Raw genomic sequence first — 144179 nt, forward strand, 5'->3', positions numbered from 1 at the left:
CCAGTCACGTAATCATATATCAGCACACCATCTCCCACCGGGAGATGGGCAAAAGTCACTTTCCCAATGGAATGGCTTGCTACCAAATATTACAGTCATCCCCAGTATCTCTCCTGATGTCACCGTCTGATTACCAGTCATGACGCTTATTTTCAGCGCCTGGGGGAAACGCTTGACGTGGGAACTCATATCCCAAAATATACGCTGGCTGCTCTGGGAACAAAAATGTCAGGCAGCCTGCAGCGTGGGGCTATCTCAGAGTCTGAGGAGAAGTGAATTACAATATTAACAGATGTGGTTCTCTTAAAAAAAAAGCTCGTCTGAAAGCTAGTCCGCAAAATACCTGCAGATTCAGAAGAAGTTTTTTCTCCCAACAGGATAATATTTCCAGGGTGCCAGTCCGTCGTGCGATAAGGCCTGAAAACTGTAAAATTCATTACAGCTAGCATTCGGAACAATGCACCGCAGTGCTTTAACAGTAGGACACTGCATGTGCCTGCACGACTCCCTTACAGCACTGGCCTTCTCCTCATCTTCCCTCTGACGTGAACGTGGACACCGACACCCACATGTCTCATAACACTGCACCTACAGCCTAGCCTGACGCTTCCGCCTTCCCAGAACGGCCATTATTAAGGTGTCCCTGCAGTAACTGTCCGAGCGGCATGTCGCTTCCCACACAACGGCAACACTAACAATTCACAAGATTTTAGTCGACATAAAGAAAGACCCGTCATCTCCAATTACCCAGTGCAAATAGATACTGAGGCAGTGAGTACACAACCACTGTCAACCCACTTTATTAAACATCATAACTGCCCCAGTGCCTTCCCGTTTAGATAATAGTGCATTAAATGTGCACATAATCATGAATTGTATTAATTGTACTGGGAGGTACTATCCAATCTAAAACATATGGCTCCAAACAGTTATAATTGTCAGTCTGCAAATGAAGTAAATACTGATGTAATATTGTTCAGTACTCTGCCTCAGTCACCAATAAAAATTTCTGCACTTATGCACCTAACCCCTGTATAATGCGAAAAGTGGTAGTTGACTCTATACTATAAAAAGTGTGAGGTCCTCCACACGAACTAAAACACAAACTCCGTTGAGTTTATGTTACATGATAAATAACACAAATTTGAAGGTTGTCGATGCCACTAAATGCCTAGGGATTACAATTACGAACAACTTAAGTTGGAACCATAAACCAGGAGATTTTGTGGGGTAGGTGAAACAGAGACTGCATTTTATTAGCAGAACACTTAGTAGATGAAAAAAAAGCCTACAGAAGAGACTTCCTGCTCTACGTTTGTCTGTCCTCTTCTAGAGTTTTGTTGCATGGTATGCCATCCTTGCGTGATAGGACTTAAGAAAGATTTCGAACAAGTTTAAAGAAAGGCAGCTCGTTTTATATTATGGCGAAGCATGGGAGAAACTGTCAAGGATATGATAAGTGAGTTGAGGTGGCAACCATTAAACAAAAAGTTTTTTCGTTGTGACGAGATTTTTCAGGAATATCAATCACCATCTTTCTCCTCCGAATGAAAAATGTTTTGAAATTGCCCATCTACATGGGGAGAACTTAACACAAAAGAAATGAGCATAACAGAAATCAGACCTCACACAGAAACATTTAGGTCTCCATTTTTCGAACGTGCTATTTGCATATGGAATGGTGAGCAGTACTTTGATAGTGGTTCTATGAGCTCTCTACCTACTCGTTAATATCACAGTAGTAGTATAGATTTTAGAGGGTCACATTACCTCGGGGTGCAAATTACATCGTCAAGAGCCGTGCCTACTTGGATACAGCGGTTCTCGTCAGATTACCGAAGTCGAGCACCGACGGGGGTGGTTTGTACTTGGATGGGTGAATGTCAGGTCCAGTATGCGCTGTTGATCTACAGGGACGCACTCAGCCTCGTAATGCCGGCTGAGGAGCTGCTTGAGCGCGTAGTAGTGGCTAAAGTTTACGAAAACTGACAAAGGTCGGGAGATGGAATACAACGGGCCTTCATATCTGCAGCCACGGCGGTCGGTCTGTATTGTTGGGCCTTCCGAGACCCGCTCGCATGAAGTTACTAGCTAAACCATATACAGGCTGATCCATTGATCGTGACCGGGCCAAATATCTCACGAAATAAGCGTCAAACGAAAAAACTACAAAGAACGAAACTTGTCTAGCTTGAAGGAGGAAACCAGATGGCGCTATGGTTGGCCCGCTAGATGGCGCCGCAATAGGTCAAACGGTTATCTACTGCGTTTTTTTTAAAATAGGAAGCCCCATTTTTATTACATATTTGTGTAGTACGAAAAGAAATATGAATGTTTTAGTTGGACCACTTTTTTAGTTTTGTGACAGACGGCGCTGTAATAGTCACCAATGTGATATATGTACCTTTGTGAACTTATCATTTCTGAGAACGCATGCTGTTACAGCGTGATTACCAGTAAATACCACATTAATGCAATAAATAAGTGATGTCCGTCAACCTCAATGCATTTGGCAATACGTGTAACGACATTCCTCTCAACAGCGAGTAGTTCGCCTTCCGTAATGTTCGCACATGCATTGACAATGCGCTAACGCATGTTGTCAGGCGTTGTCGGTGGATCATGATAGCAAATATCCTTCAACTTTCCCAACAGAAAGATATCCGGGGACGTCAGATCCGGTGAACGTCCGGGCCATGGTATGGTGTTTCGACGGCCAATCCACCTATCATGAAATATGCTATTCAATAGCGCTTCAACCGCACGCGAGCTATGTGCCGGACATCCATCATGTTGGAAGTACATCGCCATTCTGCCATGCAGTGAAACATCTTGTAGTAACATCGGTAGAATATTACGTAGGAAATCAGCATACACTGCACCATTTAGATTGCCATCGATAAAATGGGGGCCAATTATCCTTCCTCCCATAATGCTGCACCATACATTAACCCGCCAAGGTCGCTAATGTTCCACTTGTCGCAGCCATCGTGGATTTTCCGTTGCCCAATAGTGCATATTATGCCGGTTTACGTTACCGCTGTTGGGGAATGACACTTCGTCGCTAAATAGAACGGGTGCAAAAAATCTGTCATCGTCGCGTAATTTCTCTTGTGCCCAGTGGCAGAACTGTACACGACGCTCAAAGTCGTCGCCATGCAATTCCTGGTGAATAGAAATATGGTACGGGTGCAATAGATGTTGATGTAGCATTCTCAACACCGACGTTTTTGAGATTCCCGATTCTCGCCCAATTTGTCTGCTACTGACGTGCAGCGACAGCAGCTAAAACACTTACTTGGGCATCATCATTTGTTGCAGGTGGTGGTTGACGTTTCACATGTGGCTGAACACTTCTTGCTTCCTTAAATAATGTAACTATCCGGCGAACGGCCCGGACACTTGGATGATGTCGTCCAGGATACCGAGCAGCATACATAGCACACGCCCGTTGGGCATTTTGATCACAATAGCCATACATCAACACGATATCGACCTTTTCCGCAATTGGTAAACGGTCCATTTTAACACGGGTAATGTATCAAGAAGCAAATGCCGTCCGCACTGGCGGAATGTTACGTGTTGCCATGTACTTATATGTTTGTGACTATTACAGCGCCATCTATCACAAAGCGAAAAAAGTGGTCCAACTAAAACATTCATATTTCTTTACGTACTACACGAATATGTAATAAAAAATGAGGGTTCCTACTTTAAAAAAACGCAGTTCATATCCGTTTGACCTATGGCAGTGCCATCTAGCGGGCCGCCCATAGCGCCGTCTGGTTTCCCCTTCAAGCTAGACGAGTTTCGTTCTTTGTAGTTTTTTAGTTTGATGCTTATTTCGTGAGATATTTGGCCCGGTTACTGTCAATGAACCACCCTGTATAGCACTCCAAAGAGACTAATGTACTCTCTAAGCTGGTGACTAATATTGAGTGCGATCAGCTTCTTTACCACTTTTCATTTTTAAAACTTTAATAGAAAATTACAGTTTTCGGGAATTGACTATCAAATTCGCAGATAGCCCATAGTAGTGAATTATACTATGGAGGAACTCAGAATGGTATGCAGACAATGAAAATTTTAAGACAATCTCTGTGAAACCTAAACCATCTTTGAAGCTACATCCCAGAACGCTTGCAGCCACAGCGAGTTTGGAGTAAGTAAACCGGCAACCCCAGCAGCTGTCCATGACAGACAAAGGGAACGAGCGAGCCACAGACGTCGCCTTCGTTCGTCTGCTGGGAGGCATCATGGCTTCAAAACATAGGTAGAAAGTGCGACAAACACATTGTACTGTGTTGCGCTGTGTTTGAGGTTCTTTTGGCTTTAATAAGAATATACAAATGAATCATTTCCAGGGTAACTATGACCTCCAACTGTGTCTAAGTACAAAGCCAATCAAAATGTACAGAATAAAAGATTAAAGCATCCATCAAAACGTAAGCGGTCGTCGTTGGTCATTCTAGGCTCATTAGATCAAAATATAGGGAATCAATACCATAATTACTGCTAAACGGGACAAACATAAATTTATCTCCATCAGGAAAGAATATACAAACATGACTGACGGCTTATCACGTAGCTACAATATGCTAAAAGATATCAGCTGTTCACCATGACCTACAAAAATATAAAACGCTTTTCCCTTTTTACCTGAAAAAGTGCTTGTACCAACTCCCTTACCTCCAGTTGTTAATTATAGCAATTTTATCTTTCTCTCCTTCCTTCTCGGAAAATATCGTGGGGATTGGAAATTGTGATGAACGCCTGCATGCAAGATATCTGTGACGTTCGACTTTTTGATCATACACTATGTGATCAAAAGTATCCGGACACACTCCAAAAACAAACGTTTGTCATACACTACTGGCCATTAAAATTGCTACACCAAGAAGAAATGCAGATGATAAACGGGTATTCATTGGACAAATATATTATACTAGAACTGACATGTGATTACATTTTCACGCAGTTTGGGTGCATAGATCCTGCGAAAAAAGTACCTCTCGCCGTAATAACGGCCTTGATACGCCTGGGCATTGAGTCAAACGTAGCTTGGATGACGTGTACAGGTACAGCTGCCCATGCAGCTTCAACACGATACCACAGTTCATCACGAGTAGTGACTGGCGTATTGTGACGAGCCAGTTGCTCGGCCACCATTGACGAGACGTTTTGAATTGGTCAGAGATCTGTAGAATGCGCTGGCCAGGGCAGCACTCGAACATTTTCTGTATCCAGAAAGGCCCGTACAGGACCTGCAACATGCGGTCGTGCATTATCCTGCTGAAATGTAGGGTTTCGCAGGGACCGAATGAAGGGTAGAGCCACGGGTCGTAACACATCTGAAATGTAACGTCCACTGTTCAAAGTGCCGTCAATGTGTACGAGAGGTGACCGAGACGTGTAACCAATGGCACCCCATACCATCACGCCGAGTGATATTCCAGTATGGCGATGACGAATACACGCTTCCAATGTGCGTTCACCGCCATGTCGCCAAACACGGATGCGACCATCATGATGCTGTAAACAGAACCTGGATTCATACGAAAAAATGACGTTTTGCCATTCGAGCACCCAGGTTCGTCGTTGAGTACACCATCGCAGGCGCTCCTGTCTGTGATGCAGCGTCAAGGGTAACCGCAGCCATGATCTGCGAGCTGATAGTCCATGCTGCTGCAAACGTTGTCGAACTGTTCGTGCAGATGGTTGTTGTCTTGCAAACGTCCCCATCTGTTGACTCATTGATCGAGAGGTGACTGCACGATCCGTTACAGCCATGCGGATAAGATGCCTGTCATCTCGACTGCTAGTGATACGAGGCCGTTGGGATCCAGCACGGCGTTCCGTATTACCCTCCTGAACCCACCGATTCCCTATTCTGCTAACAGTCATTGGATCTCGACCAACGCGAGCAGCAATGTCGCTGTACGATAAACCGCAATCGCGATAGGCTACAATCCGACCTTTATCAAAGTCGGAAACGTGATGGTACGCATTTCTCCTCCTTACACGAGGCATCACAACAACGTTTCACCAGGCAACGCCGGTCAATTGCTGTTTGTGTATGAGAAATCGGTTGGAAACTTTCCTCATGTCAGCACGTTGTAGGTGTCGCCACCGGCGTCAACCTTGCGTGAATGCTCTGAAAAGCTAATCATTTGCATATCACAGCATCTCCTTCCTGTCGGTTAAATTTCGCGTCTGTAGCACGTCATCTTCGTGGTGTAGCAATTTTAATGGCCAGTAGTGTATTAAGTGCATTGTGCTGCCACCTACTGGCAGGTACTCCAGACCAGCAACCTCAGTAGTCATTAGACGTCATGAAAGAGCAGAATAGGGCACTCCACGGAACTCACGGACTTCGAGCGTGGTCAGGTGTTTAGGTGTCACTTGTGTCCTGCGTCTGTACGCGAGATTTCAGCACTCCTAAACATCCCGAGGTCCACTGTTTCCGATGTGATAGTGAAGTGGAAATGTGAAGCGACACGAACAGCACAAAACTGTACAGGCCGAGCTCGTCTGTTGACTGACAGAGACTGCCGACAGTTGAAGAGGGTGGTAATGTATAATAGGCAGACATCTATCTAGACCATCACACAGGAATTTGAAACTTCATCAGGATCCACTGCAAGTACTATGACAGTTAGGCGGGAGGTAAAAAAACTTGGATTTCATGATCGAGCGGCTGCTCATAAGCCATACATCACGCCGGTAAATGCCAAACGACGCCTCGCTTGCTGTAATGAGCGTAAACATTGGACGACTGAACAGTGGAAAAACGTTGCGTGGAGTGACGGATCACGATACACAATATGGTGATCCAATGGCAGGGTGTGAGTGTGGCGAATGGCCGGTGAACGTCATCTTCAGCATGTGTAGTGCCAACAGTAAAAATCGGAGGTGGTGGCGTTATGGTGTGGTCGTGTTTTTCATGGAGGGGGCTTGCACCCCTTGTTTTTTTTTTGCTTGGCACTATCACAGCAGAGACCTACATTGATGTTCTAAGCACCTTTCTGCTTCCCACTGTTGAAGAGCAATTCGGGGATAGCGATTGCATCTTTCAATACGATTGAGCACCTGTTCATATTCCACGGGCTGTGGCGGAGTAGCTACACGACAATAATATTCATGTAATGGACTGGCCTGCACAGAGTTTTGACCTGAATTCGATAGAACACCTTTGGGATGTTTTGGAACGCCGATTTCGTGCCAGGCCTCACCGACCGACATCGATACCTCTCCTCAGTGCAGCACTCCGTGAAGAATGGGCTGCCATTCCCCAACAAACCTTCCAGCACCTGATTGAACGTATGCCTGAGTGGAAACTGTTATCAAGGCTAAAGGGGGCCAACACCATATTGAATTCCAGCATTACCGATGGAGGGGGCCTCGAACTTGTAAGTCATTTTCAGCCAGGTGTCGGGACACTTTTGATCACCTAATGTATTTCACAATTTTATACACAGCTTCCTAGTAAAGTTCACATGCACATTGATTTACACACATTCTGTCTCCTCTACTTTCTTCTCAACGTGTAGAGTCCCTCATGTTGACAGTCTTGTCTGAAGAATACAGCAGAAACACACGTTCCCAAGACAGGAAAATCGTTCATGTTGCATTCCGTCATTCAGACGCCTTCTCTAAATCTTTTTCAGTTGCAAGAATTCAGGTAACATGTCCAAGAGATTAACGTTGAAAGATCACAGGTTCATGTAAGCGTGAGATAAGCCATTGCAAATGTGAACTGGTGATACATTAATAACGGGTGTAATCACCAGAATGTTAAATACAAGCATCAAAAGTGCAATACATTGTGGCGTACAGGTGCCGGTTGTCAGTTTGTGGGATGGACTTCCGTGCCTTTTGCACTTGGGCGGTCAATAAATAGACAGTTAGTAATGATTGTGGTAGACGCTGGAGATGCCCCGATGATGTCCCACACGTGTTCTATTCGAGACAACTATGGTCACCTAGAAGGCCAAGGCAACACGTCGACACTTTGAAGAGTATGCTGGCTTACAACAGCGATATGTGGGCGAGCGCTATCCTGTGGGAAAACACTCCCTGGAATACTGTTCATGAATCGCAACACAACAAGTAGAATCAACAGATTGAAATAAAAATTTCCAGTCAGGGTGCGTGGGATAACAACGTGAGGACTCCTGCTGTCATACGAAATCACACCCTAGACCATAACTACAGGTTTAGGTCCAATGTGTCTAGGCCACAGAATGAGTGGTTGCAGGCACTAACGTAGACTCCTTCGAACCAACACACGGTCATCACTAGCACCGAGGCAGAACCATTTTTCATCAGAAAACACAACAGATCTCCACTCTTCCCACCAATGAGCTCTCGCTTGATACCACTGACGTTGCAAACGGCGGTGGTTTGATGTCAGTGGGATAAACGCTACAAGACGTCCGACTCGTACCTATCCTTGAAGTAATCGGTTTATAGCAGTTCGCTGTGTCCCTGTGATGACAACTTCTGTTCAGATGGCTGTTGCAGATGCAGTATGATGGGACACAACCATATGCCGAACCTGACGGTCTTCCCTGTCGGTAGTGCCATGTGGCCGTCCGGAGCCCAGTCTTTTTGCGACCATACATTCTCGTGACTACTGCTGCCAGCAATCATGTACAGTGGCCGCATTCCTGCCAAGCCTTAGTGCAGTATTGCGGAAGAAACATCCAGCTTGTCGTAGAATTATTACACGACCTCGTTCAAACTCAGTGATGTGTTAAAAATGACGTCTGCGGCTTCTCAAAGGCATTCTTAACAAACATCCACTCACTCCGTCCGGTCTAAAAGATAACTAACACTACCTGATTCGCATCCTTATACTGCTGCTAGTGGCGCCACTATGATTCGACTGGTGCCAAATCTGAAAAGACATCATTTTTTAGATGCAGAAAAACACCTACTGACTTTCGTTTATGTTGCACACGCCCTTCTTGGTGACGGGATTTCTTTTTCCGTCAGTCTATTTTCGCAAATAACAATACTGTCCATATTTCTCCTGTACACATCACTTATCCCTTTACAGTTGCGTATCCATTTTTTTCTACCATACCTTCCTCATTTGCAAAAGCCCGTGTCTAGTGGGATCTATCTAAAATTCCCTTCCTCAGAACTCACTATCCCAGGAAATATCACTTTCGTACATCCATAAATTCATTTACTTCCACTATTGTCACTGTTATTATTAATGATACACTATGTGATCAAAAGTATCAGGACATCTGGCTGAAAATGACTTAAAAGTTCGTGGCGCCCTCCATCGGTAATGCTGGAATTCCGTATGGTGTTGGCCCACGCTTAGCCTTGATGACAGCGTCCACTCTCGCAGGCATACGTTCAGACACTGGAGGGATCTGAAACCATGAATCCTGCAAGGCTGTCCATATATCCGTAAGAGTACGAGGGCGTGGAGATCCCTTCTCAACAGCACGTTGCAAGGCATCCCTGACATGCCCAGTAATGTTAATGTCTGGGGAGTTTGGTGGCCAGTGGAAGTGTTTAAACTCAGAAGGGTGTTCCTGGGGCTACTCTGTAGCAATTCGGGACGTGTGGGGTGTCGCATTGTCCTCCTGGAATTGTCGAAGTCCGTCGGACTGCACAATCGACATAAATAGATGCAGGTGATCAGACAACATGCTTACGTACGTGTCACCTGTCTGAGTCGTATCTAGACGCGTCAGTGGTCCCATGTCACTACAACTGCACACGCCCCACACCATTATAGAGCCTCCATCAGACTGAATTGTACCCTGCTGACATGCAGGGTCCGTAGATACATGACGTTGTCTCCTCACCTGTACACGTCCATCTGCTCGATAAATTTTGAAATTAGACTCGTTCGACCAGGCAACATATTTCCAGTCACCAGCAGTCCAATGTCAGTGTTGACAGGACCAGGCGAGGCATAAAGCTTTGTGTAATGCAGTCATCAAGAGTATACGAGTGGGCCTTCGGCTCCTAAAGCCCATATTGATGATGTCTCGTTGAACGGTTCGCACGCTGACTCTCGTTATTGGCCCAACATTGAAATCTGCAGCAATTTGCGGAAGGGTTGCACTTCTGTCACGTTGAACCATTCTCTTCAGTCGTTGTCGGTTCCGTTCTTGCAGGATGTTTTTCCGGCCGCAGTGATGCCGGAGATTTAATGTTTTACCAGATTCTTGATATTCACGGCACGCTCGTGATATGGTCGCACGAGCAAATCCCCACTTCGTCGCTATCTCATAGATGCTGTGTCCCATCGCTCGTGCGCCGACTATAAAACCACGTTCAAATCTTGATAACCTGTTATTGTAGCAGCAGTACGCGATCTAACTTGTCTTATATAGGCGTTGCCGGATCCTCCTACAGTGCCGACTTGATCTCATCGGATTTTCATCTATCTCTAAAACTTGAAGAATACCTTCGACGACTTCACATTGATAGTGATGAAGAGATACAAGTTCCGTCAACAAAGTCAAACCTTCCATGGTGAGTACATCAACAAACCGGTCACTCAGGAGAAATGTGTTCATTGCCAGGATGACCATATTGAGAAAGAAATATGTAGACATGAAGAATAAAGATGTAGAATCTGTTAATAACATCTCTTTAATTTAAAAAGCAGTAAGAGTTTTCACATAAATGATTTGGAAAGCGTCACTTTTCACCATGACAATATACAAATATCTAAAAATAATTTTATTAAAAGGATTCACGAATTTAAGAAGAAGAGCAATAGATGATTTCTGTATTAGCAAATGCGACGAGACTTAGGGGACCTGCAATATGAACTCGCCATTCTGTCCATCATCTGAAACACTGGTGGCACAGTGACCAATGCTTTGATGGAATCCATCAGATATTTACTCCATACTCTTTTGCCAAATGGCTGCATGGGAGTAGTGGGAGAAGGGCGGTGTTGCCCCCCTCTGCAATGTTGCCGAATTTATTCCAGATGGCGGATACAAGATGGCGGCGATAGATATGGCAAAATCGCCTTAATGTCATGGTGGGAAGTTCAAATTCTGGCGGGAAAATAGGTCTCTTGGGCTAACTCCACTAACCTAATCCCCTTCCCTCTCTCCTCCCCCTCCCTCTTCCTCTCTCCAATTCCCTCCCCTCCCCAAGAAAATGGCGATAAAATTTTGGTGGCAAAAATGGCTTGAGAAAAGGTCACATGGGTTACATCCAATAACCTAAGTAATACAGCCATCACCTTCTCCTTGGAATTGGCTGGAAAAGAACTCAGTTGGTACTGGGCTGCTGGATAGAGTGGACATCATTACTTTGTATGCCTTGTTTATTTAAACAATTTGAACTGTCAGTGGCAGTAACTCCGTCCAGTGTGTTCACCATGAGGCCTGGAATCCAACTGACCTTGTAACCAGTAAAGCCACAGAGGGTGGTGTTATCCCTCTCATGATGTAATCCAAGAGCGCAGTCTAGAGGAAAAATAGCGGAAAAAGGACTCAGTCTGTGTCCAGCTGCTGGAGAGGAAGGAGTGTACTTTATTTATTCTCAGTGGGAAGTTAAAACAATTTATTTGGGGATGATTTTCACATAGTTTATTTATTATGCTGATACAAAACACTCGCACTGATGTTCAAATGGCTCTGAGCACTACGGGGCTTAACATCTGAGGTCATCAGTCCCCTAGAACTTAGAACTACTTAAATCTAACTAACCTAAGGACATCACACACGTCCATGCCCGAGGCAGGATTCGAACCTGCGATTGTAGCGGTCGCCCGGCTCCAGACTGAAGCGCCTAGAACCACTCGGCCACACCGGCCGGCCGCACTGATGTCCTTGGAGTAACAATAAATAGCATACAGACAAGCAAACAACACGTACAGTCGTGCTCAACAGTATCCGAAAGATCTGAATTGCATTTCGCCTGATTCGCATGCAACCGACATTATGCAGCTGTCTAGCACATCCTCTAATCGCTCCTTGGTACAGTCGTTTGACTATTGAAAATGGTTCCAAGAAGTCACCACTAGAAAACACTGCTCTGTATCGCAATAACTCAAGATGTAAAGTAATACCACGATACTACAATTATCAGGGAACACCTTATCACAGATAAGACTGTCCTTAAGGCTTGTAAGCTCACATTTATTACAATAAATGACATACCTGAAATGTTACCACTCCCATTATTACGTCAGATAGGTAATGCACGTTGTAAGTTCGTCGTATTCATGATTCACTCTTGGAAGTAACATACCGTGCTTATTATTTAACACAAAATGATATTAAAAATTTAAGGTATTCACTAGCAGCTAGTTGAGAATATGTATGAACTTCAAATGACACGACGAACCGTCTCGTTCTGCATGTGGATTCAAACCCAAGTCATGCAGACTAAGCGAAGATTTCGTGACTGACGGAAACTGTCATTCCTGATAAGGCTTACAGAGAGTGATATACCTCGATTTTAGACAGTATCAGTTAACAAATATCAACTATAAATTACATAACACAGACATTTTTAACGGACGCGAATTCCTACCCAGCATCTACTGTCTCTGTTAACGAACTACGAGAGATGTTAAATATTGCTTCTTCACATGTAACTTACTTGAAATGCCGTGAGGTAAAGCTTTGTGTTGGACAGGGATTCGAACCCAGAACCTAATCGGATTGATATCGAAGCACAATCAACTGTGACATTCGGATTTTCTCGGCAGTAGCTAGATGTTTTAACTGAAATGACGAGACGAAACATTAATTTTTTCCTTCTCAGGACTCCAACCCAGCACCTATCGCTGTTATATTCTAGAGGAAACGAACGTTAAATATGGGTTTGTTGCAACAGCAGCGACATGTGAGCATGTTTGAACTAGAAATAATATGACGAAGAGTTCAGTGCTGACTGGGAATAGAGCCCCACACATAGCGTTGTTGACTACACACAAAGAGACGTCAGCTACCGAATTTTTCTCCACCAGCAGCTCGGAACAACATCTTGAACTTACAGTGATCTCGCAAATAGTTCTGTGTCTCACTGGGAGTCAAAAACGTCAAATATCGTTAGTGATGACAACGAATGAAAATACATTAAACATCAAAATTATTATCTACGAGAGCAGATAGGTGTTCTCATACTAGAGCTTCATAATACATAATGAAATCTTTAGTGCCGGACCAGGATGCGAACCCATTCATGCGCAACATGTGGAGATGTTGAGGAATCTGCAGTTTTGAACAAACAACAAATTGTAGCCGAGTTGTATTGTCACGAAGGGATCAAATTCCGCGTTAAGGGCGGTCTGAGTTGCATTCCCAGTTCAGAACCAGTTTTATCGACATACAGAAGCTCAAATAAAAGATGGAATAAGTGTCCTGTGACCCTACATAACGTTCGTTTCGTCACTAGAAATAAATAACTAGTATAAGAAAGTTTACTGGTGATAGAGTTTCTACATGTCGCCGCTCCAGACTTTATTGTGGTTCAGACTAATGTCTACTTGGTTTAGAAGGAATATCATTTTTAATGTGCATTTCAGACCCAGTGTCATTATATCTTCTTCACTTGGCGTAGCCAGAAGAGAATGGAATCTGTCTCTCCCTATATAAAATCATTGACAGAAGTTGGAATCGAACCCAGACCGTACGTATATGAACCTATCATCAGCCCAACAGACCACCAACTCCTCTCCTCTGTGCCTCATTTTCCTAACTTAACGCCGTTGCGCCATACGTAATGAGAATTCTGACACACATGCTCCCTGTAGTAATTTGCAGCATGTTCAGTAAATTCATTTACTTGGTTGACCGAATCACCATGAACTAGCTGCCTCGGCTACCCTGTGCATACATTCGACTCTATTTTGTAATCACCGAAATAAAATCACGTAACTGCCACCTACACAGAACAGCCAACAGTTTAGGATGCAGAAATTTAAATAGGAAGTGTTCCTTTCCACTTGAGCTACTCTACTGCGCGTTCTGTTTGTTGAAAACGTCGTGCAGTGCAAAAGAAAAGCTGTAACGGTTTGTCTCTCAGAAGTCTAGACCCGGCCATATGCATTATCTCACAGCGCAGTGGAATTCAGAAGTCCTGGAGGAATTGTTGAGTTCATGGTAAGTGTCGCGCACTGTAGATAAGATGTCGCGAGTCCGAATACATTCACTGCTACGTTTTTTGAAACGCAATTCTGCTGTCTGCTAAAGTTATCAATCTAATGGAACTTTGAACATAATTCCCTTCACTTCTCAACCCAAAATAGTCGCATCCCAAAAAAGGGCTAACTTCTGCGACATTTTGTTCTTTTCAGGTTTAATAGACGGCCAGGCAGCAGATGCATCTCGAAAATTTTGTATCATGTATGGGGAGAGCGCATCGTGCCAAAATACGTCAGAAAAGTATTTTCTACATTAGCTGTCGTGTGGTAGTGGCATTTTATTCTTCTTCAAACCTTGTTTGACAGCTTTAACTCAGAACAAGTTTTCTACATGCATGTAATCAATAAACGGCATGTGCATTGTCAGACTGTTATAGATAACATCAGAGAATTCGCATATATCCTTGATGATTAATATCTCTCTCATGTTTACTAATGTTTTAACAACAACAAAGGACAACTTACGAAAATTGTGCACTGTATTATAAGAAATGAAATAAAACTACCCACGATAACCTTACGACGAAAGTCTGTTTTAATAAAACTGAGTGTCTGTACACAAGCGTGCCTCTATGGACACGAATTAGTAAAATACTACTCATTTAGATTTATGTTGTGACATACTCAAAGGATATACAAATGTGGCATTTCATAAATAAAGTTACATATTCCTAGAACCCAAAATTTGCTTGCCAGCAGCGGAAAGCGGTGTTACCTGTTGTGCAGCATTGTAAGTTTTTCACCATTGCACTGTGAGCCGAAAGTATTTTATTGAGATTTCCTTATCGATGTTTGATCTGACTGCTTGTAGCTCTTCCACAGGAGGGATAAAAATGTTACAGTTAGTGAGACTAGAACCATAACAGACACTTTTTCACAGGTCAGCACGTTACCAAAGAGCTGGCGAAGAGGTATGTGTGTTAGCTTCATCTTACGAGGCCAGTCGTTGCTAGAACTCGTAAACCGCTATTTAAAGGACGAGATTAGTTGCTATTTCCACGTGCAACGACTTTCCTGGGCTGAAAACCGTAAACAGGTAAAATCAAGTGAACTTTGAGTCTTATTTCCGTGCACACCAGGAAGTAACTCGTCGATCACAGAGTTACCAAACATACCCTGCCTTGCTGCCAAATCTCAGATGCAGTACAAGCAGGAAGAAGACGAACCGATGTGATCCTACAGCGGGCTGGGAAGTGAACTAAGCGTCATAAATCAGTAACTCACATAGTTGTTTTTAGATTTCTTTCGTAAGTGTACTCAAAACTAAGAAGTCATTCATAGATATTTTCGTGCCTCGCTGATAGTCGAGCATAACAAACAAAAAAAAAGAATAATAAATAAATAAAAAAGAATGTCTGTGTGTGTGTGTGTGTGCGTGTGTGTGTGTGTGTCTGTGTGTGTGACAGAGAGAGAGAGGGAGAGAGATAAATATCAAAAAGAATGAGTGAGAGAGTAAAAAATTGTTGCAAAGAAATTGAATCATGGTATGTAAAGAAATCTTTCATTAAAATAACACGTTCCACATCATTACGAAATGTCGTATTCATGATCTATGGAACAAGAATTAATCTAATGTAATTTAATCTAATCATATCGTATTGAGAAATAGCAATGAAGAGTTATGAATTACCTAAACTTTTGCCAATTCCAGTAACCAAACCTAAACTTGACAATAAAAGACGACAATTTTTGTAATAAACCGTTTTTTAATAAACCGGGACTCCTATCAAGTCCCTTTCGTCCCTGTTAACTAACCACGAAAGATGTCTGATATACCTCCATTCTGAAGTAACAAAGTGTGCATGCATTTAAAGATGAAGTGCATGATGTGGAGTTCTGTGACGGAGATACGAACCCAACACATAATCGGATTGTTAACTAAGAAAAATCAAATGTTACGTAACGGTGTTTCTTACCAGCTGCTAGGTGTTTGAATCTAAAATAAGGATAGAAACTTTTGTGCCTGAGCGACAATCGAACTGCACACCTACCTTGCTTCCACGAATATAGCTGAAGTATCAGCTGCTTACTCACCAACAGTAAGATGTGTGCTTGTTTGACCAGAAATAACGGTACCTAATGCGATTGTTGTTAACACATGAACAGACATTAAATATGCACGTTAACGCCGGCCGCGGTGGTCTCGCGGTTCTGGGCTCGCAGTCCGGAACCGCGCGACTGCCACGGGCTCAGGTTCGAATCCTGCTTCGGGCATGGATGTGTGTGATGTCCTTAGGTTAGTTAGGTTTAAGTAGTTCTAAGTTCTAGGGGACTGATGACCACAGCTGTTAAGACCCATAGTGCTCAGAGCCATTTTTTTTTTCTTGCACGTTAATTTTCACTAGCAGGCCGGTAAGCACGTGACAGGGCTTGAAATGATATTATGAATATTTTTGTACTGGATGAGAATTCGACCCACATACTTACCTTTGGAGGAGACCTAGAGAAGATTGCACTCTTGGGAAAAGGAACGAAATGATTGAACTATACTGTTCTGATAGATTCAGATCGTCGAAAGAGGAGATACTAATTCGAATCACAGTCCACCACCAAATTTTCAACGTCTCTAGTTCAATCAAGTATTAGTAAGTAAGAGCCCTGTTCCTTTAAATGACTATCGGTTCATCAAATAAAAGAAAATTTTCTGATGTAAGTAAGTTTACTGGCGACTGTATTTCTGTTTACCATGACTTCCACTATGCCATTTCCCAACGTAAACCGGCTATGCCCAGTTGGTAATGAAGGAACGTGATGTTTAATGTGGATTCTGGATTATAACGCAGTGCTATCAGACGAAAACATCAACCTGACACTAACTGTGGGAAGTTTGTCTTACAACCTTCGTACCTGGATAATGAGCTTTTTACTATTTGAGATATTTGTGAACGTTGCTGCGTAAGACGATTTAAGAAGAAACTAAATTCCTTCAGCTTCGACAATGTTTAAGGAAATCGTCTTAACGGCACTAAATCGTGGTTTATGAATCGTTTACCGGCCGTACTCTGCCGCATTTCGCTGGTTGTAAAGCAAAACGCTTACTGACAAATTTCACAGAGGGAAAAGGGGGACGAAATGTCGCCCACTGGAAGGTCATGTTGTTTTATTTAAATGATTACAAAATCAGGTAAAACGAACAGTCAGGTTGTCAGTATAATCATATTACTATAGTCAGTATGATGTTGCAGTGCCCAGGGCCTGTAATGATAAAGGGCCCGTTTAGGTCAGGCATATTGTATACAGATGTGGAAGAGAGAGCACCACTAAATTCTACAACCTGTATGGATTGTATACACACAGAAATTACTGTTACAGTGTACTTATGGAGCCCAATGAGTGAATTGCGTATTTTCCAATGAGAGAGAGTACTGGCAAACAGTGAGCTAGAATTTATGGTGTAAGGTCAATGAGTTGGATGCGAGTTTTGCAATTGTGAAATACTTTCCTACATTATAGAAGCGAATATTAAATTTGAACTAATATTGCGAAAATTTTGTACTTGGATAGCTTAGAATGAAAATGTTTCTGTTTTTTGCAAAGGAAAACAATTGATTTTCTAAAACATATTCTGTCATACACAACTTTAAACAGGCCATGTCGACCCAATCATGTAGAAGAACTGACAGCGACGCATATCTGAAGGCAGTAAGATCTCTTGCCTTTTGGTTTGGCAGTACTTCAAATGTTCAAATGTGTGTGAAATCTTTTTGGACTTAACTGCTAAGGTCATCAGTCCATAAGCTTACACACTACTTAACCTAAATTATCCTAAGGACAAACACACACACCCATGCCCGAGAGAGGACTCGAACCTCCGCCGGGATCAGCAGCACAGTGGCAGTACTAGATAGCCATTTCTAGGCGCAAGTAAACGAAGAAAGGTTGCGCGTTTTTGTTATCAGGTAACGTCTTCATCAATTACTTTAGTTTTAATGTAATCGTCGAGTAATATTAACATGAAAAGGATTCCGCAGACAGGGAAATAACCTGTTCTTGGGAAACTACTTCTATAATGACCAAAAGGCATTAAGTGATCTTCAATCACATGTGTTCCAGCAACGGTATGAAGAAAATGATAGTAATAATGACGGTAATAATCGAATTATCCGGTAACTTCACACTTCACAGTGGATTTTCTCGAACTAAGAAATTAGCTGAATTTGTGAAAATTTCAAAATGGCTAGCCTATGATGCCTATAAGTGTCTTTACAACCTGCTGACATGAGAATAGCATAATCTCCGCGTCAGAAGCTTGCTTCTACTTAACCATTGAACAGACTCGCATTTTTTCCACCGTGACTAATTATGTAAGTTAAGCACATCATCCGTTACAGCACACTCTTGGGGCTGGGAAATGTGGCCACAATGCTCTGGTGGAACGAACTATGACAGGTGCAAAACGTGGGTTCAGGCATTTACTCTTAAGAGGCACAAACAGAGTTGCTTTACCCCTGGTAACCTCAAGAGAAAGACGTTATAATACAGAATCCGCATGAAAACATCACGTTCCTTCATTACCAACTGGGCATAGCCGGTTTACGTTGGGAAATGACATAGTGGAAGTCATGGTAAACAGAAATACAGTCGCCAGTAAACTTACTTACATCAGAAAATTTTCTTTTATTTGATGAACTGATAGTCATTTAAAGGAACAGGGCTCTTACTTACTGATACTTGATTGAACTAGAGACGTTGAAAATTTGGTGGTGGACTGTGATTCGAATTAGTATCTCCTCTTTCGAGGATCTGAATCTGTCGGAACAGTATAGTTCAATCATTTCGTCCCTTTTCCCAAGAGTGCAATCTTCTCTAGGTCTCCTCCAAAGGTAAGTATGTGGGTCGAATCCTGATCCAGTACAAAAATATTCATAATATCATTTCAAGCCCTGTCACGTGCTTACCGGCCTGCTAGTGAAAATTAACGTGCATTTTTAATGTCTGTTGATGTGTTGACAACAATCGCATTAGGTGCCGTTATTTCTGGTCAAACAAGCACACATCTTACTGTTGGTAAGTAAGCAGCTGATACTTAAGCTATATTCGTGGAAGCAAGGTAGGTGTGCAGTTCGATTGTCGCTCAGGCACAAAAGTTTCTATCCTTATTTTAGATTCAAACACCTAGCAGCTGGTAAGAAACACCGTTACGTAACATTTGATTTTTCTTAGTTAACAATCCGATTATGTGTTGGGTTCGTATCTCCGTCACAGAACTCCACATCATGCACTTCATCTTTAAATGCATGCACACTTTGTTACTTCAGAATGGAGGTATATCAGACATCTTTCGTGGTTAGTTAACAGGGACGAAAGGGACTTGATAGGAGTCCCGGTTTATTAAAAAACGGTTTATTACAAAAATTGTCGTCTTTTATTGTCAAGTTTAGGTTTGGTTACTGGAATCGGCAAAAGTTTAGGTAATTCATAACTCTTCATTGCTATTTCTCAATACGATATGATTAGATTAAATTACATTAGATTAATTCTTGTTCCATAGATCATGAATACGACATTTCGTAATGATGTGGAACGTGTTATTTTAATGAAAGATTTCTTTACATACCATGATTCAATTTCTTTGCAACAATTTTTTACTCTCTCACTCATTCTTTTTGATATTTATCTCTCTCCCTCTCTCTCTCTGTCACACACACAGACACACACACACACACGCACACACACACACACACACAGACATTCTTTTTTATTTATTTATTATTCTTTTTTTTTGTTTGTTATGCTCGACTATCAGCGAGGCACGAAAATATCTATGAATGACTTCTTAGTTTTGAGTACACTTACGAAAGAAATCTAAAAACAACTATGTGAGATACTGATTTGTGACGTTTACTTTGCAGTCAGTTCTGACTATTATTAGTAACTACGCTCCAGTCCCTAAACCTAGTTACAGAAAAGCGAATCAGACGCATTACGTATTCCAGGCCGTAGCAGCCGCGACTTGGAGACGCCAACTATGGTCACTTCCCAGCCCGCTGTAGGATCACATCGGTTCGTCTTCTTCCTGCTTGTACTGCAACTGAGATTTGGCAACAAGGCAGGGTATGTTTGGTAACTCTGTGATCGACAAGTTACTTCCTGGTGTGCACGGAAATAAGCCTCAAAGTTCACTTGATTTTACTTATCATTTCCATTGAATAATCTGAGTTATTATCGCTTGAGGTGTAATAAAAGATTGAAAATTTACGGTTTTCAGCCCAGGAAAGTCGTTGCACGTGGAAACAGCAACTAATCTCGTCCTTTAAATAGCGGTTTACGAGTTCTAGCAACGACTGGCCTCGTAAGACGAAGCTAAGACACATACCTCTTCGCCAGCTCTTCGGTAACGTGCTGACATATGAAAAAGCGTCTGTTATGGTTCCAGTCTCACTAACTGTAACATTTTTATCCCTCCTGTGGAAGAGCTACAAGCAGTCAGATCAAACATCGATAAGGAAATCTCAATAAAATACTTTCGGCTCACAGTGCAATGGTGAAAAACTTACAATGCTGCACAACAGGTAACACCGCTTTCCGCTGCTGGCAAGCAAATTTTGGGTTCTAGGAATATGTAACTTTATTTATGAAATGCCACATTTGTATATCCTTTGAGTATGTCACAACATAAATCTAAATGAGTAGTATTTTACTAATTCGTGTCCATAGAGGCACGCTTGTGTACAGACACTCAGTTTTATTAAAACAGACTTTCGTCGTAAGGTTATCGTGGGTAGTTTTATTTCATTTCTTATAATACAGTGCACAATTTTCGTAAGTTGTCCTTTGTTGTTGTTAAAACATTAGTAAACATGAGAGAGATATTAATCATCAAGGATATATGCGAATTCTCTGATGTTATCTATAACAGTCTGACAATGCACATGCCGTTTATTGATTACATGCATGTAGAAAACTTGTTCTGAGTTAAAGCTGTCAAACAAGGTTTGAAGAAGAATAAAATGCCACTACCACACGACAGCTAATGTAGAAAATACTTTTCTGACGTATTTTGGCACGATGCGCTCTCCCCATACATGATACAAAATTTTCGAGATGCATCTGCTGCCTGGCCGTCTATTAAACCTGAAAAGAACAAAATGTCGCAGAAGTTAGCCCTTTTTTGGGATGCGACTATTTTGGGTTGAGAAGTGAAGGGAATTATGTTCAAAGTTCCATTAGATTGATAACTTTAGCAGACAGCAGAATTGCGTTTCAAAAAACGTAGCAGTGAATGTATTCGGACTCGCGACATCTTATCTACAGTGCGCGACACTTACCATGAACTCAACAATTCCTCCAGGACTTCTGAATTCCACTGCGCTGTGAGATAATGCATATGGCCGTGTCTAGACTTCTGAGAGACAAACGGTTACAGCTTTTCTTTTGCACTGCACGACGTTTTCAACAAACAGAACGCGCAGTAGAGTAGCTCAAGTGGAAAGGAACACTTCCTATTTAAATTTCTGCATCCTAAACTGTTGGCTGTTCTGTGTAGGTGGCAGTTACGTGATTTTATTTCGGTGATTACAAAATAGAGTCGAATGTATGCACAGGGTAGCCGAGGCAGCTAGTTCATGGTGATTCGGTCAACCAAGTAAATGAATTTACTGAACATGCTGCAAATTACTACAGGGAGCCTGTGTGTCAGAATTCTCATTACGTATGGCGCAACGGCGTTAAGTTAGGAAAATGAGGCACAGAGGAGAGGAGTTGGTGGTCTGTTGGGCTGATGATAGGTTCATATACGTACGGTCTGGGTTCGATTCCAACTTCTGTCAATGATTTTATATAGGGAGAGACAGATTCCATTCTCTTCTGGCTACGCCAAGTGAAGAAGATATAATGACACTGGGTCTGAAATGCACATTAAAAATGATATTCCTTCTAAACCAAGTAGACATTAGTTTGAACCACAATAAAGTCTGGAGCGGCGACATGTAGAAACTCTATCACCAGTAAACTTTCTTATACTAGTTATTTATTTCTAGTGACGAAACGAACGTTATGTAGGGTCACAGGACACTTATTCCATCTTTTATTTGAGCTTCTGTATGTCGATAAAACTGGTTCTGAACTGGGAATGCAACTCAGACCGCCCTTAACGCGGAATTTGATCCCTTCGTGACAATACAGCTCGGCTACAATTTGTTGTTTGTTCAAAACTGCAGATTCCTCAACATCTCCACATGTTGCGCATGAATGGGTTCGCATCCTGGTCCGGCACTAAAGATTTCATTATGTATTATGAAGCTCTAGTATGAGAACACCTATCTGCTCTCGAAGATAATAATTTTGATGTTTAATGTATTTTCATTCGTTGTCATCACTAACGATATTTGACGTTTTTGACTCCCAGTGAGACACAGAACTATTTGCGAGATCACTGTAAGTTCAAGATGTTGTTCCGAGCTGCTGGTGGAGAAAAATTTGGTAGCTGACGTCTCTTTGTGTGTAGTCAACAACGCTATGTGTGGGGCTCTATTCCCAGTCAGCACTGAACTCTTCGTCATATTATTTCTAGTTCAAACAAGCTCACATGTCGCTGCTGTTGCAACAAACCCATATTTAACACTGGACTCGCATTCGGGAGGACGACGGTTCAATCCCGCGTCCGGCCATCCTGATTTAGGTTTTCCGTGATTTCCCTAGATCACTTCAGGCAAATGCCGGGATGGTACCTTCGAAAGGGCCCGGCCGATTTCCTTCCCCATCCTTCCCTAATCCGAGCTTGTGCTCTGTCTCTAATGACCTCGTTGTCGACGGGACGTTAAACACTAATCTCCTCCTCCTCCATATTTAACGTTCGTTTCCTCTAGAATATAACAGCGATAGGTGCTGGGTTGGAGTCCTGGGAAGGAAAAAATTAATGTTTCGTCTCGTCATTTCAGTTAAAACATCTAGCTACTGCCGAGAAAATCCGAATGTCACAGTTGATTGTGCTTCGATATCAATCCGATTAGGTTCTGGGTTCGAATCCCTGTCCAACACAAAGCTTTACCTCACGGCATTTCAAGTAAGTTACATGTGAAGAAGCAATATTTAACATCTCTCGTAGTTCGTTAACAGAGACAGTAGATGCTGGGTAGGAATTCGCGTCCGTTAAAAATGTCTGTGTTATGTAATTTATAGTTGATATTTGTTAACTGATACTGTCTAAAATCGAGGTACATCACTCTCTGTAAGCCTTATCAGGAATGACAGTTTCCGTCAGTCACGAAATCTTCGCTTAGTCTGCATGACTTGGGTTTGAATCCATATGCAGAACGAGACGGTTCGTCGTGTCATTTGAAGTTCATACATATTCTCAACTAGCTGCTAGTGAATACCTTAAATTTTTAATATCATTTTGTGTTAAATAATAAGTACGGTATGTTACTTCCAAGAGTGAATCATGAATACGACGAACTTACAACGTGCATTACCTATCTGACGTAATAATGGGAGTGGTAACATTTCAGGTATGTCATTTATTGTAATAAATGTGAGCTTACAAGCCTTAAGGACAGTCTTATCTGTGATAAGGTGTTCCCTGATAATTGTAGTATCGTGGTATTACTTTACATCTTGAGTTATTGCGATACAGAGCAGTGTTTTCTAGTGGTGACTTGTTGGAACCATTTTCAATAGTCAAACGACTGTACCAAGGAGCGATTAGAGGACCTGCTAGACAGCAGCATTATGCCGGTTGCATGCGAATCAGGCGAAATGCAATTCAGGTCGTTCGGATACTTTTGAGCACGACTGTACATTGTCATAGTAATGCTCTGCAAACACAATCACTAACTGTAAACTGTCGAAATAATGCATTGCACAGCCTACAGACATGGTCACAAAATAATGCAGTACACTAATGTACAGACACCTTCACCATGTGTAAAATTGTCACAAAATAATGCTTGTATAACACTCTGGAAACCCAAAAGGTTGTCAGTGCTATACTGACATCTCAGGTCTATGTACAAAACAGCCATATCTCCCTACGGACGTGATATAGAAATCGTTTGCAATGCTTTCAGAAACTGTTTATGAAAATATCCCTGAATAACAAACGAAGCATTCTTCCTAGCGATCCTAATAGGACGGCCCATCCATTACATATCAACCCTTCGCGCAAATCGTAAATTGCCGCAGAAATAGTTAATGACCTCTTTTGTTGTTGTAGGAGCTTTCGTGCCGCCTCAGCTTTTCTGCAAGGAAATTCTTGTCCTAACAGGACCTGTTTAAAAAAATTACCCAGAATAATGCCAAATGTATTCTTCCTGATGGTCCTAACAAGGCATCCCTTCGTAGAAATCATAACGTCCTGCTTTCAACATGCACCTCAGAAACAGTAAACATTTCGCTCATGTTCTCACCAATAAAAGCCCTCATCATGTCTGTGCATGGTTGCAAATCACCGTTAATCGTAAAAGCATTCTTGTTGTTTGGAAAGAGAGCACTGTCTAAGCACAGACGGGAAAATCAGAACAATTACGCGATCAGAATTCGAAGTACTGTCCTACAGAAGAGAAAAATGGCTGGAATTTTTGGTGTCCTATAGCTGCTGGTCAGGAGATGTCCTAATGCCACAATGGCGTATGAGGGACAGCCAGAGATGGATAGTCTGCTTCAACTCGTCTTTGGGCACTTGAGTAAAGAAGATATCATGTTACTTTCGGAACGTTCCATAGATATCTTGCCCCCATCTTGTTCGAACCAGTCCGTAGAGGCTCCTATGTCCTTGCACAAAGGATGTCTTATGAATGAATGGAGCATTCTGAGTGGTTCTTACTAAATTTATCAACCAAATTCCTGATGCTGTCAGTGTGGGAGCACTGTGTGTCATTTTTGCTGCATATGAGACTTACAATGGCAAAACTATTTAGTACAGATCACAATATTGCGCTGACAGTTAAACCCTGCAAAACTGGTCACCAGATAGTCAAATACGGGCTCGAAGGTGGACCAACCACGCCTAACGTCCAAATATGTGTTATGTGTTCGAAGTTGGGTCCACCAACAGGAAGACCGGGTCATGGGCATTATCCGTGACACACGCACAGACACAGACATACAGAAAACAGATTAAACACATTGCAGCTGTAGAATAGATTGGTGGAGGTGTCTGGATGCATTCAAGTACAGTGCTATATTATGCCGCACTACCACAAAAATAGTGCATTTGCGCCAGATGTTGGCAGCTCTACTACATTTACGAGCAATTTCAGAATACGAAACTAGAAGTGATGTCATGATCTCATGGTAAAAGTGACATAAAATCGATAAAATTACGAAAAATGACGGAAAATATGTATAAATTGTGGGTAAACACACCGAAATGCAGGGAAACTGAGGAAGTAGCTGCATGTCTTCTAGCTGGCTCAGAACTATTCTTGTACATGTGAACGAGTATGTGACAGCAAGAGGAAAACGAGAAAACGTTGAAATGGAAGCCCCGGGAACCAGGAAATTAAATTTATTTATTTATTTTTGTCGAGGCAGCATGCTACTGTATATCTATTGAGGTAATAGTGATGCACACAAGTTGACTGCTGTCTTTGATGCTTTCCTGGAAAAACAGAGAACCATCTGCCTCTGAAGTTACTTGTATCTGCGTTAAAGGACGACAGAGAGTGAATGAAGTGATCGGTTCAGATGGAGTTGTAACGAGGTACGATTTAATGGTAGACAGATGATGCATTGTAGAGAGAGCGGGAGATATTGCTGCGGATCATTTGACCATTTATTTCAGTTGTTCTGTCAGGATGCATCAGTTGTGTGGCATAGCCTGTGTTCTGTGTTTTACTCATATAAAACGGCGTATTCTGTGTGTCTACTTGCGGTCATTAACAGCAAACCTCTCGGTCATCAGAGGACTTCCATCTCATGTGTGATGAAACGTGACCATCCTGATTCGACACATTCCTCCAAACGAACGAAAGTCAGTGCAATGTACTAGATCCCCCTGTCGCATCTTGGGTATAAAGTCGAGTCTTCAGTTTCATAACTACAGTGATTGTAAGTTAGCGACAGGTGTTTGTGAGGTACTGGAATCCCTGTGTATACATCTGCAAGACAGATGTCCTGTTTACAGCGATAGTGGCTGCATGATGCGTAATTTCACATGTCAAACGCTGTTGCTATGCGTATATGTGATTTCTTCTAAGAGGTATTCTCTGTTACTAACGATCATTTTATATAGGACTGATGCAAACATAGTATAATTTATGAACTGTGATTGGATGTGAACAGTAGATGCTATACACCTCTGAAAATCTATATTGTGCATATATATCACACAGAATCGATGTTTTAAGGATGTAGTTTCTTTCATTTTACAGTTTGTCACCATAGTTTATCGTAGAGAAACCTGCAAGGAGATGTCTTTCATGCACTGGAAATATATTTCTTACATTGGAATATTAACTGCGTTGCATTCCAAATGACTAATGTGTAGGAAACTGCAACGATCTAACATTATAGTCTGTTTTAAGGGCAGAACCGTGTAGCCTTATCTTTATGTTCTCTCTTAAGAATACCTTCCTGGTACTGATTCCAGGCACTAGAACAATATTTTCGAATTGATAGCGTAGTTGTTCTATGTAAAATGCTTCGAACTTCGTCCGTCTGGAGCTCCATCATGCGTAAAAGCCTCCCTTTCTTGTTCATCTTAAGCGTCTGCTGTTACATCACAACACTTTCATATCTGCTACTATACACCAATGAGGGGTGTTAAACTCCTCGATAAGTGCGCATCTGGAGAAATCTTGTGCACTTGGATAGGTGCGAAGCAGCAGTTATGGACTTGGCACGCTCCATTCATTCACGAGACGTGTAATGTAGTGGTCTGATTCTGCTCAGCTGCAGATTAAATCGTTGACAGTGCTGCAAGAGGGGTTGGTCAACGATGGTGCGAGGGGATCTCTCAGTCTCTAACTTTATCCTAAGAACGCGAGAATGCCCTGTGACTCCCATCCGCATATAGAAAGATCATAAATTACATACTATGCTCAAAGTGCTAGAAATATGTAGATCACTGCCTAGAATACTTTGATGTATATGTTCGAGAATTAACAATGAATGGACGTACCGCACAGTCATCTATTGCAACTGTACTCGCAAAGTAGAGGAGGGGTGGCTTAGCGATGATACTGAAATTGAGAAGCATGCTGTCGCATCATTGGTTGGTGTTGGAATTACTTTTAAATTGCTAAAATTGTTTTGCACTATCCATTGTGATGCTTCTTATTACAGTACATCGGTCCCATCCATTCACCAGTACACTGCTGATTGCGACATAATGACTGACTGAGATCGCTTGTTTGAGGTGGAGAACGAGTCTTGGTGGAGGGGAAACACCATCTGGGAATGGTTAGCACTGGAAGAGTGATCGCATGCATGACCACACTACAAGGAATCAATTGAAATGGAACACTGAGCCCTCAGCTATTCCATCAGCGTGAAAGATGAGTTTAAATGTAGAGGCCGTCAATCACCTTTGGACAGTAGTTTGGAAACTCTTCCAGTTTCCATATGTTGTTACTATCTTTTATTTAAAATCATCCTGTGTGGGTGTGTGTCTTGTGATAGCAGCAGGAGCAATATGATTTACAATGTGCGACGTCTAGTTTTCTGTGAGAGGCAATGGATCAGAACGTGTTAATGTCAGTTTAGAACCTGACACAGACCTCGAAGTCGTGGCAGAAAAAAAAAAGTATGGCGGTGTACAAAGCTATGTCATATGTTACTTGGATGTGTTACAATGTTTCAAAGAATAAGACAGGGACACAGGGACCTTTTATTGCGACTTTTAATAAAGTCTGTGGGATACGATCATCCTCCTACAGTACACGCGATGAAACTTTAGACTGGTCTGTGCAAGTGACTTCGATCACTGGCCGCCTGCTCGAATGAATCAGTAGCTGTATATTTAATAGTATCGTTACATGTGCTTGATGACAGCACGCAGACAGTATTCGTTTTCATCGGAAGAGAGAGATGTGGTGCAATTCTTATCGAGTTCTCTATCGGATGAAGTTAGTGGAGCTTTTACAGTTCGTAATTTTCTCTATTGGATGGTACAGAATAACGATGATAGAATGTTGGGGTGATAGATGGGAATGGACCCTGAAGGACGCGGTTCTGCTGCAGACTGTGGTACCTGTATGATGTTGAGTCTTCCTAATTTTCCCGATAAGAAAAACCACTGTAACTGTTCGTACTGTCTTTGTACTACCTAGTGATGCAGGAGTGGGCTTCGTTTGGCCCTGACCCGACATCATACATGTTTAATGGAGCTACGACAGCATGTTCCCATTTCCACTGAATGGTCAAAACACGGTCCTGTCCCACTAACTCAGCTTATCCTGTTTCTACATCGGGTTGCTGAATGTGGTAGGTATAGCTCTCTCTGACTTCTGCTCAGTTTTGACTTAAATTGGAGCAATCACATCCGCAAAGCTGCAGGGATGGCAGGGCCGAGTCTGAGGAGCAGTTACTAGATGCAGAGGGAATATCTAAAACCATGTTGGAATTTTACTGTAACAGACAGGTCTGAAAAAGGTGACTTGTTTCGAGATATGAGAGTGAGATGAATATGATTCACTAGTTTCTGTAATCATTGAAGGATTTCTGCCTAGGATCCAATGCAGATATGTGGTTGAATGGAAAGATTTGATTCCAAATTGCAGACAGCTTTTCTACCAGAAAGCGTAGCACTACAGATCTAAAAAGCTGGTGTACATTTCTTATGACGTCTATCAGCACACCATCTACTGTATGTGATCTTCTCTGTCAACCATCGCCTATAACCCAGTGGACATATCACAAAACCTCTGACGTGGTATCGAGACAGAATGGGTTACAAATACTGGAGAAATATTTAGTGGCGGCATGAGGGATCTGCAAATACCAGCTTCATATCACATTCCTCAACCGAATCACTTTCTAAATTCGGTGATGTTATTACGAGCTTAGACCGTCGGCGACGTGCACCTGCACTTTCGATCTGTTAATACACACTCCAGCCATCACCGTCTATATTCAGTGTCGCGGTTTTTGTGTGGAAAAACCACTTCATTTGGAGGTAACGTCTGGCCACTTGTAAGACAATTACGTTTCTCTTTCTAAGAGACCAAGATACCACTCCCAAGACAAATTTTTGAGACATTCGGCATTCAGCATTCAGTTATTGGTCAATTATTCTACTTGGTAGTAGGGTATGTGTGATAGCGTCGCTTCGAGCATCAGGTTTATAAAGTATGTGTGTATCTGTGTTCCAGCATGTGCAAAGAAAATGGTCGTAAGGAAAGTATGGATTTGACATGGAAAACTTCGATAGCCATGAAAGGAAGCAGTGTTGTGAATTTGTCCCTCCCACTGTGATTTCTTAAGAAAGACAGTACTGTAAATTCATAGGACGAGGAATTCCACCTTATGCAAGACACCTTTTCAGTTTCGTTTTACCCAAACACAATTTCTCCACTTTTTGTGTTATCTTCAGTGGGTTATTTTATTTTCTTACGGTAAAATTGTTGTTGCATATTAACAATTTTACAGTAAAAAAGTTGTAGTTACATATTAACAATTTTTCAATAAGAAAATAAAATAACCCACGGAAGATAGCACAAAAAGTGCTGAAACATGCCTGAGTAAAACGGAACTGAAAAGGTGTCTTGCGTAAGGCGGAATTCCTTGTCCTATTTTCATAGCAAGCACGAACATAAGAAGAGATGCAACACCACAAGATAACTATGAATTCGTATTACATCTGGCCCAGTCTCTTAAAAATGGAAGAGGTAATCGTCTCGGCAACATCCAGGTCGTTTGGAGCGGGCCAATAAATCTACATCTATAGCCTGTTTGTGGTGAAGAGTGCATGTCGTACCAGATTCATAGATTTATGTCCCCCCTCCCCCTCGCCCCACTTCTTATTCCACTCGCGAACGGTACACGCAAAGAAAATTTCTCCAGGCATCTCTGTATAAGCGCAAATATACAGAGTACCTAGTAATTTTACATGAAAGAGTGCTGAAAAGTAATGCATCCGAATTTCATATGTGAAAACTCTGAAACCTTTTTAAATAAAACAAGCGTTATTAAGATTCTACATATTTGTACTTCATATCTATATATCCGCAGCCCTCTGCCGCAAGAGGACTCCGAATTGTAGGGTGTAACATGGCGGTATAGAAAGTAAATATGTCGGTCCGTGAGAAACAGCCTGCTGTAATCGAGTTTTGGATTCGAAGAGTTCATCCACACATGGCGCACCCTCTCCTTCAGCATGACAGTGGCAAGCCACACACGAGCGCTACGACCCCTGCAACAATCCGACGCCATGATTTCACTGTCATCGATCATCCAGCATACAGTCCCGACTTGACCTCATCAGATTTCCATCTCTTTCCAAAACTCAAAGAACGCCTTCGAGGACTTCACTTTCATAGTGAGGAATTGGTACAGGAGGAGATGAGGTTGTGGCTCCGTCAACAAAGTCAAAAGTTCGACAGTGATAGTATAAACAAACTGGTATGTCGTTGGGAGAAATGTGTTCGTCGCCAGGGTGACTGTACTGAGTAATAAATGTGTAGACATGAAGAATAAAGATGTAGAATGTTAATAAAGTTTGTTTTATTTAAAAATCTTTAACAGCTTTCACATAAAAAGTTCGGAGGCATTGCTTTTCAGCATGCTCTCGTATATTGTGAACAGCAGCAGCCCTACCACCCTACTTAGGGATTCACTGGGCAGAAATTTCGTTTTCTGTCGATCACTCCATATTAAGAATGACGTACTTCTCAGTTCCAGTCTAATCGCATTTATGATTGGATGTTCCGTATGCACGTATCTTGTTTGCTAGGCGAAGGGGCCGAAGTGTATTGAAAGCTTTCTGGATGTCAAAAAATACAGTATAAACTTGACCTTCGCTCTCTACTGCCTTTTGTGTCTCGTGAACAAACAAAGGGATTTGGGTTTCACACAGTCGGCTCTTGCGGGAACCGTGTCGATCCCCACCTAAAGATTGTTGCGTCTCCACAATACTTGTCATATGTGAGAGCAATATATATTTCGTAGTTGTACAACATATTGACGCCTTTGACAGATTTCAGTCACGTGGCACACTTTGTTGATCCAGAGACCTATCGCTATAAGGGCGCCAATTTCGCACATATTCGATACAGAAACTAACGGTCACCGCGTCATAACCGGTGGTCTGTCTTCCATCAAGCGAACGAAGATGACTTTTAATGCCGCACCCACTTATTTCTTCTGGAAGCTTCTGGTCAGATGTTGGAACTTCATCGGTGAAGCAAGTTCAAGAGACAGAATGGAATACTTCGCAATTCTTTTTGACACTTCCCTTTCATTGTCATAATGTCCAATGAGCAACTAGACGGATGGTATTCCATTCTCAATTGTGGACCCGAAACGTTTTGGGGTTTTTGAAATCTCGGTGAGTAAGATCTTGCTTTAGAATTTATTGAACGCTTGTCATGTGGATGGACGTCAATTGGGCAGGGAATTGAGAATGGGCTTGTTGGTGGTGCCATCCCAGCATTCAAAGAAACATTAATTACGCCAGCGGATAGGAAATTTCAACGCCTACTCTCTGGTACCAGTGTATCATCGAAAGGCGCCACCTCGGTCGAAGACGCGGACGAGGTGACTGAAGAGAGGTTGACAGTAGTGCACCATTCCTCATACCTCTTCACAAATGGCTTATGTCCGTCTCACAGTTAGATAGCGGCGTCGTGGCGGCCATGCTAAATTGTAGCTAGCGGCGGCAAATGAGTCCGACAATTTGCCGCTCATAACTTACGGGAAGCTAGCGGAGTAATAAAAGCCCCAGGAAGCCGGTACAGCTAGCGCGACATGCGGCTGTTCCGCTCACATTCCCGTTGGTCCGCGCGTCGTCGCCGTCACAGGGCGCACCCTTGCGGAGCTCTGCGCAGGTCACGTCCCAGCCTCCGGTCCGCACCGCCTGCTAACCGCCAGCACAGAGAGGCTACCTTAAGAAAATCTAGCTCGTGCTAACAGACAGGCAAGGTGCCACAATTCCGACTGTTAACGAAAGTACAAGTATCTGGAATTTCAGGGAAATGTGTTTCATTTGAAAACGAGTCCACATATAGGACACTATTGCGACCCATTTTTGAGCACTGTTAAAGTGTTTGAAATTTGCAGCAGGTCGGATGAAAGGGAGACATCGAAGGAATCCAGAGGCGGTCTGCCAGATTTGCTACCGGAAGGCTCGAACAACACGGAAGGTGCTTCGGGAACTCAAATTGGAATCACTAGAGGGAAGACGACGCTCTTTTCGAAAAGCTCTGTTTGAGAAAGTTCAGAGGACCGACATTGGAGGTTGACTGCCGTCAACGTATATTTCGCATGCGAATCACGAAGATATAATGAGAGAAATTACGGCTCGTACAGATGCTTAATGACAGTCAATGACAGTCTTTTCTTCCCTCGCTCTGTTTGTGAGTGGTACAGGAAAGGAAATGATTAGTAGTGGTAAAGGGTGCCCTCCGCCATGCACCATACGGTGGCTTGCGGAGTATGTATGTAGATGTGTACGTAGAGACAGTATCAATTACAACGAGTCTAATTCCTTAGCGTTTGACATAGACACATCACCAAGAAATGTATATGATCTCCGATTTGCTGAAAGTTTGTGTCAACTGCCGGACAGCTACAGAGATCTGAAGGAAAGGCTGGTGACGTACTACGAGTTGACACAATGGACGTTGTCGTACGTTGTCCATAAAGAAAAATGCTGTTTACGATACAGCAGCGCAGACGGTTCGGCGTACGCACGAGATACTAACGCATTCGAAGGTCGCCAATTCTTACGCGAAGGATCAAAGTTGACATGTTCACAGGTTGGTGGCGCGGCTTCGTTGCAACCACAAGTGTCCTTCAGAATTTCGGTCAGTGTTACTTGAATATTAAAACCTCTCTGTTGGTACCGCCGTGCTCGGGCGACAGCGCATTAAAACTCACAAAAAGGAAGGAACTAGAAAGATTTGCTCCAGGTCGTACAAGCGAAACACCAGTGTCTAGAACAGAAACAGTCATTTAAGTTACTCCTAAACTAACTGAATTACAGATTGCTGCTTTGCCGCAAACAGAGCGCTCTTGTCGCTTCTACGTGTTGCGTGAATCGGATGACGTCAGACCTTTTTACTGCCTGCCGCGTGACAGTCGCGCGCACGATTTGCAAGTCGCGTGATGTCAGGGCACCTGACTGCTGCCAAATCGTGACTGTGCGAAGCACGAGACACTCCATCTCCTAGGTGGTTCAGGCATTGAACCTTGCTTCAGTTTCGAGGGTCTGCCATCACCCGACTGTCACGAGTAGCAACACATGACGCTGTCGACTATTCGGACTATTGACAGATGGCCATGAGCAGCATATCACTCAGTTCTGGACAACAACAGCCATACCATTGTCAATCAGCGTAGCCATCGCCCCACACATAAGCCTCCGCTCACTATATAGGCTAGCATTAGTGTAGGAACACCGATGCTGGGTGCTGTAGTGGCACAATCCTCTCGTCCAGCAATTAGAATAAATTAAAGAAGCTAGGCACTTTGAGTCTGTGCGATGGATTTTCTGAACGGGACTGGGCTAGTGATGCGGCATCGAGATCAAAGGCATTGCAGTTAGTCGGAAATGACCATTCTGAACGCCAGAACAGGTGGGTTGCCTCGAGCAGCAATGAAATCTAACGGTCCTCGGAGGTGGTGGCTAGCAACGACTGAGCGCCAAATACTGTCGCTAAAATTCACAGAACAGAGATAATTAGAAAAATACAACAATAACTGAAACTAGTGTGCACAGTAGTGAAATAGTAACTTATAATAGAGAAAAGTCTGACTGGGATTATAAAACTAGAGTTTAGTATAAGTAAATATTAAAAAGTAACAGCAAAAAGACAGAGTGACGGAATGGTCACCCTGTGATTGGCTGTCACTTCTTAGGAAGTGCTGACTTTGCAGAACGTAACGCGTGCCCATCTTTTTGTCGCACATCCCTGGGAGTCGTAAAGTTCACAGCTAGCGGAGACCTGGTAACTTCTCACGCAGGCTTGGCGGACAGAGGAAGTTAGAGTGTTATGCCGCCTTGGTAAATGGAAGCCGTTTTGAAACTCTCCCCTGGACGCAAAACTTAAGAAACATATATGTTTCAGTTACTACCGTGAAATATTTAGGAACAGAATTACTATGAGTCATGTGTTAAAACTAGCTGCGTAGTTAGACGTCCTGACATTTGAAACGCTATGCAGACGATTTTCTAAAGTCGTTATTAATGTTAATGTAATAAACTTTAATGTATCAAATCACGTGTTTTATTGGAGTGTTCACAGTTCAAAATATTCAAATGTGTGTGAATTCCTAAGGGACCAAACTGCTGAAGTCATCGATCCCTAGGCTTACACACTATTCAAACTAACTTATGCTAAGAACAACACATGCACCCACGTCCGAGGGAGGACTCGAACCTCCGGTGCAAGGGGCCGCGCAATCCGTGACATGGCGCCTCAAACCACGCGGCCACTCCACGCAGCAGTGCTCACAGTCCTGGCAACCCGGTCATAATACGAATTTTAATGCAATTCTCACATTTTCAGCCAACTTCCTCTCGTTGCGTATCAGCTGCTACGCACAGGCGCTAACCTTCATATAAGCAGCTTTTCTCATCCAAGTCACGTCCTTTTATAGTGTCGAAAGCAAGGAAAAAGCTAATCCAGGCTGATGAATTAGGGTACATATTCACAGGAGGGAGCGGGTACCAAGTGATACGGTGCATGCCGCTTGCCTCGGACACCATCCAGGTTGATGGTGGAGGTATTCTCGTTTGTGGCATTTTGACATGAGATTAAATGGTTCCAACTCATCGATACGCCAAAATACTGTCTGATTAAGTGCTTCGCCTAGCGCACCCTGCTGACAGTGAACCATCCAGTTGCTGTCCGCAGCTCGTGGTCGTGCGGTAGCGTTCTCGCTTCCCGCGCCCGCGTTCCCGGGTTCGATTCCCGGCGGGGTCAGGGATTTTCTCTGCCTCGTGATGACTGGGTGTTGTGTGCTGTCCTTAGGTTAGTTAGGTTTAAATAGTTCTAAGTTCTAGGAGACTGATGACCACAGCTGTTAATTCCCACAGTGCTCAGAGCCATCCAGTTGCTCCCGAATTGTATCGTCATGGTTGAAGGACAGTCTACTAAACGTACCGGGGCACCTGATCTCACACTTATTGAGCTCACTGTGACGCCATTAAGTGAGACGTGCTATACGCGCAGTAATTCTATAATCTTCAATGTGTACACGTCTCCTGCCGCTGTGGATTTCTTGAAGGAAATAATTTTCCTGCATAGGCCCTTGTTTTATCTTAAAATAAATATTTTATTCAATAATTTAGGAATTAAATATCTTCGCCCCCTTCGGCATTATCAAACTAAATTCAGTGTTCTTCTTCCACATGATGTGTGGAATATACACTGAAGCGCCAAAGGAACTGGTATAGGCATGCGTATTCAAACACGTAGATATGCAAACAGGCAGAATACGGCCCTGCGGTCTGGTGCAGTTGTTAGATCGGTTACAGCTGCTTCAAAAGCAGACTATCAGGATTTAAGTGAGTTTGAACGTAGTCTTATAGTCGGCGGACGAGCGATGAGACACAACATCTCCGAGGTAGCGATGAAGTGGAGATTTTCCCGTACGACCGTTTCACGAGTGTAGCGTGAATATCAAGAATCTGGTAAAACTTCAAATCTCCGACATCGCTGCCGCCGGAAAAACAAAACATCCTGATAGAACGGGACCAACGACGACTGAAGAGAATGGTTCAACGTGACAGAAGTGAAACCCTTCCGCAAATTCCTGCAGATTTCAATGCTGAGTCATCAACAAGTGTCAACCATTCAATGAAACATTATCGATATGGGCTTTCGCAACAGAAGGCCCACTCGTGTATCCTTGATGATTGAGTGACAGAAAGCTTTCCGCCTCGCCTGGTCCCGTCAACACCAACATTGGACTGTTGATGACTGGAAACATGTTGCCTGGTCGGACGAGTCTCGTTTGAAATTGTATCGAGAGGATGGACGTGTACGGGTATGAAAACAACCTCATGAATCCATGGGCCCTGAATGTCAGCAAAGGACCGTTCAAGCTGGTGGAGACGCTGTAAGGGTGTGGGGCGCGCATAGTTGGAGTAATATGTGACCCATGATACGTCTAGATACGACTCTGGCAGGTGACACGTACCTAAGCATCCTGTCTTATCACCTGCATCCATTCATGTCCATTGCTAATTCCGACGGACTTGGGCAATCCCAGCAGGACAATGCGGTACACTACACGTCCAGAATTGCTACAAAGTGACTCCATGAACACTCTTCCGCTGGCCACCAAACCACCCAGACATGAACATTATTGGGCAAATCTGTGATGCCTTGCAACGTGCTATTCAGAAGAGATCTCCACCCCCTCGTACTCTTACGGATTTATGGACAGCTCTGCAGGATTCATGGTGTCAGTTCCCTCCAGCACTACTTCAGACATTAGTCGAGCCCATGTCACTTCGTGTTGCGGCACTTCCGCGCGCTCGTGGGCGCCCTACTCCATATTTGGCCAGTGCACCGTGACTTTATTGATCTGTGTCAAAAAACTGTGAATTAGTTACAAGCCACGGCGTGCACACACTCTATTCAACATGTGAACGTCGCTACACATATTCGGATTTAGATTATGACGTTTTCGATATGTCTGCCATCATTGGCGGTGATGTAGCGTAGACGAATAGTGAAATTCTGCATGACCCTCTGAAGTGTCGGAACGTTGATGCTGTCGATGACCTCCTGAATGGCTGTTGTCAGCTCAGCAATGGTTTTGGGGTTATTGTGCTGCACACATTGTCTTTAATATAGCGACACGGAAATGGGTCGCATGTCTTCACATTCGGAGATTATTGCGGCCAATCGAGGGCCATGCCAGTGCTCTCTGGGTAACCTAGAGCCAGTGTGCGGTCCCCAAAGTGCTCCTCCAGCACATCAAACACTCTCCTTCTTCAATGTGGCCGAGCTCCGCCTTGCATGAGCTACATCTTGTTGATATCAGGGTCACTTTGAATAATGGGGTTAAAATCATCTTCCAAAACCTTCACGTACCGTTCGACAGTCACCGTGCCATAAAGGAATATCGCACCGATTATACACACCACAAAGTCACCGATTGAGAGTGAAGAGACTTCCAGATCGCGAAATGCGGATTTGCAGTCCCCCAAATGTGCCAATTTTGCTTATTGACGAACCCATACAAATGAAAGTGGGCTTCGTCGCTAAACCAAACCATACAACGCATACTAATTCCCATTATGCCCTGCTGCCAACCGTGCAGTTTGAACGCCCTGACGCAAAACGCTCAGAAGTCATGACGATTTTATTTCATATAGTTCAATAATTGGGGCGAAGGCAAATTAATTACTAAATTATGACAAAAGTGGCGTTCAAAACAAAACAAAACAGAACAACGGACGACGGATGAGAATCACTTCCTTCAAGTCTCTAAATCAACTAATACGAGTGCAAATTCGCGACGGAATCCATATATGCTATGTCAGTTACACAAATCAAATTTAAGAGCAAAAACTAATTCATCTGAACAAGTTTATAGCCGGGATATTAAAACCATTCGCCTTACAGCATGCTGACCTGCCTTTGTCATGCAAGTTACCGCAGTTCATCGTGGTATGGACTATTTATAACTATCGTATGGGTCAGAGCTGTACTACACAGGACATTAATTCGTGTAATTTACGCCGAACTGGTTCATGAATTCTCAAAGTTCCAGACGTAACGTGATAGAACTGGTTTGCTGTACTCGAATTCGTTGCTATGCTCCCAAAAACGCTTAGTACAATTTTAATCTCCTTCAGCGTGGAAACTGTAATGCTTATTAGTTTTATTTATTTTAGTCCTCTTTCTTGATGACAGAAATGGACCGTTGCAAATAAAATTACATGAATGTAAATCTTTAAGATAATCTACTTCTTTTTGCCTTTTTCTATTCTGACTATAGAAATAAGTTTACAGAGCCCATCATACTACTTTTCCTTCCTACTACCATCGCTCTAACATGTAGATGGCTGCCTATACGCTACTCTACACCCAGTCTTCCTATGGCACCATTTTCCACTGTCCGTTGCGTGTTCCTTTGATGTGTCAGAAAAAGAACCATAGATTGTCGGTATTTCAGTCTGCTTTGACTAATTATACAGTTATGTATATCAGCTATATCACCTACTGCGATTAGTACAAGAGCATAGACTACTACTAAAATGACAAACAATACAACTTTAGCAGGTATAAAAATACGCTACTACTATTGTCACCACCTTGATTTTACTTCAGCAACTACTACTACTGAGTCATAATGATAGCCTTACTGAAATCCAGAAAGTAACTAAGCAGCATATTGCCTTCTGTAGCTACACTGTTTCTCTTCCTTGTAGTCTAAGATGGACACACTCACACACACACACACACACACACACACACACACACACAAACAAACAATTTACTACTATCGGAATGTATACAGGGTGGTGGAAAACAGTTTGAAAAACTTTTAAGTGTTTTCCAGGGTATGCTGTGCTGGGAAATAATTTTTCAGAAAAAAATTCGATACAGTGCGTCGTTTCCGAGTTAATTAGCATTGAAGTTAGTCAATTACACCGTTGTGCGCGCAATTTCAAGCGGCCCACCAGTTACAATTAGGTCAATTGTCTCATAGCGTAGATGATAGCTTACAAGATTATTCAGCCTTTAGCTCGGATTCGATCCTTACTGTCGTCCCACATCCCGTTTTTGTATCGCTCTCTTATTCGGTTTTAGGAAACGGAACGAAGAACACGTTCGGTGACACCATCGCTGGCAGCCGCTTGAATTTTTCCGCGCAACGTACTGCTTGTTTAACTTCAATGCTAATTAACTCGGAAATGGCAAAATGTGCCAAATTTTTTATTGAGAATTATTTCTCAGCACAACCTACAATGCAACACCCTTACCACCTTTTCAGACTGTTGTTGACCATCCTGTATAGTTTTTCTGTACTGCTGTAAATGTCTAACGGGGAAAACAGCAACGGAGATGTAAAAGAATTTAAGTAGTTAACAGACTTATGGTGTCTTGTATAACACGCCAACTCCAAAGGACCAGTTGCACAACTACGCAGTATAGTACAAGCACCACCGGCTGCGTACGTCTCAATTTGCATGTACCAAATTGGCATTCTCGTGATGTGAAGATACACGTGACAATTCAGGAACCGTGATTTACTGAATCACGCACGTCCTTCGTTACCTTTGTTGTAGGATGGTCCATTCAGACAACTGTAGTGTTTGCTTAACACGGTTAAGTTACGATGATGATGTCAACGATTATGAGCCAGCTCCGCAACATTGTACGATTACGCCGTGTGCCGTGGTACTTGGGTATTTCCTCGCAGTGTACCTCGTTGTTAAATGTGTCTCATATTTCCACCTACTTCGACTTCCAAGAACGATTGTCGTTCGAAGTCAACGTTCTTGGGTAATGCATAAATGTCCGTACAATACGCTGTCGTACTAACAGTTTAGTCGACATTCGTTCATTTATGGAAATTGTTAATGGCCACATTTTTGTGCCTGTAGCTCCGGCTTTTTCCCGTTACATTCATACCAAGTCAGCAGGGCAGTTCGTAAACTTGTCCTTCACTAAAGTCGCTTAGATTATTCGCTTCCTACACTCTCTGCGTACAAAGTCGGATCAATGGTTTGGATGGAAGCTCGGCAGTACTTACATACCACCTCCGTGCTCTCTCGTGAACGAGATGCTCTGATTCTTCTATACAGCGTTGATCACTGTTTCCTCACCGAACAGAGCATTTTCTTATAATGGTAGAATATTTTACAAAGTGTGCACAAACGAATCATCTTAGTTTTAGGATATTCTAGACTGTTGTAATTAAAGAAATTCATACGTTTTGTTGCAGTAAATTGGTGTTAAAACTTATATTAAACTGTGGTTAGACAGGCACATCTAGAACAAATATTCGGCTGAGTTTCGTGAGTCCTCCAGGTAGTGTGATCTTGTCATTCGCGGCTATGTTGGTCTATTTTAAAAGATAGTAGCCTTGTTGCCAACTCGAAAGTTGTTTTGAACATCACAGGGTTTTTAATACATATGGTCTTATTGAAGGTAGCATACCGTTGAATTCCTCCTTCCTAAGAATTAGTTCACCCATCCAGTTAGAAACGAATCCATATTTTAACTCGGAGTGTGAATTACAGACGAACACACAGAATCGTCAGAGATAGACGTATTTACGTCTTCCCAGATACATATCTGATGCAGACGACAACGGAAGCCTTATGACCTTATAAGAACACAATTATTCTTCGCCATTCCTCTAGGACTTCCCTTCCCCGCCATCCACCCCCAGAGTCACTCACACAAGAACATGAAAATGGCACAGTAGGCCCATGTGAGAACGAGTTCACATGAAAAAAGGAATGTGAAGGGCTTGCAGTTAAAAGATAAAACTCCTGCATGACACACAACGAAACATCTTCAGTAAACTGCTGGTCCGCTGATTTGCAGTTAAAAGATAAAACCGTTTTGAGCTAGGGAAGGAACAAACGCAGCCATTTCTACACCCAAACGGGCCGTACTTTGAAGGGGACCACCACTAACAGCACATATTTAGTAAGCAGATCTAACACAGATCTGCAGTATTAGTACTTCATTATGTCAGTCCTCCTACACGACACACAACGAAACATCTTCAGTAAACTGCTGGTCCGCTGATTTGCAGTTAAAAGATAAAACTATATTTAATGAAAATGGTCGCTGGTTGCACTATTTATCTCGATCACATATTCTGCAAAGTTCCCGAGCCATCATTCATACGATAATTGAAAAGAAATGACTCAGTTGGAAACCAGAAATGGTAATGGAGAATAAAATGGTTTAATTAAGTGTTTAGTTTTGAGTCTCGTAGATGTTTTACAAGTTTCTTATCTTACCGTACGAGTTCTGGAAAAAAAATCTATACTGCTGGCAGTAGTAAGGAACTATTTGTCAGTGCATACGAAGACGCGACTCTTTTTGGATTGTGTGATTACGATTTAGCAACTTTCATCAAAATCGCAAAATTTATCATCTTAGCAACAGTGGACGATCATTTTACTACAGATGTGTTCTTCCGCTCCGTTGGGAGGCAAAAAACCGGAAGAGCCCCTGCGGAGCCTCACGGAAACCGACATGAAGAACTGTTTTGAGCTAGGGAAGGAACAAGCGCAGCCATTTCTACACTCAAACGGGCCGTACTTTGAAGGGGACCACCACTAACAGCACATCTTTAGTAAGCAGATCTAACACAGATCTGCAGTATTAGTACTTCATTATGTCAGTCCTCCTACATGACACACAACGAAACATATTCAGTAAACTGCTGGTCCGTTGATTTCATCGATCTTAATGAAAGTTGCCCCAGTGAAAGGAAATAGATCAAACGCTAGAAAAAGTGGCAGTTCCAATTTAGTAAACGTATCTGAACCCTCTCCAGCTTGCTATTAGCCCTGTAACGGAACATAGTGGTGCCACGGAGAAATAATATTCGTTTGTGTTTAACCACAATACATGATTTTGAAAATCAGAAATCTACATGAAAAGTCCTTTGTTTCCGCTTTGCCGTGATACTTATTGTCAGGGTCTGTCTTTACCACTATTTAGAACCTGACGACCAGAAAAGCTTCCGCTTGTGGTATTGGAAAACTTGGGCCATTTATGCCTGCCTGGAAACTCTAGCCCATGTATTTTACGAGTAGTGTACCTTCCCCAGAAAGCCAATTCCATACAGTTATTGGGAAAAAAACACGTCTCTTCACGATAAACTGACTATGGAGGACACCCTTCTCTGTGTGTTATACACACACATCTTAACAAGGAATTTTCGCTCGTCTGTATATGATTGTGCAAGGCATTTAATACGCAACAGTACTTCCCGCTTAAGTAGTCGAGGTCGCTAACGCACCATGTTGTATTCGATTCTGAGGTAGCAGGTTCGAATTCTGCTGGTTGATTTGACCAGCAAGGGAGGAGAGTTTGTGGTGTACAGTTCCTGCTCACCATACTTTGTGCTCATGTCCTGGGTTTAATTCCAAACATTTCCGGTTGGGGATATGTGACACTGTTGACGCTGATCCTTTTGCCGGATGGGGACGTTAAGCGTGGCGACCGCCTTGATGTTATTCGAGAGGAGTACATCCACATCTACATCTACATACATATTCCTCAAGTTACCATACTGTGCATGGTGGAGGGTATCTCGTGCTACTGCTAGACATTCCTTCCCTGTTCTATTTCCTTTTACCCTGCCTTCGCGGTTTTTACTCTCGTTGATGGTAGTAGAGTCGCTCTGAAGCTAGACGCAAATGCTGGGACTCTGAACTTTCTCATTTTGTGAAAATAATGTCGTCTTCCCAACAAGGATTACCATTTGAGTTGAGGGAGCATTTCCAGTGCACTCGCGTGCTGATCGAACCTACCGGTAAAATCTAGGCTTACGCCTCTGAATTTCTTCGATGTCTTCGTTTAATTCGGCCTGGTGGTGATTGAGAGCACTCAAACAGTACTCGAGAATGGGTCACGCAAGTGTCCTGTACGCGGTCTCCTTTATAGATGAGCTACTCCTTGCTTGAAGTCTCCCTATAAACTGAAGTCGACCATTCGCCTTACTTACTACCGACCTTATGTGCTCGTTCAATTTCATATCGCTTTGTTACGTCACGTCTAGATATTTAATCGAAGTGATTGCGCCAAGCAGCACACCAATAATACTGTATTTGAACATTACAGATTTGTTTCACCTACTCATCTGCATTAGCTTACATTTTTCTACAATTAGAGAAAATTGCCATTCATCACATCAAACAGAAATTCTGTCTGAGTCATCCTGTATCCTCCTACAGTTACTCAAAGACGACACTCTCCCGTACACTACAGCGTCATTAGCAAGCAGTTGCAGTTTGCTGCTCACTCTGTCTGTTAGAGCGTTTCTGTAGGTTGTGTTCCGGCACTGGGTTTCATCCTATCTCCTATTTCTCAACACATCATCACCATCCAGGACACTAAATTCTACATACACTCATCACAGTCACCTACACTAGATGTATAAGCTTAAGACACAGCACTAAAATTTCGGGAAGGAGCGATGTCATTGAGAGCGAAGAAAAAAAACCTTTCCATCTAGGTGACTCAACTTTTCTCGGTGTCTCCCACTGAACTGTGGTATATGTGTTATAACTAATGAAATTACTAAAATTGATGGGTTAAATGTAAAAATAAACCGTCATCAAACCAAAGGTTGGTTTGAACACTACACTGCTTTACTAAGCATGACCATTTAGAGGATGTATGCCGTTGCCTTCCTCTGACCTTTGAACCGACTTAGTCAGCCAATTGTAGGAGAATCTACAGTTTACTGTGGACTCCAAATGACGGTGCAACTCGGCATTTTCACATTAACAGACACTGCTAGAGGTGAAAGAACCGATAAGGGAAGACCAAAATTCTAGGTCTGGTCATGGATCGAACCAGAGAGGACTTCTGATTCGTAGTCTGGCACTTTACCACTGAGTAAAGCATTAAGAATGTTTCTAATACACGAACTGATTCTCGAGAAACCCCTCTGACCACAGACCGGGACTCGTTCTCAGCAGTAACGTTGGATTTGTGTATAAGAATGTGCTGAAGAACACAGATACATCTTGGACGTTATAAAAGAAGTAATGATCTTGTGGTTCTAGTCAGTACTTAAGATTCTACGTTACTTCCAATCAGATACAAACAACCAGTCATCTATAACGTAGCACAGTTTATTTTGTTTCGGATTTCAATCTGTCAAATATAAACGCTTGTCTTTGGAGAGGGAAGAGGCTACTACAATTATTCTGACTTCATAGTTAAAACATACGAGACTTCCATTAGAACATATACTGTATTATCTGTGCTAGATCCATTACGTATTTTCTTCGGAAACTGATGTGATCCACCAACGAAGAATTTATAAAAAAAAAATATATATTCTTTTTGAAAATGTAACGACGAGTTTGTCAGCTCAGTGACCCTGTACGAATTAAGCTTCTCACCATTACATTGAGTTCATTGTACAGATACTGAAATGAGGGTTTCTTCACCTCATAACTAGAAGATAGTATACAGAATACAAAATACTTGTGTAATTCATTTTTTCTCTATCAAACGTTTATCTCACTACGCGTGCAAACTGCAGTCCTATTACATGTATCGCAAGCAGATCAAAGGAAAATCGTTCCGTTATTTGAATTCTTGTAGTAGCATGGAGATAATAGTCAGCTGAGGGGCTTGAGCTCTACAGCCGTTCTTAGGCCGGCGAACCGCTGTGGTGCGCAATAAAGTAGAAGGCGCTTGCGGCCGTTCATCTCTCACCGTAGGCCTATTCGTTTCCCCGACTCACGCGCGCTAGACCACAACGTCGCCACTTGGCTTCCTCGTATGTTCTTAACTCACTCTGGCAGACATTTACCGACACTATAGCATCGCCGGGGTCCGCCTCCGTTGCTGAGCGGTCAGCGTAGATGGCTGCTGTAAGCTTAGGGACCGATGACCTCAGTAGTTTGGTCCCATAAGATCTTACCACAAATTTCCAAAATTTCCAGGCATGTGTCCATCGCAGGTAGCACTTGCTGTCAAAAAATGAAAGAATTTTCGGTCGCATGGTAGGAAACTGACTAAGATGACTACAGTAGGTTTTGGTCACTGCAGAGATCATAAAAACAGCTATCCAACAGTTTCGTTGAGAGGTCCTCCCTCACTTCACTTCTTCTCCTTAACTTGGGTTCCCAAATATTTACCTTGTTTGCCCCTTATCGAGCGACCATCAGGAAAATTCCCTTTCAGACGAAAATGTGCTTCAAACATTGCTTGATGACATCTTTAACTCTAAACTAGTAGATTTCTATAGGCGTATTACCGAAAACTCCCCAAGCATTGTCGGAATGTTGTAGGTAATGTGTGAGGATATTTTAATCGGTGACTAATTTCCATCTTATTTTTATCTCTAATTTTCAATAAACCAACGAAAAACGCTATGAAATGTAAACTGTTCTGTTACAACGAATTACAATACCTGTTTAACTTTATGACGAAAATTTATTTCAGTAAATCCAAAGTATCCCTAAAACGAACCTGTGAAAAACTTGACTCATTAGTAAGATATTACGCACTTTGACCTGTAAATGGTTTATGTCCCTCAGGATCCATGACCTTGTCAAGGTGGGCTGGTTACCATGCCACAAGGATACACATAATTGAATCGTAGGTGCAACCCAACCGAGGCCTAACTGTGGAGAGGCCAGCCTAACGTGTAGTTCCTGAAGAGGCAGCAACTTTTTCAGTAGTTGTAAGAGAACACTATGGAGGGTAGACTGATCTGGCTTCTAGCGTTAGCCAGTATGACCTTGAATTGTGCTGATGCTGCGAACGACTGAGAGCAAGGAGAAACTGAAGCATTTATATTTCCAGAGGGCATGCAAAAATGGTTCAAATGGCTCTGAGCACTATGGGACTTAACATCTATGGTCATCAGTCCCCTAGAACTTAGAACTACTGAAACCTAACTAACCTAAGGACATCACACAACACCCAGTCGTCACGAGGCAGAGAAAATCCCTGACCCCGCCGGGAATCGAACCCGGGAACCCGGACGCGGGAAGCGAGAACGCTACCTGCGGACGAGGGCATGCAGCTCCACCGTAGGCTGTAAGGTGGCATCCTCATGGGCAAAATATTTCGGAGGTAAAAATAGTCCTCCATTCGGATCACCAAGAGGGGATTACTCAGAAGTATGTTTTCATAAGGAAAAACAGATCATCCATTTCACGGATCGGATCGTGGAACGTTTGATAACTTAATCCGGTATGTAGGTTTGAGAATTTTCAAGCGGGAATGGACCCGTTGAAGTTAGATATAGTGAAAATTTGTGAGTGCGGTGGGAGAAAGAACAGGACTTCTCTCCACGTGAACACATAATTGTCAACAGAAAATAATACAGGGTCCAATAACGGATAAGAAAATGAAAATGTGGGTAAATTACGACGAAACGGAAACTGTGAACACATTATCATAGCCAAGACACGAACCCAGTAACCATAAAGAAATCAAAGAGGAAGCCACTTGGTAGCATTTTGCAAAAAAGCACAATGTAGTCATTGTTAACACCTGGTTTAGAATCATAGGAGAAAGTTTTATACGGGGAAGAGAACTGGAATCACTGGAAGGTTTCAGATTGATTTTATAATGGTAAGACACAGACGCAGAAACAAAATTTTAAACTATAAGACGTGTCCAAGAACAGGTGTGAACTAAGACCATAAATTTCTGTTAATGAACTGCAGATTAAAACTGACCAAAATTATAAGAAGACAGGAAATAAAGTAGATGGGAGACGAATAAATTGAAAGAACCACAGGTAGTCGAGATTTTTAACGCGGCCGTTAGGCAATGACTGACTGAAACAAAGGTAATCAGTACAATAGAAGACGACTGGGCAACTTTGAGAGATAAAGTAGTGAAGGAGGGAGAGGCTTGAATAAGCATTGGTAGGTATGTATCTCCATCTGAAAGATGATGTATATTCAAATTTCGCGACAGTCGCACAAGAGTGGCGCTAGTAGCGCCAGTATCAGGCTGAAGATCAGATTTGCATAAGATACACACTGTAACGGTGGTGAGCATTAGTTACCTTTGAGACTGGACGTGGTGAATTGATGTTAGTCGAGAATGCTTTTAAGGCGACAAAGACACCCTTATCAACACGTCACTGCGTTGGAACGACGTCGTGTGATAGGGCTACAAGAAGCCGGATGTTGACGAGAATTTACGCTTGCAAGAAGATTGGGCTCCTGACGACCACGTGATACTACCAAGAGGGAAAACTATTGTGCTCGGCGCATCGTACTGCAACTGCAGCAGCAATGTGAGCAGCGGGTGCGACAACAGTGACACAACGAACTGTTACAAATCGGTTATTTCAAGGAGAGCTCCGAGCCAGAAGCCCTGTTTCGTGCGTTCCACTGACCCCGGACCACCACCGTTTGCAACTTCATTGGTGTCAGGAGAGAGCTTATTGGACGGCGAAGTGGAGGTCTGTCGTGATTTCTAATGAAAACTGGTCCTACCTCGGTGCCAGTGATGGCCATGTGGTGATTAGAAAGAGGACATCTGAGGGTCTGCAACCAACCTGTGTGTGCACACCTGGAGTTATGGTTGAGATGTGATTTCGTATGACAGCAGGAACACTCTCGTTGTCACCCCACGCATCCTGACTGGAAATTTGTATTTCAGTTTGGTGATTCGACCTGTTGTGCTGCGATTCATGAACAGCATTCCAAGGGTGTTTTCCAACAGGATAACGCTCGCCCGCATACTGCTGTTGTAGCCCACCATGCTCTACAGAGTGTCGACATGTTGCCTTGGCCTCCTCGATCACCAGGTCTGTCTCCAATCGAGCACGTATGCGACATCATCGGACGCCAACTCCAGCGTCATCCACAACCACCATTAATCGTCCCCTGTGTTGACCGACCAAGTGCCACAGTTAGCCGGCCGGAGTGGCCAAGCAGTTAAAGGCGCTACAGTCTGGAACCGCACGACAGCTACGGTCGCAGGTTCGAATCCTGCCTCGGGAATGGATGTGTGTGATGTCCTTAGGTTAGTTAGGTTTAAGTAGTTCTAAGTTCTAGGGGACTTATGACCACAGCAGTTGAGTCCCATAGTGCTCAGAGCCATTTGCCACAGTTATGGAGCTCCATCCCACAAACTGAAGTCTGGCACAAGCACAACACAATGCAAGCAAGTTTGCATGCTTGCATTCAACATTTTGGCGGTTACACCGGTTATTAATGTATCAGCATTTCAGATTTGCAATGGCTTATCTCGCGCCTACATTAACCTGTGATGTTGCAATGTTAATCGCTTCAGTATGTTCCCTAGGCAAGTGTATTCCCCAAATTTCATTATTCTACATAAATTATTTGTTGGTGTTGCGATATTTTTTTCCGGTAATGTATAAACGGGAATGGACAGATTGAAGTTAGATCGGAGATATACTGGGTAAGGCATTTGACGGAGCACTGAAGGACTTAAGTCGAAGCAAGATCCATGGAGTAGATGATATTCTCCCAGAATTATTGAGATCCTTGGCAGAGCAAGCCATAAAAAACTATTTCACCTGGAGTGTAAGATGTATGACAGAGGCGAAAAAGAGTGTAACAATTCCTATTCCAAAGAAGGAAGGTGCAGACAGGTGTGAATGTTACCTATCAGTTTAAGAAGTCAAGGTTGTACGATACTGACAGAAATTATCTGCAGAAAAATGGAAAAACTAGCAGAAACCGACCTCGGGGAAGATCAATTTGGGCGCCGGAGAAATTTAGGAACGCGCAAGGTAATACTGACCTTACGACGTGTCTTAGAAGAAAAGATGGAGGAAGACAAACCTACAATTATAGCAATTGTAGATTTAGAGTTTTCTTTTAACAGTCTTGAGTGGAACACACAGCATGACATTACGAAGGAAGCATTGATTTAATACAGTAACCGAAAGCTTATTTACAAGTTGTACAGAAACCAGACTGCAGTTATAAAGAGTCGAAGGGCATGAAAGGGAATGTGAAGGGTGTGAAACAAGCTCGTTGCCCAATACCGATGTTTTCGGTTACGCACAGAGGAAGTAGTAAATGAAACCAAGCAGCAAAATAATCAGGGCATAAAGTTCGGAGAGAAATAATAAAACTTGGAACCTTGCGAATGATATTGTAAGTCTCTCAGAGACTGTAAAGAACTTGGAAAAGGTCTTGAACAAAATGGATAGTGTGTTGAGAAGAGATTATCAGATAAAACTCAAAAAAGGTAAAATAAAGGCAATACAATTAGCGGAATGAAATCACAATATAAAAATAATACAGGCTGGCAACAGCAAGAAAAAGAGAAATTTGTTAACATCGAATCCACACTGATGATCGATAACATTTTAACCACTTACTTATAGCTTCTTTGTCCGTCCTTGGAAAGATATACATCACTGATACTGCGTGTCAGAGATCTGTCAGTTTGTTGGTAGGTTTTATGGAGGTATGTGGCATTAGATGTCTACGCACAGTCATGTAATTCGCGTAAACAATGGGCCACTGATACTCTTACGCGGTGATGGCGCCCAATAACGACCCAGATGGAGCCCATAGGATTTACATCAGGCAAATTAGGTCACCGAGACGTCAACGTGAGTTTACTATAATGCTGCTCAGCCCACTGTATCACGTTTCTGGCTCTGAGGCACGGACAATTATACTTCTGAAAGATGACATCACCGTCAGGGAAGACATCACGTATTAAGGGATACAGGTGGTTCGCAGCTGCGTCTTTGATTACTTCCAGAGGTTCCAAGCAAGCGCAGGAGAATGTCTCCCGTAGCATAATACTGCTCTCACGAGCCTGCGTCCGTGACGAGCAGCGCGTTTCCAGCCGTCTTTCACCTCGATGACGGCGTTTGTGGAGACGACCATCAACCTAGTGTGGCAAAAATATGATTCACCCGAAGGGTCGACATGTTTCCATCGATCGAAAGTCAAATCCCGATGGTCCAGTGCCCACTGCAATCGTAATTGACGATGTCGTTGAGCCAACGTGTGAACACGTAGGGATGGTATGCTGCGGAACTAAATGTTGAACAGTGTACGCTGAACGGTGAGCTCCGAAGCACTTGTGCGTGCACCATCATTGTGCTCTTTTGGCAGAGCAGACAAGCCTCCGAACCCCACGTTCTTTGAAGAGTCTTGAACGTCCAACCATTTAGGGCCAAATGGCAGTTTCATTGTTCTTCTTTCCGTAGATGCTCACGACGTTAGCACGTGAAAATTCGACCAGCTTCGCCGTTTTCGACATACTTGTTCACAGGCTATGCGTAATAATAATCTTCCCTTTGTCACAGTTACTTATCTCAACGCATTTTCCCATCTGCAGCCCATAACTTCGCTGGGGTGATCCCCTGCTACGCTTACATACTTTTGTCACCGCGTCGCCCGCCCACAGCGCCACCAGGCGCGGTGGCCAATGGCCATAATGTTTTGCCTTGTCAGAGTACATTTAAGTGTTACGCAGTCTTTTGCGAAGGTATTTGTTTGGAATGTCGTCTTGTACAGAAATGAGACGTAGACGACAAGCGGTTCAGGCAAGAAGAGAACAGAAGCTTCTGAAATGCGATGCTGTAAATTGGATGAGTAGATATAAAAATTAATGAGGAGGTATTCAGTACGAATTATGGGAAAAAGAGATGTATGGCACCACTTGACTAAACTAAGGGACTGTTTGATAGAATATATCCTGAGTCATCAAGGATTCGTCAGTTTGGTAATGACAGGAAGTGCAGGTGGGTGGAGAGCTTGGTGAGGATTGACAGTGGGGAGGGGATGGGTAAAAACTGTTAAGGGAGATCAGGACTTGGCAACAGTAAGCAGCTGCAATAGATGAAGAGGTTTGTACAGGAAAGACTAGCTTGGAGAGCTGCATCAAACCTGCTTTGGGTTCAAGACGCCAACAATACCACTACCACCACCACCAACAACAACAACAACAACAACAACACAAGAGTGAAAATGTCAAATGCTGTATGTGCCACTTTTCACAAAGAGCGTTTTCAGAGCTTTTGTGTTCTCAGCATTCTGTTGCTTGCCCTAGACTTATTGTAAGTGCGAAATCATGGAAAAAATGTTTAAAACTTACATTACTAGATGGCACATGGTCTTGTACCAGTAATTGCTTCACTATGGATTTCCAATAGGGATCTTAGTTCTGAGTAACAGGTGTTTTTCAGGATTTGTTCGGTCTCATTTATAAAACTTTTTTTCATTTTTCAGTAATAAATGTGTATAGTAACCAACATATCAATTTACAGTAGCATTACTGCAAAAAATTTTGGGTTTTAAGCAAAGTTTTTTTTTAAGTAAGTAATGCTTATTCGCAAAACTTCCATTGCTTTTAAGTATAGAAATTAGTAATAGCGATCAGTGCTATTTTAATAACAACACCTACAGTTATTATTACTATTATTGTTATTTTCGTATCTAGGACAGTTTTTTTTTTTTTGTCATCAGTCTACTGACTGGTTTGATGCGGCCCGCCACGAATTCCTTTCCTGTGCTAACCTCTTCATCTCAGAGTAGCACTTGCAACCTACGTCCTCAATTATTTGCTTGACGTATTCCAATCTCTGTCTTCCTCTACAGTTTTTGCCCTCTACAGCTCCCACTAGTACCATGGAAGTCATTCCCTCATGTCTTAGCAGATGTCCTATCATCCTGTCCCTTCTCCTTATCAGTGTTTTCCACATATTCCTTTCCTCTCCGATTCTGCGTAGAACCTCCTCATTCCTTACCTTATCAGTCCACCTAATTTTCAACATTCGTCTATAGCACCACATCTCAAATGCTTCGATTCTCTTCTGTTCCGGTTTTCCCACAGTCCATGTTTCACTACCATACAATGCTGTACGCCAGACGTACATCCTCAGAAATTTCTTCCTCAAATTAAGGCCGGTATTTGATATTAGTAGACTTCTCTTGGCCAGAAATGCCTTTTTTGCCATAGCGAGTCTGCTTTTGATGTCCTCCTTGCTCCGTCCGTCATTAGTTATTTTACTGCGTAGGTAGCAGAATTCCTTAACTCCGTTGACTTCGTGACCATCAATCCTGATGTTAAGTTTCTCGCTGTTCTCATTTCTACTACTTCTCATTACCTTCGTCTTTCTCCGATTTACTCTCAAACCATACTGTGTACTCATTAGACTGTTCGTTCCGTTCAGCAGATCATTTAATTCTTCTTCACTTTCACTCAGTATAGCAATGTCATCAGCGAATCGTATCATTGATATCCTTTCACCTTGTATTTTAATTCCACTCCTGAACCTTTCTTTTATTTCCATGATTGCTTCCTCGATGTACAGATTGAAGAGTAGGGGCGAAAGGCTACAGCCTTGTCTTACACCCTTCTTAATACTAGCACTTCGTTCTTGATCGTCCACTCTTATTATTCCCTCTTGGTTGTTGTACATATTGTATATGATCCGTCTCTCCCTATAGCTTACCCCTACGTTTTTCAGAATCTCGAACAGCTTGCACCATTTTATATTGTCGAACGCTTTTTCCAAGTCGACAAATCCTATGAAAGTGTCTTGATTTTTCTTTAGCCTTGCTTCCATTATTAGCCGTAACGTCAGAATTGCCTCTCTCGTCCCTTTACTTTTCCTAAAGCCAAACGGATCGTCACCTAGCGCATTCTCAATTTTCTTTTCCATTCTTCTGTATAATATTCTTGTAAGCAGCTTCGATGCATGAGCTGTTAAGCTGATTGTGCGATAATTCTCGCACTTGTCAGCTCTTGCCGTCTTCGGAAATGTGTGGATGATGCTTTTCCGAAAGTCAGATGGTATATCGCCAGACTCATATATTCTACACACCAACGTGAATAGTCGTTTTGTTGCCACTTCCCCCAATGATTTTTGAAATTCTGATGGAATGTTATCTATCCCTTCTGCCTTATTTGACCGTAAGTCCTCCAAAGCTCTTTTAAATTCCGAGTCTAATACTGGATCCCCTATCTCTTCTAAATCGACTCCTGTTTCTTCTTCTATTACATCAGAAAAATCTTCACCCTCATAGAGGCTTTCAATGTATTCTTTCCACCTATCTGCTCTCTCCTCTGCATTTAACAGTGGAATTCCCGTTGCACTCTTAATGTTACCACCGTTGCTTTTAATGTCACCAAAGGTTGTTTTGACTTTCCTGTATGCTGAGTCTGTCCTTCCGACAGTCATATCTTTTTCGATGTCTTCACATTTTTCCTGCAGCCATTTCGTCTTAGCTTCCCTGCACTTCCTATTTATTTCATTCCTCAGCGACTTGTATTTCTGTATTCCTGATTTTTCCGGAACATGTTTGCACTTCCTCCTTTCATCAATCAACTGAAGTATTTCTTCTGTTACCCATGGTTTCTTCGCAGCTACCTTCTTTGTGCCTATGTTTTCCTTCCCAACTTCTGTGATGGCCCTTTTTAGAGATGTCCATTCCTCTTCAACTGTACTGCCTACTGCGCTATTCCTTATTGCTGTGTCTATAGCGTTAGAGAATTGGCAACGTATCTCGCCATTCCTTAGTACTTCCGTGTCCCCCTTCTTTGCGTATTGATTCTTCCTGACTAATGTCTTGAGCTTCAGCCTACTCTTCATCACTACTATTTTGTGACAGGACAGTACAAAACAGTTATTTACAAATTCGCTAACATATTTACAATACAGACACAAGATTTCGTACATGTCAAACTGATATTGAGGCCCAAAATTCGGCAGCCTTGATTGCTGAAACATTTGCTGAAACCAGGTCCTCCAGCTTCCAGACTTGGGGGAGATTAAGAGGTGTTCAGCATCTTGAAGTTTTCTACATTCGCAAGTTGCATCTCCAGTAATATAGCCACTCCGCTTTAAGTTCTGTTTGCACCGCCGTGCGTTAGCAATTAAAAATAGCGCTCCACTTGTTTTAAAAGATTAAAAACAGTACGAGGTAAATTTCATTGACATACCTATAGTTTTAGTGACTTGTTATAAACTTGTGATAATAATTGAATTCTTAATTCTGTGATTGCTTCGGGATGAAAAATTGATAACATTGAAAAGTAACTATGCAGGGAAGTCATCAGCTTCTTACCTTTCGCTCACACCATCGCTGCGCCCGTCTCCTCCGTCTTCGCCCTGTTTGCTGGAGACTGTCGCAGTTTCATCCATCTATCGATTGAGATCACCTGCTCCTTCAATTTCATCAGAGTGTTTCAATCTTCGTTCGAAGTCTACATTTATTTTTGGAAATAATAGCAATAAAAAAACAGAAAATCTGTTATTTCATAAACCGGTTATTTTGAGCTGTTTTAGCAGTCAGGGGAAACAGGAGACGTAAAAAATCTGTACAACCTAAAACCGATTGCTTCAACGATAACCGCCATCCATAATTTCCAAATGCCTCCATTTAGTTGACGCACAGGTTGTATGGTAAGAGGGGTGCATATAAAGTTTTATTTGTATCAATAAAACATCTTTGTAATAGAAAGAGATATTCTGAGTTTCAAAAAAGTACAAAAATGTGGAGAAGTGAACAGAAAAAACAACGTGTGCCTGGAAAATGTTATGAAAACCCATTTCTTCCTCAACAACGCAGACAGTTCCACAGTAAACTTTCCAGAATCTTATCAGAAGAATGGAGTTGTGTAAGAAACAGAAGTCATTAATGAAATATTTTTTCTTCGTCTTAGTTTTGTTAGTCTAATGTAAAAAATTTAAAAGATATGAGAAATGATTTTTGCTGACAGCAGTTCTACTAGTTAAAACATTACTGACGCATTTCTGTACTACTGAGATTGGAGACCTTAATACCTTTCTTTAAATTCTTATTTTAGCAATTCCTTACGTTCCTTCGCACTCTATAGGATAATTTAATAGTTCTTGTACCTCTAAAACTTCCTTATTGACACTTCGAATCAGAGAGTTCTGTGGTTTCATACCTTGGACCACCTTAAGAAATTATTTATTTTCTCATTTATGTCACTACTTTTTGCAATGGTTAGGTGAGCAACATAAATTTGTGATATCAGAATACTTTATCAAGTTTTTGGGTACATAAAAAAAGAGATACGTTGTTTTTTGATTCTCCTGACAAATGTGACAGTTGGCTCTTAGGACGTTTGATATTTCCAGTCTTCAATTACCTATTGCGGCAAGTTGAACATCGTACATCGTGGTGTAGCACTTATAGTCGCTGATTAGTGACGTGATGGTGACCCGTTTGGTTCCTGTCTCCTGTTATTATTTTATCAGTTTAGATTTGTAATTTCTATAGGGTCCTGGGGATTACTTACATATGAAATAATATAATTCCTTAGAATATTCTGCTTATATCTAAATACGAACACTCTCTGCTGAGGAAGACTGTGCAGCATAGTTTGTACTTCCGTACGAGATTAATTATGGGAAAAAGAAATGTATGGCACCACTTGACTAAACTAAGGGACTGTTTGATAGAATATATCCTGAGTCATCAAGGATTCGTCAGTTTGGTAATGACAGGAAGTGCAGGTGGGTGGAGAGCTTGGTGATAGTATAGTTTTATTGTTGTCACTATGATTGTTAGTTGTGTCATTAGTGGAACGCTTGGTCCGCCATTGTATTTAGACTCCGGGTTCGATATATGAATAAAATAATAAAAATATCCGGAGGTTGAAAGCGAGCAAATGCACCCTCATTGAACCTCCGTCATCAACACTGCTATACCGGTAACAGCTCACTGTGAGATCCTTCGAAAGAGCTGTTGAGCATCCCACTAGCACACAATCAGTCCTCGACTGAAATTAAGTGCAGTAACTGTATTAATTCCTGCCGTCTTTAACTTCCTGAATGTTTGCTAGCCCAGCTTGACGAACGAAACAAAATGTCACTTTTCCTGCAAGTCAAACTAAATATTTGTGGAATCACGATTTCCTGTTTAGTTCTTACTCTGTCCATCGTACAGCACTTAAAATTGTTGCCGGCCGGTGTGGCCGTGCGGTTAAAGGCGCTTCAGTCTGGAACCGCGTGACCGCTACGGTCGCAGGTTCGAATCCTGCCTCGGGCATGGGTGTGCGTGATGTCCTTAGGTTAGTTAGGTTTAATTAGTTCTAAGTTCTAGGCGACTGATGACCTCAGAAGTTAAGTCGCATAGTGCTCAGAGCCATTTAAATTGTTGCTTCTTCTTCTTCCTTTCTTCCCCTGTCGGTGCAAATATAATATCTCTGCGTCGTGTTTTGGGAAATGGTCTTCTAGTGTAAATGTCATGATAGAGTAAACACACTCTCATACACTCAGAGTATACAGATATGTTTTGCATTATTTGAAAGGAAACTGTAGTATAGAAAATAAACTAATGGTCATTAAAATTGCTACACCAAGAAGAAATGCAGATGATAAACGGGTATTCATTGGACAAATATATTACACTAGAACTGACATGTGATTACATTTTCACGCAATTTCGGTGCATAAATCCTAAGAAATTAGTACCCAGAACAACCAACTCTGACCGTAATAACGACCTTGATACGCCTGGGCATTGAGTCAAACAGAGCTCGGATGGCGTGTACAGGTACAGCTAGCTGCCCATGCAGCTTCAACACGATACCACAGTTCATCAAGAGTAGTGACTGGCGTATTGCGACGAGCCAGTTGCTCGGCCACCATTGACCAGACGTTTTCAATTGGTGAGAGATCTGGAGAATGTGCTGCCCAGGGTAGCAGTCGAACATTTTCTGTATCCAGAAAGGCCCGTACAGGACCTGCAACATGCGGTCGTGCATTATCCTGCTGAAATGTAGGCTTTCGAAGGGATCGAATGAAGGGCAGAGCCACGGGTCCTAACACATCTGAAATGTAACGTCCACTGTTCAAAGTGACGTCAATGCGAACAAGAGGTGACGGAGACGTGTAACCAATGGCACCCCATACCATCACGCTGGGTGATACGCCAGTATGGCGATGACGAATACACGCTTCCAATGTGCGTTCACCGCCATGTCGTCAAGCACGGATGCGACCATCATGATGCTGTAAACAGAACCTGGATTCATACGGAAAAATGACGTTTTGCCATTCGTGCACCCAGGTTCGTCGTTGAGTATACCATCGCAGGCGCTCCTGTCTGTGATGCAGCGTCAAGGGTAACCGCAGCCATGGTCTCCGAGCTGATAGTCCATGCTGCTGCAAACGTCGTCGAACTGTTCGTGCAGATGGTTGTTGTCTTGCAAACGACCCCATCTGTTGACTCAGGGATCGAGACGTGACTGCACGATCCGTTACAGCCATGCGGATAAGATGCCTGTCATCTCGACTGCTAGTGATACGAGGCCGTTAGGATCCAGAACGGCGTTCCGTATTACTCTCCTGAACCCACCGATTCCATATTCTGCTAACAGTCATTGGATCTCGACCAACGCGAGCAGCAATGTCGCGATACGATAAGCCGCAATCGCGATAGGCTACAATCCGACCTTTATCAAAGTCGGAAACGTGATGGTACGCATTTCTCCTACTTACACGAGGCATCACAAACATCGTTTCACCAGGCAACGCCGGTCAACTGCTGTTTGTGTATGAGAAATCGGTTGGAAACTCTCCTCATGTCAGCACGTTGTAGGTGTCGCCACCGGCGCCAACCTTGTGTGAATGCTCTGAAAAGCTAATCATTTGCATATCACAGCATCTTTTTCCTGTCGGTTAAATTTCGCGTCTGTAGCACGTCATCTTCGTTGTGTAGCAATTTTAATGGCCAGTAGTGTAATAGAGCCCATATCCGTAGACAAGGTGGCTAACGCAAGATCTTGCGGTAGGCTTCATCAAGGAGATAATTTGTCCGAATACTAGTGGTACGACAAATTTTCAGTCTCAGTATTTGACCAACTAATGGAGGAATGGCGTCGGAAAATTGCTGATCACTTGATCGTCGGACAACATAGTTGATTAAATTCGCAACTGTCCGCGAAGTTGCACAGTGTTATATATGGTAACTCAACAGTAACGACTTCTCTCCTAAAAAGAAGGAGTCTCCATCCGCAACTGCTTCACTTTTCCGACTAAGAGGACAACATGACCACCTCTAAGGCGTACAACTGACGAGAAAATCAGAGAATACTCATGCAATACGCGAGATTTTGCAGTTCTGGATGAAGGGGTGGGGGAATAGTTTTATCGTTAACTGCCTGCGACAAACATCTAATATAATTACCATAAATCCATATTATTACGACGTGGGATCAGTAGTGGCGAAATGATACTAGTGTAGAATTTAAAATGGGTCGCCTTCCACTCCAGCTGTATATCTCGAAATTCTGTTAAAATACGTTTTTAGCAGGACAGAAGTGCTAGGTTACAGGGGGATAGGATTTTTCTGGTGAAATTCCTCTTTAAGTACCATCATGTGAATTACGGGCAGCGCTTTAAGCACCACACATCTTCCAGCTTTTAAGTTCACTGTAAGTTCCTCTTTATTGCACTAACAAGTTACAAAGGAGGGTGGAGAGTCATTAAAGTATGAAAACATAACATTATTTGTGGGACCTGTGGCTATAATTCTATTCTCGAACGGAACGTGAAGTCAGTACTGCTGTAGACAGTGCACCTTGTAACTGCGAGTTAGAACTCGTCTGCTGTCATCACGCGTAGCTCTTACGACGAATTCGTATGTATTATCTGTTAAGCACTTAAGTAATGACACCGCATGAAGAGCAATTATAGGTGCTACGAAAGAGAGTTGTGTCTCTGAGCAGTCCGCTGGGCATCTTTGCGGGGGAAACTGTGAGAGCGTCCATTACAAACGAGGAGACGCTAGCTAGGCGCACAGCATACCAGCTACGGATTTCATTCTATGCAGTGCCCAATAATTAGGAATAAAAATTTGTAAAGGGTGAAACGGCAAAACTTTTTCCACACCCTTTCTTCGTCAGATGGCCATTTACATCTTACTGAATACACTGTCCTATCGATCGGCAATATGCTAACAGTATTCGAGAGAGTACACTGATCTTTGCTGTCTTGTACTGTTTACTTCACAGGTGACGACACTAAATCCTGTTACTTGATGCCTCTTTATAATCCGTCATAGTTATAGGTTATGTACGTTTTCAAACAACTTAGGGGAATTCTGTCAGGTAATATTAACAGTGACCGCCGATATTTCGGCGGGAGCACACCCCGCCATTAACAAGGCAAACTGCAACGGACAGGTGATGTACAAGATAATTTAAAACCTCATGCAGGAAAGATAACACACGCTGAACACTGGTGCCACCAAAGATTACCAAAGTCAAAGATATCGATAGTGAGACTACGAACTAGCAGGTGAGGTAACGTTGACTCTGTCCCTCTGTTTTTTGACAAAGGAGAGAGCAGGATTCCAAACAGAGTTTAACCAAAAACCTCCATCCCTGTTTACAAGGTTGCTCGCTAATTTAATCTCAACTGCCTCCTTAATAACACTGTCTCAATAGCTGGACGTCCATGCCAATATCTCGGTGTTGTTGTACAACATAGGGTGACCAGTATCCACGCAATGTTCGGCAATAACAGATCTACTTCACTGCTGTAATTGTGTGTGCCGTTTATGCTCAGTACATCGGTCCTCCACGGCCCTGATAGTTTGACCAATATATGCCATGCCACAGCTACAAGGAATGCGATATGTACCCGCCTTACGCAAACCAAGATCATCCTTAACGGAACCCAAAAGCACTCTAATTTTAGATGGAGGTCGGACGCACATTTCACATCGTATTTCCGTAAAATACGACCGATCTTGTGGGAAGTGCTTCCAACGTAAGGCAAAAAGGCAATACACTTAGGTGTCGACTCAGTGTTATCATCAATCATCCGATGCACAGTTGGTCGATAGCGCAACGCACGTTCAACCTGTCTTTCACTATAACCATTTTGACGAAACGTAGCTTTAAGGTGGGACAGGTCAGCCGGCAGTCTCAGTGTCGGAAATTACAGGTGCCCTGTGTACCAAGGAACGAAGAACCCCTTCACGCTGAGCCGGATGGTGACAACTATTAGCCTGTAAATACAAGTCGGTGTGGGTACGTTTCCTGTAAACTGCATGTCCCAATGATCCATCACCCTTCCCCATAACCAAAACGTCAAGAAAGCGAAAGCAACCATCCTTTTCCACCTACATCGTAAAACGAATGTTTCGGGTGGATCGAATTCAGATGCCAAACAACAAAGGTATCATCGACATATCTGAAGAAACAGGTGGGTTTCAAAGGCGCCGACTCCAATGCACGCTCCTCGAAGCCTTCCATAAACAAATGTGCGATCACAAGAGACGACGGACCACCCATCGCTACTCCATCTGCCTGTTCGTAATACTGGTCATTGAATAAAAAGTTGGTGGATGTCAACACATGTCGAAAGCGATTAGTTAATTCGGCACCAAATATAACCTCAATTAAGCGAAACGAATCAGACGGATGAACACGAGTGAAGAGAGAGACCACATCAAAACTTACTAAAATATCAGAGTCATTCAACCGCAGTCGCTCCAAACGACGTAAGAAATCAGCTGAGTTCTTGATGTGATGTTCACACCGACCAACTTGTGGATTCAGCAGAGAAGCAAAATGCTTGACTACACGATATGTCGGGGACGGAAAGGAACCCCTTCCTTGTGTACCTTTGGAAGGCCCTATAACCTAGGGGGAACAGCACTATAGGTGTTAAGGCTCTTGCAGTGTCCTGCCGCAAACCACTTTTCTTCAGGAGGCTGTTGGTGTTTCTCTCAACACTTTTTGTGGGGTCAGCATCGAGTCCGCGATACGCTGAGTTAGGTAATAAACGTTGCATCTTTTGTACACAATCCTGTTTATTTAAAACAACGGTGGCATTGTCCTTGTCCGCAGGTAAAATAACAATATCAGGTTCAACTTTGAGAGAACTTAAAGCAGCCCTCTGTGCTGCTGTTACATTACTCTTGGGTGGACGAGCCCTAGTCAACATACAGGATTATGTACAAAAGATGCAACGTTTATTATCTGGAAAAAAATAAAGACTGACAAAAGGAAAAGAAAAAGAAATATAATAAAATAAAATCCTCGCATTTACGGCGCGGCCTCCCATCCGCGGAGGCAGGAGGTGGAATTGATCATAGGCGGCATGAACTCAGACACCAGTGCGGGCGTGGGGGTAGGTGCCGTCAGCTCCAGGCACCCCCCAAGTTATTGGAGGTCTAACAAAGAACCTCGAAGATAGTTGGCAAAGAATGTTCGGTAATGTGGGGTGATCGCTGTATGGGCTGTTCATAAATAGGTCCAGAAGTCGTAGTGGGATTTAGGTCCCTCATGGAATAGGTAACCGACCGTCCACCCCTTTGACCCATGTAATGGCATGACATTTGGCAGCGGGAAAATGTTTGTCCTCCAGGTATAGAAACATTCGTGGTTCGATTGTGTCCGGTGGCACTCGGAGATAGCAGGCAATGATTTGCTACAAGAATCGTCAGACGTCGAGCGAAGAGGCGAATGTCAGATAGTGATCATCAGCGTCGAGTTGCTGGCAAAGGAGACAAAAAGGGAATCCTACAAAACAATGTTGCACAGTCTTTGTTTTGTGGCAAATTTCCTGTTGACTACGTGGCACCACATTGCCTAGACATCCATTGGGAGGAAGACCTGGTGGATGGTACTCCACACTATGGGCCACTGAATGGAGGGACATTTGCTCTCCATCACTTTACGGGGAACACTGCGCAATAGTAGGCTGTAAATACCGTTCGTCCTCGGTGGACGTGTGCATGGGAGCCGACCGGAGTGGCCGAGCGGTTCTAGGCGCTACAGTCTGGAGCCGCGCGACCGCTGCGGTCGCAGGTTCGAATCCTGCCTCGGGCATGGATGTGTGTGATGTCCTTAGGTTAGTTAGGTTTAAGTAGTTCTAAGGTCTAGGGGACTGATGACCACAGAAGTTAAGTCCCATAGTGCTCAGAGCCATTTGAACCATTTTTTGTACATGGGAGACTAGTATGTATGTAATTGTAGTCGACGAAAAAGGTCGACATGTGGGACAAAAAAGGCACAATGTGGCTTTCAGACACTGGTGATGAGGTGTACAAGGCTGCAGCTCGCATACAGACTTTGACGAGTCCGAGACCACGGTCCTGTGGGGACAGGGAAAGCGTCTCATAATGGACTTTAAACACGGAACCAGCAATAAGATAATAGCCAAGGGCCACCTGAAGGTTGTGCCAAATCGCCGTCGGCAGAGGGAGAACTTGCGCGATGTGGACCAGTTTTTTTGGCACATAACGATTAAGAAACTCAACGCATTGAAGTGTGTCCTGGCGATGCAGGATGTTCTGGGGCACATCGCTACGGATGATGCGTAACAGGCGACGGAAATTCGTTGCCGGTGTACTTGTGACGGTGGGGGTAAAGGTAATACCCAGGTTCCAGAAAGCGCACATGAGTGACAGGGGTGCCACTTCACCTTCCTGGAGACCTTGTCCAATGTACATCGCAGATGATTTGGTGACATTCATGACACTGCCAGTCGCAGCCCCATAACGTGTAATCAGTTCGAGGACTGCTCGAATCTCAAAGCCAGAAGAGGAGGAGATTATCAGCTATGCCTGACGGTGAAAAGTGTGTCGGCGAAGGGTGAGGCCAGAGAGCTTGGTCGTCAGGCCCCCAATGAGGGGCTCTAGGACAATTGCAGACTGAAAGGTGGATGGCTACCATCCCTGCTAAACGTCCAATTACTTGGAATCATCAACTGGCAATGCTGTAAAGTCGCCGGAGAAAGTCGATGAACGTCGATGCCCATCGCGCTGCCACCGAAAACAGGAAGCGGTGGGGCACTTTATCGAAGACGTTATCGAAATCTATAGTGACGACCACTGCACGGAGTATGCAGGCCGCCGCCATCGCAATGAAGTCGAGGCATTCCTCTGAGGGAGTCTTTATGTTAACGTGTCCCCCAGGTGTCATTTAATCGGGTGGTGGGGGGGGGGGAGGGGGGAGGACATGAAGGAGTACTGCCTGGAGACGCATCGCCAGTAAGTGGGCGAAAATCTTGCAATTGGCTTTGAATAGGGTGAGCGGTCTATAGCTCATGACTGTGGAACCATGGGCTGGTTTGTGGACCTGAATTATGATACCCTCAACAAAGTTGGGCGGGATTGCTTGGTCAGATGTCATCAGTTCTTGAAACATAGTCGTCCATCGCATTGCCATGAGTTCCTGGAAGGCTCGGTAAAGCTCAGTCAGTAAGCTGTCGATGCCAGATGATCAGTTGACTGCATCCTTATCGATGGTGTTGTCGACTTCGTCTCATGTGGCCGCTATTGTCAAAGTATCCGCCTCTGTGTGGTGGAGGGTGCGCATGTCATAATGCAAAATAGAGTCGTCTGTTTCAGTATCGGCATCTTCTTCCCTGTAAGTACGATGGTAGTGTTTCACGAATGTGTGAACGATGTCATTCTGAATGGTCATCTGCGGGCTATGAGGCGTGACCAGAGTGTCGATGAGCTGCCGACGACGCCGTCGTTCGTCGGACGCTATATGATGCATGGATGAAATTTCCAAACCCGCGTGATCGTGGCGCTGCATCCGTATCGCCACTCCGTGCAATTTGCCGCGTGCCAGCGCAATTGTCCTCGCCTTAGTTCTTTGCCGTTCCAACTGGTTTTCTACGGTTGGTGGCTGAGTATCCAGATCTCAGAGAATCGCATGGTAGACGTCGACGGTGTGCGATGCCACTCGGCCAAGTCCTTCCTGTATCTCATCAGTGTCTTCCGGATCTGGGGGACTGATGACCTTAGCTGTTTAGTCCCCCTTAATCATCTCAACAACCACCTCCACCACCATCTTGCGGATCGCTGGTTTGGGGCAGTCCATCCACCACGTCAGTGTTGAGTGGTAGCTTGGAAGGCGTCGTTTCGCAGGCTGCCCATGTCTCAGTGACTTTCTGGCGACAAGTCAGATCTTGGAGATGAGAAGTATTTAGTTTCCACGGCGCACAGCAGTGCCATACAGACTGGAGTGGAAGGCGGACTGTGCAAATGTAAACATGATGGTCAGAGAAGACCAGTGGCTAGCAATCGGCCCCCCATATCGCAGATGTAAGATTCTGTGAGGCATATATCCTCTCTAGACGGTTTAAGGAATGATTGGTAAGAATGGAATGGCCAGAACAGTCGCCATGTGGAACTTTCCAGGTATCTTGAAGTAGGAGGTCGTGCACCACTATGTGTAGCTCCTGGCATGTGGTATATAGTGTGGAATCTGATCTTTTGGGTGCAGGACGCAGTTAAAATCACCTCCTAGGAGGTAGTGATCATATCGCCCTAAAAACAGGGGGGTGATGTCCTCAGAATAAAACTGGGCCCATTCATGTCGTTGGTCGGTGCCCAGAGGGGCATAGACATTAATGAAGCATGTCCCCATTCAAGTGAGTGCCATACCCCAAGCTGATGGAATAAGGTGACATCAGTGACAGAAATCCTGTTGTGGACGTAGATGGCCACTCCATGGCCCATGGGATCACTCGCAGAGGAGTAGGCAGTAAGCCTATTGATATCCAGGAGACTGGCCAGTTAAACTTCCTGCAGGGCGGCGGAATGAATATCAGAGACCCAGAACATCTCCTACATAAGGCGGATTTTCACCTTGGAATGGATATTCTTCTTGTTGATGGTTGCTATCCGATATGCCTTGCTGGCGGACCGCTGGAGGCTTATCCGCTCTGGCGTCACCGAAAGGGTACGGGTGTTGCAGTGGAACGTCATCCCACTCGCCCCCAGGGGGTTCTGGGGAGAGTACGATTAGCGGAGAGGCGCCGACGTAAAGGGGTCCTGCTCCTTGACCTCCTCGTCATGCCATGCCTGGAGGCGGGTACCAGTGTATCGTCCACTTCGTCTTTAGAAGATAGAGTAGTTGTTGTGGTGTAGTTTCGGCTGTGCTGTGTCCATTAAATTGTTCAGCGTCTTCATGGTGCGTGGGGGAATGGGCGCAGGCCCACCGGTTATGTCGCAGCGCTCACATCGTCTCCTTCGGTAGTGGCGGATTTGGGGGCATCGTTCGGGTCGACAGCGGCCTCGTCCTCGTTCTGCAACCTCTCCCCTTGGCTGGAAACGGTAAGGCGCCTTCTCTTGCTATATTTCAGAGAACGTTGTTTCATTACGCGACCTTCCATGTCCGGTGACGGAAGGAAACGGGTCGCTCTGGCAAGAAGGCCTCCGTAGGAACGATGAGCGAGTCGATCTCCATCGTATTGCCGAGGGCTGGATCAGTGGCCGGTGGCGTCGGCACCATCAGAGCGGCGTATGGTCAGGCTCATTTGTGGCGTCCAGGCCTTGTTGCGAGGCGGTAGGAGCAGCAAGAGCAGTGGCGTAGATCACTGGTAGCACCGTAGTTTGCGACGTGGGTGGTCCTTTGGTGGCTGGAAGTTGCGTGATACGTCACTGTAGGCATTCAGATCTAAGGTAGCATTCTATGCAGCACCCGGAGCAGGTCCGAGGTTGTCCATCATATATAATTATTGCACGACATCCGCCGATCTGTAAGTAGGACGGAATGGCTTTGGAGATCAATGACGACCTGGAGGACGCCGTTTGGGTCAGGATATCGTTGGAATGCTTTTTAGCTTTATAGCCCTAATTATTCGGAGCAATTAGTAATATCACCGTATGTACTGTATCCAGTGTGTCGGAGTGATGGTTCTCGTACACGTCTGCGACGACGAAAGAACTCCAGCCACAAAATATAAAAACAATTCATTGAAACATTAGGGCGGCTCTCTGTGTTCTACAGATGAGAAACGCGAACTCACAGCCACAAGGACAGAGTTCAGATAACGTCTCAACGTGAGTATAGGCAGAAGAAGAGCTCTCAATCACTGACCGCTGCCTACTCAGCGACGACTCTCTACCCAGAAGAGAAGTCCAGAGCAAAGACGGCAAGTCCGTCTGTATCAACAAAAGCTGATACCAAGTGACCGTCAAACGCGGGTGATCAAAACGGAAGACCTCTTGCTCTCCACCACTGGTTTCCCAGCAAAGCTCGGCTCCCCTCCCTCGTAACTGCAGAAGGCGAATCATATTCTCAAAACCACGGAATAGTCTCCTTCTCTACAGATTCTTTCGAATGCCGACCAACCATATTTTAGTCTTTTGTCGTCCAATGCGGAAAGTTTGCAAGGAAGTGCCTATTCCCTTTAATTAGGAATACATACAATGGTACGCTTCTAAGAGTAAAAATCCTTGGAAATAGCCCAGCCTGCATGTTTTCTGAGGTAACGCTTCCTTGTTCCTCTCCACTGCGTCCAAGATTTTCAGAGTTTCCGAAGTATTATCCGGTTATCCTTCAGGCCCCGCTACAAACACGGCCGACCGCCGCTATATTGTGCTTCAGCACTCAGGTGACCCGACCGTCCGTCTTGGCTACTTCCTGTGTTAAGCAGGACCAACACACCTGTGCGGGCTTTTCCACCCAGGGCTTCAGTAATGCCTGCCATTTCATTTCCACTGGCGTTCCAACCTCTACTAGTATGGGCAATTATTCATTACGCCGTTTTGATAATAATGACACTCCGTCACCTTTCATGGAATAAGCATTAACAACTATTTACAAGGTGTACGTGACAATGTCAGTCTTCTTTAAACATTCATATATACGATGTACAACATAGCAAATGATACCTAATTCCGCTTGTAAATCACGGCAAAGTGTGTAGATGAGTGCTTGCAAGGTGCGAAATTATGGCCACCTTACTACCTAAGGCCACATGGGCGATGGTTACCTCCCCAACATTGCCATCACCATGACAGAAGCGGAGCCCCTGTTGGATCTCGCGTACAATGTGTTCGCACGCCACGTCGTTAATGATTTTAACATCGACCGTGCTGCTCACGATCCACAAATATATTCCGATAATATTGGTCGCCGGGATCTTCACTTCCCTTTTTCGGCTCTTAAAATGTGTATGTTAACTAAATAAATCGATAGTGTAAAATATTCACATTTTTGTACGTCTCATTTATAAATATGAAGTTTTTCTACCAAGCAGGGACAGATAATCAGTTGACATGATAAAGAAACTGTTTGTTATAAGAAATATAACGCGTCATATGACATATAAGCTCCACCTTCTGGGCTTGACGGACCAAATGGGCTGGACCGACCGCAGTGTCAGCCTCTGCTAATGGCGTCGTCGGATGCGGTAAACAGTAATAATGATGATGTTTGATCTGTGGGGAGTTTAACTGCGCAGCCATCAGCCCCTGTACAAAGTCCCAAGTTTTACACAGTCCAAGTTCTACACAACCCAATGTAGCCACTGTCACTAATGATGAGGATGAAATATGAGGACAACACAAACACCCAGTCACTGGGCAGAGAAAATCCCCAACCCGATCTGGAATCGAACCCGGGACTCCGTGATCCAGAGGCAGGAACCCTACCCACTAGACCGCGAGCTGGAGAATGATAGTAAAGAGGAGCATGTGATCAGGACACCGCTCTGTCGCTCGTTGCTGGGTTTCTTGGCCTTGGAGCCGCTCCTAATCGGTCTAGTAGCTCCTTAGTTGGGCTCACGAGGGTGAGTTCACTCAGTACCAGTCCTCCTACCAAGGAGAAATTCCTGACAGTACAAGGAATCGAACCCGGATAACCCATATGGCAGTCAGCCGCGCTGACCACGCAGCTACGGAGTAGTATACGGAAAGGACGTGTAGTCATCTAAATCCAACTGAGCATATTGGGATGAACAACAGAGCGATTTGGCAGCTACTGTAGATCACCGCTATACGTATTTGCAACTTTCCGTCTAAAACGTGCAAAGCCTCCATCAACAAGTTTGTCCCTCCTTGAAACCAGGCTCATGTCGCATCCTAGTTTGCAAATAGCACTTTCTTGTCGGTGCTTTTAGCGCATGATTCATTTCTTGCAAGCGTCCCTTCGCTTCACACTAAGATAGCAGAACGGTTACGGTACTCAGGCAGCTGTATTACGACAGCAAGAGCCTTTGTGATGGCACGTCTTCTTTCTTTTGCATACTCTTGCTTGTCGCTAGTGGAGTGCAACGACCGGTTAGGACTTGGAAATTAGGTACCAGTTACGTTTATGAATCGAATTTCGTACAAGTTGCTTGAGTCCTTATAACTTCTCTAGATCACTGGAATCGTATGACAGGCTTTTCCACACTGGTGATGTAGCCTTTAATATGTGTATGATTCTTTAGTAAAAAGTAGGTTTTGGTCAGTTTTTGTTTACAGATGTACGAATCCCTACAGTCAGAGTAATTCAGATTTATTCACCCGAGTCTCTCCATGTCAAGGGTCTACTATGCAACAACGGAGTTCTGTTGAAAACGAGACGAGTGGAAATCAAAACTAGATATAATGACGATTCATTCCTTTAAAATTCACTTACAAGGCGCACGTTAAAAATTTTCTGTAGGATATCAGTCACCCAAATCAAAGAAAGATAAAAAGCCTCGGTGGAAATGAGAATTGCGGAGTCCCATTAGCTGGTGAATGTATACTATCCACTACCATTTAGGTAACTTTTATCTCAATATGAAGCCTTCTTTCTCAGTTGACTACATTACTCGGTAGATGGTATTGTAACGATCTCAGAAACGCGCAGTTACCGCGTAGTACATTTGTGCGAAGACCGTATCTGTAGTGGTTGTCGAAATATTCAAGTTGCTCATTTTAATAGTCGCGCTTGGGTTTTAAAACCTTTGCTCCAAAGTTTGTGTTAGACCCAAATGGTTTGTTAATGTTGGTTGGATTCCGTCTATACTGAATTCTGTTGACACTGAATAGCTTTTCACCGTGATGTGTCTATAAAATTGTATGGCATACTAACACTGAACGGATTCTTTGAGTTCGACATTTATCCCACATTGGTTAAGCAGGAAAGAAGAAAGAGGAAAACAGAAATACAAAAATGAGCAGACGACTGTGATTACCTTCCTGTAACTTCGTGCTATCTGTATAGGAAAACAGTATCCCTTGTTTGATAACGAAACGAAGTGAGTCAAACCCTGTTTTACTGGTAGAATTCTCGAATGCCTGGAAGTATGACAGGCGCAGATCGCTGTCCCATCAACGTCGAAATCCCATATCTTGTCATTCCAAGCCATTTTAAATGGTTCCAGCACAAAGGAAATGTTATTCGTGGCCTAGTGCAGAGCAAATCACGAGTGACTATTCTGGCTTTGACAACGTGATCGAATCCAAAATCAGCAAGACAATAGCTTGCAGTGCTTACAGATGATTCAGGAGTTGCAGTTTCCCTGTGAAGTGTGTGTCGGATGCTCACACTAGTTCATTCGGTAGTGTATGTCTCGCTCACAAAAATGAAGCGACAGGGCACTTTATTGTGGAGTCAGCAACATCTAAATTGAATCATAAATATAAATGATTGGAGAAATATGCTCAACACAGATGAATTCTGTTTCAGTTTTCGTGATGATTCTCGCCGTACATTCGTCTGGAAGGAAGATGGTAACCGGTACAATAACGAGAACGTCAGAAATAATAGATTCTCTTGTATGTTCAGCAAAGTTTTTACATCAGTTGACCCTCTATTTGATTATACTGCATTCTGTAAACAATGAAAAGTCACAAATAGGGAAATAAATAAAGAGAAAATTATATCAGTTAACACATATGTTGACTGTTGGTATTACTACATTGCAGTACAAAACTATCAAATGTAAACCAGCTGCACTGAAATCTTTTCCTTTCCCGTATACACAGCAGAAAACTGCGTGTCTGAGGATATATTTCAGCTAGTAAGAGGTGCGGAGTTTGTCTTCATTGTCGATATCTGATACGTGTCACTTTTTTTCTCTTTTTTAATATCTTTCCCTTTAGAGGAAGGTATATTTGTTTGCACATTACCTTCCATCTTGCGTAATCTACGCAATCTTGAGCGGGAACATTCACCACAGATATTTCATTGAGTGTTGCACCAAGCTAGAACTTTCTTACTTGCAGTAGTTATTGGAAACATTATAATGATCACAAGCTTTTGCAGTACTAGCTGAGCATGAGTGCACCGTGTTCCAAAATTCGCCAAATCTACTTTTTAGAAAACCTGAGTCTTTAACGTATAAAACCTGGCATTTCCAAGCTTTCGTTACTGCAACTGTAACTTTTTTCAGAGAGTATTTTATGAAGAAAGTTTCCACACGGTGTTTATGAAGTTTGGGGCTTGCTGAGAATTCTTGGTATTGGTAATTATTTCGGTACAGTTATTGACGCGTATGTTTCAGTAGGATGTACCAGCAGAGTTTCGAGACACAGTAAAACAGTGCTCATTTCTGTAGCATGGAATCTGAACTATGGCAGAGATCAGTCGTGAAGGTGACTGATATAAAGTCAGAAACCGTTGGAGATAGTGAAAAAATGTTACTGAAAGAAGCAGCTAAGCATCCTTGTTCGCGAAAGTTGTAGAACTGGATTAGTATCAATCAAAAATTCGAACAAAAACAACAAAATTTTGTTGAAACGAATATGAAAATTTTGCATAAAGTTTGACGTGACAAACATTTATTCGCTCGTCACTCGCACTATTCGTTTTGCTTAACGCTACCTTTCAAACTTTCCCATGCCAGAGGATCGTTAAAATTATGCAGGCCCCATATTCTTAATTTTCTGCCTTTCTGCACTTTGTTCGGATTTAATCTATTGTTCATAACCAATAAATTATGACCAAAGTCTGCATCTGCCTGTAGAAATGTTTTACAGTATAAAATCTTTATTGTACCTGATCACGCAATATCCATACAATGTGAATGACGCGTTAAGTAATCATTGCGAAGATAGTAGCTGAAATTCTGAGTTAATCTACGCGTAACGTCACCTATGAATATTATATCAGCATTAGCACTGAGATCTCATTAGCGTGGAGTACTGCAGCGCTTGCGACGTACTACTGATTTAATATACATTAATATATTTAATGTACTCTTTTTGACCAGTGTTTTGATGAATGTCTATTCTGCCACCGTTCGAAAAGCGTCCACCATTCCACACACGTAGATTTGAGTCCTACATAATGCGGAATGGCTGATTCCTTCGTACTGTAGATATAAAGCTTCCTCAATCCGAAGGTTGGTTTAAACACCGCGGTTCATTATTAAGTATGATTCTACTGCCTAGCCCCTATCTTTGAACTGACTTTCCCAGGCAGTTATAGCGAAACCTACAGTTCAAAGTGCGCAATGAACCGCAGAGTAATTTCGCATTTTTCCTCTCTCACTGCTTTCCCAGAGGTGAGAAAAGCGATAAGTGACATAAAAGTCAAAGGACTGACTGTGGACGGAACTTAGGACCCCTGGAATTTTAGTCTTACACCCACCCACTCAGCAACCAATCCACACGACTGGTTCCTCTATAATACTTTTTCCAACAATTTCACAGACTAATGTCGATATACGAGGGCGTGCTGAAAAGTAATGCCTTCGAATTTTTTATTCGGTTCTTAACATCGATTGAGGTATTACATGTCATGCATGTTACTCGGTCGACCTTCCCGCTTCGCTGAGGCAATTTTCAAACCTCTGCCGCTAGAGGGCTCCAAATTGTAGCGCATAACATAGTGGTGTGTAACGTAACTCTGTCGGTACGTGAGAAACAGCGTGATATAATCGAGTTTATAACTGTCCATACATGGAGCACCGTCTCCTTCAACAGGACAATGCCGGACCACACACGAGCGCTACGACACCTGCAACAATCCGGCGCCTTGGGTTCACTGTCGTCGATCATCCTTCACACAGTTCCGACTTGACGCCATGCAATTTTCTTCTGTTTCCAGAACTTAAAGAACACCATCACGGAGTAGAGTTTGATAATGTTGAAGCGGTGCAAGCAGAGGTGAGGTTGTGACTCCGTCAACAAAATCAAATATTTTACAGTGGCGGTATCAACGAACTGGTCTCTCATTGGGAGAAATCTGTTCGTCGCTAGGGTGACTAAGGTAAGAAATAATTTTGTGGGCACAAAGAATAGAGATGTAAAATGTTAATAAAATTAGCTTATTTAAAATGCTTGAAGAGTTTTAAGATAAAAAATTCGGAGACATTACTTTTCAGCATGCTCTGGTATTTTGTACTAATTCACGCGTTTCTACCTTTTGATTAGTGACTTCTAGGCAACAGCCCGGCCATTCAGACTGAGTAGTTTCACCTCTCGACAGACTATTCTGTCACTGACCTGATTACGTGGGCTGCTACTGAAGCCTACTGGAACGATGATTGTGGTTAGTGCTTCCCTGAAGTTTTCTCTTCAGAATAAAATTACTTACGTATACTTGTGAAAAGTCTCTTGACGAAATGCTCAATCTTGTGAACCTCTGTAGTTGTAAATCACTCATTTCCTTTGACAGAAAATAAGTGTGTGATGCGGTGACGCATCCAGTCTGCACTTACACACCACCGGCTGGATCATCCGGTGCCAAACAAATTACGTTCATCAGGGAGTCCGGAGTCTTTGTGCAGCGTAGTTGATGTCACGGACGTCGCAGAGATTTCGGTACCGGAGAGCGCAGCAAGCGTGAGCCGGATGCAGCTAGCAGGGAGCAGCGAGCAGCGTCCCGTCTCGCCGCATGGCTCCCAGGGCAATGCTCCTTCTGCTGCTGCTGGCGACACTTGGCGAGCCCCGACCTCTCTGTCCAGGCTGGCTCCCAGCTAATCACACGGAAATGGTGTGCTGCGTCCGCTAAATCCACTACGTTCCTGTCAGCAAGTCAACTTTATTAGTGCAAGTCACGTCCTCCGCACTGCTGCTTTTCTGTGTCGGTGGCCATTATATCGGCAGAGGAGACTTTGGCCATTAAGATAGGCTGAAATACCTATTTCATCCCAGTCCGTTTTCTAGCTCTATTGACAGGTCTCTATTCCGTCCTATTCCGTTCCTAGCTGTATTGGCAGTTCTGTCTTGATGCACCTCAATGAGTGGTGTTCTGAAGATACAGTCGTACTAAAGAAGAAATACGGTGACTTCTCTTTCCTACTTTTATTTTCTACTTCCTCGTGCCATACCTTATAAATAATGACCCACATGTACATACGACACTTCGTAGCTGAAAAGTTTCTATATGCTTCAGGAGCTCAGTTGTCCTACGCTGCGTTAGGAGGGTTTCTAAGACCGGAAAGCATTGGCTGGAGATGAGTGGTGTACTACTGATGTTTCAGCGATAAAAAAAATGTAAATGTCGTGTGACTAGAGCCTCCCGTCGGGTAGGCCGTTCGCCGGGTACAAGACTCCGCGATGAATCGTGCTTCTGCGATTCCCCGGATGACAGTCGTTAGCGAGTAGGTCAGCGACCTGGTGAAAGGTTTCGTCCTTCCAATGTTTTGCAGAGGCACAAATCCTGGCATCATGGTGTGGGGAGTCAGTGGGTATGACTTCAGGTCACGGCTGGTAGTGTTTGGTGGAACTCTGAAGTCACAAATATACATCACGGACATCCTGTGTCCTCATGCGTTACTTCTTATCCGACAGTATCGTGGTGCCACTTTACAACAGAACAGTGGTCGACCACACATGGCACGTGCCTCTATAAGCTGTATGAGTGATGTTAAGGTATTCCCGCGGCCAGCAATATCCTCAGATCTGTCCCTGGTAGAATACGTGTGAGACCAGCTCGGACAACTCCGTTCCAGTGCTAGTATCCAGGATATCAAGAACCAGTTATAATATTACAACAATCTAGCCTCAGGAGAAAATACAGCTGTTTTACCATACCCTTCCCAACCGAGTCAACGCATGCATCCAGGCCAGAGTGGGCGCAACGCCATATTGGTAAGTCGGTTTATAAGGCCATGTTCTGTGTCAATTTAATTTGATTTTGTAACCACCGAAATAACATCACATACCCTCTCAACCCGTAAGTGCATTTCGTTTCCTCCTTCCTTTCGGGATGGTTCATTTTTTTTGCCATGTAATGTATATTGTTTTTATTCTACTGCTAATTCAGCTCCTTTGCTGCCTTTGACAGAACTACAGTGTCATCGTCGAACCTCAGAGCTTTTATTTCTTCTCCCTGAACTTTAATTCCCTTTCCAAATTTCTCTTGGTTTCCTATAGTGCTTGTTCAGTGTACGGATTGCACAAAATTAGAGGCAGGCTACGACCCTGCCTCAGCCCCTTCTCAATAACTACCTCCTTTTAATGTCTCCCGACTCTTATAACTGCAATATGGTTTAAGTTTTAAGGAAACTACTACCCACAAAAATTCAAAGATTGTATTCCAGTCAACATTGTCCTAAGATTTCTCTATAGCTGTAAATACTGAACATGAAAAGACTGATGCCATAACAAATGCATTGCACTTTCTGAAAGAGTGGTACGTTCTTTTGAGCAACGTAGTGTGTTAATAAAAATCTTAGGCATACCACAACGTCATCGAAACCACAATTTGTGGTAATTATTTAGATTTCAACGATGTATTGTGATGCGGATACGGGAGGATGGCCTGTTCTGAGGGACTGGACAACGAATTTGTCTGCCTCATACCCACAGTGTAGAAGCATCAAGAATTGTTTACTCGGAGACTGTCAGAGTTCAGCGACGCCAGTCGTCGGACTATTTCCATACGTTGTCACCTGACTTTCTGCCTCCAGTTATGTAGCGAAAGTGACAACTAGAGGGATGAATCACGAAAATTAGTGTTTAGTGTTGAGAAAAGATTTGTATTGTGGTCTGTGTTCAAAGACTGCTAGTGTGGCGGGGACGAGGCTAGCGGTAACTGTCGTAGAGTTTCCGTTCATCTCTGGTCTTTATTGAGGGATCACTGAGCAGTGTTGGAACACATCCAAAACATAAACGATCCAGTTTTAAAATATTTATTTGTTGATTGCGTTCCATAATTTTGATAAACTTTAGAAATAGCATTATATAGCACCAGAAGCTGCTGCAAAAATTATTCTTTAATGTGAGAGCTCTTTCAGTCAGAGATAAAATTCAGGTGTCAAAGACATTAGAAAAATGTTGTAAAAAAAGAACACAATGTTAAAAATATAATATCTACAACTATGCTTATCCATGCAGAGTGCATGGAATGACAATTTTGTCCAACCATCCCAGTAACACATAAATAAAACGGCTAGGCATCATGAAAAAGCGCTAGTTTAAAACATCGCTAACCTGTAAATGCCGCAGACCTATCTCCAGTTATTGCCCATTCTACAGCGCACGCTTCTATCGCTGTCCAAGGTGTTCGTTAAGTCCCTAGAACAGTAGGAGCTACGCAACTGGCCTCCGAACGACAAGTGTTGAACATGGTACGGTCTGATTTACTAGAAACAAGCCTTCACCTATTACGACACCAGGTGGAAGCAGTAAGCTCTGCTTGAAACTCTGATGTGCAGCGTTTATTGCTGCCACTATTACTGTTTCACCTAATCTGTCCTGAGCATTTCACATGCTTGTATTATCCTGGATTTGCAACATGTTCAGCCGGTCGGTGTGGCCGAGCGATTCTAGGCGCTTCAGTCTGGAACCGCGCGACCGCTATGGTTGCAGGTTCGAATCCTGCCCCTGGCATGGATGTGTGTGATGTCCTAAGGTTAGTTAGGTTTAAGTAGTTCTAAGTTCTAGGGCACTAATGACCTCCGATGTTAAGTCTCATAGTGCTCAGAGACATTTGCACCATTTGCAACATGTTCACAAAATGATGAAATGTAAAATGAAACGTTTTCTTATACTTCTTAAGTGATCTCCTTATTTGCTTCTGTTCTACTCATTTTGCTCATGTGTGCTAAATGAAGATTAGTTACGAAAGGTAAACTTACCTTTCTGATAGTTGGAGGCATTGTAAGTTTAGTAAATGGGTGGAAATCATACAAGTATTTAGTTAAGAAAAATACGGTGAGATACACCGTGGAGCTATATGGTTGTGGAAAAATGAATCAAAAGAATCAAGAGAACTGTATGATAATTCTTTGCCTCGAAGCATTGTATTACAAGTCAAACACAAATGATTGTTTTACGGAAAGGCTAGCCGATATACCTGGAGGCATGACATATGAGACCTCTAGAGAGGCCGTACAGCTTACTATATTGGCTACCTGTCCATATATTTTACATATAACCTATATAGCACGTGGAAAAGCTTTATTCATGTGGAACTTTCACATCGGGATTTATATTTAAAGCTTTCCACTAGCGCATATCAGATTGTGAGCAGTGTGTTTTTCGTTCATATTTCTCTGGAGTACTACTGGGTATATTTATTCCCGCACTCCTGTAGTCACCGAAATATCGGTACTTGTGTTTTTGAGATTAACTCGTATATGCCAGGGAAGGTCCTTCAGCTTTTAGTGACAGTAAAGTGCTTCATTTTTAGGATCACAGTTATTATCTTCGTTTTATTTTTTAGTATTCCTCTTTTACAATTAACGACGACGAAAATCAAGTTTCTTTTATATGAAACCATCATTAAATTCATCTTTACAAATTTACAAATTACTTGCAAATATCTCAGCTTTTAATTTAGGCCTATTGTTTTTTCGTCCTTGTGTATGTTACATGTCCTCTGATTGAAGAGCGGGATGATTGCACCGATTACAGCCAACCACACGTCAATATGGAGCGATGGAGGTAGAAAAGAAATGGAGACAAAAGACTCACTTCGTACCTGTTTTAGTATGAGAAGAAATTTAACCTTTACACATACATACAATTTCCCTCAAGATAAGAGACATCTTTTAAAATACACGTAGTTTTGGATGGACTCCGGCATGAACAAGTGAGTGCAGTGTGTCTGGTATCCGAGTACACAGCATTCTGAAACTTTAGGGATAATTAGATTATTCTGATCGTTATTGAATATCAGAATTCCGGTCCGTATGGTCTGTACGTAAATCTTGAGAACATCAACAAAGGTTGCGGGAGATCCGAGCGACGCATCAAGTGAACGTGCAGATGTGCTACCAGTCATTCTCATCGCTTGTGGCTAGGCATTGTGGCATAAATAAGGGGCGCAGTATCACCCTCATTTTATGGTCACTCTTTAGATTTCCCTCCCAGTAGTTAGAAGCCAACATTCCATTCAATACCCTAAAATATCGCCCTTGGTATTTGTCTGCAATGTCTCGAAGGCTACCAGATTGCAGTAGCGTCTAACCAGATCTGGTCAAACAGCGCACTGGCCGCGCTCCTGTCTAGCGCTCCGAGTGCGGCTGCGTGCGAGGTAGAGGGCTGAGGCGGAAAAGGAACAGGAAGGCTGCAGGCGGGCAACTGCCTTGTCACATGCCAAGCAGTTTTCTAGCCACATTCGTCGTGTACGTTCCGCATAAGGAATATTATGGCGTATACGCACTTGTCCAGAAAAAGAAAAAAAGGGAGATGCCACATCGTTCAACGACGAATGGGAATAGCTATACTTTTCCGCGTCGTTTTTTACCCTGCGCAAAGTGTTTAATTTGCCATTCCACTATAATGAGCTGAAAACAACACACATTCAACTGTCATTACAACATTAGTCACAAATACTATATGATGCACTTGACTTCCGACGAACCAGAGAGAATACTCGATGAAATTAAGGTGGCCCTTAGAGAAAAGTTCTGAAGGTTTAAAGGACGAAATGCATAAATACATGACTAAACAAGTGCAATTTAAATTCGTATTGAATGTTAATCTACCATTTCTGTTTCAAAAATTTGAGAAGGTTTTTGAAAGACCGCTACCAGGCACGAATCGTTGGTTGACTTAATATATTTAATAAAGCCAAATATTTCGAGGTAAAAACCTCATCTTCATGCAAATGTTGAAATAAAAAAATCATTCAACAGAATTAGATTCAAATGGCTCTGAGCACTATGGGACTCAACATCTTAGGTCATAAGTCCCCTAGAACTTAGAACTACTTAAACCTAACTAACCTAAGGACATCACATACACCCATGCCCGAGGCAGGATTCGAACCTGCGACCGTAGCAGTCCCGCGGTTCCGGACTGCAGCGCCAGAACCGCACGGCCACCGCGGCCGGCCAACAGAATTAGATATAGACATTAAAGATACTATTTACAGTCTTTGCATGTGCTGTGGCCATCCTGTGGAGAAAATAAACTAATACAAGAGAATATTTACTTCGTTTCTTGGTCTCCTGCTCAAAATACCCAGTGTTGCCACCAAATAATATCACATCAAAACAAGTCAAATCCAAATCCGGAGCAGGGTCATTAACGAATTATAACACACAGCACTAGAAGCACATTTGTTACTGACACCAACGCATATCCACATGAGAAGTGACCTATTTTTCAAATATGCGCAAAATAAATTTTAACTATCAGACGGTTAACATGTAGAGTGCCACGAAGCCGCTGACGGACACAACCGAGCCTCACTGCCTGATGCCTTCTACCCGCCGGCGGCCACATGCTTCACTCGGTTCGGTACACTATACAGCGTGAACGTCAATAAAACTGACAAACTGCATGAACGGATTCCTGATTGAGAATGGAGGGAAAAAGGTCCTATGAATATGTGTCCGGAAATGCATCGTTGCCACAGTAGATGGCACTGACGAATGAGAGCTGCTCTGACCACGTGCCGTGTTTTCCTTATGTGTTGCATGCTGTGTTATTGACGCAGCGTATGGTAAACAGTGGAATGGTCTGATATTTACGTCGGGAACAAGCCCAGATGGTGTTTGTGTGCTGCCAATCTGGTGGAAACGGTAGAGATGCAGTACGGCTGTACCAAAATAAGTACCCTCACAGACACTAACCACATCACAAAACATTTCAAGTCCTTTTCGGGCGTTTGTGTGATCATGGGTCCTTTCAGACAGACGAACGTGCAAGGAGGCGGCGGACTGTGCGTACACCAGATTTGGAGGACAGGGTTCTGTAGGATATTGAGTCGAACCATAGTAGAAGCCCCAGGCAGGTGACCCGCCAATCTGGTGTAAGCCAAAGTACGATTATGTGTATCCCGCATGACAAGCGCTACTATCCCTGTCACCAGCAGTCCCGTGGAGGCTACTTTGAACATCTATTGTGATGTGGATGCAATGCAGCTCTGTGCTGTGTTCTGGGACGATTTGCTGTCGTTGCACGCATATCGTCCATTTACGGAAAATTAGAAATTTATGGTAAGATCTTATGGGACCAAACTGCTGAGGTCATCTGTCCCTAAGCCTACACACCACTTAATCTAACTTAAAATAACTTATGATATTTACAACACACACACCCATGCCCGAGGGAGGACTCGAACCTCCGACGGGGGGTGCCGCACGGACCGTGTCAAGGCGCCCTAGACCGCGCGGCTCCATTTCCGGGCACGTTTTCATAGTACCTTTTTTCTTCCATTTCCAGTCAGGAATCCGTCCCCGCAGTTTGTCATTTTATTAATGCCTACCTTGTATAGGGCAGTACTGTGCATTAATTGATATTTCTTGATCGTTCTGAGGCCGTTGTACATGAAACCAAGTACAACATCTTATGCTACGTTTGAATTTTGTTTGTTGCAACATCTTCAACACTGGTTTTATTAGTAACTCTTACAAAATTTCAGTGTCGCTCGACAACCACTATAAAGTTGACTGCCAATTTGTATTTTGGCATCAACAGTAAGACTTCCTTTCCATATAACACAGATATAAATAGTTTTAGCTCAACTGGATCCCGGACCGTCAACCAGTGGGACGTCACGACATTGTAACCGTTGAAAACTGATAGATTCGCGGGTGAAGTGTTACTGAGAGTGTTGGGAGAGTGCGATATTGATCTCGGTGATCAAACATTATCGTAAATTCCTGACGAAGAAGATTCGTTGGTAGACACAACTGGTAGCGACAACAGTGAAGATGAAACCATTGCGTTGGTAATGGTGATGGCAATGGACTGCAAGAAACGTATAGCAATTAGAACTGTAAGAAGCCTCGACTGCGACGAAGACTAAACTGATAATACTTCGCCAATCCAAGATCACACTTGCAGACCACGTTCATCCACAGAATATCTTTCACAGAACTGTGACTGTATAACAGACTCGCCATCCAAAGACCTACTGAGCTAAACAGAGTGGAGCTCTTGGCCGCCGGCGGGCACAGGGCGTCAGGCGTGAGTCGACGTGTCAGTCGCACTCGTTATACCCACACGAGATGAGGCCGTCGGTGGATATTTAACACACACAAAGAAGCACAGCGCGAATGGTAGCAGCTTCCCTGAACTGCTGTAGGAGTGATAAGAAACATGATAAAGGATTGAAGTGGCAAATAGTTGGAAAAAGACACTTATTATCTCGTAAAGTTTAGTCAGAGAGTTAATTAATATAGGAAAATCGAACAGGCTTTTAAGTAGCGCATACTCAGAGCCCAGTAAAGAAATGGTTTAATCGAAACGTACAGAAACAGGTATCAAGCTCAATCTGTGAAATGAATTGGAAGAGCAGGAAGTTATATCGTTCTTTTAAACACTGTCTCTGTCATACTCTTCATTGTGATTATAGTAAGCATGGCTATAGCTCCAGGTACTGTATAAAAACAGGAGAGCAGTGGTGAGAGAAGATTCATGGAGCTGTTTTGTCTCTCAAGAAGCTGTCATTCCTTATCGCTGTCTCCTTGTTTCCCGCATGTTACTTTTTATTCTCGCTGTAGCAGTTTACGATCGTTACACCCGCCCTGGCCTGTCAAATCAAGACGCAACAGGATGCACTTCTGTACCGTATTCCGCGATTAACTGCTTCCTTCTCCGGGCCTGGGGCTGCTCCTCCGCCACATCGGTACTGTTCCCGCGGCGTTCTATACCGTAAGAGTAGTTCCGGATACTGCAATATACACTGATACACTGATGGAGCTGATAACGTGTTTAGTGTTGTCTGAAGACATCAAGAGCGCCTCGCTACGAGGGGGAGAATGGAGTTCCTGCTGTGTCGCTATTCCTGAGGGCACTTAGAAAGTGCTACTGAGCGCATTGCTTTGAGCCAAGCTGTGAGCCTGCCTGTAAGGTTTTCCCTGCACCATACACAGAAATGTGAGTACCCAGTTGTACACTACGTTTACACATGTTAATACTGTTACCGATGAGGGTGACGAAGCGTCCGAGAATCTTCGTTCAAGCATTCGACGACTCTTGTCCGGAAGTATCACTATGCGACTACTCTGCGTTTTGGCTGTTTTCAGAGCATGCAATGCGTGAGGGCTCCTTGGACGTCTCTGAGTACACCGCAGAGACGGGAGCTTACGTTCAGACTTCCTATAACAGCGTACAAGCAGGAAAGTGATCTTCACAAAAATCATTATATAAATACACTACAAATCTATCTCCAGAGCAGTTGCCATTTAAAAAAGGACATGTGGGTCCTAGTTTTTTTAGGCAGTGGCCGCGCGGTGTGGCCGTCCGGTTTGAGGCGCCATGTCACGGACTGCGCGGCCTCTCCCGCCAGAGGTTCGAGTCGTCCCTCGGGCATGGGTGTGTTTGTTGTTGTTAGCATAAGTTAGCTTACGTTAGTTTACGTAGTGTGTAAGTCTAGGGACCGATGACCTCAGCAGTTTGGTCCCTTGGGAATTCCCACACATTTGAACATTTTTAGGTCATGCAACCCACCATTGGTTGCTCGCTGAATCTATTTTGGCTGAATTTATTGGCCCTTGGGCTACGTCATACAGCCAGCAGATAGTCATGTGAAATTTTCAGGTATTGATAGAAAGTTAGCGTTGGAATAATAGTTACAGATAGACCAATACCGTGTAATCACCATAAAATCAAATGTTATAAAACTCTATCGTGCAGTCCATTGTCAGATATATGTTGGTGGTAGACGTGGGTACCTCCGCCAATAGTGAATTTGTAGTATGTTCATGACAACTTTCGGCATCATTTAAAGAAACTGAAGGGCGTAGATCAGTAACACTAAGTCTAATACTCGCTACTACAGCTTGAGCATCCACAGGTATGACAGAAGCAAGTTGTTGTATGACAGTAAGTGTTAAGTTATGGATTTTGTTAATTAGGGGATTCTTCGTTTTGTTCACTCGTAGCGATGCGCGGAGGCTGTGGAGGATCTGGATTTCTTTATATTTGTGTTGCTAGGTACTGATTAGCGTGCCACTGCAAGTGTTGCTGTTTTTGTTGCTTGTCGACGAGCACGATGAGGAGTTTTACGTCCTGTATATGTGTCGCCGGCTGTACTCCGTGGTGTGGTAGTTGGGTTGGCGGCGGCCCTGCGTGCCGCTTGGACGCAAACACGGCCTTCTGGTTTGCTGGAGAGAGCCGCAGTTGCCGGACATAGAGAGACGGCGGACCAGCGGCTGTCACTTGTAATGTAGGAATTATTGTATGGCCCTGTATATTGATCGGCACATTGCCGTCGTCTTTGTGTACTGCCTATTTTCATACGATGCACGACATTCTTGGTAGCTGATCTCATTGTAAGCCATTCTAGTTTTAAATTTTTGTGTTAAGTACTCAGAGCTAGTTTTATCTGCGGAGTTGTAAGCTACTTGGCTGTGAATACCTGCAACAGGTGCTTCTTCTGGACATAAGTTAATGCCGTGTGACCCAGCGCAGTGACTGCATCTTGTTCGGTTATGGCGCTGCTTGCTGCCATGTCCGTAACGCGAACAGTTGTACCATTCCAATACTGGGTAAATATATATGGCTCTACTAGGCACCGTACACCGTGTATTTTAACATAGCAAGACATATACTGTGATTTGCTATAGACGTACAGGGCGAAGTGGCTCTTTCCAAATTTACGCTGCTACAGATATGACCGCCGCAAGATGTTCACTGTCTGTTTGTTGATGCTGGAATTTGTGCACCGAACTAGATGTGGCAGTGGTTAAGATTCTGTACTCGTATTTAGGGTGTGAGACGTTCAAGTCCCCATCGAGCAATCCAGTTTCACGCTTTCTGTGGTCCTCGGAATCAAAACGAGAGAATGTTAGGTTTGTTTCTTGCGGAACTGAGTTGGTGCTCTGTCACTCATGGCGAAGAGACTTTAGCCCTTTCAGTGACTATTTTTTCGTCGCCAATGAAAAACTTAATTTTTGTGTTTTTCTTGATCAAATGATTTACCTCAATATCTTTTCTGAAAAAAAAAGGAAATTTCGAAAACGGTTTTTGAAAAATATGATGTCATTTGAGACCATTGTGACGCTACGGCACACATAACTAAAGAATACGGTCAACAACTTCTTGGAACAGAAATAATTAGTACATCATTCAAGTGACAAAATTTATCGCAACAAATTATTGAATATGGAATTTAACAAAACAATTGTTATATTTGTTCGAACAAAGCGTTACACGGTATATGGAACACTGAACTCGGTTTCTGCTAGTGCATTTTCCTAATGTGCATCTTTGCTCCCTCCCTTCAACGTCATGTGGCCAATGAGAAAGCACGTCATATCTGGCATCTAAAACTGGCCTCACATCTCCCTGCGATGTTTTTACCGCATCCGATGTGTATTCTTCATCTTCAAAATCATCCTCAGTCAATCGCGGAAGTCCTCTTTTCCTCGAAGTGGAGCTGTTTTCCTTCTCCATTAGAATTAAAGCTTCTGCTAGCTGGTTTCTGAACTTCAGCAGATCCATTTTATCTTTAGGTACTTTTCCTTTGGCATCCAGTCGAGCTGTTTTCCTTCTCCATTAGAATTAAAGCTTCTGCTAGCTGGTTTCTGAACTTCAGCAGATCCATTTTATCTTTAGGTACTTTTCCTTTGGCATCCAGATCTTTCAGGTATTGCAGCCATGAGTTGCATATAGAGAGATCGACCATATGAAAAATTACTTTTGCAGGCCATTTATTAGTTTTCATGCGTAATCTGTACACAGAGATCAAAAAATAAATTTTGTCAAGGCTAGCCATAAATGCAGAGTAATCCTTTACGATGGCTGGTCTTCTGACCTCTAGTTGTTGCTTCTGCGCTGCACTCCACCTCTTTACTTTATCGATAATGCCTGCACTCGCGTATGAGGAAGTGAGAGTGTCAGCACTGTTATCGACCCAGCGAACGACACAGAGATCTTCTGTGGTCACACAAACATCGACAGATCCTCTTCCTTCCTTCTTCAGTTAAGACTAGGATTTCGGGGGACACTTTTGTAACAGGTTATCTCTGATGCTCCCAATGGAAAAGACCTTCTTTTTCTACAGATCACGCACCAGTGACTTAGACGTAAAATAATTATCGAAATAAAGTTTGTACACTTGTACCCAGAGCCTTGTGGAATGTGTTCACTTAGTCGCATCACAATGGAACACCAAGACCCAGGTCCTTGTGGTCACTTTCAATTCACGTAATTTTGCCCTGATATATTTCAAAATCATCTACAATTCCGCAGACTCCACGACGATAAAATTTTTTTAGACCAACAGGGTTTGGTTTAAGACGAAGAAATTGCTTCATTACAGTTCTTTCTTTGAAAGGAATAATTTGCTCGTCAATACTTTGCCTTTCTTCTTGTTTCAGACTGAGACAAGTTTCCCTGATTCTATTTAGCAGTGGTCTCACCTTCCAACGTTTGTCTTCCGGAGAGCCACCTTCCATATTGTAGACTAAATGAAGATGGTTTCTCAGCCTGGACATTCTATTTACCGGAAAGGTGTCTGCAATCAGAGGTATTCTCGTGTGAGGCTCCCAGGACATACACAATCTGTAGAATCCTAATGTACCCATCAAAATATGTACTCCAATCAGTTTTCGTATTTCAGAGCTGGTACGTTTCACTGGCACTCCATTTTTCTGCACTGAGTACAAATTTGTTTGTTCCGAAAGCAATTCCAGAAAATCACTGGTGAAGTATCCTGAAAAATATTCAGCAGGTTTTCTTACTTATTCATTGGCTGTAATATCTAGACCAATGAAAGTAAAGTTAAAGCATGTGAAAGGCATTTTTTCCATTTGAATTGACATTTCGGCTGTTCATTTTCTTCTTGTGTCTCTTTCATGTTGTGAGGTCCAGCACTCCGATTGTGCTTCTTCTTTCCTCGTATCTGCTGTATCTCCAACAGTTTCAGGTCCAGACTCTTCACTGTCTGAGAGCTCTAAGAGCTTACTGTCATTGAGTCTTAGTAGCATCTGCGCACTTTCCTTGTGGGAAAGTTTCGCCGTATCAGAGTCTGAAAAATTAAAATATTTACTGAAATGAGCTATGTGATGTGTGAAAATAATCGGAGTAGCCATTAAATACACTCCTGGAAATGGAAAAAAGAACACATTGACACCGGTGTGTCAGACCCACCATACTTGCTCCGGACACTGCGAGAGGGCTGTACAAGCAATGATCACACGCACGGCACAGCGGACACACCAGGAACCGCGGTGTTGGCCGTCGAATGGCGCTAGCTGCGCAGCATTTGTGCACCGCCGCCGTCAGTGTCAGCCAGTTTGCCATGGCATACGGAGCTCCATCGCAGTCTTTAACACTGGTAGCATGCCGCGACAGCGTGGACGTGAACCGCATGTGCAGTTGCCGGACTTTGAGCGAGGGCGTATAGTGGGCATGCGGGAGGCCGGGTGGACGTACCGCCGAATTGCTCAACACGTGGGGCGTGAGGTCTCCACAGTACATCGATGTTGTCGCCAGTGGTCGGCGGAAGGTGCACGTGCCCGTCGACCTGTGACCGGACCGCAGCGACGCACGGATGCACGCCAAGACCGTAGGATCCTACGCAGTGCCGTAGGGGACCGCACCGCCACTTCCCAGCAAATTAGGGACACTGTTGCTCCTGGGGTATCGGCGAGGACCATTCGCAACCGTCTCCATGAAGCTGGGCTACGGTCTCGCACACCGTTAGGCCGTCTTCCGCTCACGCCCCAACATCGTGCAGCCCGCCTCCAGTGGTGTCGCGACAGGCGTGAATGGAGGGACGAATGGAGACGTGTCGTCTTCAGCGATGAGAGTCGCTTCTGCCTTGGTGCCAATGATGGTCGTATGCGTGTTTGGCGCCGTGCAGGTGAGCGCCACAATCAGGACTGCATACGACCGAGGCACACAGGGCCAACACCCGGCATCATGGTGTGGGGAGCGATCTCCTACACTGGCCGTACACCACTGGTGATCGTCGAGGGGACACTGAATAGTGCACGGTACATCCAAACCGTCATCGAACCCATCGTTCTACCATTCCTAGACCGACAAGGGAACTTGCTGTTCCAACAGGACAATGCACGTCCGCATGTATCCCGTGCCACCCAACGTGCTCTAGAAGGTGTAAGTCAACTACCCTGGCCAGCAAGATCTCCGGATCTGTCCCCCATTTGAGCATGTTTGGGACTGGATGAAGCGTCGTCTCACGCGGTCTGCACGTCCAGCACGAACGCTGGTCTAACTGAGGCGCCAGGTGGAAATGGCATGGCAAGCCGTTCCACAGGACTACATCCAGCATCTCTACGATCGTCTCCATGGGAGAATAGCAGCCTGCATTGCTGCGAAAGGTGGATATACACTGTACTAGTGCCGACATTGTGCATGCTCTGTTGCCTGTGTCTATGTGCCTGTGGTTCTGTCAGTGTGATCATGTGATGTATCTGACCCCAGGAATGTGTCAATAAAGTTTCCCCTTCCTGGGACAATGAATTCACGGTGTTCTTATTTCAATTTCCAGGAGTGTATATTAAGAATGATTATCTATCAAAATTATTTCAACTGAACATCAAGAATATTACCTACAAAAACGAGAATGTCTGTGCAACGTGGACACACTTCGTCACAAGTGTGTCAAATGACAACACCCAGATTTGAAAAAAAATGTAGCTAACAACGTAGCAAAAAAACATTCACCAAAATAACGCACGCACACGCAAAATAAATTTACCTTTAAGAAAATTTTAACACCTTTGTCCTTTATAAATCTTCGACAGGCTCGAAACAGAAAGGAATAAAAATGTGAAGCACGTTCCACACACTACAAAACATGTAACACAGCACGCCAAACATTCGTCTGTTGACTTCCCTATTCAAGGGAGACGAAAGCGCTCCATGTGGCACGCACCTGTACTAGATTGTTGTCACCCACAACAAGCCTGACGAAACGTAGACATTATGTGTTTCCACTCTGCTGTCACTGAAACATGATGGTGTCAGTTGACAATACGATGAACGGCATATACACAGCCTGAAAAAAAAAAAAAAAAAACAAATTGGAGCACTCAGAAGACATGATCAGACGTCACTGTAGCTTCGTACACGTTCACACCGTCGGCGGCTTTGGAAATGATTTGCAATTGCAGTTCTCTGTGAAAGTAGACCAGTGACGAGAGAGCATCAGCGTTGTCCGCTACTAGTGTTACTGACAGCTCGTGAAATAGTTTGAAAGGAGACTCATTGTGGGTCTCCGTTTGGCCAGTTGCAATATCCAGATTTGTGGGGCATTAGAATGTGAAAGTGGCCGATGTTGGACTGCATGGGATCGTGACGGGAGGCATACTCGTCATCTAGGTGCCAGTCGACCACGTCTGACCTCCATGAGGGAGGACCGCCGTGCACCAAGCACATACTAACCGCTTCACACCCGCACCTGCCATCCTAGACCAAGACAATATTCTGTAATTTTCTGTACCACTGGTCGCAGAGTAAAAGCAACCGGCCTAGGGAATTACCGTCCTATGTGCAGACTGCCGTTAACACCACATCGCAAACAGCTGCGGCCAGGAAATACGGACTGCTGGAGAACGACTTTGCGTTGTGCTCAGCGATGAGTCGCGGTCAGGCACTCTCCCACACGACCATCGTCGACGTGTAAGGCGGCGACCCGGGGAAAAGATCCGTTCGTGCAACATCATGGAGAGGAACAGTGGTGTTACTCCTGGTGTCATGGCGTGGGGAGCCCGGGTATGATTTCAGATCACGGTTGGTAGTGATTGAGGGATTTCTGACTGATAACGGTACATCAAGCCTCTTGTGTAACCTCTCACGTGACAATATCGTGGTGCCATTTTCCAAAGTGGCAATGCTCTTCCACACATGACATGTGCTTCTATGAACTGCCTGTATATTGCTGAGGTACACTTATGGCCAGTACATTGCGCAAGACTGTCCTTGGTAGAGCATGTGTGTCACCAGCTCGGACGCCAGCTCTGTCCCTGCACCAGTATCCACGGTATCAAGGACAGTTACAACAGTTGTGGGTCAGATTGACTCACAAGAGGAGAAATTGGCTTTATGATACCCTTCTCCACCGAGTCAGTGCATGCGTACAGACCATAGTATGTGCAACGTGGTACTCATCAGTGGGCGTATGCTGGCAATTTTTTTGTAAATTTGACTCGTTATTACAATCACTGAAATAAAGTCACATTCCCTCGCATTTTGTTTCCTCCTCCCCTTCTTGGTGCTCCATCGTTGAACAGTGTATATGATCTGCCATCTTACCAAATCCCGTCTACTGACGCTTGACACCGTTAATTTTAAAAATTTCTTCCATTCATTTCGTCGAGTCTGTATTCACTAATGGAAACTGCACTACTAGTTTTCCACTTCCGTATAGCTCTTCTAAGACCACTCCTAGCTTTCCAAGTTTGTATAGCTCTACTAAGATAATAATCCTTAGCGCGTAACGAGAAAATCTCGAATGTGCATCCAGGTACATCTGAGACGGCGAATGAGTGAATAAATATGTTTTGAGGGTTCCGCCCTGTCCAAAACACTGTCCTGTTTTTCTGTATTTATCCATACATGTAAGACTTCCATCATCAATGTGTTTCCTTTAGCCTACAGTAATGGTTCAAATGGCTCTGAGCACTATGGGACTCAACATCGGAGGTCATCAGTCCCCTAGAACTTAGAACTACTTAAACCTAACTAACCTAAGGACATCACACACATCCATGCCCGACGCAGGATTCGAACCTGCGACCGTTGCGGTCGCGCGGTTCCAGACTGAAGCGCCTAGAACCGCTCGGCCACACCGGCCGGCAGCCTACAGTAATGCACAAGTTAATATTGCATGATAAATACAAAAAAGCTAGATGGTTTATAACTGAAACAGCAAACTGCACCAAGTATGGTTTCCAAAGCTTATTTAAACGAGATCATTACGGGTTTCGGATTAATTACAAATGTCTTTCATATTTCCTTGCACTCCATCTGGGGCCTCGTTTTGTGCTCGTTAGTGGTTTTGTGCACTAAGATGAACGAAACGTTTTCGTTCATTACTCGGTTAACTTGTGAGAGGTTATTATTTTTCTTTTTTACCTTTACAAAAACATTAATGAAATGATTTTAATGTTAATAAAACACGGAATGTTAATCTAATCTAAGTGATATATCTTTCTGTGCGACGAATTCGCCATGTATTTGTGCCATGTCTTTTAAAAGATAACACATTTTTGCACGTGTACTATGTACGTACTGTTTAATTTTCTGGGAACAGCTTTGACATGCACCGTTCTATGTTTTATGGCAGCCCGTACGCTAAACATTTATAAAACATGGCCTAGCTGCACATGATTAATTAAAACACAATTTTTCAAAGATGTTAGATTAGTAAAGATGTTAAATTACAGATGCTATATAGAGTGTATGGGCATTGTAAAAGATTTCTTTGCAAGAGCGACGAAATCAATCTAAAACTCGGAAAGAGAAGTAAAGCTATGCTCAACAAATTTTAATTGCATTCTACTCAGTGGCTAAGATTATACAAGAATATGTTGTACAGGGTGATCTGAAACTGTGTGAAAAGCTTGTAAGGGTATTACAGGGTAGATTGTGCTCAGAAATAGTTGTTAATAAAATACTTCGATACGTTGCGCCGTTTCCATATTATTTGGCATCGAAGTCAGCCAATCAGGTCGGCGCGCGCACAAATTCAAGCAGCCTGCCAGAGGCGGTAACGCCAAATTCGTTCTTCCTTTGATTTCCTCACACCGAACAAACATAGCTTTTACTCACCTAGCTTAAATTTATCACTTACGAAAAAGGAAGATTTGAACTGATAATGAGCAATTCTGTCCTTTATAAATCTTCCACAGGTAAGCACGTCAAAATTTGTGTATATTAACGCATTTAAGCGCTTGCAGATGCTTGATTTTGCGCGCGCAAGGACTTGATTGGCTAACCTCAATGCTAATTAACTCGAAAACAGCGCAAAGTTTCGAATATTTATCTTAAAAATTGTTTCTCAGCGCAGCCTCTACTGCAACATCCTTACAATCTTTTCAGACTGTTTCCGACCACCCTGTATACAAACAATGATAGGTTTGTAGAGGATAAAATATTTATTGCAATGTGAACAGGTAAGGTATTTTGTAGACACTCAATAGAACCAGCACTGATCGTGAGCATTAGATGGCCAAGACTGTATACAATAAAAAAATCACAAAAATTATCTTTTTTTTTTTTTTTGCTACAATGATTTGTCAACTTTTGATAATATAGCGCACATACAAGTTGGTCACATAATTAAGAGGTTTACAAAAATTAGTAGAAAACGTGCATATTAAGAGAACAATTTATTGTTCGTATTGCTGACTTATTTTAACACAGTTTGTAATCTGTAACTACTTTTAAAGTGTTTATCCTTTCGAAAAGAGTTGGCTTCTAAACTTTTATTTATCACCGCTGCTTACTGAGGCGCAACATGAGCTGCGTACGCTGATGAATGTGGCATTGCAGCCAGCGTAAGGAATGTGCATAATGCCCATTAATTAAACGAAGCGTGAAGATTCAACCATGATATGCTGTAAGCAATAATTACATGATAATAACCTGCTGTGACGCCTCTGTTACCTCTGCTTCTGTGATTCTCCAATGTAATAGCTGTCATAATCATAAAGTGTCATCCGCTGTAGCCATTGCGTTGCATTACTCGCGTGTAAGACTAGAAGCTCAGCCGAGCTGTTTGTACTGCGGAACACATTGAGCTGTAATTTTAGAAGCACGGTCAGAGCAAGAACCGTATCGAATCCACGCGTCGAATTAACGCGTTGGCTTACTTATTCCGCTTTTCCACGTCTCTTTAGACAAATATGAAACTCAGATACGCTACACGCAAACTGCTGAGCTCTTAAAATCACAGAGAATGGAGTTTATACTAACCACACACTGCCGACAACTTCATTTTCCTTACATAAGGTGATGTTGTGGTATAAAGGACATCCGCCCACTGAATCAAGTACAAAACCGACGTAAAAGATCTTTAACCATACGTGCACTCTACAATCGAAACCATTTAACACGAAGTGCGATAGTGAAAAGATAAAAGGGGAACACCAGAGATTAATTTCTCTCCTCTCCTATATAAGTAACTAGTCACCGAGAAATCTCAAACACAATTTATAGTCCACCATTTTTAGCAGCTGCATAAAACATCAGGTGCCAGCACGCAAGGAATCCAGTTCAGCCTCATGGTCTGTATCTGTATTAAGATGTTCGACAGTCATGCTTCACTCTGTCGTTAGGGTCACGGTTTCTGATTTATATCTTTTATACCCGGTGTGTATTCATTTCACTTCAAATTCATTGTCTTAACATAATATCAGTCTTTAAATATGAGCGAATGAGCAAAATGCGTTATTGTAAGTTTTAAAATAAATACAGAATTATGTACAGTTAATGTAATAAAAGAGACAACTTAAACTTGAAAACGCAGTGGACCACCACTCTTCTCAGCAAACAGAAATAGATTACTGTAAGCATTCCTCTTCGTCTAATATGATAAACATAAAGCCAATAGCAATCGGTTGCTAATATTGCCGTTATAAGCTAAATTACTCTCGCTGCCAAGTTGCTGCAAGGAATTACGATTTCATGTTTCTAAGTCTGTTAGCTACGCTTACTCGATACCCAGTAATGTCATCAGCTTAAACGCAGCCGATGAGCGGTGAAGGGAAAATTGACTTTCGCGAAAAGTTAATGAAAACTTTGATCCTAATCGTAGTTTCGTAAATCATCCCAAGATTAAATATACATGCATGTAAAATATACATCCTCGTAAAATCAGATGGTTCTTTTCAAAATGAAAGCTTTGTAGTCCTGCGCGTAAGTTAAAACTGACCCCATGTTTCTATCTTCATTCATGTGGAAGGTATATTCTTGTCAAATTGGATAAACGTTTTTGAAACACCCTGTATTTTCTGTACGTTGTTTTTTATTTTACAGGTTTGCGTTGATCGACAGTGAAAGCATAAAAATGGAATGGTTTTATTGTTGCAAGCAATGCTACTTTGGACTGTGTATTTGCCATGATTCAAGTTAAGTCACACAAAAATAATTACGCAGTGAATCCCACATGAAAGGTGAATGAAGTGAAACAAAATACAAGACTTTGTTTATTTTTAGTTTACATGACTTGTTTTATTCAAAATATGTTCCTTGTGATTCAATACATAACTGGAAGCGTTGGAAAAACTGCTCGAGATCGTATCGAAACGCTTTCCATTAGTTATCATCTTCAGTTTTGGAAGTAATCAGAGATCGCACGGAGACAAATCAAACGAATAAGGAGATTGTTCAAGCACCACGATGCTTTTGTCGGCCGATGCACTGTCTGCAATAGACACTAAGTCACGGTATTCAGGTCAAACCCGAACAATCCTCACCCACAGACGATTTAAAACACCCAACTAATAACCTGTGTTCACCTTTTTACCTTCTGGAGTAAATTATTTATGGATAATTCCTTTTGAATCAAAGTTTCTGCAACTAATTACGATGTTATGTTTTTAAGTCTGTTAGCTATGTTCGTTCGATACCCAGTAATGCCAGCAGTTTATAGGCAACCGGTCTCGGGAGATTCTGGAACTTTCCATTCGGAGCTTTGGCGCTTTGTAAGTGGCTCATACTGAAAATTTGTTTCATCGCCTGTTACTATGCAAGACGTGGAATCTGGGTTCCTAGCGGCCGATATTTTCAAGTCTCTGCAGTATTCTACTCTGCAGTCTCCCTTATCGTCAGTGAGCAGAGTGAGGCACAAAGCGACAACAGACCTTTTTGTTCAAAATTTCAATTATAATCCGATGCACAGTTGTTTTAGGAATTCCAGTGAGCCCCTCAACTTACCTGGTAGCACAACGGTCATTTCCAAGAATTTCAGCCACATTCTCCGACTCAAACTATCGATGATACTCCTAGACATGGATCATCTTCACTGCTCTCCCAGCCATAGCTAAATGTTGCGTACAACTTAAAAACGATTTTAGAATTTACTGTCTCATCCCTCAAACAGTTCGTATCATTTCAGAAGTATCTGTTTGCCCAGTTTAAAACAACACTTATGTTCGCATGTTGCTCCCTTGCTCCTTTCACGACGGAAGTAACTTTCTGTAAAAATTTAGATTATTACGAGCAGTCAGTGATGCCAGTGCAGTTAAATTTAAAACGGAAGGTAGTCGAAATATCACGCTGGTTAATTCATGCATCCATTCACGTATAGCATTAGTATTTACTCGAATGTGAAATCAATCAATTTTTCTGTGGAACGGACTGTGTATTGATGAGTGTACCTTTCCGTTAACGGTAAAGTCATGTTGATCTGCAGAAACGAAAAAACAAGCTGAAAAACGATGAGGTTAAACAAAATATGGGAAGATGACGGTCCGACTAGGACAGTGAGAGAGGGGTGGGGGTGGGGGGTAAAACTCAAAGTTTGTCCTAGCCGAAGCCACATGCTTCGTTTCCATACATCACTTTAAATCTAATGGAAAGTGGGTCGATCACGTGAGAAAACGGAAACGTCTAAATTAGGCCTTTAACCTGCAGCGCTTCACAAATGGATGCCGATACAAGGAAAATCGGAGCCTAAGTGAATGGTGACATCCAAGTTTTGTTTTTAATTATTTAGAGTCACCACTAAACCGTAATGGTTTTGATTGTGCCCCTCAGTCCGGGAATCACTGATCTCGATTGTGTGCTTTCTGCAGTCATTTTCATCTCTCATCCTGTATAGAGAGGGAGAGGCATTTAATATTATTTTTTGAAACATCAGGAACACTGCAAATCGGATTAATGAAAGGTTGTCATAAAAGTTGTTCGTCTCGAAGGGGGACATCCAGTGACACCAACTCCTTAGGTGTGGGGAGTGAAGTCAATTTTCAAATAGCAATCCCAGTTTATATTGGAGATTCGGATTCTCCAGGAAAAAAAAGTAAGGTTTGTATTTAACATTTTTTTAGTTGTGTTACAGATGACGCCGTGATCAACAAAATTCAAAATGGGTTAGAAACAATTGAGAAACAGTAATTATTGAAGAAATACACATCATATTAGGAACAAAGGAGGTTAGCAAGGCAGTTATTCTAAAATGTTTAATGAGGAACCAGCTTTTTACGTTCAGCAAACAGTCTCAGTAAGACCCTACTCTTCCCTCCCCTCCCCCACTTCCCCCCCCCCCCCCCCCTCTCGCACACACACCACCATAGTTGGCAACAACCGCGGAGCCACTCGCGCATCTTTGTTGAGCAATTTAAAGCTGTTAAGACTCCACCTGCCCAGAGACAACCCGTGATGGATTCCTAGGCACATGCAGGCAGGCGATCCGTTCACACTCGTCACTGGTCACTTGAGTGGCACTACACTGCCTCTCTAGTGGCTGCTTGTGGGCATGCGTAAACTAAGGGGTGCTGGAGTAGTTGTCTACCTGCAGGCACCTATGAATCTGTCACGGGTTTTCTCTGTACAGGTACATCATTAAAGTGCTCAGCAATAGTGTGTGGCTGGCACTGAAGGTATTGCCGCTTCGGATCGCGTTCAAATGTCGTACAATGGCTGTGAACGGTCCCTAGTGGTTCCACCATGTACGACAGAGCAAATATTGTGGTCGCACTATACACCCCAAAAGTATGCGATCACGTTCAGTGGGGTTACAGGCCCATGAAGTCCTTACAGAAGCACTGAATAATCTGGGAGGCGCCAGCAGCGTTAGAGATCGTCACGAACGTCGTACTGTTGCTCATCACATTGCGAACTGTCGTTTTCGAACGCAAAATGTGTGGAAATCAATGCCCCGAGGGAAGGGTGGTTTCATTAACGCCCTTTATGCCATTCCCTCAAGAATTCTAGTGTCTGTTCTGAGAGGCCGAGTGTCCGGAACGTTTTCCTCGGCCACCCATAAGAAAACCCCGTGATTTTAAACTGGTCGTCGCGTTTGTGACCTCCACTGCAGCGACGTCAAGAGAGAGGACGAAATTTGGGTAAGAGAGGCCGTGACGATCTTCCCATCATGTGGTACTGTTACGTTGGAAGAATTGTGGCGAAATTTGGCGCCAATGTGATGTCATCAACCTATCTTAAACGTCATACGAACTTCTGAGCTCTGTCTCAACTCATTAGTGATTGAAGCGCCGCAAAGCACGAGGGTGAAGCCGCAGGCACCATGTTTTGCATAATTACAGAGGAATGTTTTATGCAACTTTGAGACCAACTTCAAGGGGAGACAGTTATACGGATTCGGAAAAGTAATCCTTAAATGGTGTAGCACAATGTATTGTCTGTTAACCATTCATTTCGGACTGAGTGTCGCTATATATCGCTTTACTTAACGTGTTGCTTATGATTTTCTGATGTTGTGGTATTATTTGTCGTATAGAAGTACTGATTTATTTTGTTGTTGCCGTTTCTTGCTATTGCATTTTGTATGATTTTTCAGTTAAGCACAAAGTTTCTGTAGCCATTTCACGTGTCACTGTAGCGTGTTGCGTGATGGGTTGTACCAGTCTGTATGTTTCATCAAAATGTAGGGGGACTAGGCTGTTTCTGGCGAATTTTGTTAGTGCATGTTGCCTACATCAGGGGCCGATATGCACTCAGGGACAGACCTATTGTTCTCCTTTGATTGACAGGTACTTAACCTATTGTTCTGATAAGTGATTTTCCATGTCGCTGCACTTAACCTATTGTCCCCACCCCTACCCCCTCCCATCCCCCAGCACCCTCCCCCCTCACTGCTACAGGTAAACTTTCAGGTCTGAGTTAACCTATTGTTCTGTTAAGTGTTTCTCCATGTCACCCTCATTTCCTTTTGATTGACAGGCACTCAATCTATTGTTCCCCCACTGCCTCCCCCTCCCTGCTGCAGGTACACTTTCAGATCTGAGTTATGGGAATAGGCCCCCCTCTCACTCTTATCAATTTGATTGACTGCTTAATTAAATTGATCAAATAATTAACCTTTCAGGTGGGAAAGTGCCACACCCTCTGGTGGGAAGTTCAGATTCCATTAGGACAATGCAACCTTTACTAACCTAAGAAAATGGTAGGAAGATAGGTCACATTGACTACTTAATTAAATTGATCAAGTAATTAACCTCTCTGGTGGGAAAATGCCAGACCCCCCTCCCAGGCAGGAAATTTAAATTTTGTCAGATTTTCGCTAGTGCCACACCCACCTGGACTTGGAATGTAATAGTTAAAGTCTCCACCATGACCCTCAACCGACCACCTCGTCCCCTTTCCAACCCATGTTGGCGGGCTAACATGCACTAATATGCACAAACGTGTACTAACATGCACTAATGTCCAGTAATGTATACTAATATGTACTAACGTGCACTAACAAGCACAGTGGTTGATGCAAGTGACACTACCCCCCCTCCCCCCCCCCCCCAGCTGGAAGTTTGTCTTGCTCATCATTCTTGGCTGTTTGGAAGCATGTAGGCCTTGCAAGAAGCAGTTACATGGGGCAAACATGTTGCATAACCTAATGTTAGGTACTGTACTCTGGGTGTCTTAACCTAATGTTTGGGCCTTTGCCGGCACTTAACCTGTTAAGTGGTTTTCCATTTCACCACACTTAAACTATTGTATCACCTTTGATACCAAATTAAGTAATCAGTTATGTCCTTCCACCATTTTCCAGTACGCTTTTAGAATTTCACATGCTTTTCAACGCCATTTCTGGCGCATTCTTATTTGTCACCCACCCCCTTAAACTATTGGACTGTGTTTTACATAAAAAGAATGCAAATTAACGTAGTGTTCTGCACATAACCTGCTGGTCTCCTCCAAGTCACCCACTCACGCACTCCTTCCCACTAACAACTGTACCGCTAACACCACATTGATATAAAAAAATTATGCAAATTAATCACATTGGTATTCTTCACATGTATGGGGTAGTTTTTCTTAATTCACAGCATCCTATTGGTCGGTGAAATCGATGGAATATAGTTTAAACAAAAGATTCCTAATAAAAAACACACCATGCCACTCAACGCCCGACGCCCCCGCCGCTGCCACCGCCAGAAGCCACTGCCAGACAAGCCAGTGCGGGCCATCACTTTCACACACCGCTGCAGGTGAAAGTGAGTCTATTTTCGTGTATACAGCTATAACTCTTCGAGTGTTATACTGACGTCACAGAACTCCAAGTCGTGCTCGTACTGGTCCCATACGTGATGACGCATAGCTGTGGTATGGTCCAGCACCAAGAGAGATGTTCCAGTGCTTCCCAGAATAGCACAGGGTGTATTGTTCCTAGCGATCCTTCCGCCATTGTTTTCTGCAGACGAGACTTTCAGCGGTAAAATTATTTTGCCCAGATCGCTAAATTGCAAAAGTTATCTACAGATCATCAAATACATACAAGAATCACAAGAATATTGAAAGCCAGTAACATATTTACCAGTGTAACTACAATTAAATATTACAATTGCTGCTACAGTCTGACACTGATTGATGTACAGGTAATGTCTGCTCTTGGCCGTGGTTCTGGAACAAATCTCAGTATGTATAGCGAACTATCGTAAATTGCGTAGGTCCGAGAAATACTTAACGAGCACTTTTGTAGGAGTTTTCGTGATATCTCGGCTTGTATGCATGGAAATTCTTCCCCTAAGAGAACCTGTTTACGAAAATAGCGCAGAATAACGTGGCAGCCCGTCCATCACATGTTACCCTTCCTGCTTTCAACATACGCAAACGTTCTCACTGCTAAAAGCCTGTGCATACTCGCAAAAACACCGTTAATCATAAAAGCATTCTTGTTGTTTGGAAAGAGAGCACTCTCTAAGAATAGACAGGGAAATCAGAACAATTACGCAAGCAGAATTCGAAGTACTGTCTTACAGAAGAGGAAAAAATGGCGGGAATTTTCGGTATCCTACAGCTACAGGTCTGGAGATGTCCTAATGCCACAGTGGCGGCTGAGTGACGGCATCCCCGCTAGAGATGGATGGTCTGCTTCAACTTGTCTTTGAACACGTGCTTTCTCAGAACTTTCCATACATACCTTGTCTCTATCTTGTTCGAATCAGTTTGTAGACGCTCCTATCTCCAAGCACAATGGATGTCTTGTGAATGAATAGAGCATTAGGATTGTATTTCGTACAGATCACCATATTGCATCGGCAATTAAACCCTGCAATGTGCCCTAAATATCATAAAATACAGAAAGACTCTTACTCAACTACACTGCTCTCCCACTGAGGACAGGAGCTTGAATATTAGAGTACAAAACAGATCTCCAACCCAGCAATATATCACAATGTACCATGTTGATGTAATAAACATACATTTCCTATCCTGCACCCTACAAAATCATCCCTTTTACATTATCCGTACATATACTGCAACGACAGACAGCGCCATATATACTCCTCACAGCACTGGATATTTCCATGCGAGGTCGTCTGTCATCGACCCCAGACAGATGACCAGAGCACTCTCAGCAGACCGGAGTCACTCTCAGAACTGTTCTACAAATTCGGACCCGTCTTTCCCTTGGCACAAACGCATTACTGCTTCTGGTCCGGATCTGCTTGCTTGCAAGAAAAAAGGATATGTTTGAAATTATACAAAAGCGTATTAGAAAACATTGTTTGAAACAACTAAACAGGATCAGACGGAGCGTCTCAGGCGACTTAGTATAGTATGTGGGATATGGTCATTTACCTAGAGTGTAGGTGATCAAACTTTAAAGTGGCCTCTGTGGTGCCTGTATATTTAATAGGATCGTGTCATACAGGTAGCAGCAGTTTGATGTGTAAATTCGGTGAGGGACTGGGTATACCGTTAGGAATGCTTGGATGGCTGCACGCTGCGCTATTCTGGAAAGTGTTGTGAAACCTCTTTCTCCACACTGGACCGCGCCGCAGCTATGCGTCATTGCACCCGCATCGGTGCCTAGGTGACCTCTAAATCGGATGATCTTTTATAGTTCGTAATTTTTCAATGTTGGGGGGTAGAGAATAATGATGATAGCATGTTGGGCTAATTTATTTGAATGAACGCGGATCTGTAGTACTTGTATCTAGTTTGGGGATGTACCACATTGCGCGCATTTCCGCCGAATGGTGAAAACACGGTCCTGTTGCACTAACTCAGGTCATTCTGTTTCTACACGCCACATCTAGCCGTGTATTCTGAGTTCGAATATAGCAAATTTCCTTGAGACAAAAGCTTCTGTCTGTAAATCAGCACGGATTTAGAAAGCACCACTAGTGCTTAATTCTGGCTGCCCTTTTCTCGCACGATGTCCTGCGAAACCTGGACGAAAGGAAACAGCATATTCCATGGTCCTTGGTTTCCTGAAAGTGTTTAACACAGTGCTGCTTCGCTACAGATTGCTAACGAAGGTAGGAGCATATGGAATAGTTTCCCAGGTGAGTGAGTGCCTGGGAGACTTCTTAAGTAATAGAACGCAGTAGACAAGGGTATCGTCAGGAGTGCCCCATGGAAGTGTGACACCAGCGTTCTTTTTCTGATGATGCTGTAATTTACGGGAAATTGTAGTCGTTGAGTTCTTGTAGGAGGATGCAGCATGGCTTAGGTATAATATCTCTTTGGTGTGATGCAAATCAGCTAATCCTGAATGTAAAAAAAATGTATGTTAACACAGATAAGCAGGAAAAAGAATCCTTTAATGTACGAAAACAGTATAAGTAGTGTGCAGCTTGACAGAGCCACAGTTGATTATATAGGCTACTTACGCGTAGCGCTGCAAAGCGATATGAAATGGAACGAGCACATACGGTCGATAGTGGGGAGGGCGAATGGTCGACTTCGGTTTATTGGGAGAATTCTAGGAAAATGTAGCTCATCTATAAAGGAGACTCTGTGTAGAACACTGGTATAACCCCATTCTTCAGTGTTCCTCAAGTATTTGCGATACTCGCTGGTCAGATTAAAGAAAGAAATCGAAGCAATTCAAAGTTATGCTGTTAGGTTTGTTATCGGTAAGTTCTATCAAGACACTAGCGTTAGGGAGATGCCTCGTGAACTCAAATGGGAATCCTTGGAGGGAAGACGACGTTGTCTTCGCGAAATACTATTGATAAAATTTAGAGAACCGGAATTTGCGGCTGATTGCTGTACGATTCTGCTGCCGCCAACGTACATTTCGCGTAAGGCCCGCGACGACAAGATAAAAGTAATTAGTACTCGTACGGAGGCGTATAGAGCTCTTCGTTTATTAAATAAAAAACGCCTTTTTCTTGCTGCAATGAATTTATTTGTCCCAGACGCGTTTCGCCTTTTACCTTAAAATATCTTCAGTGGAATGTAGAATGATACAATTTTGTTTCGATATGGTATGTTTGTAGATTACGAAAGAGTTCACACCTTATAGATATTCGAGGTTTTGGCGGATATCTGCATTTCTTATCATTTGCTCACATGCTGAAGGTCTCACTATAGTTTCTCTTACGAAATATAAGCACATTTTACTTTACTAACTTTTTCCTTCACAATTTTCATGTTATTTACGCTAATTGCTGTGGAGCACTGTTAGTCTTCTATCACTGTCTGTAGATATTTTACCCAAAACTGTGGTGGGAAGTCGAAATTACTGTGGGTTCATTTTATGCCTCTCCCTATTTGGCTCATTTGTGTACATGCTCCCAACCTAATGAAATATATGATGAGAACTAACATCTGTTAATTTCTGTTCTGTTTATATGTATATATATGTGCATGTGTGTAAGAGAGAGATAGAGAGAGAGAGAAAGTGTGTGTGTATGTGGTTATTCAGGACGAGATGTAGAAAGCTGAATGTGATGAAATATCTGTCAGAGAGTGGCTGAAAATTTTGCTGTTCAGCTGATTTTAATTATGGTTTAAATGATTTGTGAAGGGTTTCACGGAAGAATGATGGGAAAGGGGTTGGGTGGTATTATTATGATAATAATCTTCTGTTGGAGTGTTACTCTGCCATTTTGTGTATTACTGTAAAGAGTGAGTTGTTTGTTTCGCATACTTGATCCTTACTGTTTGCATTAATAGAGAAAATAGTAGATAAACGCCCCAACAGAGGATAATAATACCATCCAACACCTCTCCCCTCAGCCTTCCATGAACCCCTCCATAAACAATGTAAACCATAACTCAGATCAGCTGAACACCAAATCTTTCAGCCACTCTCTTACAGCTATTATTATATTCACACTCAACTTTCTACAAGTCGCCCTAACTTAACTACACACACACACACACACACACACACACACAGACCCGCGCGCGCGCACGTGCAGATATTTAAGAGAACAGAAATGAACACACGTTAATATTTTGAATACGGTTGCATTTCAGCAACGGTTACAGAATTGCAGGTCAATAAGACAGCCAAGCAGTTGCAATAAATGACGGTTTTTCAATAAATCTTAACTAGGGTTTCAACGGATTTAAACCTGTGTTTTGAGAAGGACAAGAAACAAACTTCACATTAGCAAACAGGCAGGTAGTAAAGCGATCTAACATTTCTACATGAAATGTGTCCGCAACGATCTATAGATCCATTTGTAAAAGTCGGCATGTAGCTCTTAACATTTTATGTGACTGATTTTACTGATGAGACGAGCCCTTAATTTTAGAGGCCTTAACTTTTACAAATGGATGTACATGTCATTGCCGACACATTTCATGTAGAGAGGTTAGATCGCTTTACTAACTGACTGTTTGCTAATTAGAAGCTTGTTTCTTGTCCTTCTGAAGAAGACGGGTTTAAATCCGTTGAAACCATGGTTAAGGTTAACTGAAAACCACCGTGTATTGTAACTGCTTGGTTGTCTTATTCACCTGCTCTCTCTGCTGAACAGACGCTAATTTTCAGCGTATACTTCGTTAAGTTGGCGACATATATTTGTACAAACCAAATAGGAAGAGACATAAAGTGAAAACACAGTAGTAACGACTTCCCGTCACAGCTTTCGGCCAAATGTCTTCAGATAGTGACAGAAGAATAACAGTACGCCACAGCAATTAGCGCAAATAATATGAAAATTGTGAAGGAAAAAGTTCGTAAAGTAAAATGTGCTTATATTTCGTAAGTGAAGTCATAGTGAGACCTCCAGCTTGTGACCAGATAAGAGGAAGCGCAGATGTCCGCCAAAAACTAGAATGTAAATTATCACTTATTTACCTAAAAACTAAGATGTGAACTCTTTTACAGTCTACAAATATCGCACACCAAAACAAAACTGTATCATTCTGCATTACACTGAAGATACCTTCAGGTAAAACGCGAGACGCGTCTAGAACAACCAAAATTCATCGAAGCAAGAAAAATACGTTATTTATTTACAAAACAACTATTTCTGCGCTTTCTGCAGGTTATAGCCACCGAAACAAACACGTATGGAATTCTTTTCTCCCTCACTCCATTTGTGGGTGGAACAGGAAAGGGAATGACTGATACTTATATACGGTAGACTCCGCCATGCACCGTATAGTGACTTGTTGAGTAGCTATGTGTAAGTAGATGTAAATGTAGATACAAACTTCGTACACGGCACATTATCAAACGGGAAAATCTTTCCCGTGCATTTAGGCCACAGTTAGTAGTTAGGTGACAGTTCAAGGAATCACCCCAACGGTAGCTTAAAATGGTTGCAAAAACCACGCAGGGTACCGATTAGGGAGGCGGTGTGCAGTCATTTGTCATGGGTGAGTACAGAGATGACTGACAACTGCACGCGACATACATAACTAATGATGACATGTATTTGGTGTCGGCTACGTGAAGGCCCGGCGAAGCCTGTCACGGCGCAACGTCTGCCGTTACTTTACAGTACACGGTCACCATTTGATTGGTGTGCGTGTGGCGTCCTGCCCACTAAGTGTACGTTCCGGATGTCTTTCACGTGTTCTGACACTCCAATCGCGCAAGTATTCGCTCCTGTCGAGCGGATGCATTCTTCGCTCACGTCCGTTATGTGTTCGTTCCTTCCTCCCAGTACAGCGCTGCACACCCACAAAAAGTACTATCGTTGAGAGAGACTTGCAAGAGGTCTATCTGTTGCAGAAACCACTTTGCACCGTCCTCAACTGCTTCTTGTTGTCATCCCGCACCACACCAACATTTGTTAAAGACCGTGCCGTCATATGAGGTATCAGACAATATTTGTGACTGGACGAAGGATTAATTGGTAGGAAGGACGCAGAATATCTCGGGTAGAGAGTCATTGACAGATATAGTGGTAGCTACAGGCGGGCCTCGGGTAAATGTGTTGGTACCACTCCTGCCCATGTTGTACATTAATGATCCTGCAGACAATATCAACAGTAGCCTCAGACTTTTTTTAGACGTTGGGTACTTTCTGCAAAAACCATCTGAAATATTCACTCAGATCTTGATAAGATTTCAAAGTTGTGTGATGGTTGGTAGCTTGCAATAAATGTTCAGAGATGTAAAATTGTGCACTTCACGGAACCTAAATACATAGTATATTATGAGGAAAATATTGCTGCTTCACAAATTTAATAAGGCAACTCATGTGTAACACTTTGTGGGGATATGAAAATGAGTTGATCGCATAGCCTCTGTTGCAGGTAAGGAAAGTGGCAGTCTTAGGTTCATTTGTAGGATGCTGGGAAAATCCAGTAAATCTATAAAGGGGGCTACTTGCAAAATACTTGTCCAATCCATCCTGCAATATTCCCCAAATGTGTGCGATTCGTACTAAATAGAATTAAAACGGAATAGTTAATGTAAACAAAGATGGGTAGCCCGAATGGTCACAGGAATGGTTGACGCTCAGGAGAGCACGACGGAATGATGAAAAACTTGCATTTGCATACGCTTGAAGGTAAATATCAGCTATTCCGCGGAAGCATACTTACATAGTTTCAAGAACCACTATTAAGCAAGTGATCTGTTAACGTATTCAAGTTCTTATCGCTCCCGTAGAAACCCCCACGTCGAGATTAGACTAATTACAGTGCACTCGCAGATATTTAAGCTGTCACTCTTCCCGGAGCTCCACAAGCGAGTGGATGGGAGGAAGCCCAGTACGGCGTACATTGAGATATACTCCTGGCATTCGCTTCGCAGTCATTTGCAGGCTGTGGGTGTTGATGTAGAGCCACACCATTCTACCAAAGACTATTCACAATTTAACTACCTGTCGAGCTCTATGTAATTAGCGATGAAAGCACAAGGATGAGGAACTAAATTGATCGTGATTTCATTTATAGGCAGACATACTGTCGCGTCTCCACTCATACCATTCGTTATTCCAAGTCAGTTTACGTTTATAATTTCCCTTATGCAAGAGGCTTATTACGTTTATTTGTGCAATCTCATGAAATAATGGTGACTGCTCTCTCTGCTGCCTGGAAGACCTACCCCTTAGACTTCCAGCTGACATAGTTGTTTTCATCTGGAGCCAAGGCTGATGGATCTCGTATAAACACTTGCTTGTCCAGCTACATACAGCGCAGGAATGTTGCTGTCATTTTGCACCAAATTCTATTTTGTTTGTATTAAATTTCCGAATGAGAAACTCCAGAAAATCTCGGAAACCTTAGCTACAGTTCAGTAACCTTTTTTAATATTTTGTACAACAAAATGGTTCAAATGGTTCTGAGCACTATGGGACTCAACTGCTGAGGTCATTAGTCCCCTAGAACTTAGAACTAGTTAAACCTAACTAACCGAATGACATCACAAACATCCATGCCCGAGGCACGATTCGAACCTGCGACCGTAGCGGTCTCGCGGTTCCAGGCTGCAGCGCCTTTAACCGCACGGCCACTTCGGCCGGCATTTTGTACAACAATTTCTGTACAAAGGAAGTAATACATCCTAAGACTATTAACAGTGGGTAGAACATACTAATTGTAGAAACTTGTGCACAAAACTCAGTAATGATAGAATGGCTATGGCACACAGCATCGCACTTTGTTTACTTTTGTGATGTCACGTGGACAGATCAGTGTCCCTCCCAGTACGTCACAAGCCATGCAAATATCTATGATTTCATCATCATTATATCACAAGCAACCGTCCTTGCCACGACGTCATAGCAGCTTTATACAAGCAGTTAAAGTGAAACAGCCAATCATGATACAGTATTTTATAGACCATTAAAATGAAAAAGACGAATCAGCACTTAGCTGTTATGTTCATAACGCCTGAATGATGTCAGTTTTGCGTCGTGTTAAAAATTCTTCAACTATTTATCAAAAATGCGCAAAGATGTTGACAATAAGGAAGGTGGGGTAAAATGACCACGACGGCGAGTGTTCATCAGAGGCAAGGGTATCGTCAGGAGTGCCCAAGGAAAGTGTGGTAGGACCGCTGTTGTTCTCTGTATACATAAATGATTTGGCGGACGGAATGGGCAGCAATCTGCGGTTGTTTGCTGATGATGCCGTGGTGTACGGTATGGAGGCGGCAAAGTTGAGTGACTGTAGATAGAAACAAGATGGCTTAGACAAAATTTCGAGTTAGTGAGATGAATGGCAGTTAGCTCTAAATGTGGGAGAATGTGAGCTAACGCGAATGAGTAGGAAAAACAAACTTACTATGTTCGGATATAGCATTAGTAGCCGGCCGGTGTGCCCGTGCGGTTCTAGGCGCTTCAGTCTGGAACCGCGTGACCGCTACGGTCGCCGGTTCGAATCCTGCCTCGGGCATGGATGTGTGTGATGTCCTTAGGTTAGTTAGGTTTAAGTAGTTCTAAGTTCTAGGGGACTGATGACCACAGATGTTAAGTCACACAGTGCTCAGAGCCATTTGAACCATTTTTATAGCATTAGTAGTGTACTGCTTGTTACAGTCACGTCATTTAAATAGCTGGGCATGACGTTGCAAAGCGATATGAAATGGAAAGAGCATGTGAGGACTGTGGTAGGGAAGTCGAATGGTCGAATTCGGTTTATTGGGAGAATTTTGGGAAAGTGTGGTTCATCTGTGAAGGAGACCGCATATAGGACGCTGGTGCGACCTATTCTTGAACACTGCTCGAATGTTTGGGATTCGTACCAGGTCCGACCGTAGGAGGACATCGAAGCATTTAGAGGCGAGCTGCTAGATTTAGTACCGGTAAGTTCGAACAATGCATAAATGTTACAGAGATGCTTCGGGAACTCAAATGCGAATAACTAGAGAGCATGCCACGTTCTTTTCGAAGAACGCTGTTGAGAAAATTTAGAGAACCAGCATTTGAAGCTGACTGCCGAATAATTCTACTGCCGCTGACATCCACTGCGCGTAAAGACCACGAAGATAAGATACGAGAAATTAGGGCTCATGCGGGGGCATGTAGGCAGTCGTTTTTTCTAGGAAAGGAAAGTACTAGTAGTGGTACAGTGAACTGTCCACCACGCACCGTACGGTGGCTTGCTGAGTCTTTATGTAGATGTGGATGAAAGGAAAACTGAATTTTCACGAAAGCATGATTATTGATAGAAGCTTGGCGCTTACTATTTTGAATCTACGTATTATAAGGTATCACACTAAATATTTGCAAATAAAAGGTATGTAATGAATAGGACCTACATGCATGTTTTTGAAGCCTTACATAGTGGACACTTTTCCAAAACTTAAAGGAAAAAGTGGCCAATGCGTACGTACATACTATGAAAGCGGGCAGCAAACCTCTTTCGACTGAAGTAACGCCACAAACTTGACATCTACCTATAGCTCTAAACATTTTGCCGTTTGTGGACTGAATTCTCAAGGGTTTCATCCACTTTATAAATGGCATAAGCAGTAAGAAATGTTTTTCTTGAATTCATTTAAGGATATCAAAAAATTGTCTACGTCGACCTTATTAAAAGCTTGTAGTCTGGTCACGGGTGTTGTCTTTATCTGTCATCTCTTAGTCTTTGTCAAAACGATGCGGTACTTTCTTCCACTCTTTGTACTGGGATGCTAATCTCCACAGATCGTTCACTGTAAATCCATAAAAACGCTTTCCCATTTCAATACCACCATCAAGAACTTCTTGTTCCCGTTCTTTGTTGAACACTCTTCAAAAGATTCGTGAAACATGAAATCACTTTGTTGCTGAAGAAGAAGGCATATCATCATGCTTTACTACGTCAATGTCATTTTCTACTGCAACAGGTGCCCATGTTCGTTGCTCTGATTTCCGACATATTTTCAAGGCCCCTTGATTCCCTAGTATCTGAAACAATACTAGACGGCTGTAGCAGACCGTTTTTCATCGGGTTTTTGTATTATACCAAATATAACGGAACACAAACAGTTTTAAATAACATTAATTAATTAACTAATTGAATATCGCAATTAAGGGATAGAATGACAGATAGTAACTTTGTAAATAAAAGATTTTAGAAGCCAGTATGTACTATTATGTGTGATATATGGAAGTAATTATCTCTTATTGAGGCAAACAGATTAAAAATGAGCGATCAGGAAAAGTGGTTTACAGATGAAACCATCAAACGGAGGAAACAACAAGGAAGTAGTACATCTGTAAACCAAAAGACGTTGCTTAAAGATAGACGTTGTAAAAAATTATTGCTCTACGCTGAAGTGACAAAAAAACAATAGTATAACTGACTTACCTTACCTCAGACGACCGAAAATCAGAAAAGCTTCTACTAAAAAATAAGGGAACTAGCTTCGTCTATAAACTCACTGAGAACACTGATAGTGAATATTGGAACTAATTTGACCATTTCTTGGCAGGTAGCAGCACTGTTCAGGGCAGTATTATGCTATGGCCAGTTTTCTCACTCTGGTCACTTTACCCCACATTCACCCACAGGTGTAGCTTGGATTAGTGATCTAACTTACAGTTTACTGTGGATCCTCAAATTCATTGTCACGATGATATTGCAACATCTAAATTGCTCTATAACAGTATAAAACCATGTAGCAAACAATGCAGTAATATTTGACAGTTCCTCATAGATCTAAATAAGAATGTTACTGGTAGAAGAAAACTGAACACACCAAGCACCATTTTAGGAGAGAAAGAGATAACACATCAAGAAAATAATAATTCGTGTTATTGACGTTTAATGTGTTGTATGACTTAAAATACATAGTTCGTAATACGGAATGGTAACTTCATAATGCTCAAAATACGAAACCTAAACTCAACATGGTCAAACACAATGATGGATAAGTTTCCACACGGAGAGGAAAGATCAGTATCTCGAAAATAAAATTATTTCTCAAAACACACAAGAATTTCAAGTACAAAATACACACAGGTTGGTTATCGTAATATGAAACTATATCTACAGATCTCTGATCACGAAAAAAATTCGCCTTCCACAAAAATTTGATTGTTTCTGTTGTTTATCAAAATTTGTAAGATTTTGAGTACAAAATAGACATGGCACTGCTGTCGTAAGTGAATTGATCTACTATAGTAAGAAATGTACATGACTCACATGCTGGAACTACTGATGTAACTTACAGGCTAAACAGCACTTGGCAATCAGCCTAGTTCCATCTTTGTACCACACTTAAAGAAACCAAAATTTGCCTGTTTTACTCATCAAAATACATAAATGTTAGTTCTGTAGCATTACTACCCTGATATAAATTAAAGCGTAAAGTGCACTTGTGGACGAGAAAAGTGTGATCTTTGTACCAAAGTAAAAAGAAATGTTATTTTCATTCAAAATTGTGTGTATTATTTGTCAAAAACTCACATTAGTTGGGCTAAAACCAATATCAAAGACAGCAAACGTTATCTTGACTCCCATAGTGGGGCATTAACTTTATCTTGCAATACCTTGCAGTACAAAACATTTGTCATCTTCTGCTGATAATGCTAACTTATGCTGTCACACAGGGGAGACTACATGACACTCTGATGAAATAGCATGCCATAAACTGGGACAGTTTTACCACATTTTTTCTTCTGCCTCTTTTGTTACTTAATAACGCAAAATCGTTTTTGAAATCATCTGAAAACATGAGCGTTAATGTCTAGTTTCATCATGTGTGGACATATGACAACTTAGTTATGTAATTATAGGCAAGGTTAACAGGCAAACTGGGTGGCTTTGCCAACTATGTTAAAAGCAGTGGAAATCACCAAAAATTTAGAAAAAAGAAAGTAAATGCATTGAAAATAGTTTACGCATTAGTATTAAACACTTTAACTCAAAGATAATTAAAAGGTAATACACGAAGGCAAACACAAAAATTCAAATCTTCAAAATTTAAAGAAAAGATCGACAGTTTCTTTAAAATAGAAAAATTTGCTCAGTTTTGATTTAAAGGGGATTAATTATGTGCACAGTATCTTGTAGATTCGGGGAAGCTTCATCTGGGATGTCTGGGAAGTAAAAAATTTTGCCCCCCTCTTTTGTACGATATGAACTTCCTGCCTATGGAGGAAATACTTGGGACTTTTTTGTCAAATATTTTACCACAACGGACATTCCAAACTTTAGTCGTGTAAGATCTAGGCCATTCTGATATTCGTTTCATTATGTTGACAAATGGCTGAATTGTGATCCTCTTTAAGCAAAAATTTTGATACTTGTGAGCACCCATTGGGTTCTAATGAATCTTGGCATTTTAACGACCTGTAGAGAGACCCAAAAACGCTCGATTTAAAAAAGGGTGTGACAGGTGGAAGAAAATGGCAAAATTCTACATTGACTAAGTTGTCCCATTCCTACCAAGCTTCCTGGTTCAGCACTGCTAAGTTATATTATTACACTAAATTCACTACACAGTTTCATATCTAAAAATGATTCTGAAACGTTATTATATACTGCATTGAATGAAAGAAATAGTTTTCACTTTCGTCAGACTGAGTCTGCAGGGCGGGACGCTTTTCTACACTACCACAAAACGTATGTTCCAAAAGCCGAAAGAAAAAGTACTGACAAAGACCAGAAAACAAGGAATAAATCTAAAATGCACACCATATCTTTCGTTCATTATTTCCCTGTGCAGTGAAAGAATTGGCACCTCCATTAGCTGATTAAGGAATTTGGTAGGGCATGAAACATAATCTCATTCAAAAAATGGAATAGTTGACTTGCTTGGCAAAGTTGTCCCCATTTACGGTACTCAAAAGTAGTCGTACACACTCATAATAATTTATTTTTATCAGAGACGATGTTCTTTATAACAGACTTTCAGCATGTCAGTTGTCATTCAACAGCAAGCTAGTAGGTATGGTGAGAAATTGCCATCAGATTTTTTAGCATCTCTAATGAGTCTGGATTATCGGGGTATACTTGCAACTTCAGGTAACTGCACTACTAATTACCACACGGACTGAGGTCTGGGGACCTGCGAGAACAAGCATGACGGAAGCGGCAGCTAAACATGCGAGCATCACCAAACAGTGTTCACAGGAGATCTTTTTTCTTTTGAATATGATTAATGTGCTTCGAGTCGCTCTATCTCAGATACCTGTTTGTTTCACCTGAAAGCACTACGTCGATAGATTCACCATCTTCTAACTTGTATGAGAACCCTTGTAGAACCACTCAACAACCGTAATAGGTTTTTCATCTATCTTAATGAATTAAAAGCAGTTTCAGTAATATTAAACACACTCTATTGTGTCGTTTTTGCTGTCTAAAATTTCATATCATCCATATAGATGAGGTGGTTCAAAGTATAAAAATTTGTCATTGCCAGATTTTACACAAAATTTCATATAGATGGGGCTAAGGAGGTTTGACAGTGGATTCACCTATAATATTAACTACAGAGTACAAAGGTAACAACTTATATAATGCCTCTCTTGATTGGAATCTCATCAGCTCATACATTCTCCTCACATATGTGTACAAATATTTTGCTTTTCCTTATGTCACATCATATATTTAAAAAATGATATTGTTTTGACATACATCTTGCACAGTTGGGGATTTTTGGGCAACAAATTATGTTAATACAAATTAGATGTGTGAATTGTACTTGGAATTTTAAGGAGGGATATGACACTGATTTCAAAGGCAGTATGTAACGTAGCAAGTTATTACGAGATGAGATTCGTTGCAGTAAGGCACGAAGCCGTCTAGTACGGTGGCTGCAGGATGGCTATGTTTTTTTTCGCTTTGCTCACAGCACAGCTGACGCTGCCTGCCGTGAGAACTGCATAGCGTAACATTCAGTCGATACGAAGAGTAATACCTTCTACGAATCTAAATAATCCATATTAGTTATTATTCGATTTTGTTCTAATTTGGTACACAGCCTTTTGTTATTAATGGAATGATGCTGTCAAAATTTCAGATTTTTATTTATTATACTTCGTAAGATAAAGAGAATTACCTAAAAGTCCTAAAACCTACGCTTGTTTTCTAAAACCAAGTTAGGAACAATAACAGATTGACTTTCATTACCATTTGAAGCCATTCCAAAGTTATCAGTGCATAAAAATCAATTAATTAGCATTTTCTTCTTAAAACGTTAGTCACTGTGCATTACGTAATAGAAAAATCGGTCAAAATTATTATTTGATTACATTTTGCCATGTGAATGCGTGAGAATGATTGAGAGAGTGTATGTGGGATGTACATTAAAATTTAATATTTCATTTTACGTAAAACCTTATACAAACGGACCGTGGGAAAGCTATGTTGCAACCATGTTTCAGGTGACGTATGTTGGTGTGTACTTGCTTTTGTATAAAAGCAGCCAGAATGGAAGTTAGAGGCGGAATAAGTTTATTTATCAATTTGAAGAATATTTAGCGCTTCGTTTATTATGATTAAACAAAAGACAAGTATTTGAAGTTTTGCTGGCATTAATTACTATCAAATTAGTGATGGTATAAGGCAAGATTTGCAGCGAGAATGTTCTGGCAGGAACGTTCTGATTGGTAGTTTAGGTCAACAGCCAATCAGAATTAAGCTGTTCCCGTGCGAAAAGAGGCGTGGGCATATAGGAGAGCACCTCAGGAGGAGTCGCTTGCTAGCCAGTCTACGGATAACACGATGTCAGATCGCTCCTTAAAAATACTCTGTAAGATGAGGAAATAGTGAGCTAATTTCGGTTCGAACATATCGTGACTGAAGCAACTGGAGCTATAAACATTTTAATGAAACTCTGGAGTTTCAAAATTAAATAGTTTGAGAGATATGAGCGTGTGAACTTTCTGGTTGTAGCAACAACTCCATGTGGCGTGTTTCGTGCTCTGTACGGAATATTTTGGTGAGCACCTCTTACGAAGAAGACCACCGAAACGACCGAAACTTGCGAATAGTTATGGGTCTGTGACTGGTAGAAAGTGAAAATTAATCGGGTCGTACTTACTAAAATTCTGGCTGATGTTCAAATGAATATTTGTTATAAAGACAGTGAACTTTGAATAGTAACGTTTTACAATATTAAATAGGGACTTGATAGCCATTTCATGTGTTTCAATATGAATAAAAAGCAGAGTTAATCTTATTTTAACCGCTTTTCTGCAAGTAGCCTGAAGATCCCGAACGCCCGATTCTTTAATCATGGACTTTCAGAAACTGACTGTCAACTAGAGTTACGCAGCCTCTGTGTGGTAGGTGTTAGGTGGTGGTTTCATCAACGCTGTTTTACACTGCCAGGCACGTATCTGCTACCACAGAGTGAAGGGACATCGGCAAGAATACTATCGAGGCAGGTGGACTGTACGAAAGCGTTAACAAAACCGCAGACGACCGATCCCGTCCCGCCGCAAGTACTAACTCTCTGTGTTTTATATTGGGTGCATAAATAAAAATAAAAAAATCCGGTGTGCAGCTTGCAAAAAAGACATTTTCTTTGAAACAACTGCAATTTATATACAGCTGCTGTGAAAATGCCCACTACAAGAAACGTATTTTTATATTCTGATGGGATTTCATGCATACCATATAATAATGTATAACCGCAAGCAGGGTGCTGTCAGGGGATAGTGAATGCGAAGAAGAGCAAAGACCGCAATGGTGGGTCATCCTTGGGACACAGGAAGTGTATACTTACAAACTGGACTGTGAAATCAAGGCCAAGGGAGAGGAAAAGAATGAGGCTTTTCGGGGACAGCTGAGTAGTTGCCAGGCTGGCGCCAGACCACAGACATCTAACTGAGGATAATAAACAGTGACACAATCATAATGTTAAAATGCAGCTCCCACTTTTACCAGAGGCAAACCTGTGGGCCATACGAGATTAACGAGAGAAACTTGCTGGTGGTGTGAGGGGTTCGAGAGAGATACTGTCAGCTTATCTGCGTGTGCAAAGCCATAGGCTCTGGCCGGAGATAACATCTTTAGGAAGTGCACCAAAAACACAGCCGACTTCGACTATGTTGCATGTCTGGTTGCCCGCCAAGCCGATGCCAAGAGAGTAGAACTTTATTTTTCCTCCCCGGGGGCAAAAGCTCGCCGCTGGGAAAAGCAGTCCAGCATTGGTAGGCAGTCCATGATGTAATTCATGAGTCCCAGTGTTCTGACTGCGGGGAATGGTAAATACATTGGTTCGGAGAATAGTGTTATCGAACTACTGGAGGGAGGATAAAAGATATAAAATTATACCATTGGCTAGTGTTGGCGGTAAATATGGGGATTAGGTGAATATTTTAGGTGTGCAGAAGTCAGCTGTCAGGCCGGGATAACTAAGGACACAGGAATTCAGATATATGGATTCGAAGGAGAAATTCAAAGGTAGACGCTCAAAGGGAGACTGAAAGACTCAGAGGAGTGCTGAATAGACCAACTGACATAGAGGGCCCCTTGAATTATGCTACAACAACTTATAGTAAGAATACATTCCAACAGTGGCATGTGGAGCAGATAGACATAATAGCTTGTTAACTTTTAAGGAACTAGTGTACACACTATCAGTTGCTCCACGCCAGTAATATGTTCATCTTCGCTAGCTGCCATCCTCATGCCTTGCAGTCACTGCATACTTAGCATCTAATTTCGCAATATAACAACAATGATAGTGGATCAGCGCACCCAAATTACTACAGCCACCCATCTCAGAACCATTAGTTAGTGTAATTTATGTGACCATCTACGTCCTGTTCGATTCGAAACTGTTTATAATTAAAATTTAATGTTTTCAGTATTTAACAAGACAGATATGGAATAAATTATAAACACATTTTACTTGCTGATTTTCCTTTCGTAGTTCTTGAAATTCCTGTCCGTAGTTGCAAGTAACACAAAGTTAACTGTGACCCACTTATGATGCAGTGCTGAGGGCCCATTGACTGACTGAATTTTATTCGATTCCTTTGTACATCTTAATGAATCAGCACTGGCCACTGTGGCGTGATCTGTTTCTGTAGCTGTATCAGCCAGATTAATTGGGTGAAAAAACCAGGCGACTCGCAGGTTCTCGCATTTTTTGTGGACCCTTATCAGGATTCTATGCCGTGAGGTACCTTCCGATCATAGTCAAAAGATTAAAAAATAATATGGGTAGACATGCTTTGCGAAAATTTTAGAGAGCACAGAATAAGACTGAATAGAAATTTTTCAGAAATAGTATAAGACAGCAACCGAGAAAATAAATAATGCACATACTCTTTCTTTTTAGCTTGTATTCCATGAATATGGTATTGACCACTGTTGTCATATTTTGAAGGGTATGTTAATAGGTATATGTACAAAAAAAGAAGAAAGATTTGGAGGGAATTTCATAATAGTTACAACGCAGAATTTTTAAAAAAGTGCGATTCGGGTGACTAGTTACACAACAAATGCGTACAAGAAGGCAGACACACATGTTCAGAATTGCAGCTATGGGCGATTCAGTAGAACAGAGGCTTTTAGCAGGAGATATGAGAGTAGAAATAGGGATAAACAACAGGGTGTCTCAAGTTGCAAGGTATATAGAGTACATTGCAGGTAAAGAGAATACAAAGATAATGAGGGAAACAGAGGTTAGGCGTGGTTAACAGGATGATGATGCAGGTGAAGTTGAAGGGAATTTTGGCATAACAAGCATTTACTTTGCAAATCCAGAAAATAACGAATGCATGGAAGAATGAGTAAACGAAAGAACGGAGACTCAATTGATTGTACCAAGCACGCCATACAGAAAAGTAGAAGAAAACAGTGAACTGACTATGCGTGAATTCAAGGAGCTTGTACAAGAGAAATAAGAGAAGATCTAAATCAGCGGAACAGGAGAAGAAAAGACACAGACGAGTAGGAGAGGGAAAAAAAGCAGGAGGAAGATAGGACTAAGGAACTAGAGGAGCAGATGGGACAAATGTTGTCGCTACTCCCTATAATAAATCAAAAGGTTAATATGGCAGAGGAAAGGTAAAATGAACTAGAAAATAAGACAAAGGGTGTGCTAAGGCGTATAAGTAAGGTTGCTGTTGTTGTTGTGGCCTTCAGTCCTGAGACTGGTTTGATGCAGCTCTCCATGCTACTCTATCCTGTGCAAGCTTCTTCATCTCCCAGTACCTACTGCAGCCTACATCCTTCTGAATCTGCTTAGTGAATTCATCTCTTGGTCTCCCTCTACGATTTTTACCCTCCACGCTGCCCTCCAATACTAAATTGGTGATCCCTCGATGTCTCAGAACATGTCCTACCAACCGATCCCTTCTTCTAGTTAAGTTGTGCCACAAGCTCCTCTTCTCCCCAATTCTATTCAATACCTCCTCATTAGTTATATGATCTACCCATCTAATCTTCAGCATTCTTCTGTAGCACCACATTTCGAAAGCTTCTATTCTCTTCTTGTCTAAGGTATTTATCGTGCACGTTTCACTTCCATACATGGCTACACTCCATACAAATACTTTCAGAAACGACATCCTGACATTTAAATCTATACTCGATGTTAACAAATTTTTCTTCTTCAGAAACGCTTTCCTTGCCATTGACAGTCTACATTTTATATCCTCACTACTTCGACCATCATCAGTTATTTTGCTCCCCAAATAGCGAAACTCCTTTACCACTTTAAGTGTCTCATTTCCTAGTCTAATTCCCTCAGCATCACCCGACTTAATTCGACTACATTCCATTATCCTCGTTTTGCTTTTGTTGATATTCATATTATACCCTACTTTCAAGACACTGTCCATTCAGTTCCACTGCTCTTCCAAGTCCTTTGCTGTCTCTGACAGAATTACAATGACATCGGCGAACCTCAAAGTTTTTATTTCTTCTCCATGGATTTTAAAACCTACTCCGAACTTTTCTTTTGTTTCCTTTACTGCTTGCTCAATATACAGATTGAATAACATGGGGGATAGGCTACAACCCTGTCTCACTCCCTTCCCCTTCATGTCCCTCGACACTTATAACTGCCATCTGCTTTCTGTGCAAATTGTAAATAGCCATTCGCTCCCTGTATTTTACCCTGCCACTTTCAGAATTTGAAAGAGAGTATTCCAATCACCATTGTCAAAAGCTTTCTCTAAGTCTACAAATGCTAGAAACGTAGGTTTGCCTTTCCTTAATCTTTCTTCTAAGATAAGTCGAAGGATCAGTATTGCCTCACGTGTTCCAACATTTCTACGGAATCCAAACTGATCTTCCCCGAGGTCGGCTTCTATCAGTTTTTCCATTCGTCTGTAAAGAATTCGCGTTAGTATTTTGGAGCTGTGACTTATTAAACTGATAGTTCGGTAATTTTCACATCTGTCAACACCTGCTTTCTTTGGGATTGGAATTATTGTCTTTTTCTTGAAGTTTGAGGGTATTTCGCCTGTCTCATACATCTTTCTCACCAGACGGTAGAGTTTTGTCAGGACTGGCTCTCCCACGGCTGTCAGTAGTTCTAATGGAATGTTGTCTACTCCGGGGGCCTTGTTTCGACTCAGGTCTTTCAGTGCTCTGTCAAACTCTTCACGCAGTATCGTATCTCCCATTTCATCTTCATCTACATCCTCTTCCATTTCCATAATATTGTCTTCAAGTACATCGCCCTTGTATAGACCCTCTATATACTCCTTCCACCTCTCTGCTTTCCCTTCTTTGCTTAGAACTGGGTTTCCATCTAGGCTCTTGATATTCATGCAAATGGTTCTCCTTTCTCCAAAGGTCTCTTTAATTTTCCTGTAGGCAGTATCTATCTTACCCCTAGTGAGATAAGCCTCTACATCCTTACATTTGTCCTCTAGCCATCCCTGCTTAGCCATTTTGCACTTCCTGTCGGTCTCATTTTTGAGACGTTTACATTCCTTTTTGCCTGCTTCATTTACTGCATTTTTATATTTTCTCCTTTCATCAATTAAATTCAATATTTCTTCTGTTACCCAAGGATTTCTACTAGCCCTCATCTTTTTACCTATTTGGTCCTCTGCTGCCTTCACTATTTCATCCCTCAAAGCTACCCATTCTTCTTCTACTGTATTTCTTTCCCCCATTCCTGTCAATTGTTCCCTTATGCTCTCCCTGAAATCCTGTACAACCTCTGGTTCTTTCAGTTTATCCAGGTCCCATCTCCTTAAATTCCCACCTTTTTGCAGTTTCTTCAGTTTTAATCTACAGTTCATAACCAATAGATTGTGGTCAGAGTCCACATCTGCCGCTGGAAAAGTCTTACAATTTAAAACCTGGTTGCTAAATCTCTGTCTTACCATTATGTAATCTATTTGATATCTTCTAGTATCTCCAGGGTTCTTCCATGTATACAACCTTCTTTCATGATTCATGAACCAAGTGTTAGCTATGATTATGTTATGCTCTGCGCAAAATTCTACAGGCGGCTTCCTCTTTCATTTCTTACCCCCAATCCATATTCACCTACTACGTTTCCTTCTCTCCCTTTTCCTACTCTCGAATTCCAGTCACCCATGACTATTAAATTTTCGTCTCCCTTCAGTACCTGAATAATTTCTTTTATCTCATCATACATTTCATCAATATCTTCGTCATCTGCGGAGCTAGTTGGCATATAAACTTGTACTACTGTAGTACACAATAATGCGTTCACTATGCTGTTTGTAGTAGCTTACCCGTACTCCTATTTTTTTATTCATTATTAAACCTACTCCTGCATTACCCCTATTTGATTTTGTATTTATAACCCTGTAATCACCTGACCAAAAGTCCTGTTCCTCCTGCCACCGAACTTCACTAATTCCCACTATATCTAACTTTAACCTATCCATTTCCCTTTTTAAATTTTCTAACCTACCTGCCCGATTAAGGGATCTGACATTCCACGCTCCGATCCGTAGAACGCCAGTTTTCTTTCTCCTGATAACGACGTCCTCTTGAGTAGTCCCCAGCCGGAGATCCGAATGGGGGACTATTTTACCTCCGGAATGTTTTACCCAAGAGGACGCCATCATCATTTAATCATACAGTAAAGCTGCATGCCCTTGGGAAAAATTACGGCTGTAGTTTCCCCTTGCTTTCAGCCGTTCACAGTACCAGAACAGCAAGGCCATTTTGGTTAGTGTTACAAGGCCAGATCAGTCAATCATCCAGACTGTTGCCCCTGCAACTACTGAAAAGGCTGCTGCCCCTCTTCAGGAACCACACGTTTGTCTGGCCTCTCAACAGGTACCCCTCCGTTGTGGTTGCACCTACGGTACGGCTATCTGTATCGTTGAGGCACGCAAGCCTCCCCACCAGCGGCAAGGTCCATGGTTCATGGGGAGATAAGTAAGGTAGAAGAATGAATAGGCGAAGCTGAAGAACATATCGAACTACATTTGTGTAGGGCAATGGATGATTTTCGTATAGAGAATAGAACTATTATCAGGGGAGAAATACCACATGAGGGACAGAATCAGAGGGCAGAGCTATAGCTCCAGTAGGTGAGATACAGGAAAGATGGTTGTTATCCGAATTTAAAGCGATGCAGAAAGATATTAACAAGAAACAGCAGAGAGAAGCAGAGGGGTTAGCGAAACAGTACAGCTGTCTGAATGGACGAGAGATCGGCGCAATGGGGGAAGCAGTATTATGAAACGGATCAACAATGTGTGCCACTTTCAGGAGTCACTGATTACGAAGAAAGCTGTGATAAAGGGTGAGAAACCACGAAAGAGGGATCAGGTTGGTGTCGCAGGGCAGCTACGAGGCATGCAGAGCAGAGTTAATCGATCAAGCAGAAAGATATGGGCTTGAGCCATTTGATTACTAGCACTATATATCAGTATGTAAGTACTATATGTTGGAAGGGAATGGGAACATGTCACATCTCAAGGCTTGAACTGAACAATTTGATAACTGAAATTCACCATCATGGGCATTGCTGCAGGAACGTCTGCAGTTTATTTTAAAGAGAATCCGTGGTGGAGATGTAACTGATAGCACGAAAGTACACGAGTTCATGGAGGCGTTTTTGGACAGCTAGTGGTCCCAACAGAAGCAAACATGGGTTCAAACTGAAATTGTTATAGGAGATGATTACAAAGGGCCAGGATTATGGAGTCCAATAGAATTCTTCGAAGAGATAATGAGAAGGAATCAGTTGTTGGATGTACCATATAGTGCAGAGAAGATGGTTACATTTTGTTTCCAAAGATTATGATAGCACTACCAACATATCACGACAATAAGCGATCGAATTAGCCAGCAGCTCAGGGACATAACTTTACCAGGCCACAGCAGCCACTCCACCAGCGAAGCAATAATTTTTCACATCCCAGTGGTGGCAAACATTTACATGGAGGATGGCATAATTTGGATGGCCAATGAGAGAACGGTTACAGCAGCTTCTGTAAGCAGAATGCAGCCACACAGCCGCCCTATTGTCCAGCAACTGCCTAGAGGAGATCAGCTGTGGTCGTGCCACTATACGAAGATGGAGGCCCATCCTTGGGATCAGAATAGGGCATGACAGCGTTGGCAGATGAGCTGTGTAAGTGAACGGCAACGCAGATTGTGAAATTTGTAGGGTTCAGGTCGAAAATGTGTGCATACTATATAGACGCAGGTACCACTCAGAGGCATGCTAAGGGTGTGCAACATGCAGCCTCAAAGGTTCTCATGACTGATGGTTATAAGAAGTGTCTGGTCGGGGGTATTGACGCCACTCCGCTTATGATATGCCAGGTTGCCTTTGGATCATGAGTCCATGAGGTACATACTGCAGTGCAGTTGAAATTTGGGCAGTCGCATTATGACGACAAATCTTTCATTTGTCATTGAGTGGTTGAGTGTGAGGCTTTGTATTTCTTTATTTGTAAATAGTGATTGTATATATGGAGTAGTTGGATGAACCACTTGTCAGAGCTGTGTGTGTATGAGTATGCAGGCCTGACTGCACACTACTGTGCATGCAAATTATGTGCACACAATGTTTACAAAGTATATGTAAATACTGTATACATTTGTGTGTATGTGTGGTTTTCTTCATCTGCTACTGCTGGTCCTCATTTCTCATAAATATTATACACATAAAAATAATTAAAATGTATATGGACTGATCAAACCAATTAGCGATTAAAATGCAAATACTGTGTATAGAATGATCAGTAATTAAAAATGTATGAAGTGTGTATCGAATGAGAAACGGCAAAGTACAAATTCAATGTTCATTGGGGAACAGAATATTTAATTTCTTCCAGTTTTAGTGTTCCTGGTAGTATTAGTAATGTATATAAGTCTTTAGAAGAAATGTAAAATATTATCTTCGTAAATAAAGCAATGTATATATGTTATTAGAAAAAATAGCTTTACAAATTAATGCTCATCAGAAAAAAATAACTTTGTAAATAAACTGACAAAAGGATTATAAAAATTGTAAAAATGTAGCTATACATATTGTTGTTCATAAGAAAAAACAGTCTCGTAAATAAACCAGAAACGTATTTTAAAAATGGTAATAAATTAGCTTTGCAAATTGTTGTTCTCCAGACATGAAAAGCTCTGCATATAAACCATCACATGATTAAAAAATTGATAACAGGAATCAAAAATACTGTCAATTAATTACGTCAAGAGAAAAATTTGGTAATAATACACCATAATTTAAGTTGTTAAATTTTTGTTATTACTTTCTGACCCTTTCATTAATGAAATACAGAGAAAAATATTATTGTTAATAATAATTGGTTCTTAGCAAACTTGAATATGTCCCTACGTAGCATAGACCTCAAACGAAGAGGCCCATCCAATTTAACTCGTAATAAAAGGAGGAGGAGGAATTGCCCACAATTTCCATTGGTCGAGAGAGAGAGGGGAAGGGGAGGGGTTTCCATACATTTTAATTTTCTCCAGTTGGTGGGAGAGATAGATCGTGGGAGAGGTTTCCTGCCAATTGCATATCACACAAGTATCCAATGACCATGTAACTGATGTCAGCCTACATCGTGATTGAATATAACTCGCACAATTCTCTCAGGTGCATGGATAGGAGAGGGGTTCCCCAGGGGGAGGGGTGAAGTGACCTTGAATATAACTAGCCCAATTACCTCAGTATGTAACCTGATACTAGATATGTAACCTGATACTCATGGTCGTCTCGTATTGGCTCTTGATAACTACTCACATGTACTTGTACATTCATCATCCAGATATAGACAAAACATACTTTCATCACTGAAGACAACACAGCACCATTCGAGTCTCCATTCGACCCTCTCATGACAACAGAATGGCTGTGCTTGGTGATGTCAAGGAAGAGTAGAGTTTATCGTCCCTTTGACACTGAGGTCACTGGAGACAGCACAAGTTCGAAATGTTTCAAGCTTGGGAAAAGCAATTGGTCCAGATCTTTTAACTGAAGTGTCCTGGACTGATTTAGAAAAACCATGGAAAACCTAAATCAGGCTGGCCAAACGAGGATGCGAACCATTATCCTCCTGAATGTAAACTCAGTCTGCTTTGGTGGTGTTGAGGTGTCAGTGGTAGCTTGGACAGAGATACACGTATCTTAGTCAAAAATGGCTCCGAGCGCTATGCGACTTAACTTCTGAGGTCATCAGTCGCCTAGAACTTAGAACCAATTAAACCTAACCAACTTAAGGACATCACACACATCCATGCCCGAGGCAGGATTCGAACCTGCGACCGTAGCGGTCGCTCGGCTCCAGACTGTAGCGCCTAGAACCGCACGGCCACTCCGGCCGGGGTATCTTAGTCCTACTGGAAGCAAACTGGTGACAAAGCAGGTGCAACATGTGCTTGTACTTCTTCCCTAGATGATGGTCGGTGGGCCATCACTGCTCACACAGTATGTTGCTCCTGATGTGCATCTGTACTATAAGGACTTCCAGAACCTGAGCTGCGGGTGCGGGAACGTCCCACAGGCCACTGCCGAAAGCAACGACACACCACCAGTACACCGTGTCCAACAAGTGCAGCATTCCGTCAGGATGTTCAGCTTCCTGCAGGCCCGAATTGCAACCCTGTTCAAACTGCTGAAACTGTTCAACAGGTGTACATACTCGTGGACTGGGCATGGTTGTACCTTGAAATGAATGCTCCAAACACTGTTGACCTGTAAACGTAGCATAGTCACTGCCTGTAGAGTCAAAACAGAGCGTACACAGATACCGCTGTTGCACTGAACAAAGTGCAAAAGGGTGGTGCAGTTTTTGTTCTGGCAGTGTAAGTAAGAGTTTGTAAATTATTGTCCGGTTTTCTACGTGCTACGTACTAGAAAAAACTGAGAGAGTTGACATTGTGGTTAAGACACTGGGCTCGTGTTCAGATCACATCCCATCATCCCGATTTTGGAGCAGTATGTTTTCTCATAAATACATGATCAAGGTCGATACCTTCTCCTATCACTTCACAGCGGAGCTTGTATTCCAACCGTAATGAACTGGGTGCTGCTGATACGTTGTAATCCTGCTTAGCTCAATCCGTGATTTTTCTAAATCGCCTAAGAAAACTGCCAGGAATGTTCCGAATGAACTTCGGCGGTGGCGGGCGGTTGACATCAAATATTCCTTCCTTTTTTAATAGTCAGCTAGTCCTCCTCCAGGTGAATTGTGGGATCGTTTCAGCATTGTGTGTAACCACCAAATATCAGTCGGAGATTGATACAGACAACAGATTATAAATCCTAAACCTGTAACACTAAACAGCCTGCATTTCAAGCAAACTCTTCTGATACACTGTCGAAAGAGATCGTTACTGACACATTAATAACTAGCGGTTTGCTAGATACACAGAAATAAAAATAGAAATCGAATGCTTCCGTTTCTGTAATTAGTTGAGTACCACGTTTAAAAACTGACATTCCTGAGTTTTTAGTACAGTATCTGGTTCGAAAGATCAGACATTTCCCCTAGTGAAAGATTTTAGAACTGATTTTCAGCACGCTGAGGCTGCAGCATCCTCCTAACGGGTAAGGTGTCTAGTTTTTCCCTGGAAGAGCACGTAATTGTGGGACTGGCGCTCTGGTGCGCCAGGGGCGTTACCCGCGCCGCACGGCGCCTCAGAGCACGCGAACGGCGAGGGAGTGCACGCGGAAGTCGTCCGCCTCCCAGCGGCTCCCATGCTTTACGTGACCTGAATGCAGCGCGCCGCGCAGCTGCGCTGCATTCCCAGCCTTTCTTGTAGAGTTGTTTGTTTTGGAACGTCCACGTTCGTTTCCTCGCTTACCCGCTACGTCAGATCATGTTCGTAGCCAAGAGGCCCGTTCTTGGACTGCCTAATCATTCCGCTGCTGTCCCACTAACATGGAACCACTATTGAGTACCCTCTTCGATTTTATACATACTTATAGGATTCGAAGGTAATTACCCGGACGTCGATTTACTAACCGTGTCACTATTCAAATTTAATAAAAAGAAGCCTCGAAAGATTGGTGTTTGAAGGTTAGAAGATTCCCGATCTATGTTAAGTAAAAACAGATTTTTGTCCTATTAACGCTAGTAACATCAGCTGGGTGTGTAGTTTACTTTTACTTAAATTACATATTTATTAACAAATGGAAATGTTACATTATATTAATTATAATTTTCGTGATAAAAGTAACAACGTTTTACTTTCAAATATTGTTATTCTTGTGATGATCAGTCCGAAAACTGGTCCCATACAGCTCTCCTCGCTGCTCTTTTCTGTGCAAGTCTCATGATCTCCCCATAACTACTGCGACCTACGTCCATTTGAACCTGCTTACTGTATTCATCTCTTAGTCTCCCTCTACAATCCCCACCCCCTTTTCTCGAAAATGCGAGTTCTCACAATTAACAGAAAATACCTGTTTACTTGTGAGAGGGAACAGTATCGTTGACATATTTTACTTTTTCAAATAACAAAAAGCTATTTCACATGTCTCTCATCAAATTTTAATTTATTATTGTGTGACCAGTAATTAAAATAACGAGACGTTAAGCCTGTTGAAAACTGTAATTCAGTATTTATTAACTAACAAATTTCACTTTTAACAAATATGAAATTCAAATAAAGGTAAAGGTCGTTTCTACCAGCGAGATTCGAACCATTGACTTAACAATTACAAGATTATTACTCTGCGCATTTTTAATAACATAAATTGTTTATTATATTATACATTAAAACAAATCAGTGACTGTAACACTGTGCTGAAGAGCAGCAGTATAAAAACAGATAATTTCAAAACTTGCTTCTTGTTACTTGTACAAATATTTGAACCACAGACAGCCTTTGTGTTTGGTTAACTGCAAAATTTAGATAAGAAAAATTTTTAAAGTATAAATGTGGTTCATTATTTCTTACGTTATGACTACCATCAAAGGTCTACAATGTGAATATTTTGGCATTTTTAAATAAGTAAGGTCATAAAAATGTATAAATGAATCACAAAAATCAGTTTGAATGCCACAAAGTCATCAGAATCTTCTGTGACATGTCATGTAGAAAAAAATGTAAGATGGCAGAGACAGCTATCTGAAGCTTGCGTATTTTATTCGAAGTGACACCGCTTGGAAACTGAGAAGATTTTACTGAAACACGCTACCGCAAAAGGCTTAGAGGGCACAAAATGTAAGACTGTCCAGTTGTTAAAATCGCTTATGGATACATAAAACAAAATCTTACATCAGATTATAGCAGTCGTCTTCATTATCACATTCCACATGGGATGGTGATATTGAAGAAGCTTTCCATTTGCTTAAGTGAAAACTTGGGATTGGTACTACCATAAAGAAGACCAATGGGGCCAGTGTCTTTGCTACGTTTACTACCACTTGTTGACATGAAAAAATCCATTCAAGTCCACAATAATGGAGCCCAACAACAAGGTCTCTATGAATGACGCTGTTGTGAGACGTTGACATGTAAATTCTCAGTTCCACTTATACGCAGTGGGACTTCTTCGCTCGAAAGTAACAAACAATTAGAATTTCCTGTTTTTAGGGTGCTGATGAAAGCTTTTGGACGTTGAACCTGCTGCCAATCTCTGAAATATATTACACGATGATCACCGGCCATTGCCTTATGTGGCCCCTAAACGTATAGCGCAACACTAATCCTCGAGTACGGACATATTCCAGTTTTTCAGTTCTTCTACTATTGGACTGCAGATATAATAATTGACTGTTAGAGTGTCAGGACGAAAGCACCAGGTATTTTCTCCATCTATAGGTGTGTAGTCAGGAATGACACACTGCTCATTATTTAATGTACTTAATCCTGCATGATCCATAATACAACTGATAACATTCAAAGAGCATATAAGTTGATGCTTCTTCAAGAGGTTGTGTTGAGACACATAAAAATACATCACTTTCCTGCAGTCATGTGGTCGAAACTCTCCAAGTACCACAACACAAGAACAGTCTCTTCACTTTCTTAATAAATGGACAGTTGATGTTTTGCACTTCTGAATAACAAATTACTTGTAATTAATTGTTATCGGCAGCTTCCAAATTTCTTTGTTGGCCATAGTTTCCACAGTTAAATCTTTCAGATTCACTTCATCTCGTTTTTCCTACGAACATTCTTTTACTATCCAATCCTTCGTATCTCAATATCCTACAGTCGGCACTCATAGAAAACACAACCCACAATCTATGCTTTTTGCTGCTTGAAATTCAGCCATTGGAAAAAACAGTGTTCCGGTACTGTTTCGTTTCGGCAATATACCAGACTCTCGCCATAAGCCTTTTGTTTATTTACTTACGCATTCAGCTAAGGGCCGAATGATTTTATATAGCAGAGCTGTTTTGGACTTAACAGCACTTGGAAATCTAAATTTCAAGGGCGGTATTTCAAGTTTTATGAGAGTTGTGTCGTACTACTTTATGAAGTTCCGGGCAATGAGTTTCAAGTCCTATAAGCACGACCCAAATCAAAAAGGAATAACTATCTGTAAAGTCTATCGTAAGTACTGCTTATTAATTACTATTAAAGGAAACTCATCAGACAGCAACTACGTGAAGTATATGAAAATAGTCAGCTAAAATGTTCGTGTCGGCTCTCGACCAGAATCTTGAAGGCGAGTATGACTGTCCTCACGTTTTCCGAATGTCCTACATTCCACCAGCCAACCAGATGGAGACCCACAATAAGGCACATTTAGGACTCTGTCAGGTGCTGATAATACTGTCACACGCCAGTGCGTGGCATATCTGTGTCCTCTACAGTGATTACTCAACATCTGACGCTGTTCACGCCCTTTTACGTACCCTACCAGACATGGTAACAATACTAAACACGAACAACAGTAATTCCCTCTGGTGACAATTGCATACCCGTTGATGGTGTGTATGTATACGAAGCTACGTTGACATCTGACCGTACCTTTCTGTGTTTCACTTGTTGTGTCAAGCAGTGACTCTGCTGGGGACACTTTCAGTGGTGTGACTGTATTTCTGTACAGAAATGGCAGCCCACTCTTTCTCAAGAGCAGAAACCAGGCATGGGGTATAGCGTGATTTATCACTCCATATCCAATCAAGTGAAATCGTTCCTTACACCGTCCCAAGCATCGCTTAGCGTTAACTACTGGGATGCGTGGCTTATGAGGAGCTGCTCGGTCTTCCACCGCATTCCTTATAACCCAGTACCTGCAGTGTCTGTACGAATTTGGCTGCTGGTAGCACTTTTGGAACTCACGATCGATCCTTTTCGTTGATTTCATGCGACTTTGTACAACAAATGCCTCACTGCTCGGCGGTTCCAATTCGTCAGTATTTAAGGTCTGCCTGTCCTTTCTTTAGCTGTGGATGTCCCTCAGTGTCACCAACAGTCGACTTGGGCAGCTTTAGAAGGCTGGAACTATCCCTTATGGATTTGTTACTCAGATGACATCCAGTGATTAGCCCAAGTACGAAATCACTGTTCTCTTTTGACCGACCAAGTCTGATTTTACTGTTCCTTTACTGACAACACAACACACCGCCTCATTTCATTCTGGCTGGTCCGCCTCTCGTGGCATCTAGTAGTCAATTCCACATTATGTAGGAGTGTGCGGATCCTTCTGATCAAGTAGTGCGTATACAAGTGGTCAAGAATTATGTAGGAGATTCACCTCTGTGAAATATAGAAGTGAAAACATCAAATCCAAGATCGCCAATTATAATTTTTTTCTGCGACCGGTTTCTGTAAATCTAAGTTGTCAGCATAAGATCTGTAAAGCGTATACATCGCAAATTAGAAACTTAATCAGATCAAATACAGTAAGGTGGGATACACGCTTTCACAAATTGAATACATACAACGCCGGCCGCGGTGGTCTAGCGGTTGTAGGCGCTCAGTCCGGAGCCGCGCGACTGCTACGGCCACAGGTTCGAATCCTACCTCGGGCATGGATGTGTGTGATGTCCTTAGGTTGGTTAGGTTTAAGTCGTTCTAAGTTCTAGGGGACTGATGACCATAGATGTTAAGTCCCATAGTGCTCAGAGCCATTTGAACCAATACATACAACGTACCTTAGCTAACTACATTAACGTTATAAAAGTCATAGGATACGTCCTAGTACTGTATACGATCTCATTTTGCCATGCGTAGTGCAGTAACTCGACGTGGCATGGACTCAACAAGTCGTTGGAAGTCCCCTGCAGAACTACTAAGCCATGCTGACTCTATAGCCGTCGATAATTGCGAGAGTGTTGCCAGTGCAGAATTTTGTGCACGGACTGACCTCTCTATTGTGTCCCATAAATTTTCGATGGCATTCATGTCGGGCGATCTGGGCAGCCAAATCATTTGCTCGGAGTTTCCAGAATGTTCTTCAAACCAGTTTCGGCCTGATGGCATGGTGCGTTGTCATCTCTAAAAATTCCATTATTGTTTGGGAGCATAAAGACCATGAACAGCTCCAAATGGTCTCCAAGTAGCCGAACATAACCATCTCCAGTCAATGATCGGTTCCGTTGGACCAGAGGATCCAGTCCATTCCATGTAAACACGGCCTATACAATTATGGAGCCGCCATCAACTTGCACAGTGCCTTGTTGACAACTGGGTCCACGGCTTCGTGGGGTCAGCGCCACACTCGAATCCTAACATTAACTTTTAACAACTGAAACCGGTACTCATCTGACCAGGCCACGGTTTTCCAGTCGTCTAGGGTTCAACTGATATGGTCACGAGCCGACAAGAGGCGCTACAGGTGATGCCGTGTTGTCGTCTGCTGCCTTCTGCTGACATAGCCCAAAAACGCCAAATTTTTCGCACTGTGCTAACGGATATGTTCCTATTATATGCCACATTGATTTATGTGGTTACTTCACGCCGTGTTGCTTGTCTGTTAACGCTGATAAGTCTACACAAACGCCGCTGTTCTTGGTCGTCAAGTGAAGGCACACCCTTGACACTGTGGATCTCAGAATATTGAATTTCTTAACTATTTCCGAAATGCCCCGTGGGTCTAGCTCCAACTACCATTCTGCGTTCAAAGTCTGTTAATTCCCACCATAATAACGTCGGAGACCTGTTCACATAAATCACCTGAGTACAAATGACTGTTCCCCTAATTCACTGCTCTTTTATACCTTGTGTGGGGGATACTACCGCCATCTTCACATGTGCATATCGCGATCCCATGGCTTTTGTCACCTCAGTGTTTATCTCAGTACAGCTCCATCATATATGCAGAATGTCGTGTCAACTCGAGACATATCATTCCTGGAACACGCAGAAAGTGCATCATCGGCATTTCAATAATAAAACAAGATTTACATAAAATATAATGCATACTGCACCAACTGCAGAAGTTCATGTTCACAAACCAGATAATAATAGAACGAGAATCACAAGTCCAAGCACAGATATTACAAATTGCTGGCAATGCCACAAAGCAGTACATACAGTAAAGTAGAAATAATGAAAATATACAGAACGTAATCAACTGTAACATGCATAACGGTAGACAAAAATGTTCTTTGTTTTTTCCCAACTTAACGGATTTGCACACACATTCTGACAACTGGTTAATGTGCTCAGTATAGGGTGTGACCACCTTTAGCAGCAATACAGGCCTGACAACGACGGGACACGGTGTGAAGATGTCATCAAACTCATGTTGAGGCAATAACGACCATTCTTCATGCAGAGCTGCTCACTAGTCTTGTAGAGCGGTTGGTGGATGCTGACGAGATGCAATCTGTTTCCCTAGTGCATCCCAGACATCCTTTATGGGTTTCAAATCGGGAGAGCGAGTAGGCCACGCCATGCATGCAATATCTTCCGTTTCCAAAAAAACATCAGTCACTCATGCTCTATGAGGTCGAGCATTATCGTCCATCGGTACGAAGTCTGGACTCAGAGCACCTTGCAACAACTGCGCATGAGATCCCAAGATCTCCTCACGGAGTCTGACAGCAGTTAAACCTTGCTAATTCACCTGTATAACTTCATGAAGAGGTGTTCGAGCGGTCAACGTAATCCCTACCCACATCTATACGGATCCTGCTCGATAAAGGCCTCTTTCCACAATGTTTGGGTCCCGAAATCGTGTTCCACGTGCCCTCCAGAAGCGAATCCGTCGAGACTCACTCTCCAGATTAAATTGGGACTCATCTGTGAAAAGAACATTGGCCCACCCTTCGATCGTACATGTGGCATGTTGATGGCTCCACTCTAGACGTTCCCTTCTATGAAGACATGTCACAAGTAAACAGACAGCAGGTCTCCAACAATAAAGACCGCTCTGCTGAAGCAATCTGTACACCGGTTACCTCGATACAACACGTCCTGGTGATGCTGCCAGCTCAGATGCCAGTTGCAGTGCAGTAGTAAGGCGGTACCGTCGTGCCCTTACAGCCAAATAACGCTCCACTCGTTCTGATGTTACACGTTGTCGGCGAAGTCTTAGTCTCCGGGATACAGTTTCGGTCTCTACAAACTGTCGCCTCATCCTTATAACAACAGAACGATTCACATTAAGCCATCAGGCCACATCAGTTTGCGACTCTCCTGCTTTCATTCTTCCTCTGTCCCTTCACAGCAGAGAGTCTGTAGACGTCTTCTCTGTCCCATACTGCACCGTCTGTGACTGTGTGTGTGGGACTACCCTGCAAAATACCTCGATTGATAGGTGTCCTGACGTCATTGTTGGCGCCGTTGTCCGTTGATCGGAGTAATCCAAAAAAGAGTAGACTAAAAGAACAAAAAAGCTTTTTTAAATTTTTTCCCCAAAAATTTTTTTTGTAAAAATTATAATAAAAAATATTTTTTTGTGAAATTATAAAAGAACGTATCACATATCAATCGTGCTGCCTGCTGGCTATGTAGCCAAATAGTTACAAGGCAAGTACAGTGCGAAATAATCGCCACTGATAAGCTTACAGTCTAGGTGATAAGAGTACAGACACAATGCACGAAGTACATGTCACAATGTATGTAGGTAACAAAGGGAACAACTCAGATACTGCACTTTTAAAATACCAGCTGCAAATCACATTATCATTGACCGCCACCAATACAAAATTGTAATGCAATATGGTGCTCGAAGTCTTGGCGTAATAAGCATCTAGTATAAGACCAGAAATTAAGTAACGAATAAACGAATGCAAATAATATGTAGTATAGTGATGTAAGTACAATATCAAATTAACTGTCCTTACATTCTATACAGATATTACAAAATACCATACAAGATCATGGTTGCTCGAGGTCAAGATGCCACATTGGCACATGTAGGCACTGGCTGTTAAAACTGATATATAATAACTTCTTTCATAATTTTATAATAAATTTAAATTTATGATGTTTACAAAAAAATTTGGGGGAAAAATTTTAAGAAAAGTAAATTTATTATTCGACTATACTACTGTTTGCATTACTTGCGTTATGTGATGTACATATTGCATTCTTTCGTCGACTCCTTGCATGAAACTTCTTGCTTGTGCTTTATAATTTACGGTCATATATGTGTATATTTACTAATACAGTGCTACCTGGTGGTAGTGCGCGGCATCTTTGTTTTGACTTGTGATCCTCAATCTCCTATCACTTGCTGTCTGAAAGTCAGCTTGTGCAGTCTGTGTAATATGCATGATATTTTATGTAAATCTTGTTTTACTATTGACACGCCGATGCAGCACATTCTGGAAGTTTCTGGAATGACGTGTCACGACCTGACACGAATTACTACCATAATTAAATGTCGCTTCTCAGAACTTTGTGACTTACTGAGTTACTTATGTAACGAATCCCTCCACAGTTGTACTTTTCCAGATAGGCTTAAATATGCTATTGTCAAACCATTACACAAAAAAGGAGACAACTCATCTGTGGAAAACTTCCGTCTCATTTCATTATTGGCAATATTTTCAAACATGTTTGAAAGGGTTATGTACAATAGACTTTATAAACACTTAGTACAGCAAAATATTCTCATTCGCAATCAGTTTGGATTTCGGAAAGGATTGTCAAATGATCAAGCTATATTCACTTTTACAGATGATATATTAAAATCAATAAATTAAAAGTTATTACCACTTGGAATATTCTGTGATCTGGCCAAAGCTTTTGAATGTGTTAAGCATGATATCCTTATACAAAAGTTAAAATATTACGGGATAACAGGAGTAGCAGGCTCATGGTTCTCATCCTATTTTTTTAATAGAAAACAGTGTATGTCTATATCAGGCTTACCTCATAAAAATAGTGCCGGCCGCTGTGGCAGAGCGGTTCTAGGCGCTTCAGTCTGGAACCGCGCGACCTCTATGGTCGCAGTTTCTAATCCTGCCTCGGGCATGGATTGTGTGATGTCCTTAGGTTAGTTAGGTTTAAGTAGTCCTAATTTCTAGGAGACTGATGACCTCAGATGTTAAGTCCCATAGTGCTCAGAGCTATTTGAACCATTTGAACATAACAATAGTCATTACAAGGGGTGCCCTAGGGCTCCATTTTAGTTCCCTTGTTGTTCGTATTATATACTAATGACCTGCAGTGTCACAAAATGCTACTTTTGTCTTATTTGCAGATAATACAGGTACTGGTATAAAAAGCAGTACCCGTGATCTCACTGAGCATTCAGCTAAGGAAATATTTGGAGGTATCAATGGGTGGTTCACAGCAAATGGATTGTCACTGAATTTTGACAAGACCCAGTGCATACAGTTTAGCACCTCACAAAGAATACCTGACCCTATAAGTATAATGTATTCAAACAATGAAATTAAAGCTGTAGACAGTGTCAAATTTTTAAGGCTACAAATTGACGACAACCTAAACTGGAAAAAACATACTCTAGACGTAATGAAACGCCTTAGTTCAGCTACATTTGTAGTACGCATGATAGCGGAAATAGATGATTTAAAAGTGAAGAAGTTAGTTTATTCGGCCTACTTCCATTCACTAATGAGTTATGGAATCATCTTTTGGGGAAACTCCTGTCACAGAGAGAACATTTTAAAAGTTCAGAAACGAGTCATTAGAATTATATCTTGTGTCAGTCCTAGATCATCATGCAGAGACCTCTTTAAGAAATTACTACTTCACAGTACATATACTCATTGATGTCCTTTGTCATTTCCAACATGTCTCTTTTTACACAAAATAGTGCAAAACGTGATTATAATACCAGAACCAAAAACAATCTGCATAAGGGCTATAAAAGCTTAACATTAGTACAGAAAGGAGCCAAATACATTGGTACTCATATATTCAGTAACTTACCAGAGCATATCAAAGGTCTTGTAAGTGATAAAGATCGGTTTCAGAATGAATTAAAGAACTTCCTTTTGGTCAACTCCTTCTACTTCATCGATGAATATCTTCACAAGGATTATAGCTCACGTGTTGTCAAAATATGTACCCCACCTTACTGTTTCAACCTGATTAAGATTGTAATTTATGATCAATATGCTTTACACATACCATTATGGCAACTTATAATTAGCGATCTTTGCTGTTGACGTTTTTACTTCTACATCATTCTAGTTCGTCCCCACACTTGAGCGATGTCAATTATGTGTAAGGTTCACTTATATTTATGTATGAGGTTATTTTAAGAAATAGGAACAAACAGCAGGAAACGATCCCTGATCGGACAAGGAGCCGAAAAAAGCAGTGAGGTGGATGTGCCCTAGGGCCAGTGTGTGGGCTCACCACCGATGTGGACAATATTTCTGCATTCTTGAGAGTGGCGTTAAAACACTTGCACTGACAGAAAATTCCCATTTTTTCTGGTGTGTTCTCATGTGTACGTCCAATGATTGGAACCTACACTGTCAAAGATCTTTTGCCTCCACTTTGAGAATGGTTTATCCTAGCTGAAACGCATTCCTGGCCATATCTCCAGATGACATTTTTGTTACTTATCCTCTGAGGGATCGTTTGCTGTAGATTGTTCCCAGTTAGTAAAATCACCCTGTATACATACGATGAACGATTTACAGGTGTGAACTACCTAATCCGATAATTTGTGCCTTACACTGTGATCGGAGGAAGTATGTCAACATTGAATAGAATCAGCATTGATCATGGGCTTTAGATTACCAACATTTTAATGTTCATAAACACAGTGAAACATAATTTTTTTGCATTGTACATTGTGAACTGTATTATGGCGTACTCTAATGAGCCAAAACATTATCATCACTGTCCACCGCGACGTTGGATGCTACCTGGTGGAGTTGTGGGCACTTGACGCGGTAACAAAAGTATGTAAGCGGAGCAGACACGGACGGGGATCACCCTGGCGAAGATATGGACTGCAAATGGGGAAATCCATTGGGATAAGCGACTTTGACAAAGAGCAGATTATTATTACCCATAGCCGGTGAACGAGTGTCCCGAAAACGGCGAAGCTGGTCGAATGTTCAAGTGAACTGACACAAAAATTCTCATTTTTCTGGTGTGTTCTCACGTATCCTTCCAATGATTGGAACCTACACGAGTCGATACACAATCTACTTGCACAAATGCCAGGAGTAGTTGGTAGACTCAAGTGCGCGGCAGCAAAGGAACACTTAATGTTGCATTCGAACGCCACAAGTGAGCACAAATCTGTTTTCTCTTCTCGGAGCAACAGATGATTCTGCTTTTGTGGAGGCGTATGCACTAACTCTGAACAATTAGAGAGGGATCACTGGTCGCAATGCCAGCAATATCTCCATACCTAACTATGTCTAGGCATCCACTCGCCGACTAGACACTCCATGTCTGTCCAGCACCACGCCAGCCACCTGAGTCCCCCTACATCTACATCTACATCTACATGGGTACTCTGCAAATCACATTTAAGTGCCTGGCATAGGGTTCATCGAGCCATCTTCACAATTCTCTATTATTCCAATGTCGTATTGAGCGAGGGAAGAACGAACACCTATATCTTTCAGTACGAGCTCTGATTTCCCTTATTTTATCGTGGTGATCGTTTCTCCCTATGTAGGTAGGTGTCAACAAAATATTTTCGCATTCGGAGGAGAAAGTTGGTGATTGGGACTTTGTGAGAAGATTCCGTCGCAACGAAAAACGCCTTTCTTTTAATGATGTCTAGCCCAAATCCTGTATCATTTCAGTGACAATCTCTACCATATTTCGCGATAATACAAAATGTGCTGCCCTTCTTTGAACTTTTTCGATGTACTACGTCAGTCCTATCTGGTAAGGCTCACACACCGCGCAGCAGTATTCTAAAAGAGGACGGACAAGCGTAGTGTAGGCAGTCTCCTTAGTATATCTGGTACATTTTCTAAGTGTCCTGCCAATAAAACGCAGTGTTTGGTTAGCCTTCCCCACAGCATTTTCTATGTGTTCCTTCCAATTTAAATTGTTCGTAATTGTAATTCCTAGGTATTTATTTGAATTTACGGCCTTTATATTTGACTGATTTATCGTGTAACCGAAGTTTAACGAGTTCCTTTTAGCACCCATGTGGATGGCCCCTCTTGTTGCCGCCAAACTTTGCAGTTCCTCTCACGTGTATCCCTACGCGTTTTCGGCCAACCAGGACTCTGAAATTTCACGCGGTTCTCCCACCTTTCATGGGCGCGCCGTTGTATAGCCGCAACGGCGAGAAGCAGTCTCTCTCTGTCTCGCATGCACGCTCTCTCTCTCTCTCCCTGGGTCTCAGGCTCGCCCGGTGCCCCCTGCGGCCACTGGCGACACTGCCGCCAAAGCAGCCGCCGTCTGAAGCTCCGGCCCACTGCCGACCACCTAACTTGTTCTACAGCTCAAAACAGCTCTTCCCTGTGTCCGTTCAAACCACCTTCCCAATAATAAAACGCAAAGTTCTCAAAATCTTACGTACAAGTATGAACCTTGATTTTGCTATTAGTATTATTCTACCTAACGGCTATACCTGTCCGCGCGGTATTTGTCATTACTTTCTGAATCAATGTCATGTAAGGTGCTGAAATCTGCCACATTACAAAAAATAACATTGAATAAATGGGACAAATGCTGGCACAAAAAAGGCGACAATCTCTCAAAACGGAAGCACATTACATCGAACCAAAAAAATCGAATAAAAATAACAGAATGAAACAATATTTGTACATGCCAAGGAAAGTAACCACACTGCATCAGTCACGAGCTGTTCCATTCCTCTTTGTTTTAATCACTTAATTGAGAAGCCACATTTTCACTTCGATGATGAATAAGGGAGGAACGCAGGACAACACAGGTACTTCTATTTTGGGCAATATGACTCTATACTCACTGCAAAAGTTATCGCATATTTTGCAAGCAAATTTTTTAGCTTTTTGCCTCATGCATGACTCTCGTGAATGTGATAATTACAGTTATCTGGCTGGCTCTGAGCACTACGGGACGTAACATCTGAGGTCATCAGTCTCCTAGAACTTAGAACTATTTAAACCTAACTAACCTAAGGATGTCACACACATCCATACCCGAGGCAGGATTCGAACTGCGACCGTAGCGGTCGCGCGGTTCCAGACTGAAGCGCCTAGAACCGCTTGGCCACAACGGTCGGCTACTGTTATCTGCTACATGGTATGATACATTGAGCGATTTGCCTATAGAATCGTTAATCTACAGACATCGATTTCTCGCAAGAAGATGCTTACGGATAAATGACCTTGATGGGTTCTACAACAGGCACATCTCCGTTTTCAAAAAAAATTTTCAGTTTTAGCCGTTCGAGATGGGTACTTCCTTGTGGGCTTGATATCAGAGAAATTGAGGGTTAGCAAAGCTTATGTTACTGTTATTAATGATAAACACGTAAACGCAAAATGTTGCGCACAAACTCAAGAGCAGGAGGTACAGGACAGTCCTGTAATTAATGTCTGTCAGCAGGCTATCTTTTCTGCAATCCATAATCACAGAAGGTGGCGCTACCATTTCGAATCGTAGTAGGGTTGGCAAAAATCACAGTTGCAGTGCACTGTCTTCTATGCAACACATTTAAAGATATATGAAATCGAGTCTAAAAGTAGCCTTCGCTGACAATTTATAGTAGCTTTATAAATGTTGTCAAAAGTATAATTTGGCTAGTACAGATAACTCTGTATCGAGCAAAGGTATTTTGTTTCTTATCATCAACCGAACTTCTTAGTTACATAGGGTATGTTCGGTGCTGAAAATCGGAAGTATTAGTCGACCACAATATTATTCCACCAGGGAGTGAGGGTGTTTCGGTCGGCTTATAGTGAGTGTTCACCGTGATATTCCACGACGACACACTGAGCCACCCCCCCCCCCCCCCCCAAGTCATCTGCCTTAATAGAGAACATTCTACACTGTTTTTCAGTTGTTTTTTTTTACGCCTCGCCTTGGCCCGTCATTGGATTGTTGATAACTGGAAACATGTTGTCTAGTCGGACGAGTCTCGTTTCAAATTTTATCAATCTCATGAATTCATGGACCCTGTATGTCAGCAGGGGACTGTTAACGCTGGTTGAGGCTCTGTAATAGTGCGGCGCGTGTGTAGATGGAGTGATAGGGCCCCCGTGATACGTCTTCATACGACTATGACAAGTGATACGTGCGTAAGCATCTGTCTGATCACCTGCATCCATTCATATCGTTTGAGCATTCCGACGGACTTGGGCCATACCAGCAGGACAATGCGACACCCCACACGTCCAGAATTGCTATAGAGTGGCTCCAGGAGCACTCTTCTGAGTTTAAACACCTCATCTGTCCACAAAACTCCCCAGACATGAACATGATTGAGTATATCTGGGATGCCTTGCAACTGGCTGTTCAGAAGAGATCTCCACCCTCTTGTACTCTTAGGGATTTACAGACAGCCCTGCAGGATTCATGGTATCAGTTCCCTGCAGCACTACTTCAGACGTTAGTCGAGTCCAAGCCACGTCGTGTTGCCGCACTTCTGTGTGTTCGCGGGGCCTCCACGATATTAGGCAGGTGTACGAGTTTTTTTGGTTCTTCAGTGTATATGCACAAGTGTCCTAAAAGCATTCACAGTGCGATGTGTTTTTCTTAACCAACAATGTAATTGTTTACCGTAACTTCACAGCATATTTCTGCTACGGGAGACCAAGTGGAATAATATCGTTGTCTGGCAGCGCATTTAAAGATAATATCAGTTTGTATTGGTATTTTACAGCGTGTCACAAGCTTTGTTTGTGTCTCTGTATTTGAAGAAAGCAACGCAATTGGCCCCAGCTGATTCTCTATCTTGTTTTTGCTTCAAGCAGAAGACTCATGTGCCGGTTTGTTACTGCCTACTTTCACTCTCGTGCAGCGACCGTTTCTTCACTACTGCTGATTTCAGAGCACAGCTCACATAAGATTCTTTTTTCTGGGTTTAACTGACTGCTCGCAAGCTTCCTGTTCGAGAAAACTATTTCTCTTCGTCGACTTTTAACTTTCAGCCATAGTGGAAGAGAAAATGTTGCTTAACAGTTCCGTTTGCGAAATGTTGTTTACTGCTGATGTCCCCCTAAAAGAATTGTGTGGTTGTCCTTGTCTTTTTACATTGCTGGCAATTAAAACTGCAACAAAAATGGCTCTGAGCACTATGGGACTCAACTTCTGAGGTCATTAGTCCTCTATAACTTAGAACTAGTTAAACCTAACTAACCTAAGGACATCACACACATCCATGCCCGAGGTAGGATTCGAACCTGCGACCGTAGCGGTCTCGCGGCTCCAGACTGCAGCGCCTAGAACCGCGCGGCCTCTTCGGCCGGCAAACTGCAACACCAGGAGTAAGCGAATAACGAAATTTTACTTATTGAGTGTATGCAGTATACCAGGAAGAATAATGATAAATTTTTAGGGAATTTGGGGGTATATTTCACAGAGTCGCGAAGCCTAGTAGCTACATCGTTCTAAAACGACATGGAGTCAGACTGAGCTTGGATGACAGATAAACTTATGTGATTCTGTGATGCTCCAATTCCATGTCACAGTTCCTCAGTTGTTGTTGCTGGCGAGTAGCGAACCGATAACCAGATGTTTAGATGGGCGAGGAGTCTGGAGAATGTGCTGATCGGAGAACAGTCGAGCAGTCTCTGAGTCGAGGTAGGCCAGGACAGCACGGGAAACATGAGGTCTTGCGTTAGCTTGTTAAAAGATAACGCGACGGAGACCTTGAAGATAGAGCATAGCCACCGGTCTTAACAAGTCAGAAACACTATGGTCGCTGTCCAAATTAAGGGGTATTCGAACCAGACATTGGAGCTGGGCCCGCATGACGATGACGAATGCAATCTGGCAACTTTTGTTCTCCTAGAATCCTGTGCTTCCGTTCTTCTAGGAGCCTGTGGATACTTGTCTTGCCACAAACAAGTCGACGGAACGATATATCTGTCATAGCTTGGAGTAATGATGGGCTGCTCCTTTACATGTAAAGTCCACTGCGAAGAAATAAAGCTCCATGTGTCTGCATCGAACAACATCACCTATAAACTTGCTGAAACCACCTGGGGCGCTCAGCTAAAAGTGCTTCAAACTTCTGTCCTGGCACTGTATCTCTCTGGAACAGAATATTCTGCACCAGTCTGGAAAAATTCTGCAAATGCCGAACTGGCTGATACACCTTCGAACGTGACTTGACGCTTTGTGACAGGCTGTCTATGACAAACTCCTGTCAGCAAACTGCACCAAATTATGGATAAAGCATCAGCAAGTTTTCGCCGGAAAGCAGCATTAGAAGTGGAGAAGAAGACACAGGAAACTGATTCCAGATATCACTTGTTTGGATATGAGCGTAATCGGCGAAGACTCAGATAAAAAAGGAGTTTCATGCGGAACTACAGCGATCCCTCATATCCCGGAACTCGGCGAGCGGAACTTCGGCGAGGTTCTTTGCTTGAGGCACACTGAACGAATGTCACAGAGGAATCAGTGGGAGGCTCACACCTGCCTTATATGATATGGAAGGCGCTGAAAAGCTTGGGAACTGGGATGTCACGATGCAAAGTCAACCACAGGAATGGGCTTCAGCGGAAACGATGAAATTTGCTTGTGCTGACCTGCTGAACCAACATCTGGTAGTGTGCAGGAACTGTCGGATATATGTAATACCGGTGATCTTCCTGTAGTTAACGAACTAGTAGCTAAGTGGCCAAATACTGGACTCTACACATACTATAAAGAGATTTGTCACGTTGTTTGTCTTTTTTTAAATCTTATTGTTCGTATTTTATAAATTCTAGTTGTACACTTTAAGCCCTGCATTGCCTGCGGCTCGTGATCTTGCGGTAGCGTTCTCGCTTCCCGCGAACGGGGTCCCGGGTTCGATTCCCGGCGGGGTCAGGGATTTTATCTGCCTCGAGATGACTGGGTGTTGAGTGTCTTTCACAATCATTTCATCCTCATTCACTCGCAAGTCGCCGTAGAGGCGTTAAAAAACTTGTGGAGCGGCGGCCGAACCGCCCCGCGAGGGGTCTCCCGGCCACCAATGCCATACGCTCATTAATTAATTAATGCCTGCATTTTTATTGTTATTACTTTCTGTCTCTATTTTATTGAATTTCCTCTGTAATTGATACTTTTTATGTAATTAATCTCTGTGCGTTATTAATTCCCTACAAGCATTGCAATAATTTCAAACAAATAAGGGGCGGTAGTTGCATGGGTCCGTTGAGATGCTGCATGAATTTGAGTATGGGCCTCCTGAACCCATTCTTTCGATATTTTCTTGACAGTCATAGTATCCCGACTTACCGCAGTAGTAATACCGCAGAACACGTGGTGGGACACGTTTCTATTTGATGCGCGAGGCATAACACGATTTTCTGGAAATAAACAACATTCCAAAGCGATATATGAATGAGAAACTCTCTGCACAATTTTTTCTTATACATAGTTTGTAGATGGCGTTACTCCTACCTATTTTTTTTGCCGTTGAACTGAAATTCTGATCTTTTACTCATTGAAGCACGTAGTACGAGGTGTTAATTATCACTTTAAAAAAATAGTTACGTAATTAACTTTTTGTTTGTGTGCAGGTACATGCCCTCACTTTTGGTACAGACTGAAATACTCGCAAGCCGCTAGAGGAGCCAAAAGAAAATTGTGCAGGCAACTAATCCACTGAAATATAGTGCGGAAGTTCGTTTTCTACATCTGAAGGGGTACAATGCTGTGACAGTCCATCCTGAGTTGTTTAAAGTGTAGGGCAGCAATGCATCATCGTATGCCGGAAAGGTCAGAAGGAGCAGACGCTTCCAGTGTGGTCAACCAAGTGTGGTTAGCAAACAACGAGGCGGTAGACCATCTGTCTGTGAAGATCCGGCAGTCGCGGCAATCGCAAGAGAAATGCTCTAATACCGGCGTATCACAATGGAAGTGGCTGTGCAAATAGTGAAAATCAGTCAGGGATCAGTTTTCAACATCTTGCACGATATTTTGAACATCATACAGTCCGCCGCGACTGGCCATATCCATTTAAAAAACCCGCCGAACTAAGGCAGTAGCAGAAACGTTGTAAGTGTACCAGGCCAGTCAAGGACTTCCTTAGCCGCCTATTCTCCATGGACGAGTTCCGGGTGTATCGTTATTGCGCCGAAACAAAGCATCACCGCCGAAAGAAATGGAAGGAAGATATAGTTGACGCCAATTTGAGGCGTGTAGCGTACCGCCTTCATGGAGTTTCTAATTTAATGAACAGCAGGGTTATTATCCTCGAACATGTTTGTTCCTTACGTTGTCTGTCTTAAGCTCTAAATCTCCAAGAAATCTCACTCTAGTGGACTGCACTCTCGAAGTTTTTCTATTTGCATGTCTCCAAATTTCACTTCAGTATAGGAAAGTTGAGACAGAGTCCATTATTGTGTACAACTTTGTTGCCGTTTTCGCTCTTCTTTTCCCAACAGAAATTTTTTTGTTATTGCACAAGAAAATTGTGAATTTTGTTGTGAAGTCAGTATTTCTATTTACACATAAATTGTATTTAGACACATGAATTGTCATACGTTTTCAAGGATATATTGTTGAGACACTAATTTGAGACGTACTAGATCTTTACTTGAAAGTTCATTAGTTTTGTTTTATCCACACGTATTACAAAAGTAGATGTATTTATAAATGTTCCAAAATTCCTTCCATCCCACTGGACGGTTTTCAAACAAATTTGCTACACGTATCACTTACTGTCTGAAAATAACCACTGTGGGAGTAAGGATCATCAACCTCATCTGTCATTTACCACCTAGCTCACGACGCACAAACAGCGAGACTATATTCGTCCAGTATTTGAGAATGAGAGCACTTACTGACTTTCAACAAACTTTACACATAGTTTCAAACCATTAAGAAACTTTTTATCGCTCTCGTCCCCCACAAAATTATGAGAAGAAGAAAGTTTATCACTTACTACATTTTCGCTGTTTATGCACTAAAACTGCCGCGTGAGACATGACCTTTCAGTTATTTAGTTCCTTACTACTAACGTTATTTGCATATGGTATTCATATATATCACTGAAAAACTATATACCATTTGGAAAAATATATCGCTGTACGACACATAGTTCAGGAGTTGCAAACATTGAACTGCGTAGAAACGAAACTTCAGGGCGAAATTCGCTAGAGATACAGGTTAAATATGCATACAAATATGTGTGAAATGTGTCACACATATGTGACATGTGCGTACGAGGGCAAACCCATGGTAAAAAGCTGCTCCTAAGCCCATTTATCACTTTCCACCAAACTTGGTACACGTATTACTTACTATCTGGGGAGAAACACTATGGAGAAAGTAACCAGACACCTCCTATATGGGTTGGGGTGATAACATGAAAGAGAAGGGGAAAGGAGGAAATGGAGAGACAGGGAGGAGGAATGAGAAGATGGGCATAGGTAGGGCGAAAGAGGAGATGAACGGAGGTAGGGGAAAGGAGGAGATGGACAGAGAAAAAGGGACGAGAAGATGGACAGACAGAGGAAGTGAACAGACAAAGGGGTGTGGAGGAGATAGACGGAGGGAAGGCTGAGGAAGTGATAGATGGGGAGAGGGGGGTAGAGCGGACGAACTTAGTGTAGATGAGGAAGAGATAGAGGGGGAGGACGAGATAGACAGAGGGGATACGAGCAGATGGATAGAGGGGGCAGGATCAGATGGAGAGAAGCAGATGGACAGATGGGGGAGGAGTAAGTGGACAGAGAGAAGGGAGGAGCAGATGGACAGAGAGACGGGCAGGAGGAGATGGATATACACTATGTGATCAAAAGTATCCGGACACTTGGCTGAAAATGACTCACAAGTTCGTGGTGCCCTTCATCGGTAATGCTGGAATTCAGTATGGTTTTGGCCCACCCTTAGCCTTGATGACAGCTTCCACTCTCGTAGGCATGCGTTCAATCAGGTGCTGGAAGGTTTCTTGGGGAATGGCAGCCCATTCTTCACGGATTACTGCACTGAAAAGAGGTAACGATGTCGGTCGGTGAGGCCTGGCACAAAGTCGGCTTTCCAAAACATCGCAAAGATGTTCTATAGGATTCAGGTCCCGACTCTGCGCAGGCCATTCCATTACAGCGACGTTATTGTCGTCTAACCACTCCGCCACAGGCCGTGCATATGAACAGGTGCTCGATCGTGTTGAAAGATGCAAGCGCCATCCCCGAATTGCTCTTCAATAGTGGGAAGCAAGGAGGTGCTTAAAACATCAATGTAGGCCTATGTTGTGATAGTGCCACGCAAAACAACAAGGAGTGCAAGCCCCGACCATGAAAAACACGACCACACCGTAACACCACCGCCTCCGAATTTTACTGTTGGCACTACACACGCTGGCAGATGACGTTCACTGGGCATTCACCATACCCACACACTGCCATCGGATCGCCACATTGTGTACCGTAATTCGTCGCTCCACACAACGTTTTTGCACTGTTCAATCGTCCGATGTTTACGCTCTTTACACCAAGCGAGACGTGATGTGCGGCTTGTGAGCAGCCGCTTGACAATGAAATCTAAGTTTTCTCACCTCCTACCTAACTGTCATACTACTTGCAGTGGATCCTGATGCAGTCTGGAATTCCTGTGTGATGGTCTGGATAGATGTCTGCATATTACATGCTACGACCCTCTTCAACTGTCGGCGGTCTCTGTCAGTCAGCACATGAGGTCGGCCTGTAAGCTCTTATGCTGTACGCGTCCATTCACGTTTCCATTTCACTATCACATCGGAAACAATGAACCCAGGGATGTTTAGGAGCGTGAAAATCTCGCATACAGACATATGATACAAGTGACACCCAATCACCTGACCACGTTCGGAGTCCGTGAGTTCCGCGGAGCGCGCCATTCTGCTCTCTCACGATGTCTAATGACTACTGAGGTCGCTGATATGGAGTATCTGGCAGTAGGTGTCAGCACAATGCACCTAATATGAAAAACGTATGTTTTTGGGAGTGTCTGCATACTTTTGATCGCATAGTGTAGAGTGGGAGGGGGTGGGTTCTGGAGGAATTGAAAGAGAGAGGGTATGATGTCACTGACGTAATGTCCTTCGCCAAAAGGATGGGGGAGGGAACTGCTGCTAGCCACAGGATTGTCGCTGTTACTAATACTGCAACTACAACTAGGTGACGAAGCTGTTTGCGGTGATGTGTTCAGGGGTATGTGCCGTACCTCACGAGCTCGGCGAGAACGGGATGCTGC

The sequence above is a fragment of the Schistocerca americana genome, chromosome X (assembly GCF_021461395.2).
Source record: "Schistocerca americana isolate TAMUIC-IGC-003095 chromosome X, iqSchAmer2.1, whole genome shotgun sequence".
NCBI lineage: Eukaryota > Metazoa > Arthropoda > Insecta > Orthoptera > Acrididae > Schistocerca > Schistocerca americana.